The sequence below is a fragment of the Ceratotherium simum genome, chromosome 34, assembly GCF_057802395.1.
Source record: "Ceratotherium simum simum isolate JZ-2026a chromosome 34, ASM5780239v1, whole genome shotgun sequence".
NCBI lineage: Eukaryota > Metazoa > Chordata > Mammalia > Perissodactyla > Rhinocerotidae > Ceratotherium > Ceratotherium simum.
The window spans coordinates 5,207,626-5,349,677 of NC_141933.1; the positions used below are offsets into that span (position 1 = coordinate 5,207,626).

The 142,052-nt window shown below is 47.7% G+C and overlaps 3 protein-coding genes across 4 annotated transcripts; 2 read left to right on the forward strand and 1 right to left on the reverse strand.

The window, feature by feature from the left end:
• Positions 1–2,766: 2,766 nt before the first annotated feature.
• On the forward strand, positions 2,767–64,201 carry CPT1A (carnitine palmitoyltransferase 1A). Its single transcript, XM_087422516.1, has 19 exons — positions 2,767–2,855; positions 18,318–18,471; positions 20,621–20,760; positions 25,359–25,530; positions 27,600–27,701; positions 29,608–29,745; positions 30,709–30,786; positions 32,420–32,527; positions 33,335–33,422; positions 42,230–42,425; positions 44,684–44,872; positions 45,638–45,743; positions 48,586–48,702; positions 50,249–50,413; positions 58,114–58,248; positions 59,621–59,773; positions 60,747–60,860; positions 61,098–61,190; positions 61,935–64,201. The coding sequence occupies exons 2-19, from the start codon at positions 18,331–18,333 to the stop codon at positions 62,028–62,030; spliced, it is 2,331 nt and encodes a 776-aa protein (XP_087278642.1). The 5' UTR covers positions 2,767–2,855; positions 18,318–18,330; the 3' UTR covers positions 62,031–64,201.
• Positions 64,202–67,883: 3,682 nt separating this feature from the next.
• TESMIN (testis expressed metallothionein like protein) lies at positions 67,884–106,777 on the forward strand. 2 transcript variants are annotated; one of them, XM_004441090.3, is made up of 9 exons: positions 67,884–68,419; positions 71,193–71,351; positions 73,474–73,594; positions 75,468–75,544; positions 79,140–79,231; positions 98,563–98,665; positions 101,639–101,776; positions 104,804–104,979; positions 106,585–106,777. In XM_004441090.3, exons 1-9 carry the CDS (start codon positions 67,943–67,945, stop codon positions 106,775–106,777), a joined length of 1,536 nt encoding a protein of 511 aa, XP_004441147.1. In that variant the 5' UTR covers positions 67,884–67,942. The 2 variants fall into 2 exon arrangements, with proteins under 2 accessions (XP_004441147.1, XP_087279340.1); XM_087423214.1 differs by lacking the exons at positions 73,474–73,594; positions 75,468–75,544.
• An 11,739-nt stretch (positions 106,778–118,516) lies between these two features.
• On the reverse strand, positions 118,517–125,625 carry GAL (galanin and GMAP prepropeptide). The gene is made up of 6 exons (XM_004441091.2): positions 125,483–125,625; positions 125,109–125,189; positions 124,212–124,266; positions 120,399–120,485; positions 120,181–120,258; positions 118,517–118,781 (listed from the first exon to the last, which is right to left on the reverse strand). Exons 2-6 carry the CDS (start codon positions 125,187–125,189, stop codon positions 118,711–118,713), a joined length of 372 nt encoding a protein of 123 aa, XP_004441148.1. The 5' UTR covers positions 125,483–125,625; the 3' UTR covers positions 118,517–118,710.
• Positions 125,626–142,052: the final 16,427 nt, after the last annotated feature.

Here is a 142,052-nt window from a genome sequence, read left to right on the forward strand (position 1 = left end):
GCTTTCTTATACTATTCTCATTAATTTTTTTTTTTTTTTAGTGAGGAAGAGTGGCCCTGAACTAAGATCTATGCCCATCTTCCTCTATCATGTATGTGGATCGCAGCCACAGCATGGCTTGACAAGTGGTGTGTATGTCTGTGCCCGGGATCCAAACCTGCGAACCCTGGGCCACTGAAGTGGAGTCCGCAAACTTAACGACTACACCACCCAGGCTGGCCCTCAATAATTTTTTATATGTTTGAATTTTTCCATAAACAGGTATTTTTAGAGTTAAAAAAGGAAATCTCTTAGTGATAATAAAAACATTACATGCGTTTAAGAAAACAAAGGTGTCCTTATAGCCACAATAGGCAGCTGCTACAGTATGTCCGATTCAAACTGGGGAAGAATTTGAAAAACACGGAGCTTGAGAAATATTACTCTAGCTTCGGAAGCAGACTCGGATATTTTTGGCCCCGAGGGAACTCAAGATCACACTGGCCCTGAGCTCCCCAGGGGTCTACTTCCTAGCTCTTTATTAATAGCTGCTGCCTCGCCCCCCGGGGAGCTGCAGTCCCTGGTCTCAGAGCAGGGGAGGGAAATGAGGCCCCCATTGCGGAGCTGGCGTCGGCGGCGGGTGTGGGCTCATTACCACAGCCGGAGAGCTGGGTCATAGGGGCATAGGTGAGCGTGGCGCCCCGCCGCTTCCACAGGACCTCCGCCCTGCCCCTGCCCCGCCCGGCCTGCCGGTGGCACCAAGGAGGGGCACAGGGAGGGGTGCACAGTCAAGGCCAGAGCCCTGAGAACAGACTGGGCACGGGGCCAAGCCCAGCGGGGCACACGACAGACCACCTAGTGAAGGAGAAAGTGACCTTGGGGAGGAGTCCTGCAGATAGCAGGGTTCCAGGGAGGGGAGAGACGGGCATTTGAGGTAAGGGTGACAATCCAGCTTCCGAGGCACAGGCTAGGAAGGCCGACATGCAAAGAGATGCGCGCAGGTGACATCTGAGCGGCCAGGGCGGGTGTGAGGGAGCCTCGTCGGGCAGGTGTGCCCTGGCCCAGCCCACCTGCCTTCTTGGGTTTCAAAATCTTCGCGGGGTCAGGGATCTGGGATCACTCTTGGGCCAGACAGAAGCCAGCAGGAGAATGAAATCTCCTTCTCACCTTAAAGAAATGCAAATTAAAATATGGAGAGATCTCTCCCCACCTTTTAGGACTGGCAAAGATCAAAAGAACCGACGATGACAGCCAGCGCTGGTGCGCTCCTGGAGACAGGGCTGCGCTCCCAGGCGCGAGGGGGTGTGGACATTCGTAAGCTTTTCCAGAGGGCAGCTCCACAAGTGGCACCAAAATGTCAGCAAAGTGTCGCACATGCCTGCCCTTTGACCTGGTTGCTTCTTCACTCCTAGGGATCTGCAGAGAGAAACAGGCGCTCAAAGACGCACATCGATGGCCAATGCAGCTTTATTTGTACCTGCAATGGCCAAAAAGGGGGGCCTAAATGTCCGGGGGCGGGTTAAATACTATGAAAGACGAGATCATCTCTGTGCCTCCACAGGGAACTCTGTCCACGACATACGCCAAGTGACAAGGCACTCTTGTCAGAGATCCTATGACTTCATTTAAAACAGCCTGGAGAGTTTGCACCAACAGTTAACTGTGGCAGCAGAGGCAGTGGTGGGGCGGGAACAAGAGACAGCTTTCATTTTCTCTTCTGAATCCTTCTGCGGCAACGACCAAATAACAGCGACAGAAAGAGGCCAGGAAGGACTTTTCATAGTCGAAAGGAGCGAGTGACCTTTAGAAGAGCCGGGTCTTTGTTTATAAAACTGGTCTATTTACGCAGCACCTGCTGTATGCAGGACCGCCAGCTAGGGCCTGGGGAACATTTCGGTAAAGATAGGGGAGGGGCAGCTCACCGGGCGGGAAGCACGGCGCCCGCGCACCGCCCGCTCGTCCCCGAGCCCCCCGGGCAGCTGCCCCGGCCTAGACCCCCGGGATGGGCCGGTGCGCGGCTTCTACTCCTGATGCCTCTCCAGAGCTCAGTGACCCGCACAAGTGTCTCTCGGTCGCGGTCCCCACCTCCAGCCATTTCTTTCCTGACACCTGCTATGCTTTAGGGGCCTGAATAATTAGTTCATGAAATCTTACCAAAGCCCCGCAAACTAGGCATTTTTATCCCAGTTAGACGAGGAGGCTCAGAAAGGTCCCCAGAATTCCCATTATCGTGTTGGCCCCGCGAGCCACGCTGCCTCCGGATCGCATCAGCTGTCACAGGGGGATGGGGTCCGATTTGGGCGCGGGCTCAGGAGCCCGCCCTGGGCCCAGTGTCGCATCCATCTTCTCAGCTATGTGATCCTGGACAAGTTAGTGATCCTTTGTCCGGCCCGGGCTGGGATCAGCTATTTATAGGGGTGCCGTGAGCATGATAAGGGGCAATGCCTCCAAGGGCGAGCGTGAGCCAGGTAAGCACCGCGCTAAGCGCTTTTACGGGCCTGGCCCTAATGAATTGGCCCATTTTTCAGGTGAGGATCGTGAGGAATCGCACCCTAGGCCCCATCCCGGCAGAGACGGAGGTGGCGTCCACCGAGCGAGCCGATTTCCCCACCTGACACGCTCCCCTGGGGGCCCGCCCCCGACGCCCCGCCCCCGACGCCCCGCCCCGTCAGGTCCCACCCCTGTCCGTCTGCGCGCCCCCAGTCAGCGCCCGCGTCGCAGCCCCGCGCGCCTCAGCCAATCGGCGGCGGCCGGCGCCGGTGCGCTCAGCCTCGCCCGCGGCCCTCCCACCCCGGCGCCCGCTCGCCGCTCCTCACTCCGCCGCCGCCGCCGCCGCCGCCGCCGCCGCCGCCGCCGCGCCTCGGTCCGCCGACTCCGTAAGGCCGGGTCGGGGCCGCGCGCCGCGGGAGGGCGGGGGGCGCCAGGGCGGGGGGCGCCAGGGCGGGGGGCGCGCGGGGACCGCCGGGGCCGAGGCGGGGGCGGGGGACCGCCGGCCGAGCTCGGGTGCCGAGGGGCACCCCTAGCATCCCCCTCGGATGGCGGGGTTGGGAGACAGCCCGAAGCGGGAGGGAGGTGGGGAATCCCCACCCCCGCAGTGGATCGGCTCCGGGGGTCCGCCCGGGGGGCGGTCTGCGCGCGGACGGGTCCCGTGCGGCAGCGGGAGGGATGCTCAACCCTCCGAACTTGGCCGGACGCCCCGGGGCCAGTAAGGCCATCGGCTCCCGTCTCAGCCCCATCTCACCCCCACTTCCCAGGGGTGGATTGGGCCTGGGGGTCCGCCCCAGAGTCAGTCGGCCCGCGAGCAGGTACAGTGCGGGAGCTAGAGGGATGCTTGGCTCTCCGGTCTTGGCAGGACGCATCCGGCCTGGGGCCACTAGGACTGCCGGTTCCTTTTCCTCCTCATCCCACCCTACTCTGCGGAGTGGATTGGGTCTAGAGGTCCGTCCGAGGGTCGGTCAGCCCGCAGGCTGGTCCCCTGCGGGAGCCAGAGGGGCGCTCGGCCGTCGGGACTCGGCTGGGCGCCGCGGACCCCCTCCCCGCGCCCGCCCCCGCAGTGCAGCGGTGGGGACACGCCCTTGGCGTGGAGAGTCCCGGCGCGGTCCGAGCGCCCGCCGTGGACCGGATGGGGGTGCCGGGCCGGGGTCTCCGCTTGCGAGGGCTCCCCATGACCCCGTGCGGTGCTGTCCGGGGCAGGTGGGCGCGGAGAGACTACCCAAGGTCGCACCGAGCTGCCGCGCCAGGGGTGGAGGGGGGTGGCTGGCGTCACGTGACCAGATCGCAGCGAACTTGATCTGACAGCCGAGCGTCCGGGGCTAGGTGCACCGACGCAGGGCAGCCCCTAACCCCTACTCCCTCGTGGAGCCAACAGCCAGTTCTTTCGTTTTGTTCGGCGAGGCCTTGGGTCAGCGTCTTTATAATGTAAATCGATGGTTGGCTTTCTTTAGAGCCGAAGGGAACAAAGATGAGGGCTGATTTCCTTTTCTAACTCCGAGAGTTAAAAATTCCAAATAATTAACCAGGTTGAGTACAGAACAGACTTAATACTCCCAACTCGGGATGGACTTTCATTTCCTCTGAGTTCCATGTTTTATTAAAATATCCAAGGGCAGATTTTAGTAGGAAACTGATAACTTTGTAAGTTATGGAATACAGTGAAAATCAGTTTCACCATTTGAAGCAGGTATTTTGTTACCCCGTTTTCTTGGCACAGGCGTCCGGTTTCTGGTCATTCCAGATATTCAAGTATGTTTATTTCTTTCTGAACCACAAACCAAATGAATATAAAATGGCCGGACTCTGGTCTTGTATTTATGCCAGCAAGCGTCACCCCCCCTTTCCAAAGTATTTAAGGTGACTTGCAGTGAGTGAGGACATTGTGAGTATGAGGACATTACTGTTGCTGATAATGCTTATCGTCGAAGGGAAGGAGTGTCTAACTGTAAGTCATCTGGGACCATCGTGTTTGGGGGAACTGAAGGCAGCATTCAGAGGCAAGGTTTTGGGTGGTTCCACCTGTGTGCGCCCGGGGGCCTTTTTCGCATGTAAATGACCGGTTTCCTTCCAAGGAAATGTTGCTAGACCTGGCCTTGCACAGTGAACTCCTCCTGAACAGCTGATGGAATCAGACAGAAAAAAGGGCCATCTTTAGGAGTGCGCGCATACTTGGTATCGGAGTGGCAGACATTAGTATCATGCAGAGGCCAAAATAACCTTTCGAGTTTGTACTGAAAACAAGCGGAGGTGAAGGGAAGAAGCCTGGCGTCCTTGCCGCCCTTGGCCCCGGCCCCGTGGTCACCGAGCGGTCAAGCCTGAGTCTCTGGGGCGTCCTGGGGCCAGGGCCCGCGCTTAGGCAACCCTGGCCTCGCGCGCTCATTCATAGAAACACCGTTCATGTTTCCCTGGGCTTCGCAGCGAGCCCCTTCCCGACGCGCTCCGGGCTCGCGGGGGCGCAGTGCTGCGTTTCTGGGGTGGGATGTCCTCAGGCGCCCTCAGCTTTTAACTGTCCCCCGGGGTGGCCACGCAGAGCTCGGCCTTCCCACGAAGAGCCGCTGCGTTTTCGCCCGCTGTCGCCGGGGTGGCAGCGCCGGCGACGCGCGCCAGCTCGCTCCGGAAAGTCTCTCCGGGCACGGCGGGTGGAACAGGATCTGAGCGCCCGGGACGCGCCAGGCCGGGGGCGGGCCTCGCCGTAACCTTTCCCCTACTTTTCTCCGCCGTCACGTGACGCCCGCGGGGGGAGGCGCGGGGCGGGGACGGGGCGCGCCGGCCGCAGTGGCTGGCGGTGTCCCAGGGGACGGGACGCGTTCCAAGCGAACAAGTAAAGAGAAGCCCGAAGTTAAAGGCGGCGCGGAGGTGGGAAGGCAGGAACGCGCACCCATTCTGGGGCTGGTTCTGCAGTTTGATCCGGTGCATTTTTTCCTTTGTTGGAAAAAATGTTTAGTCACTCTGCATGGTTATTATTGGCAGGCCAGAGTTGTATTGCTGGTGGAAGCCTGAAATTGAATTCCGGAAGAACTGGTGCTTTTAAGAACAGAATTGTTGTTCCAGCTAGTATGTTTCAAGTGTGTTTGGAGATTCTCTCTCATACTTGAAGGAGGCCTCTACTTTGTTCCAATGCCTTGAGCCAATCTTGAGCATTTTCTGCGAGGACTTTTCTGTTTTAAAAGTAAATAATACAAGCGCAGGCTGCGAAGTGAAAGGGGTGCAGACGGGAGTACAGGGATGCAGAGGTGGCTTCCACCCCGTTTGCCTCTGCAGAGGCCACCACTATTAACATTTTCTTTGATGATTCTAGAAATAGTCTAGGCTGTACAGGGCATTTGTGGGTGTGTGTGTGTGTGTGTGTGTGTGCATTTGAGGAAGATCGGCTCTGAGCTAACATCTGTGGCCAGTCCCTCTTTTTGCTGAGGGAGACTGGCCCTGGGCTAACATCCATGCACATCCTCCTTGACTTTATATGGGACGCCACCACAGCATGGCTTGACAAGCGGTGTGTCCGGTGTGTGCCCAGGATCTGAACCCCAGGCCGCTGAAGTGGAGTGAGCACACTTAACTGCTATGCCACCGGGCAGGCCCCAGGGCATGTTTAAGAAAAAAAAAATCTAAGTAAGGTTTTCTGCTTGTTGATTTCTGATGTTTTGTTGCCTTTTGATGAACTTCACCTTTTACCTCGAGGAAACGTTGGGTTCCCAGCAGGTCCTGGGCTGAAGCCAACTTGACCTTTTTGGGTAAGGTGACTAGGAGCTCAGTTCTGGGGAATGTCCACCTTTACTTTTGCGTGGGTTGTTTTTATGCCCAAGAATGTTCTTGGAAGTTAATAATTGAACGAAGTTGTGCTGCCAAGTGAGCTGTGTCTCCGGAGTGTAGAGTAAGGTAATCGCCGCCGTGGAGGGTTGGGAGATAGCGCAGCTTCTGCCCTACTTCCCAAGAATTATTGGCTAATTGGAGGACTCCATGTTCTTCAGGTAAAAAGGAAAGGAATCTTCCATACTCTCCATGCGGTGGTTCACCCACCCATCCCGAGAACCTGAGGGTCATCCTGGATTCTTCCCAGCTGGCTACTTCTGCTTCCTAAATGGCTCTTAAACTCACCTTCCTCCCCCTTTCCGTGAGCTAGAGCAGGCATTCGGATGTGTGTTGAACGAGCAACAGAAGTTTGAGCAACTTTTCTCTCCTGGACTGCCGCAGCCTCCTGATGTGGTGGGGGGTCCTTTGCGGTATGGGAAGTTCCTGTGAAGGAAGCAAGGAGCAGAGGAAGCTGTTGGGTCCCTCCTCTCCGTGCACCTTGCTTCCCCTTATTACTGTGGTCAAGGGCCTGTGGACTGGAGACCAGTGGGCTCATTCCTTCCCCGCATCAAGGGTCAGCGGCCCCTCCTCCACCAGTCCTGGCCTCCTCTGGAGTCCCATGGCTCTTGATCCCCAGCCCTCGCAAAGCATTCAGCATATTGTGTTATGACCCCTTGGTTGAGGGTAAGCTCTTCCAGGACAGGGTCATTGGGTTTCTGAGGGGTCAAGTTAGAGATTAATTCCCTCTTTTTAGAATTCTGCCCCTCTGTTAAAAAATAATGCATTTGTATTAAAAGCAAACACAGGGGCCAGCCTGGTGGCGCAAGGGGTTAAGTGTGCTCGCTCCACGTGGCAGCCCGGGGTTCACCGGTTCAGATCCTGGGCACGCACCGATGCACTGCTTGGCAAGCCATACTGTGGCGGCGTCCCATATAAAGTGGAGGAAGATGGGCACGGAGGTTAGCCCAGGGCCAGTCTTCCTCAGCAAAAAAAGAGGAGGATTGGTAGATGTTAGCTCAGGGCTGATCTTCCTCACACACACAAAAAAACAAACACAAAATAACCTTGCTTAAGAAATTGTCATAGGCTTTAACTCAGACTTTGCTTTTTATGAAATAATTCCTTTAGAAAACTATGCGTTTATCACTGATTTTCCCATGTCAGTTCCTCTACCGTCCTTAAAAAGATATAACATGCCAAGTTGTGGTTTTTCAAACACACCCTGTGTTTGAAAATAAGGTACAATAAGGCAGGCTCAAAATAAGTCAGCAACACTGCCGAGAGTTAAGTGTCAGAGACGACTGGCCGAGGTGTCAGGTGCTGGCGTGGGGCGGTGGAAAGAGGAAGGACGGAAATCCACGTTCTTGGAGGACGATCTGGCAGCACATGCGTACAGTTGGGAAGGTACAGAGAATGTGTTCCCGTGTTAAATAAAGACCCGGTGTGGTGTTGGGCCTGTCGCTTGCCCTCCTTCAATTGATGTGAGGTGTGGGTATCGTGTGTACCTTATATGCCAGGATACAGATCTTACGAAAGGTGATGACACTTGCTCAGAGGCACACACGCCCCTGAGGAAGTGGCACAGCTGGAATTCGGACGCGGATCTGTGTTCTCCGAAGCTGGGCTCCCTCTCTTTTCTAGGCTGCTTCCCAGACATTGCGCAGGCCAAGGGCCTGGGTGTTGGCATCACCCCCACCCCGGTGCCCGCTGGATGTGACACTGATGGGCTTCCACTTCCTCTTGTAAAGTGTCGCCTCTGACACCTGTCGTCCTGTCTCATAGGCGTTTTATGAGGATCCAGTAAGAGGCCAGATGTGAGGACAGATTTGAGGGTGCGAAACGAATACAGGTTCTGGCGAACAATACCCTGGCTGCAGGCGGGTTTTGTGGATACGAGCGCGTTCAGCAATCACCACATTGGAACGTGTGGTTTCACAAGCTCATTTGCACTTCTGGGTGCATAGGTGAAGATTGTGCATGGGGAATACGGGCCCGCCCGCCACGGTTTTAGGAACCTCTGTGGGAACAGCATCCTGGTACGAGGAGAGGTTAGGCAATCTCTTGGGCGGATGCGTGCGTCTTCCTGCAGCCCTTGCTCATTCCATTGTGCTGATGTTGGCAAGGCTGGAGGCAGGTCCTTCTGGGAGGGCATCCAGGGAAAACACCAGAGTAGGTGGCACAGCTACCTGTCTGGGGCCTGCCCAGACATTCTGTATTTTCTTTACAAAAATCTGATCCTCAATGACCTTTTCCCCAATTCTCTTTCTTGCTAAGGTTGCATTTCTCTGTATTTGTCTGATTAGCCATTACTTGTTGATGTGGCGCAATATAAGGCTTCAATTTGAATTTGCTTTATTTTTACAGTACCTTTGGAGGCAAAAGTTGTGTTGTTTTTTGAGAGCCATATAAAAGAGTATGATGATTCAGAATTCACTCAATAACCTGCCTTGACTCAGCATATTGATCCCGTACACGCAAATGGTTTGTTATGATATACTTCCCTGCAAGAAATTAACTGTGGGCCAGTTTAAATCATGCAAATAGTGAATGTGCAGTCATGAATACAAGATACAGCCTTTGGTAAATGAAAGTTCCTGCCCTTTTCTTGTACATGAAGCCCTCTCAAAAACATAAAGTGAGTTTTGAGTCTCACATTCTCGCTGCTAAGGTGCCTCCATCAGGTTAGGGAAATAATCATTTGCGTTTGTTCGCGTACACGCTTACTGAAAAAAACACGATTGTGCTGAAAAAGAGCACAGTTACAGAGAATCACGTCCGCAAGTGAGTAATGACGTGGCTCGTGGAGCGCAAAGGGGACGAAAGTGGGGGGGAGCCGTTTCTGCTTCCCGTTACTGCTGATTTTTGCCCACACTTAACTTCTCACCCTAATCGTCAGCATGGTCCCAAGAATACTAAATACTAAAGGCCAAGACGGGACCTGAGAAGAGTCAAGAACCTTGCTGTACGTGCAGGTCTCAGGGAGACCCCTGGGCTGGTGATGCCCTTCCGGAACGTTCCTGGTGCTTACCTTGAAGTGCCTGGTATGGCAGTGCTGAGGCCAGCCTGGGTGCCACCTTGATAGTCATGCAGGGCAGGAACGTGGCTTCCCCGAGGTGGAGCCAGCCCTGGAGAGCAGAGCCCGCTTTGTTTAGCCAAGCAGAACCATCCCAGGTGTTGGTCACCAGACCATGGAACAATATGTTATAGATGATTAGATAACTGCTCTGCCCTCCACTGAAAACGATGCTACAGATCCTCTGCCTGCAGAGTCTCGTGTCCAGAGTTTTTCCGGGAGTGGCGCCCCAGTGTCATCCAGACTCGTGATGAGGGATCCAGCCTGTGCTGTTGGAGACCCTGCCTGGTACTCAAGCTGCGCTAAGCTGTCGCTTCCTGTGGGTGACCTTCTCTCAGAGGATTTCCAGCACGGTTGTTTACCCCTAGATGAGATAGGCCTCCGTTGGCTGGATTTGAATAAAAGGCAGGGCCAGCTCCTGTGTGCGCATGAATTGTGCAATTCTAGCGGGAAGACTGGGGCATGCAAATAATTTTAGAGTTGGCACCCGTCGTGTTTGTAGTTACTGTAGTTTTATTGCCAGCTGCAGTCACATCATTTTGGTTACAGCAGAGTGACCTAACTTTATGTCTCTGATGTAACTTTAGCAATCTTAAGTGGGACTTTTTGTGGAGTAACTTACCACTTGACTTGATAAGTAGAAACATGAGTGTTGAGTTGGAGCTGGGTCTGACCCCCAGCTGTGCTGTTTGCTGGCTGTGACCTTGGGAAGTTTCTGGATATCCATGCCTTGGTCTTCTCATCAGTAAATGGAGATAGCAGTAGTACCCATTTCCTAGGGTTCTGGTGGGAATTACGTGGGTTAATGAAGGTAAAATATGGATCACATTGTCCAGCGTATGCCACAGAGTTTGGTAGAAAGAACATTTTATATCTTCATTGTTAACAGCACAAAGATTAATCTGTATGCCTTGTCTATCTACCCCCCCCACCTACCTACATATGCGTCTACCTGCTCACCTGTGTAGCTCTCTACTTACCTGTTGATTTCAGAGCTGTGCTGGGAGACCTCTGATGGCACATAGTTCGTTACATATCTCGGTTGCTATAAAACTCGGTTGCCATAAAGGCCTAAAACACTGTCACATGGCAAGTTTTATTGTTTGTTTTATATTATGGAGGTGATTTCCACACCTCACTTTTCCCTGGGGCCTGTTTTGAAATCGGCACTGCTCTTTGCATCATGATGACCTTTCACCTCCTTTCCTTAGCTGCCACCTGTCACAGAACCTGGGGTGGTGTGGCGGTGGGGGGTAGGGGGGGCATTCCAGGAGGGCAACTCGGCACTGTCTGCGAGAGGACCGGGTCTTGAGGGAAACAGGACCCGTCTTACTGTGTTACGATGTGCAGGTCGCTAACCTCTGAGGAGAGAGGTTTTTGGTTAAAAGGAAGTGATGGTGGAGAGAGAGGACAACGTGAACGCGTTTGAAAAAGTACAGACCAATTGACTGGCCAAGGATTTTGGGGGGAGGCATTGGGCAAAGTTCTTAAAATTCAGGTAATCTTAGGAAAATTGAATGAGATACTGCAACATTTCCCCCCCAAATTGTTCATTTGACATTCGGTGTTGGGGAGCTGTCGTTGGGCCTCGGGATTTGATTCAGAATATTAAACACGGATTTGTGTCCCTGAGACGCTTACAATTTACACTGGGAGATTAAACAAATAACTTACAAGTGAAAGTCCTTTGCCAGCAGGTGCAGGTAAAATTGTAGAATTGCACTTGTGCTTTGGGAATGTGGGTTCAGAGGCGGGCCCCTGGAAGAGGGGAGCTTCAAGCTAGGTGTGAGGCAAGGAGAAGATAGAAATCGAAAAAGACCAGAGGGCATCCCGGCTGTGAGTTGAGTTAGCAGGCAAATGGTCATGGCCGGTGGGCCTGGCTGAGGCCGAGGTGACCTGGGGAGTGAGCTTGGGAAGATGTGGGGAGCAGGCGTGCAGTAGACCAGAGGTGTGAACTTTTACAAATTGTGATAAATAGGCCGTTGTTCTCAGCTGGAGTGTCTTATTCTGGATCTTGGTGTTTTTCTGAGAGCGGATTACCGTAAGATGCTTAAGTGCTCTGGCTCGGATCTTGGAGAAGCTCTCTCCTTTAGTGGCCCTCACGATTTCTAAAGCAGCACCATCACATGGTTTCCACGCTCAGCCTGGGCATTTCCGCATCCCAGGTGTGTTCAGGCTAGGAGGTCTGCGTGAGCTCTCCGTCAGGTGGGGCTCCAGGCGGGCGCTCTCCACCTGACACAGCCAGAGATGATTTCCATACAGCTGGGGGGAATAAATGGGTCCACAGCCCGCAGCATCCCAGACCACTTAGATGGCTTTTGTCTTCAGCATGTTGGATAAATTTCTGGACGTCTCCCCAGCAGCTGGGAGGTTGCTGCCGCAAGTGGCCGCCTCCAGTTTACCCCCGAGCTGTCTGTCCCCAAGGGGCCTTCTCCTGTCACCCAGCCAGCCCTTCTGGGGGAGGAGCAGCCAGCCTGTGTTCCCAGAGGGTGCTTCTGCTGTCGCTGTTTCGTCTAGTTCAGGATTCTCGTCCAGAGTCAGTAGTCACTCGGATGATGGGAGGAAACAGTGAATGACAGAAGAGAGAGTTTAGCTCTCTTCTCACCCGGCTCTGTTTTCTCTTCTCATTTCTTCTTTGCAACCTTTCTCTCCCCTTCTCTGCTTTTCTTGCCGGTAGCAGTGTTCTCTCCTCTAGCCATTCATCCGAGAACTCGGGGCGCAGGTGCACGCTCAGCCGTGCAGGCGGGCCCCGGCGGTCATGCCACGCACATGTAGTCCCCAGGGAAGCCAGCTCTCTCCACCCACGTGGGTAGGTGCCCAGGTGAGGCTGGTACTCGGGGCCAGCGGACCTTTCCAGATCAGCAGGTTCCGGTGCCTGCACCCAGCACAAGGGTGAGGAAGGGGGTGAGGACAGCCCTAGCCCGTTCGTGCCTGGGCGTGGCGGGCAGTGGCAGTGTTAGAGGAAGAAAAATAGTGGAGAGGGTGTGGCAAAGACGGCGAGACTAATTTTCGGTTGGCTCGTCTTGGCATCAGTGGAGACGTGCCTGAAACACGAGGTTGTGTGTGTGCAGGTAGAAGTTGAAGCTCCGGGCAGCCCCTGTGGGTGCAGAGGGGCTGGAAGAGGCACGGTGACCCCCAGCTCAGAAGCCAGAGAGGGGCTAGTGGTGGCGGCTGATACATTGGTAAGACCGTCTACACGGCTGGTGACCTCCAGGAGGAAGAAACTGGAAGTGGGGCGGGCACACCTCGAGTAACGGTTTAGTTGTACACCGTGGGTGGGACATGGCAGAGCTCCCCGCTGGCCCCAGGAAGCCCAGGAGGTGGGGGCGCCTGCTCTTCTGACCCTTGGGGCCTCGCCATGCCCTTTGCTGCCATCCTGGAAGGTGGAAGGGATACAGAGGAGAGGCTGTCCAGTGTCCGTGGCCCAGATCCAGACACAGGCCCGGCCTGCCAGTTGGCCCCAATGCCTTCCTCTCCCAGCGTGTTGGGGTTCCCAGCTGCAGTGACAGAGTGACAGGACCACCGTGCCCAGCCTGGGCAGGCGTGCCCCGGGACTCCGGGCAGGCTACCCTGGGGGGCGGAGAGTTGAGGACAGGGCAGTCAAGTCAATATGGGAAAATATTACTATCTGTTCATTCCAGGCAGGTGCATTGGTGTTATTCTCTGCTCTTCTGTGTTTGCAGTATCTCATGATTTAAAACACTGAAGACAGAAAACAGTATATATAATCGCTGTATATATAATACAGGGCTTTTGTGAGGTCCTCATATTCTTAGTTGTGCCTGAATTTATTAATGGCTGGCATCCTTCCACCTGGAGCAGGTTGCTCCTTCCCCCGCCCCCAGCCCCAGCTACTTCATCTGGCGGTGGTTTGATCACGAGGCAGGTGGATGGGCCCTCGGTGGGAGGGCGCTCCTAGGTGGCCCCAGTCCTGGTCCAGCACCAGGCACTTACGCCAGCTGGGGGCCCGCTGATCTGATGTGCTTGAGCAGGTGTCGCATCCTGAGGGACAAGTTGGCTTTCTGTTGGGAAGATGTGTCAATCAAAGCAGGATATGTTCGGCCCATTCTCACCATGGTGTTCACGCTCTGGTCTGGAAACCCTCCACCCTTTAGGGCTATGAGGAGGAAGAGGGGGGTCAATGGCTTTATCCTCTGATTTTCTATTTGAAGAAAAAGGTACCCAGGTTTAGAGCCATTAGGGACCCTCTGGCCCAGTGACTTCGTTTCCCGGGGCCGTGGTTGGCCTTTGGGAAACAATGGTAGATGTGTCTTCACCAGTTACTCTGGCTGTGTTTCGGGGCGACTAGGAGGTGGGAGAGGCAGGGCAGTGTGGTCAGGCTGCACCCCCACCCGCCTGAGGGTAAGGTAGGAGCTGGGGGGTGAGTGCTTTGAGGCCGGTGCAGAGGTGGCAGTCCCTGCAAGGATGCTGTGGGGCAGAGGGTGCGGTAACCCCACAGGCAGCCTTGCTCTCCCTCTTTTGTTATTGCACCAGGTGTAGCTGGGTGGGTCCAGCAGGTGTTTCCGTGTTGCGGGCCCGCTGGACGAATGCCAGGGCAGGCTTGTGGATGGCAGCAGCCCTGGAAACCTCTGCCCTTCCTGATTTGATCTTGTCTCCACGTGGGTTCCGGGGCCTGGCTGGCTGTCTGCTGACGCTCGATTGCGGATCTGTGTGGCTAACGGGTGAGATACGTGTGGAGCACTTGAAAGGTCTGGGCAGCTTTAAAAGTTGCTCTCCAAGGGTGAGATTTCACACCGACTTCAGCGGACACGTGTTGTATTTCATTAAATGTATTTTAAGAAATTATTAGAGCAGATCACAAACTTACACAGAAGGAGAGAGACTAGTCTAATGGACCCACTGCCCAACTTCCCCAAATCACCGGTTCACACATGGCCAGTCCATGTCCCCCACTGACAATGATTTTGAAACAAAGCCCATAAAAGATAAAATTGCTTTGGTAAATATCTCACTATGTATCACTAAAAGATAGCAGCTCTTTTGAAATACCTTATGACACCTAAAAAATATTTAACAGTGATTCCTTAAAGCCACGAGGTAAGGATTGTTCGCAGGAGTCCTTAGTGTGGATAGAGACTAGGGTGCGCGCATTAGGGAAGAAAGGAGGAGTTTACAATAAATTTTGGAACATTTTCATCACCCCGAACAGAAAGCCTCCTCTCCTTTAGCCATCACCCCCAGCCTTTGGGAGCACTACTCTGCTTTCTGTCTCTGTAGATTTGCCTGTTCTGGGCATTTCAAATAAATGGAAACATACGCTATGTGGCCTTCTGTGTCTGGTTTCTTTCATTTAGCAGAACGTTTTCAAGGTTCACCCACGTCGTAGCCTGTGTCAGGGCTTCCTTCCTTTTTTATTGCTGAATAACATTCTATTTTATGGAGAGACCACATTTTATTGACCCATTTCTCGGTGAAAGGGCGCTTGGGTGGTTTCTACTTTTTTGTTCTTTTGACTGATGCTGCTATGAACATCAGCAAACAAGTTTTAGTGTGGACATATGTTTTCAATTCTTTAGGGCATACTCCTAGGAGTAGAATAGCTGGGTTGTGTGGTAACTCCGTGTGTAACCTTTTGAGTAATTGGCAGACTGTTCTCCGAAGGGGCTGCAACGTTTTATGTCTCCACCTGCAGTGCCTGAGGGTTCCACTTTCTCCACGTTCTTGCCAGCACTTGTGATCAACCATCCCCATGAATGTGAAGTGGTATTTTGCTGCAGTTTTGATTTGCATGTCCCTGATGGCTACAGGAGGCGGTATTACAATTATAAATGTTTTTAAGCGTGAGGCTGTGGATGCCAGGATTGTGGGTGGAATTTTCGCTCATTAGATTTGCACAGGGAGGGGCCGGCCCCGTGGCTTAGCGGTTAAGTGCGTGTGCTCCGCTACTGGCGGCCCGGGTTCGGACCCCGGGCGCGCACCGACGCACCGCTTCTCCGGCCATGCTGAGGCCGCATCCCACATACAGCAACTAGAATGTGCAACTATGACATACAACTATCTACTAGGGCTTTGGGGGAAAAAAAGGAGGAGGATTGGCAATAGATGTTAGCTCAGAGCCGGTCTTCCTCAGCAAAAAGAGGAGGATTAGCATGGATGTTACCTCAGGGCTGATCTTCCTCACAAAAAATAAATAAATAGATTTGCACAGGGAGCTTTTGGAGTCCTTGTCCTGTTCACAAATTCTTGCTTATGGCTCAAAGAGGGAGAGGCTGGCTCAGGGCAGCCATCTTGGCTACTGCAAAACTAAAAAACCAAATTGTCCATTTTGGGGGGCATTTGGGACTCTTAACGTTTGGTTCTTAGTCTGAACCAATCAAAACAAGCAAATCCTTAGTTAAACTCAGAGACTTCTGACAAGGCCATTTACTTTTATGATTCCTAAGCAATCATACCTTTGGATAGATTGGCTACAAATACTATATTTATATTTAATCTATTGCCGTTAATAATCCCTTCATGTTCTGTATAAAGCCCTTGACAGATCTTATAAATCACTGAAAGGGTAGCCAGTCAATTTGCCACGACACGTGCCATGCGGAACTCGGCCTCCTGTTTACTCTGAAGGCTTTGATGGGGAAGGGGTTAAGAGTCAACCTTGAGGCTCCGCGAGGATCTTACAACCTCCAGAAGTGGATTCAGAGCTGTTTCTTTGGGTGCCCTGGTCAACATTCTAAGTAGCAAGCTTAGAGATCTTGCTCCTTTCAAAAATGGGATCTATTTCTTCGAAATTGGCTAGACCACAGCATTTTCCTCCGTGCCTGCTAGATAGTGTGTAACTGTTCTTGAATGCTCTGCAGATTGCACTAAACTAAGTTTATGCCCAGTGGGATACAGTTTTGCTCACTCGCTCTTTTCTTTCAAAATCATCAAAGCAGAACTCGCAGGTTCTGTGTGCTGACAGTTCCCAGGTGTGCCCATCCCATCCTCTCCCTCTGCCCCCAGCATCTCCACCTGCATGCCCCCAGCGACATCCACTGTGGCTGGTCCACGCGTGAATTCTCCACTCCCAGCCCCCAACCTGTCCTCCCCACACTGAGACTCTCCCGGGTCAGGGAACGGCTCTGTTGAGCGCCTGGTTCAAGCCAGAAGCCCCAGAGTGCCTCTGAAACCTGTTCTGGAGTGGGTCACCCTCCCGTCCCCACTGTCACCGCTCTGGGCCAGTATCCTGGAAGACTGCCTCGGTTTCTTAGTGATCTTGCTTCCCTGCCGCTCCCACGCTCCATCCAGCAGTCAGAGGAGTCTTCTTTAAAACAGAAACAGACACCTCCGCCTAAAAGCCCTTAGCATAAAACTCAGTTGCCTCCCATGGCTGCCTCTGGGCCTTCCTTTCCGAAGTTAGCTGTCTGCCCTTGACCCCAGCCACCCTGCCCTTGACCTTAACCATCCTGCCCTTGACCCCAGCCACCCTGCCCTTGACTGCTACCTCCAGTCCTTTCACAGGTCTGCCTTGGGGCCTGAAAGGCTTGCCCTCTGGCTGATCCTTCTCCTGGGCTTCAGTGTCTCTGGGGAGGTCTGTCTGGCTCTCCCTCTTTCTGCCTCCCTGTCTGAGCTGTGGGAGGGCAGGGGGACCTTTCCTGCCAGTGTCGATCCTCCGCACGGCCGCCACGTAAGAGGCAGTAACAGATATTTATTGAATGAACAAATGAATGAGAGTTGGGTGCCTTTCACTGGCCTGCTAATAGAATCGTTTCTCCTGTTGAGCTGAAGACTAAGCGAGTTTGACTTTTGTAACTGGGCGTCTTTGAAACCGCGTTCCCCGTTGATTTTGACAGGGCCTCCATCTGCACTCAGTAGGCTTCAGTAGATAAAAACAAGAAAAATAGCGTGTGATGAGAAAACACACATACATGCAATTTTGGATTTTTATTATGGTTTTTGATAGTTTTTGCCTGCCTCTTTTAGCTTCCATTTTATCCACGTGGGGTTCTGTGGCAGACGGTTTAGGAAGAGATGGTCCATCACCCACCTTCAGAAGGTGGCAGGGGGGCCGGCTCCAGGGGGAGGGAGGCCGAGAGGGAAGAGGTGGCAGCTTCTGGGGGCGGTGTGTCAGGTGCGCCAAGGAAGAAGACAGGAGCAAGAATGAGGGAGACGCAGAATACATTGCAGACTTCCGAAGCAGTTGAAATGAAATGTACTTTCTTTTGCTGGGGCAGAGAGATGGCCTGGGGGAGGCTGTGCTTGGAGGGGGTCAATGCTCTACTCATGTTCAGCCCCTCGGGTGGTTGGTGCCAGTTTGATTTCAGGCCCAGCCTCTGAGGAGGAAGGCCCGAGTCCTTCCTGTAAACGCCCACTCCTGGGATTCTGTGCGTCTGGTTTTCATGGGGTCTTGTGGTGCCTAAGATGGTTTCTCAAGACAGCAACCACCTTCACACCAGAGACCAAGGCATTGGTCCTGTGTTCCCATCTGAAGATGAGGGGTTCAGGGCTCTTGTGGACTTATTTGTGGAGCCTCGGGGCTTCTTCTGTGCCGGCCTCCAGGTGGCTCGTGGGCGAAGTTAGATTTGCCTCTGCATTGCAGGTTGCTAAACAGACACCTGCTTCTCGCGTCAGCTGGGTGTGGCCTGGGCTGCTGGCCTGGAGGGATGGTTCGGTGGGGTGGCCAGGGCCAGGGGCCAAAGGGAAGGATTTCCACTGGCCTGGGGATTGGAGGACAGGGGCCGGGGGTGAGGGGTTCCACTGACCTGGGGCCTGGAGAACAGGGGCCAGAGGTGAGGGGTTCCACTCCTGGACTCAGCTGGTCACCCAGGGCCTCTAAGCAGAGGCAGTGATTGTCTGCATAATGCTGGACAGGCGGGGGAGGGGGTGACGTGTAATCACAGAATGGGATCTATTAATGAAAATATTACATCTGTTAAATGGGGAGGAAAAACTTAAGTTCAGAATGAATTACACCTGTGTACAAGGGTTTCCTGACATCCTGTAAAACACTCCACTGTGTCACGTTGTCCCCCTGTCTTCCCAGGAGATCACTGAAGATGGCAGAAGCTCACCAAGCCGTGGCCTTTCAGTTCACGGTCACTCCAGACGGGATCGACCTACAGCTGAGCCATGAAGCTCTTAAGCAGATCTATCTGTCCGGACTTCATTCCTGGAAGAAGAAGTTCATCAGATTCAAGGTTTTCACATGCTTGTTTAAATCCGTACAGGCTTCTTTTGACCATCTGAGAGCCGTTCTCTAGGTGCTGTTGGAGGACAAGTATTTCCGGGTGTAATTGGCACTTAATTTATGTTTCCGTGGTACTTAAGACTTATGAAACACTCTCACATACACTGGCTCACGGAGTTCTTGAAATTCTGTAAGGCAGGTGGAGCGAGTCGGTACCTGTAGGGCAGGTGAGGAATCGGGGCTCAGAGAGGGTAAGTGACCTGCTCAGAAGAAACAGAGTAAAGACTAGAATCCCTGTCTCCTGCTTGGAGTCCAGAACCCTTTACACCTTTTAGAGAAAGGATTGTTTTCCAGCTGTAGGAAACTGCAGTGAGTTTATTTAACAGATATCTCGCAGGTAAAATAATCAAACACTGAAACATAGGCACGTAAATTCAAATACAGTTAGCTTTGCACGTTCTCAATTCTGTTTACTTGAGAGTGGAAATTTATTCACTGTTGTTAAGCACCTGTCTGGTTTTGACTTTATTTAAAAATCACAGAAGGAATATATAAATGCATGTTTAAAAAAATTCGAACAAGATGCAAGTGCATCAGGCTGAAAGTGCACACGCGTCATTCCCCAGGGGTGACTCGTGCCACTTTGTGTATTTATTTTCCAGTTTTCCTTTTCAGAGGGTAGTGCAGAGGAGGGCTGTTGAGAAAGGCCCAGGAGCTAGAGCAGGTGAGAGCAGGGACAATGGGGAAGGTGGGCGGGCCCCTGGGAGCCGCCCTGCTGGACAGGTTTCCCTGGGCTCAGCCAGTGGGTTCTGGGTCACATCCGGTGTCCCTTGCCTGACACCAGCGGGAGGGATCCACCCGAAGTGGAGGAGGGCGCCACCTACAGGGGTAAGCGAAGTTCACCCACCTGGCCTTGCTGAGAGTTCCTCCTTTTACCTTCAAATCAGGAAAACAGAGGTGCGGCCATTGTTTCCACCCAGTGCAAATGTTGTTCTCTGACTTTAAAGACCTTCTCGTGCAGCCGAGGAGGCAAGACGAATAGACACGAAAATATATAGTGAACGGCGCGCGGCCATGCCCAACCAAATGGTTTCTGAGAGGACCATCTAATGCTGGGAGAAGACGAGGGGTCGGCCGGGCTGTCAGTGCAGCTGCAGGGGGAGGGCGTGGTGAGCGGGGGACATTTCATCTAGAACCTTCCTCCCTCCATTTTAATTTAATTTAACCTATGTATGTATGTATCTGTTTATTTTAAAAGAACATGTTTACTTTAGAAAACACCAGAAGACGCCCCACTTTGTTTAAAATCTCTCTCTTATGCCTCTTGACAGTGGGAAATCCAGTGGGCATAATGAGTAGGGGTGCAATTATCTTCTAGAAGATTCGGATGAAGCTTTGAGGGTTTTTAATGCATTGTCTTGGTCAAATCAATCTCTTATTAAGATGGCTTTAGTTAGAATTTTTAATTAGAATTTTTGAAACATAACACAAAAGTAAAGAGAATCGCGAGCCGCACCGCTCCCCTCCTAGTTTCCACAGCTATCAGTGTTTTGCCAGTTTTAATTCATATCTCCTCCTCCCCCCAGTCCTGCTACTTTTGGGTTTTTTTTAAGGGGGGTGGAGGGGTTTGGCCGAAGTATCTGACAGCAGATTCTCGACGAGGAGTGAGGGCTCCTGTAAATCCTTCGGGGTTAAGTGGCATCATGATTCAGAAGTAGCAGGAAGGGTGATTTTGGGGCTGGGGTCTTGGGGCGTCCTGGGTGTAGCGGGTTGGGGAGAAGACTTCATGATTGGCTCAGTGACGTCCTTAACCTGCAGGGGTGTCCTTAACTCAAGGGTGTCGTGAGTCTGGGTGGGGCTGGGGAATCTGTAAAACTAGTGCCTCAGGTGATTCTAATGTCCTGGGGTCACTCTCGGGGAAGCTGTTTTAGGAGGGTTTGGGCTCAAGTAGAGGAGGGGAAGGAACTGGACACATAAGTTGGAGCAGTTTCGAGATGGAGGCTCTGGGGGAGGTCTCCAATAGTGATAGCAGGGTCTCTCAGCCACCCACGTGCTGCAAACACCTTCCTCCCACTGCCTGACATCTGTCTGGCTCCCATCGCCAGGGGCCGTGGGGTTTCGTGGGAGGGACATTGCTCACGATGTGTGTCTGTTTTTAGAATGGCCTCATCACTGGTGTGTATCCAGCGAGTCCCTCCAGTTGGCTCATCGTAGTGGTGGGTGTGATGTCGACCATGTACGCCAAGATCGACCCCTCCTTGGGAATCATCGCAAAAATCAATCGGACCCTTGACACGACGTAAGTAATCCTTTCACATCTCAAGTTGTCTAGGAAGTTATTGATTTTGTTGTTGTTGTTGCTGATATTTTTATGTCTTTTCCAATATAATGCCTGTTATTGTTCTGGATTCCATTTGAAGCTTTGCTGTTGTTCTCGTGTCATGTCCTGGACTGGTGGTAAGATCTCCCAGGAGAGTTGTGGTCCCTCGTGGCCCTTTCTCTGAAGACCAGGGGTGAGAAGAGTGACCTTGGTCCTGGGGTACCCGCCGGAACGTGGCAGGACCCCAGGCCGTGGCCAGCAGGGGCAGTCCACTTTGCCTGGCCGGTGGGGTCCTCACACGGAATTTCTGCTCCGGGAGCTGGTTCTGGACATGGTTACTTCTTTGTGCTGGAGTCCATCCTGGGATTCTGTGACCCTGAGAACTGACTGCTGTGGGGTGCTCTGGGGAGACCTCAGCCCCTTAGCTCCCTGTCAGAGTGGCTTAGAACCCTGGGGGGAACCCCAATACTCTCTCCTGGGAGTTTTAGATTTTTCTAGGAGATTGGAAGAAGGTTCTCTCCCTGCCATGAGATTTGGCTTGGAGGAGCCTTTGGTTGATAATTTTCTCAAAAGGTATGAGGTGCCTAGGGTCTCATGCCAGAATGTGGGGCATGCCCTAGAGGCTTGGATGGAACCCCTCTATGTCCTTTCTTCCCTCCAGTCCCGGGGCTAGCCCTGAGTCCCATGGAGGGTCGGACCCTGGGCTGCGGTGACCTCTCTCATTGGGGTCTCTATAGTGAAGGGGGAAACGTTCAGAGATGCAGATTCTTGCCCAGAGTCACAGAGAGAGGAAGTTAGGAGGCTGGAATTCAAACCCAGTTCTGCACACCCCTGAGATCCGTGCTTCCTTCAGTGTGCCCTGAGCGCCCCTCAGCGCACCGTCCCACCAGACAAACGAGCATCGCTGCCTTAGCGGCAGACGGCCAGATGGTGGAACACGGGGCCGTCTCTGCTACCCTGTTTGTGACTGTGGCCCCTGCTCTGGAACATACGTTTTTATTTTCTGGTTGGAAGGTACCACAGTTCCTCTGATGCCGCTGTGGCTGCCCCATGCCAGACCTTTGATCCTGTTTCTTTTTTTTTGTGAGGGAGATCAGCCCTGAGCTAACATCCGTGCTAATTCTCCTCTTTTTGCTGAGGAAGACCAGCTCTGAGCTAACATCTATTGCCAATCCTCCTCCTTTTTTTTTTTTCCCCCCCAAAGCCCCAGTGGGTAGTTGTATGTCATAGCTGCACATCCTTCTAGTTGCTGTATGTGGGACGCGGCCTCAGCATGGCCGGAGAAGCGGGGCGTCAGTGCGCGCCCGGGATCCGAACCCGGGCCGCCAGCAGCGGATCGCGCGCACTTAACCGCTAAGCCACGGGGCCGGCCCGTCGATCCTGTTTCTGTGTTGCTTGTTTACATCCATGAACATTTTAGGTCTCTGACTAGAGAAATAATAGTCCCCACGTCCTCGTCCCATCATTGGGCTTTGTTTCTAGGGCCAGGAGTTGCGTGTGGAAGGTGGGGTCCGGTGAGGGACCAGATGGCAGCCCAGGTGTGTCCCCACGTTTCCCCGGCTCTCTCTGCGGTGTTGGGGTCTGGCTTAAGCCAAACCAGTGAAGTTCGGGACCTTGTCATGAGCCAGCAGTTTGCTGGTTGTTGGATTTAAATATCGTTCCTTCAGAAAGGGATAGGAAGATGAACTGGCAGAGTGTGACATAAATGAAAGCTTAGAGCTCATGACTGGACTTGACTCTGATGACTCGAAAGACGTGATTAAGCAGTTTGAACTTAAAGGTATGGATTTTGTTACGTCGCCTCCAGCGGGCGCCCCTTCCCCCTGAACACTGCTCCTTGTTCACGAAGCCCCTGGGCACAGGGGAGTTCTGAGGGTCCAGCCAGGTCACTCACAGCCTCAAGCTGCCCCGGGAAGACTGGCTCATGCCCTTAGGAGCGTCTGCAAGGCCCAGAATAAGAAGGCTCTGTCACGTCAGTGGAAGGCTGCCTGCGCTGGGTGCCTGCCAGGTTCCTTGGTCTGCCTGGAGGCCAGGGCGGGGTCCCCATCACTCTCGTCACTCCAGCCGGAGCCTCTCTCCTCTGGTCCTTTAGTTCCCGGGGTGCCACAGGCCTGCCTCCCTGCAGAGAGCTCACCTCCACACACTGTGTCCTGCTGTTCCTACCTACTTTTCAGACTGTCATGGGTTTAACACAGATTTTTAATTTACTCTCCAGTGTGCACTGCCTCTTAACACTAGGTTATATTTAGAAGTCTATTTAAAGCCCTTTATAATCTGGGTCTTTATAAGATTTGTTTCTTTGTCTCTCTAAACCAATTGTGGTAACTGGGCCATCCCTGGCCCAAATTTAGAAAGAAGGGTTAATGAAGGACCAGCATCTTCCAGGCTCAGGGGCCGGTCCGGAACTGTCTTCCTGGAGAGGATCCCCTTTCACAGGTGCAGGTGTTCTGGGCTGTGTGGGGGGAGCTCTGTCTGTCCGTCCCCAGCAGCCCCGGGAGGAACATGTTCTTGAATAGAAGGCTTTCTGCCGATGCTTGTTATCAAAGTGCCTATGTGTCTGTATAAAAATCCTGAACGGGTCATTTATTTGTTAATGTTAAAATACTCTTTGATTTTTGTGAATCAAGTAAGTGTGTCTTTTCCTTCAGTGAAAGGAAAAGTGCTTAGAAATCAAAATGTAGATTATCTGAGAGATGGGTTGTTATATTCCTAAATCCAAGTTTGCCTGTAGATGAGACTATCAGGAAAGAACATATAGGTTTAAAGTAGAGACTGTAGTTAAACTTGAATGCAAGATTTGACAGGTTATAGAAAGATAGAAGTTTTGAAGCAAAAGTGTTTTGCCTTGAAGATATTTATTTCTCTGTTACTTAAGTTTTATAAGATGCTAAATTTGTTTCCAAATATTGGAGATAACTTTAGGGTTAGGTGTATTGGTTGTTTTAATAATTTGAAGCACAAACACAATTTTTTAAAAATTTTTTTAATGAGATATAATTGACATTTAACATTATATTAGCTTTAGGTGTGCAACATAATGATTTGATACGTGTGTATATTGCAGAATGATAACCACAAGTTTAGTTAACATCCATCTCATCACGTATAGTTACAAACTTTTTTTTCTTGTGATGAGAACTTTTAAGATCTACTCGCTTAGCAACTTTCAAAAATATACAATACAGTATTGTTAAGTATAGTTACCATGCTATACGTTACATTCCCCAGGACTTATTTATCTTATAACTGGAAGTTTGTACCTTTTGATCAATATCACTCATTTTGCCCATCCCCCGCCCATCCACCTCTGGCAACAACCAGTCTGTTCTCTCTATCTATGAATTCGGGGTTTTTTTTGATTCCACATATAAGTGTGATCATGCAGTATTTGTCTTTCTCTGTCTGACTTATTTCACCTGGTATAATGCCCTCAAGGTCCGTCCATGTTTCGCAAATGGCAGGATTTTCTTCTTTTTTATGGCTGAATAATATTCCATTGCGCATACATACCACATCTTCTTTATCCATTCATTTGTCGATGGACACTTAGGTTGTTTCCATATCTTGGCTATTGTGACTAATGCTGCAGTGACCATGGGGATGCGGATATCTTTTTGAGATAGTGATTTCACTTCCTTCAGATAAATACCAGAAGTAGAATTGCTGGATCATATGGTAGTTCTATTTTTAATTTTTTGAGGAACCTCCATACTGTTCTCCAGAGTGGTTACACCAATTTACATTCCCACCAGCAGTGCCCAGGGGTTCCCTTTTCTCCACATCCTCACCAACATTTGTTATTTAAATCATTTCTATTTTTAAATATTTTATGGTTTCCAAGACAACTAAAACTAAAAACAAAACCGCAAAGATGTATGAATAGCTGCATTTCTTCTCATTTTTAAAGTCCTATCTTTACCATAAAATATATCACTTTCCTTAGCAAATGAAAACATCTTCTCTAAGTTTATTACTTAAGTGATCATTTTACACGATCAGTTTCTTCATTTGTTCATGATAAATATTCCCGCCTAGAACAAAAACAAGCTCTTTTGATATCAATAGTTGAGGTAATAGTTTTGCCAAATGATCCGAGTTTCTTATGAGTAATGATGAAATCTGTAGGTGTGTGTGAAAAAAAAGACCTATAAGGATCCGGAAGGGAATAGCACAGACTTGCCGCAAGCACTGAGCCCAGGAGATGCCGGTCAATCTGGGGCGTAGTTGTCCTCAGGGGCAGGGCCACAGCCTCACAGAGTCACCTCTGTCATCGTCCCTAGACCCTGGAGGAACTTACGCATTTTTCCTGATTACATGAATCAGGCTTGCTTTGTTTTGAGGACCACCGAAGCAGACGGGGCTGGTTCTTTTCCAGGCAAGAAGGAAAATGCCCAAGTCTTTTGCGAGTTGGACTACGAATGCCCTCTCTTTGATTAGGCCCGGCTCTGATCGGGGTCTGCCGTCTCATCTGTGTCAACGGAAGGCCTCTGTGGCTTGTAGCTCTCGGCGTCTCCCAGAGCTGTGGCCCACGTCTCTTTTGCATGCTAACGTGTTCAAGTTTTGTCCTGTCTCGGTAGCGGCTACATGTCCAGCCCGACGAAGAACATTGTCAGCGGTATCCTCTTTGGCACGGGCCTCTGGGTGGCCCTCATCGTCACCATGCGGTACTCCCTGAAGATGCTGCTCTCCTACCACGGCTGGATGTTCGCGGAGCACGGCAAGATGAGTCGCGCCACCATGATCTGGATGGTAATTGAGCTCCACTCTCGGTGCAGAACTGGTGTGGATTTTTTTTTTTAACCACTTTGTTGAGGTAGGCTTGACGTACAGAAAGTCGTAGCTATTTTGTGTGTCCACCTGGACGTGTTGGGACATAAGTCTGCACCTGTGAAACCATCATTGCTGTCGCTGCCACCAGTGTGTGCATCGCCTCCAGGAGTCTCCTCATGCCCCACCGTTTTTTTTCCTTTCCTGGCAAGAGCACTTAACATGAGCTCTACTCTCTTAGCAAATTTTTATACGATACGGTATTGTTGGTCACAGGTCCTATCTGGTACAATGGATCCCCAGAACTTACTTATTTCGTATAACTGAAATTTTGTACCTTTTTTTTTTGGTGAGGAAGATTGGCCTTGAGCTAACATCTGTTACCAGTCCTCCCCTTTTTGCTGTGGAAGATTGGTGCTAAGCTAACATCTGTGCCCGTCTTCCTCTATTTTGTATGTGGGACGCCACCACAGCATGGCTTGATGACCGTGTGTAGGTCCGCGCCCGGGATCTGAACCTGTGAATCCCAGGCTGCTGAAGTGGAGCTCGAGAACTTAACCGCTATGCCACCTGGCTGGCCCTTGAAATTTTGTGCCTTTAACCCACACACCTCCGTTTGTTCTGCCCCCTGGCAACCAGCATCCTACTCCCTGCTTCCCTGACTTCCTGACTATATCAGGTTCTGCAGATCAGCACGATCAGGCAGTGTTTGTCCTTCTGGGTCTGGCTCATTTCACTTAGCATAGTGTCTCGCGAGGATGGCTTTTACTTTTGAAGAAAGTGTCCTCACAGGACCTTTCCTTGGGACACTTGATTGGTGACTTGGATGTTGACCTCTAATTGCTGGAGAGGTTTGATTCACCGTGACTTGTAAGTTTAGGTGAAAGAGTATTTTAATGAAGTTAGTGAGTTCTGAACATTTTATACTAACGTCTGCTAGGTTCGTCATCCGGATCATCCATCGAATAAAAATACTGTCCGTCCACCTCTTTATAGCTTTTCTGTCTGGCTCATAGTTAGGTATTAAGTGGTTTCACTAGCTGACCAGTCTGACCGGGACTCCCTGACTTGCCCATAGCTTCTGGTATGTTCCAGCAGCTCGCCCCGGCCGTTAGCCCGAGTGTCACTTATTTACCATGTGCGTGGATGTTTGTCCTGATTTCACCATGAGACAGCTCCGTCTGTGGGCTGGACGCCACCTCCAGAGGCTTGCTCGTGAGAGGAGTCTGGAGCCGCAGTGGTGCCACCCCCATGCCCGTGCCCACTGCGCACGCCTGCATTTCCCTCTTTCCCAAACTGACATTCTGCTGTCACATGGATTAAGTTTTCTGATTTCCAGAGAAGCAGAATTCAACACCCAGAGGAGATCAGAGATGGTCTCCCTCGCTTCACAAAACAGGTGAAGCAACGTTCCCTAGGAGGGCACTCATGGCTGATGTCCGGTTGAGTCCCAGCACCCTTCAGCATCGAGAACCACCTCTCACACACCGTGAGCCCTAGAAATTCCTTTACGGTCTGGTCAGCATGAGATGACCAGTTTCTACACCAGGTTTAGACCATTCCAGCCTAACTCGAGGGCTGATAGCAGGCCAGTGTGTGCTGTCCACGAGGCTTGTCAGTGACCGAAGGGGCCACACTGCTTCCCCTGGGGTTGGCTCGAGCTCCAGGTCCCTCAGCTCAGCCCCTCCTCACCGATGCCAGAGCCTCCAGCCGATCCTGAAACCAAGGGCCTCGCAGAAGGAGGTGGTGAAACATATCCCACGTGCAGAAGTGCAGTCAGACTACAATATCAAGGTGCCCGTGGAGGGCCCTGGACAGGGCGGGACACCTCCAAGCATCTGCCACACCCAGGCTTTCATTCGGCCTGGTTTTTATTGAAGGCTTACCTGTTTATTTGCTAAGGCCTGCCCACGTCCAGGCAGAAAGTGGACTAGAGGAAAAATAAAACAGCACAGAAAATCAGTAAATAGTTGGCAAGTTGTATACGCTTGAGAGACTTTAACATAGTGTCATCTTTTAAAATGTACCTTTTTTTTTTTTTCTTTTTTAAGTGTATGGTCAAGATCTTTTCAGGCCGAAAACCCATGTTGTACAGCTTCCAGACGTCTCTGCCGCGCCTGCCGGTCCCAGCCGTGAAAGACACCGTGAGCAGGGTAGGTGTAGCTTCGAGCTCACTTCACCCCACTGGGCAATCCTGGACATCTTGGGGACTGAGGCTTATGACTTGATAATGATGGTCAGTTAATTTACCGTCATTGCCTGTGTTAGCCCTTAGTGGTGCCCCTTGTGGGCTATCACATGAAATCTTTTTTTTTTTTAATGTATCAGCACATCTTAAGTATTTTTTAAAGAGGTATCATATTTGATAGAGAAACCACTTGGCAGACTTTTTTTAACAGCTTTATTGAGATAATATTCACATACCATACAATTCACTTATTTAAAGTGTCCAATTCAATGGTATTTGGTATATTACATTATTGTTTTAAATTGAACTTACATAACAAAATTAACCATGAATCGAGTTGTTTTAAATTTAGATAACATAAACTTTACCAATTTTAACTATTTTTAAGTGTAAGTGGCATTGATCACATTCACAATGTTGTATAACTGTCTCCACTCTATTTTCAAAACCTTTTCTTTACCCCGAACAGATACTCTGTACCCATTGAGTAACAACAGCTCCCGTTCCTTCTCCCCACTGACAACCTCTATTCTACTTTCTGTCTCTATGAATCTGCCTATTCTAAGGACCTCGTATAAGTGGGATCATACAGGGTTTCACCTTTTGTGTCTGGCTTCTTTCCCTCAGCATAATGTCCTCAGGGTCCATCCATGTTCTAGGATGTGTCAGAAGTTCCTTCCTTGTTAGGGCTGAGTAATATTCCATCGTATGGATAGACCACATTTGCTTATCTGTTCATCTATTCATGGGTGGTGCATGTTTTTGATCTGACTGGTGAGGGTCACTGCACAGCCTTTGAATGTCCCTCAGCTGCTGTCCCTGGGTCCCCGTGAGGCAAGGCGCGGGGCAGAGCGTGGATCGCCTGTAAGACCTGTCGTGACAACAGCCACAGTATCTCATTTAATCCTCAGAACCACTCAGCAAGGGAGGAAGCAGTTCTGTTTCTTTTTCTTTTTGTATTGTGGTAAAATATACATAATGTAAAATTGCTCATTTTCACCATTTTTAGGTATACAGTTCTATGCCATTAAGTGCATTCGCAGTGTTCTGCAACCCCCACAGCTGTGTAGTTCCAGAACTTTTTCATCACTGCCAGGCTGGTTTCCACAGCAGCTGCACCATTTTACACTCCCACCAGCAGTGTATGAGGGCTCTGGTTTCCCCACCTCCCGAGGCCCCATTTTAATTTTTATTTATTTTTATTTATTTATTTTTTCCCCCAAAGCCCCAGTAGATAGTTGTATGTCATAGCTGCACATCCTTCTAGTTGCTGTATGTGGGATGCGGCCTCGGCATGGCCAGAGAAGTGGTGGGTGCATCGGTGCACGCCCGGGATCTGAACCCGGGCCGCCAGCATTGGAGTGCGCGCACTTAACCGCTAAGCCACGGGGCCGGCCCCCAGGGCCCCATTTTAAAAACTGTAAAGTAAGCGGGAGACTTCTTGGCTTTTGAATCCTGGTTTAGTTATTTAGTCTCGGTTGGCTTTTCAAGTTCCTTTGAATCTCCTCCTCTGTGCCCTCAGCTGTGAAACAGGCTGAGCAGAGCCCCCTCCCGCAGGAGGTTCTTCTGCTGAGGTGTCTGGGGCCTGGGTGTCTGCCTGTCCTGTCAGCTCCAGAATTCACTTTGGTCATTTGGTGGTGATGCAGGATCTGGGGATCCTGTATGCCAATACGGGATGAAAAAGTTCACCTGTTTATTTATCATTAACCTAAAACATCATTTAGCGTTGGAGTGAGCTAACTTGCGTGAGGACTAGGGAAACCAGCTTGGGGAAGCTTTTAAAATCTTTTCAGTGTGTTTAAATCTTTTTCTCAGGCCCCGTTGTGGAAACGATGTGCTTTAACCTGGCTTGTGTGTTTTGTTAACCCCAGTATCTGGAATCGGTGAGGCCTCTCATGAAGGAAGAGGAATTCAAGCGGATGACGGCTCTCGCCCAAGATTTTGCTGTCAGTCTTGGACCGAGGTTGCAGTGGTATTTGAAGTTAAAATCCTGGTGGGCTACAAATTATGTAAGTCTATACACACACTGTTTTCCTTGGTGGGGTTTTTTGTGTGAAAATACTAAATCGTTCCACGAACAAGCTGATCTTCCCTCTGCGTGGCGGGCAAGAGGAGACATTTGGCAGATGAAATGATGCGGGGAGCCCAGTTTTTAAGGACTAGCTAACATGGAAAAGCAGGTGTTAAATAGGATCCCGGCAAAGCCAGGGGATGGGGCCAGAAGAGGGTGGGTGGGCAGTGGGTGGGCAGGAGGCAGGGGCTGGGGGCTCCATCTGCTGTTTCTGATCAGGCGATGGTTACGCAGGTGTGTTGAGTTCGTAAACATTTTCACACACACACTTAGAGTCTTACATGGCACCGTGCAGTAGGTATAGGCCCTTCAACACAAAGTAAAAAAAAATAAAGTGGTCCCTCTGTCCAGAAGGTTGTGAATGGTCCAGAAGCTTGTGGGTGTGGTTATGAAGAGATTGCTGGCCGTCTGGGGGATATTGGGGCGTCGAGCTGGGGCGTGAAGACAGCACACATGGACCCCCCCTGTTAGTGCCATGGCTCTGAAAGGGAACCAAACAGGATTGAGACCGTGGCTGCTTCAGGGAGACCCGGGAAGCAGGAAGAAGAGAAACAGTCTGCAGTGCAATTTCAGATGGTGTCAATTATTACAAAATGTTAGCGGTCAAACATTTATCACTTATTTTCCATTTGGTCTTTTTTTTTTTTATTAACCGTGTATCAAATGAAGGTGATCTACCTTCTGGCTATGTCATGACCTAAAACAAAAATAAAAGTCCTTTTCGTTCCTCACTCTTTTGCATTCCACCTAGTTAGGGCTGTGTTTTTGGGAATGGCCCCAGGAGAGAGAAGTGAGGCCAAGCGGGCAGGACAGAAGGCGCGCAGTGCACGCCCCCTGGGGCCCTGGCGGCCTGTGTCACTCCTGAGCTTGTCATTTGGTCTCTCCTGTTTGCGCCCAACAGGTGAGTGACTGGTGGGAAGAATACGTCTACCTCCGAGGACGGGGGCCGCTGATGGTGAACAGCAACTACTACGCCATGGTGAGTCCTCCAGGCCCGCACGTGTCTGATGGAGACTCAGCAGCTGGGGTGGCGTGTTCACAGTGCTGCGAGCTGCCTGGGAAAGCTCGAGGGCTTGACCCCTGCTCCTCCTGGTCCTGTTCCCCTGTCCAAGGCTTCACCCTCCACGGGGGAGTCCGGGATCTGCTTTCCATGCCAGAGAACCGGGTGGACGGCCTTTTGTATTTGCAGAGTAGCTCAAGGGAACTACTCAGAGCTACTGCAGAGAAATTTGGGTGGCAGAAATACTGTCTTGGCCAACAGGAATTCGTCACTGTAGTGTACCTCTCCCTGTTTTCATAACCAAGCACTGCATGAGAGTGCCACAGTGGCCTGAAGGGCTCACATCCCTGCCTGCCCCACAGAGCTTAGCGACAGCGGATCGACCAAGAGTTCGCCCACAGGCTGACACAGAGCTTGGTCCTTCTGCCACCTAAGACACCAGGGGTTTGCTCATCGCATGTCGTTTTCATATCTCTTTGGTCTTCTTGTCTTTCGAGACATTGATGGTCTGGGAGAGTACACACCATTATTTTGTGAGAAGCTCCTCCGTTTGGGTTCTGGAAACTGGCGTTTAGTAACTTCAATAACTGACGAATCTAATCCTTTGTTTCTGTTCTTCATTTCCTTCCATTTTCCCTCTTTTCCTTGTTTTTCTAGTTATTGTTTGCTTTTTCTTTCTGTTTTTCTCCTTTTAACATTTTTCTCTTAACTTTATTTTCCATTGGAAATGATCTCAAACTTAGACAAAAACTGTTGCTGTGGAACGTAGAACTTCTGTTTTGAGAGTAAGCAGTCCACCTGGTGCCCTCTCATTCCTGAAGACTTTGGTGTTTATTTCCTCCAAAGGCACGTGTCCTCATCAGGGGCACGCTACGCACATAGGCTCTCTCAAAATGTAGTTTAGGGGCCCACCTGGTGGTGCAGCGGTTAAGTTTGTGTACTCTGCTTCAGCGGCCCAGGGTCCGCAGGTTCAGATCCTGGGTGCGGACCTATGCACCACTTGTCAAGGCATGCTGTGGTGGCATCCCATATAAAGTAGAGGAAGATGGGCACAGATGTTACCCAGGGCCAATCTTCCTCAGCAAAAAAAAAAAAAAAAAGTAGTTTAGACACGTGTACCTCGGACTTTTCCTCCAGTCATGGAAAAATCTAGGCATTTAGAAATGTGTCTCAAGATTTAGAGAGTTACAAGTGCTAATCTATATAAAAGGTTATTTTAACTTTTGGTTAATTCTCCTTCAGGAAACTTCCTAATTGTCTAATTGCTCTCTTTTTTTTCTGCTTTTCTTTTAATGCATTATATGAGGATATTTGGGGCGAAATACTATCTTTTTTTAAATTTGAATTATATTTATTCAAAAGTTAATTTTAAAATATTCTATTGTCTTGAATAGCCCAAGAATTACTTGGGGGCTTGTGTTCTTATAAGATATGAACAAACAAAACTGACAACATGTAGGAAATGAAATTACCACTTATTTTCTAGCAGAGCAGGTGTAATTTAACACATATGGAAATAGCTCAACGTCGTGGAATGCTCTGCAGTGTATTTAGGTTGGCTTGTCTTCTCCTGTGAATGGTCTCTCTGCTGACACGGGTTTTCGCTTTTCAGGATTTTCTGTACATCACACCAACCCACATCCAGGCAGCGAGAGCGGGCAACGGTATCCACGCCATCCTGCTTTACCGACGCCAGCTGGACCGCGAGGAAATCAAACCAGTATGTAAACAAAGTGCTTTTTCACAAAATTATTTTAAAACAGTTTTATTGAAGTCTAGTTGACATATCACACATGATTGACGCGTACAATCTGATAAGTTCTGACATATTTATATACGTATATATATCTGTGAAACCATCACCACAATCAGCATAATAAACACATCCATCGCCCCCGGAAGTTCCCTTGTGCGCCTCTGTGATCTCTCCGTCCCCCCCTCCATTCCTTGCTGCCCCCCACCATTGCCACCAGGTAACCCCTCACCTGCTTTCTGTCACTCTAGATTCATTTGCATTTTCCAAAGCTTTATGTAAATGGAAGCATACAGTATGCACTTTTTTTTGGTCTAGCTTCTTTCACTCAGCATAATTTTTTTGAGATTTAATTCTCTTTGTTTATCCCAAATGGATATGTCTCACGTACTTTAGTTCTGTAATTTACCCTTCGAAGAAACTCTTGTTTGCTTTTGAAGGAACGTGATATAGCTGGTGAGCTACTCCTGAGAAACAAGACATGTCCTTCTTAAATACTCCTTTGGTTTAAGTGTCAGCTTATAAATGACAACTAGAAAGTGCTATTTAGGAGGTGACGATTTGGGAAGTTGTGCCCTGGCTGGTTCAGCAGGTCCCCAGGGAAGCGTGCATCCCAGGGGACAACTGTCCTCTATGGAGTTTGGAAAAGATTGGGTCCAGCCACCCCATGTGCACAGAAAACAAATCTGGCATTTCAGATGTGCGGTCTTCATTTGCTCCTGTTTTCTTCCCGCTGTGGAATGTTTGTTTGTTTGAAACCTCTTTTTGTTGCAGATTCTTCTTTTGGGATCCACGGTTCCGCTCTGCTCTGCTCAGTGGGAGCGGATGTTTAACACTTCTCGGATCCCAGGGGAGGAGACAGGTGAGTGGAGCTTCCTCCGGGATCAGCACTCTCCATCCCCATGCTCAGCGTCAGGAGATGTCAGAGGAGAGGACACGATTCGGGCTGCCCCCTCCCGAGACTTAGAGAGTTCAGGCTCATGAACGTTCCTCCTGTTAACTTTCCTTGGTCCTTCTCAAGCCTGGACAGCTGACTTATTTTCAGAGTCAGTTTCTCTTCGGTTGAAGGCTGTCTGATAGCGTGTTTTCTCCAGGTCTGGTTAGGAATATTCCTGTTTCTTCATCTGGATCCCCAGGGGCGTTTTGCTCTGGCTCACACGCAGGGTTTAGTGGGAAACGAATGCTGGATTGTGCTCGGGAAACGATTCGTGGTCCAGCAGCTCACTTATAGCAGCCTGACCTGGGACGCTGACCGCCCCCCCCCCCCCCAGAATGCAAGGTGGCCACATAATCTGACCAAGCCAGACACCCTCAAGGATGAAGGGGAGACACAACAGCTTACCCGGGACTGTCCCAGGCCAGCAGGGCTCAGGCTGTGCAGCCCGTGAGCGTCTGGCTGGCCATGGGGGTAGGAACTACCTGCCACTCTCGATTGACAAGCTGGACCCTGTCTGAGACCTCAGCAGGCCTTTATAACGAACCCCACTGCTGCTTTTGAAGCTGATTATACAAAGTCCCGAGCTGATCCAGTTTTTGGGGTGTGTCCTTACAGCCCAGTACTTCCAGACTGTGAGCCTGGGCAGTAACTTGGGCTGTGATGATGGGCAGGGGCCCTTGGACAAAAACGCTGGCCTCTGGGTGGCTTCCTTAAATGGACTCAGCCTTCCTCTGACACGGCATTCAAAGGTTCTCTAAAAATTCACTGCTTTCACAGTGTGGGGTGTTTCTGACTAAAAAGTAAACCTCTTCTCTCTGTTATACGCTGGAGGCCACTGACCTATGGCCAGCCACGTGAGAAATGGATAAGTTGGCAAAAAGCAGTATTGGGACAGTTAGCTATTTGGAAAAAAGTGAAGTTGACTCTCTCCATCCTCTAACAGTGTTTTTGAAAATGATTTTAATAAAATGTTATACTTTTCTCTGTAAGGGTCTTGTGCATCATCTGTTAAGAGTTATTCCTAGGTACCTTATTGTTTTTGTTGTTTTAAATTTATTTTCAAGTTTTTGGTTATTGAGCATGTTAGTTTGATAGGGCCACTGAAACAAAACAGCACAGACTGAATGGCTTAAATCACGGAAATGTATTTTCTCCCAGTCCTGGAGCTGGACGTCCGAGATCCAGGTGTGGGCAGGGCTGGTTCCTCCTGAGGCCTCTCTCCTTGGCGTGTACGCGGCCGTCTTCTCCCTGTGTCCTTGCATGGTCGTCCCTCTGTGTGTGTCTGTGTCCTGATCTCCTCTTCTTATAAGGACCCCAGTCATACGGGATTAGGGCCTACCTTATGACCTAGTTTTCACTTAATTACCTCTTTAAAAGACTGTATCTCCAAATACAGTCACATTCTGAGGTTAGGGCTTCAACATGAATGGGAGGGGCATATTCAGCCTAACACTGGGGCATAGGAATGCAAATGAGTTTTATAAATTGAGTTTATACTCAGCTATATTCTTACTAACTTAAACAGCCTGTCGGGTTAGTTGGAATTTCTATGTGGCTGATCATAGCTGTGAAGGACTACGTTGATAGTTCCCTTCCAGTCCTTTTGTTTAGCTCTTTTTTCTTCTTTTACTGTACTGGCCAGGGTCTCTGGTATAATGTTGACTAGAGGTGGTCATCGGGTGCGTTTTCTTATTTCTGGCTTTAAAGTAAAGGCTTTAAATGCGTGTTTGATGTAGCTTTCTGGTAGAAACCTTCAGCAGGTTTAGGAAGTTCCCTTCCATTCCAGGTTTGCTGAACATCTGAAAAAATTAGATGCAGTGTGGATATTGATGAGTTCTGTGTCTTATCTGGCCAGTCCCTTCCTAAGTGGCATGTCCTCAGTGGGTGGGGCAGGGCTTTCTCAGCATCTCAGGCTGCAGTGGGGCTGTTGTCTTATGATTTCTTAGATTTCTATGATTTCCTCTTGTTCTTTGTAATCGTTGTCATATTATTAATTATGTCTGTAGCACATCTTCACCACCAGCCTGTATCTGCCTCATCCAGCAATTACTGTATGCCCCACCCCGAACGGTACTTAGGAGGACTTGATAAATATTCATTAAATGAATTTACTTAATCATATTCCTCTGATGTTTAAGCTTTTTAAAAAAATTTATTTTATTTTATTTTTTGGTGAGGAAGATCAGCCCTGAGCTAACATCTCTTGCCAATCCTCTTTTTTGCAGAGAAGAGTGGCCCTGGGCTAACATCCCTGCCCCTCTTCCTCTACTTTATATGTGGGACGCCTGCCACAGCATGGCTTGATAAGCAGTGCGTAGATCCATGCCTGGGATCTGAACCAGCAAACCCTGGGCCGCCAAAGCGGAGCACATGAACTTAACCACTACACCACTGGGCCGGCCCAGATGTTTAAGCTTTTTAAAGTTTCTCTCTAGGGTGCATTTTTCCCCCCATTTTTTTTTATTGTGGCAAAATACACATAACATAAAATTTACCATGTTGACCATTTTTAAGTGTATAGTCCAGTGTACTAAATAGATTCATAATGTTGTACAACCATCACCACCATCCACCTCCAAAATTCTTGTCACCTTGTAACACTGAAATTCCGTCCCCATTAAACACTAACTCCTCGGGCCTGGCCCCGTGGCATAGCAGTTAAGTGCGAGCGCTCCGCTGCTGGCAGCCCAGGTTCGGATCCCGGGCGCGCACCCATGCACCACTTGTCAGGCCATGCTGTGGCAGCATTCCATATAAAGTGGCGGAAGATGGGCACAGATGTTAGCCCAGGGCCAGTCTTCCTCAGCAAAAAGAGGGGGATTGGCATGGATGTTAGCTCAAGGCTGATCTTCCTCACCAAAAAAGAAAAAAAAAAACACGTAATTCCTCATTCCCCACTGCCCCCAGCCCATGGCAACAACCGTTCTGTGTTCTGTCTCTATGAATTTGACTAAGTACCTCATATAAGTGGAATCATACAATATTTGTCCTTTTGTGTCTGGCTTATTTCTCTTAGCGTTATGTCCTCAAGGTTCATCCATGTTGTAGCATGTGTCAGAATTTCCTTCCTTTTTAAGGCTGAATAATATTGTATTGTCTGGATAGACCACGTTTGGCTTATCCCTTCATCCATCGAAGGACACCTGGGTTGCTTCCACGTTTTAGCTATAGTGAATAATGCTGCTTGTGAACATAGGTGTGCAAATATCTCATTGAGACCCTGCTTTCAATTCTTTTGGGGGATATACCCAGAGGTGGAATTGCTGGATCATATGGTAATTCTATTTTTAATTTTTTGAGGATCCACCATACTTTTTTCCACAGTGACTGCACCATTTTACATTCCCACCAACAGCATGAGTGTTCCAATTTCTCCACATCCTCACCAACACTTGTTATTTTCAGGTTTTTGATAGTAGCCATCCTAATGGGTGTGAGGTGGTATCTCATTGTAGTTTTGATTTTCATTTTCCCTAATGTTAGTGATGTTGAGCATCTTTTTATATGCTTATTGGCCATTTGTATGTCTTCTTTGGAGAAATGTGTATCTCCAAAGAAGCAAAGAAAAGTTCTTTGCCCATTTTTGAATCAGGTTGTTTGTTTTTTTGTTGTTGAGTTTTAGAAGAGTTCTCTGTATATTCTGGATATTAATCCCTTATCCGATACGTGATCTGCAGATATTTTCTCCCATTCTGTGGGTTGCCTTTTCACTCTGTGGGTAGTGTCTTTTGATGCACAAATATTTTTAATTTTCATAAAGTCAATTTTGTCTGTTTTTTCTTTTTGTTGCCCATACCTTTGGCGTCATATCTAAGAAATCATTGCCAAATCCAATTTCATGAAGCTTTTGTCCTGTGTTTTCTTCTAAGTTTTATAGTTCTAGGTCTTAACGTTTAAGTCTTTGATCCACTGTGAGTTAATTTTCATATATGGTGTTAGGTAAAGGTCCAACTTCATTCTTTTACATGTGGATATCAGATTTTCTCAGCACCATTTGTTTAAGACTGTCCTTTCCCTATTGAATGATCTTGGCATTCTTGTCAAAAATCATTTGACAGGATATGTGAGAGTTTATTTCTGGGCTGTCTATTCTATTCCATTGGTCGATATGTCTGTCTTTATGTACCACACTCTTTTGATTACTGTAACTTTGGAGTAAGTTTTGAAATTAGAAAGTGTGAGTCCGCCATCTTTGTTCTTTTTCAAGATTGTTCTGGGCATTTGGGGTCCCTTGACATTCCTCTTGAAATTTAGGATGGGTTTTCCTATATTTGCAAAAAAACACCATTAGGATTTTGATATGGATTGTACTGAATCTGTAAATTGCTTTTGGTAGCACTGACATTTTAACAACATTGTCTTCCAATCCATGAACATGGGCTGTGTTTCCATTTACGTCGTCTTTAATTTCTTTCCCCAGTGTTTTGTAGTTTTCATTGTACAAGTCTTTCACCTCCTTGTTTAAGTTAATTCCTAAGTATTTTGTTCTTTTCGATGCTATTATAAATGAAATTATTTTTGTAATTTCCTTTTCAGAATATTAATTGTTACTATATGAAAATGCAACTGATTTTTGTGTGTTGATTTTGTATCCTGCCACTTTGCTGAATTCATTTATTAGTTCTAACAGTTTTTTTGTGTAATCCTTAGGGTCTTCTACATATAAGATCATATCGTCTACGAACAGAGATAATTTTACTTCTTCCTTTCCAATTTGGATGCCTTTTATTTCTTTTTCTTGCCTAATCCCTCTAGCCGGAACTTCCAGTACTATGTTGAATAGAAGTGGTGAAAGTGGGCATCCTTGTCTCCTTCCTGATCTTAGAGAAAAAGCTTTCAGTCTTTGACCATTGAGTATGATGTTTGCTGTTGATTTTCATAAATAGCTTTTATTGTGTGGAGGAAGTTTCCTTCTATTCCTAGTTTGTTAAGTGTTTATTTCCTGAAAAGTGTCTTAAATTTTGTCAAATGCTTTTTCTGCATCAATAGAGATGATTGTGTTTTTTTCCTTTGTTTTGTTGATGTGGCATATCGTTGATTGATTTTTTACTCCTTGCATTCCAGGAGTAAATCCCTCTTGGTGATGGTGTATATACTTTTAATATGCTGCTGAATTCTGTTTGCTAGTATTTTTGCATCAATGTTCATAAGGGATATTCGTTTGTAGTGTTCTTGTGATGTCTTTTTCTAGCTTTGGTATCAGGTTCTGCTGGCCTCATAGAATGAATTAGGAAGTAGTTCCTCCTCTTCATTTTTTGGGAAAAGTTTGAGAAAATTGGTATTAGTTCTTTAAATGTTTGATAGAATTCACCAGTGAATCTATTGGGTTTAGGGCTTTTCTTTGTTGGGAGATTTTTGATTACTGATTACATCTTTACTAGTTCTAGGTCTATTCAGATTTTCTGTTTCATGGTTTAATCTTGGTAGGTTTTGAGTTTCTAGGAATTTATCCATTTCATCTAGGTTATCCAATGTGTTGGTGTACAGTTGTTCGTAGTTATCTCTTACAATCCTTTTTATTTCTGTAGAATCAGCAGTAATGTCCCTACTTTCATTTCTGATTTTAGTAATTTGAGTCTTCTCTCTTTTTCTCTTAGTCCGTCTAGCTAAAGGTTTGTCAATTTTGTTGATCTTTTCAAAAAAGACTTTGGATTTTATTGATTTTTCTCTCCTGTTTTTCCATTCTCTATTTCATTGATCTCTGCTCTTAATCTTTATTATTTCTTTCCTTCTGCTAGCTTTGGACTTAGTTTGTTCTTCTTATTCTAGTTCCTTAAGTTGTAAAGTTAGGTTGTTGATTTGAGATCTTTCTTGTTTTTTAATGTAAGTGTTTATAGCTATAAATTTCCCCCTTAGCACTGCTTTCACTGAGTCCCATAAGTTTTGGTATGTTGTGTTTTTGTTTTCATTTGTCTCTAAGTATTTTCTTATTTCCCTTGTGATTTCTTCTTTGATCCATTGGTTAGGAGTGTGTTGTTTAACTTCTACAAATTAGTGAATTTTCTAGTTTTCTTTTTGTTATTGATTTCTAACTTCATCCCGTTGTGATCAGAGAAGATACTTTGTATGATATCTATCTTTTTAAATCTGTTGACACTTAATTTGTGGCCTAACATGTGGTCTATCCTGGAAAATGTCCCAAGTGCACTTGAGAAGAGTATGTTCTGTTGTTGTTGGGTAGAGTGTTCTGTATATGTCTGTTAGATCTAGTTGGTTTATTGTGTTGTGTAAGTCCTCTCTTTCCTTACGTATCTTCTGTCTGGTTGTTCTATCCATTATTGTGAATGGGGTATTGAAGTCTCCAATTATTATTGTAGAACTGTCTGTTTCTCCCTTTAAGTTTATCAGTTTTTGCTTCATATATTTTGATGGTCTGTCATTGGGTATATAAACGTTTATAGTTGTTATTTTCTTGCTATATTGAACTTTTAATTAACATGTAATGTCCTGGGCCAGCCTCGTGGCGTAGCAGTTAAGTGCACTCACTCCGCTGCTGGCAGCCTGGGTTTGGATCCCGGGCGCGCACCAATGCATCGCTTGTCAGGCCACGCTGTGGTGGCGTTCCATATAAAGTACAGGAAGATGGGCACGGATGTTAGCCCAGGGCCAGTCTTCCTCAGCCAAAAGAGGAGGATTGGCGTGGATGTTAGCTCAGGGCTGATCTTCCTCACACACACACACACAAAAATGTAATGTCCTTCTTTGTCTCTTGTAACCTTTTTTGATTTAAAATTTCTTTTCTTTGATATTGGTATAGCCTCTTCTGCTCTCTTTTGGTTACTATTTGCATGGAATATCTTTTTCCATCTTGTCACTTTCAATCTGTTTGTGTCTTTGGATCTCAAGTGAGTGTCTTGTAGACAGCATATAGTTTGATCATGTGTTTTTATCCATTCTGCCAATCTCTGTCTTTTGATTGGAGAGTTTAATCCATTTACATTTAAAGAAATTACTGATAAGGAGAGACTTAATTCTGTCCTTGTGCTATTTGTCTTCTACATGCCTTGTAGCTTTTTTGCCCTTCATTTCCTGCATTGTTGTCTTTCTTCTTTTATGTTTAGTTGATTTTTTGTAGTGAAATATTTAAATTCCTTTCTCATTTCCTTTTGTGTGTATTCTGTGGCTATTCTCTTCATGGTTACTATCGAGATGACATTTAACATCCTAAAATTATAACACTAATCTGAATTTATACCAACTTTATACCTAACTTCAATAACCTACATAAACTGCTTGTTTACAGCTCTATCCCCACCATTCAGTTGTTAATGTCACAAAATTACATCTTTAGAATTGTGTTCCCTAAATCACAAACTAATAATTCTTTTAAATGCATTAGTCTCCTAAATTATGTAGAAAAAAATGTAGAATTACAAACCAAAGTTACAATAATGCTGGCTTTTAATAATTTTATTTATTTATTTTTTTCCCCAAAGCCCCAGTAGATAGTTGTATGTCATAGCTGCACATCCTTCTAGTTGCTGTATGTGGGACAAGGCCTCAGCATGACAGGAGAAGCGGTGCGTCAGTGCGCGCCCGGGATCCGAACCCGGGCCGCCAGCAGCGGAGCGTGTGCACTTAACCGCTAAGCCACGGGGCCGGCCCAATGCTGGCTTTTAGACTAATGATTGTTTTTTAAAAAAATGTATCAGTCTCTTAAATTATGTAGAAAACAAGAAATGGAGTTACAAACCATTGTTGCCCATGTATTTACCTTTATTGAGATCTTCATTTCTCCATCTGGCTTCGAGTTACTATCGAGTGTCCTTTCATTTCGCTTTGTAGGACTCCCTTGAGCACTGCTTATAAGGCAGGTCTAGTGGTAATGAACTCCTGCAGCTCTTGTTTATTTGGGAAACTCTTAATTTCTCTCACACTTTTTTTTTTTTTTTTTTTAAAGATTTTTATTTATTCATGTTTTTCCCCCCAAAGCCCCAGTAGATAGTTGTATGTCGTAGGTTCACATCCTTCTAGTTGCTGTACGTGGGACTCGGCCTCGCGTTGGACGGAGAAGTGGTGCCTTGGGGCGCGCCCGGGATCCGAACCCGGGCCGCCAGCATCAGAGCGCACGCACTTAACCGCTAAGCCACGGAGCCGGCCCTCTCCCACACTTTTGAAGGACAGTTTTGCCAGATCTAGGATTCTTGGTTGACGGTTTTTGTCTTTTAACACTTTGAATGTATCAGCCTGCTGTCTCCTGGTCTCTAAAGTTTCTGATGAGAACTGCTGATCGCCTTATTGAGGATTCTGGGGTGCATTCTTATGAGCTATCTTTCTTTAATTTTCCACTACTCTCTAAGAACATTTTCTAAGTCACCTACTGTAATTAATTAATGAAAAGTATCTGTGCTGTCTGAATGCTTGCTCTATATGAGTGGACGATTTATGATTATTGTCTTTTTAATTCTTGCACATCCGTACGAGGGACACGAGTTGTGTTTCCATTTTACAGATGAGAAAATGGAGGCTTGGACAGGGTTAAGTCGTTGGCCCGGGATGAAATGTCCAGTGAGTGACCAAGGGAAGTTTAGGAGTCAGGCCTGTCTGATTCCAAAACTCCCAATTCTGATGCTGTACCTAATCTCTACAAATGCTTGAGAAATGGACATGTGAGCCGAGTGGAGTGATGTGGGGTGAAGCATTGGTCCCACCAAGAAGTCGGGGGTGCCTTTCTTACCTTCATCTAACCTTGAGCCTCTGGATTTTGTGTCTCGCCCCGCACCCCTCCTCAGACACCATCCAGCACTTAAGGGACAGCAAGCACATCGTCGTGTTCCACAAAGGGCGCTACTTCAAGGTCTGGCTGTACCACGACGGCAGGCTGTTGAAGCCCCGAGAAATCGAGCAGCAGATGCAGAGGATTTTGGATGACCCCTCGGAGCCTCAGGCTGGGGAGGCGAAGCTGGCGGCGCTCACTGCCGGAGAAAGGTGTGCGGCTCCTCTGTGACGCCGGTCCTGTCTGGAGGCTGCGGGGGCGCCTACGGTTCTCTTCTTTACCCAGGGGCCCGGCTGGAGGGGAGGCCTGTGTCCTCGACCTGCAGTGGCACTGGGCAGGGCTAGAGTCTTGTTGGCTCGGCTTTGTTCCAAGGGAGCAGTTTCCTCCCTGTCCCGTGGGTCACCCTGACCATCTCTGTGTGTGACAGGCAGGCGTGCCTGTGGACGGATACCAGGGCACTTCACAGAGAGAAGGAGTTAGGCTTTTTCATGGGGCTGTGGGCATATTTAATTTAGGAAACAGAACAAGTGTAAACCAAGGCCTCTGTGTCAGGGATAAATTTCCTGCCTCATCTAAAGACCACTCAGAGGATCATTTTGTTATTCCAGGAATTAGCTTGTACAAATAGAACAGAGTTTCTCAGCCTTGGCTCTGTACACATTGGGGCTGGATAATTCTTTGTTCCAGTGGAGGACACTGTCCTGTGCTTTGTAGGATGTTGAGCAGCATCCCTGGGCTCTATCCACTGGCTGCCAGTAGCAACCACCCCGTTGTGACAAGCAAAACTGTCTTCAGATTTTGCCCCGTGTTACTGGGGGGCAGTATCATCCCCAGTTGACAACCACCGAGTTACAGCTGTTAGGGCAGCGTGGGGAGCAAGGTGGTGAGTGACCCCCCTAGAGAAGAGGAGAATGCGCTGGGCGAGGGCACGCAGAGGGTGGCAGTGAGCCGGGAGGGCCAACAGGCGGCAGAGGTCTGCTCCCTGGACAGCACAGCATGCTGGGACCTGCGGAGTGGGTCAGGGATGCTGGAACGCAAGGCAAGGAGGGTCCGTGTGCCCGAATACATTTGGGCTTGGTTCTGCGACCGGGTGCCGTTAAGGGACCACTTTAGGCTGGGGCGATCCGAGCAGATTTATGAGATTGTTCTGGTCCAGAGGATCCTCAAGCACTGAGCACCAAAAACAGGCAGTGTGTGCGGGAGGAGAAGCTCGGTCTGAGAAGCCCAGGAGTATTCGCCATCACTGGGGCGTTGACTCAGCTGGAAGGAGCAGTGCTGGGGAGTGTCCTGGGGAATGAGCTCCCTTCCCGAGAGCTGCTAGAGCATCAGCGGGGCTGCCAATTTGGTGGAGGCTGGGTGGGCACAGGTGCCGCTGAGGGACCCACTCACCCCAGGGGCTCAGTGAACCCCCAGCCCTGATGCAAGCCCCCATGGGGCATTGCCCCATCTCACCCACGTGAGTCCTTCACACAGAGCGCCAAGTGTATGTCCCATCACATCACCTTCCTGAGCCTTCACACAGAGCACTGAGTACGTAGCAGCCATCCTTGTTGTCACCATTGTCCCCTGGCACCAAGGAGAGCAGTTGGGGCTGCACGTGTGTTGGGACCCGTTGTGTTTATGGGCTTGTTGGCACCACGGGCTGCCTCGGCCGAGCACTTGGGGAGAGAAGGGGGAGACAGAGGCCAGATGGCCCTGATCTGGAAGGGTAGGTAGGGGCAAAGGACCTGGGGAGGGCCCGAGTGAGGGGGGCCCAGGAGTGATTGGCTGGGGTGACTCTCAAGAAGTGGGCATCGCGTTAGCTCCTCACATGCCACTTAAGGTGGGGTGAAGAGAATCCTTTGAATTCGGCTCCAAGGGGCATCCATTATCATGGGGATATTCTGTGGTCATTAGTAGCGTGGACTCGGGGCAGGCTGGCCTGGGTTTAATTCCTCCCTGCCACAAAATAGCTGTGACCTCATCTCTGTGCCTCAGTTTCCACATCTGAAAGATGGGAATGGTGGTGTTGAGCAGTGAGCTAGTCCATGAAAAGGCTTGGAGCAAAGCCTGGCAGGAGGGAAGGACTTACACACACTTGCTGTGACTTCTGCTGCCAGAACTCACTTAGGATGGGTCCCCTGGAGGGGGTGCGACGGGAGTGGGGCTAGATGAGTGTGTAGGGGAGCTCTTTCTCTGGGTCTGCTGCCCCCAGGCAGCTGAGCTCACAGCGCCAGTCTGCATTCTCGTCGTTCATTCAGCTTTTATTGCAGAAGGTTATGTGCCAGGCCTTGTGCTCTGCACAAGATGCAGGGAGATGAGGCCCCTGCCCACAAACAGTGCGGTCCAGCTGCAGGCAGTCGGATAACGGCAGATAGAGAACATCATAAATGTGTAATTTCCTTACATGCCTAAAAAACTGTGAAAAACGTTGTCCTTTCAAACACATGTGCACGGAGATGTCACGAATTGTTTTTAATCCTTCCGTCAGAGTCCCCTGGGCCAAGTGTCGCCAAGCCTATTTTGGGCGTGGGAAAAATAAGCAGTCTCTTGATGCCGTGGAGAAAGCAGCATTCTTCGTGACGCTGGACGAAACGGAACAAGGATACAGAAGGGAGGACCCAGACACGTCACTGGACAGCTACGCCAAGTCCCTCCTCCACGGCGGGTGCACTGACAGGTACCGCACTCGCCGTCTGAAAGACGGTCGTTTGCCTGTGAACTTGGAGCAAGTGTTACACGTGGCTGACACACAGCCTCAGCTGTCTCTACTCTTAAGGAATAAGGCGAGCATAAAAATATAACTTTCAGTTTTCTTCTTCCTCACCAAACCTTGCACGCACGCACACACACAGACCATAAGCAGCAAAGTTGGGATTCTTTCCCTCCCTGTGCATGTCCACCTCCCTTTGGAGATGCTGGTCTGAGGAGTGGCTGCTGGGTACCCGGACCCAGGCGAGAGAAAGTGGTGGGTGGGGCCTGACCAGGATGTCAGCTCTGGCCCTGCCCGCTGGTCACGTGACTGTTATGAGGTTGTTCCACTTTCTGGAGGCTCCTTTTCCTTATCTGTAAAGTGAGGTCCTGCCTCCCCGTCAGGTTGGGGGCGAGGATCGCTGAGATGGGGGCTGTGCTCGGGCACATATAGCCTCCCGTCTCTCCTTGGTTGCCGTATGCATCCTTTTATTCTATAATAGTGTGTCCTGTTCTCCTTCTAGTCTCTGGTATAAAAGTGCTTCTCTTTGTCTGGAACAAGGAAGAAATGAATGACTTAGAGATCTGTATGTGCCTTTATCCTCACTCTACAGAGATTTATTAACAGCTGCTAGCTGTTTGCGGGGTGGGTGCCAAGTCAAGGAGCCCATCCAGAATAAAACAAATACATAGCTTTTATTTATTTGCCTCTTTTTAAACATTTAAATTCCATAAACATTTTTGTTTCACGTAGGTGGTTTGACAAGTCATTCACATTTATTGTTTTCAAAAACGGCAAGATGGGCATGAACGCAGAACACTCCTGGGCTGACGCACCGATTGTCGGCCACCTTTGGGAGGTGAGTTTTTGCAGCTTTAACTTGAATGTGGAAATTGCTGTTGCAAATCCAAACCCCAGACCAAATTTAATTTTTTAGTACAGTCAAGCGCCGCGTAATGACATTCTGGTCACTGATGGACCGTGTATGTGACAGGGGTCTAGTAAGATTAGTACCACGTAGCCTAGGTGCGTGGTGGGCTCTACCATCTAGGTGTGTGTAAGTACACTCTAGGATGTTCGCTCAATGACGAAATCGCCTAATGACGCATGTCTCAGAACATATCCCCATCATCAAGCAACGCGTGATTGTGTTTGTCTGATTGTGTAATAAGAATTTTTACACATGTTGGTACTGCATATAAAGTTAAATGACCAAATGAAAGACATTCTTGTCTTCATTTCCTACAACTTAGGTTTCTTAAATAGAAACGCATTTAATGCCATCTTCCGATGGAACTGAAGTAACAAAATAGCACGGGCTGGCCTGCTGGTAGTGGTTAAGTGCTCGCACTCCGCTGCGGCAGGCCAAGGCTTCGCAGGTTCTGATCCCAGGGATGTACCGACGCACCGCTTGTCAAGCCATGCTGTGGCGGCGTCCCGTGTAAAGTAGAGGAAGATGGGCACGGGTGTTAGCCCAGGGCCAGTCTTCTTCAGCAAAGAGAGGAGGATCTTGGCAAAACCTAACCTGCTGTTCCTTTGGCCAGCAGAGGTTTTCTATGTGGGAAAAAGGATAAAAAGGGACATACAAAGTACTCCAGTCTTCAAGACAGCAGTGTGGTCCTCAGACATTAGTATACAATAAGAGCAGCCAGTAGCTAAAGGCTCTTCACCGTCCTTAAGTCTCTGCTGATGCCAACAAAGGCTTAGAGATCCTTTCAGCTGAAAAGCCAGCAGAGATCAAACCACCTTCGGCACCTCTGGACACAGCAGCAAGACACACTTAGATCTTTTTGCAGAGCATAATCATCCAGGCCTGTTACACCCTATCCCAAGGGCTTTCTGAGTGATAGAGCTGTTCTTTGCTAAAGGAGAAAGAATCTGAGCCACGGGCAGTCTAGACTACACAGGGTGAATTGACCAAGTAGAGAAATCTATTGGATATTGACAAGGTCAGGCTTATATTTTTAAGTATCTGGATAAGGTCAGGATAAAGGGATTTAGCCTTAGCCTAGGGTGACCAGCTAGAAGTGGTAATGTTTGTTACTGCCCAGCTGACAGAATGGCCTGTGACTCGAGGGACCGGATGGGAGCCCAGATGCTCCCCATCTGGACGGGAGCTGACCCACTCTCTAGTCGTGGAGGCCCAGGCCAAATGAAAACAGGCTAGTGCAGTGATACCGTCATACCAGTTAAAAAGAAATCTGAATTTGAATCCGAGTCAAAGTTGAATCCTGTTTGTTCTCGATGTATTTCTGATATTTAAATGTGTTGGGTTCTTGGAGGCTCTGACGCAGAGCAGCTCAGACACAAATAGGCCGACTCCTTCACTCGCTCAGATCAGCACAGACGCCGAGCACACATGTATGCGGCCCCCTCCACGCTCCCCACCCTGGAGCCCCCATCCTCCTTGGCATCTGACAGTGTCGCCATCTGACTTGGAGTTGTTTCTGCCTCTCCCACTGGAATGCGAGCACCCTGAGCACAAGGATTTGTTTTTCAAAAAATGTTTTCAGTATTGAGATATAATTCACATACCATAAAATTTACCTTCTTAAAGTATACAATTCAATGGGTTTTGTATATTCACAAGGTGGTTGTGCGACCATCAGCACTATCAAATTCCAGGACATTGTCATCACCCCTAAAAGAAACTCCCCACTTCTCCTTTCCCCTCTTGCCCCAGCCCCTGACAGCCATTAATCTACTTCCTGTCTCTATTGATTTGCCTACTCTGGCCATTTCATAGAAGTGGAATCATACAATATTTGGTCTTTTGTGTCTGGCTTCTTTCATGTAGCATAATGTTTTCAAGGTCCAGCCATGTTGTAGCATTATCGATGCTTCATTCCTTTTTTTGGCTGACTAATATTCCTTGTATGATTATACTGCATTTTGTTTATCTCTTCATCACTTGATGGACATTTGGGCTGTTTCCACTTTTTGACGACTATAAATAATACTTCTGTGGACATGTGTGTACAAGTTTTACGTGAACATGTATTTTCATTTCTCTTGAGTATATACTCAGGAGTGGAATTGCTAGGTCATATGGCCATCTTCAACTTTTAGAGGAAAAGCAGAAATTCTTGTCTGTTTTGTTCACCATTCTCACCCTGGTGCTCAGAAGATCTGCTGGACCCACAGTCAGTGCTCAGTCAATACTGGTGAATAAGTTGGCTTAGGTTTCCCACCAGTGAAAAGAGCATCCACACCTGCGCTCGGGTCCCAGCTCACCGAGGAGTGGAGCTTGGACAGCCTGCCTCACCTCTCTGAGGCGCAGTTTTCTCGTTTATACACATGGGAATGGTAGTTATCATCTTACAGGCTAGATGTAAATATTCAACCGGATAGCAGCCAGAGAGCACTAGCACGCAGCTGGGACCTGGAAGTAGGCTCCAAGCAGCTTCTTGGCGTCAGAGTCCTGGCTTTGCTCCTTGCCAGTCTGCGAGCTGTTGAACCTCTCCAGGTCCATTTTTCTCACCTCTAAAATGGAGATGAGAACTGTCTCATTAGGTGGCTGTGCAGAGGATGTGCATACGGTAAGCACATACCGTAGTGAGTAGCTATTGTTAGGTCTTGATGGTGTCTCTATAAAGAATATAAGGATCTGTCTACTTTTGGAGGTCAAATATGTTTCATGTAACACTATTACTATAATAATCTTCTCTGACTTTACACACGTATCTTTTTATTTTCGACAGTATGTCATGTCCACTGACTGCTTTCAACTGGGTTATGCGGAGGATGGACACTGTAAAGGCGACACCAACCCGAACATTCCGTACCCCACCAGGCTACAGTGGGACATCCCGGAGGAAGTAAGTGCGAATTATCAGACAATGGGTAATGACCTTGGGTGGGAAACGAATTCCGGCTGTACTTCCTGAGCGTTCGTGAGCTCTGTTGAAGACCACGGAGACCGAAATTTGTCCACGTCGGGAATTTTCGCTGGGGCCGTGGAGGTGCTGCAGCTCCTGTTCCCTTGGAAGCCGCGGTAAATGTTTCTTCTTCCATTTAAAGCTCTTGGCTGAGATTGTCAGTGAGACCGGCAGCTGAAATTAGCTGGACATCACAATGTAAAAGTAAAAAACAAAATCACTTTGTTTAGAGTTGAAATAGTCTCCATCACTCATTTATAATTCTTAAACGTAAAATAATTTTTGTTCCTTTTAAAGATTCTCAGATGCAGTCTCCACTCAGTAGAAGCCCTTTGGGGAAGGAATTTGAGGATTGGAAATACCAAATCCGAGCTCATCTAATCCAAGCAGGAATATTCCTGGGGCCCAAGAACTGATTTTCAATGTAGAAGATCCTGTATCTCGTGCTGCAGTCTTATGCAGTTGCTTATGTAGCGTGTGGGGCTGGTGTGTTGTTCCTCAGAGAGATGTACCCTCTGCCAGAGTGCGTGGGCTTGGGGTCCTCTGGCTAACCAAGTCACTCACCATTTATTTTAAAAAATTTTTAATAAGATTTAATTTTTTTAGAGCAGTTTTAGTTTCACAGCAAAATTGAGCAGAAGGTTCAGCGATTTCCCATATTCCCCTTGCCGCCATAGATGCACAGCCTCTCTCACTGTCAACATCCCCCAGCAGAGGGGTACATTTGTTATAATCCATGAACCCACTGTTGACACGTCATCATCACCAAAGTCCGCAGTTCACATTAGGGTTCACTCTTTGTGTTGTACATTTTGTGGGTTTGGACAGATGTATAATGTCATGTACCCATCATTATGGTATCATACAGAGTAGTTTCGCTGCCCTAAAAATCTTCTGTGCTCTGCCTGTTCATCCCTCCCCACCCCCCAACCCCTGGCAACTTCTGATGTTTTTACTGTCTCCATAGTTTTGCCTTTTCCAGATTGTCATACACTTGGAATCAGACAGTACGTGGCCTTTTCAGGTTGGCTTCTTTCACTGAGTAACATGCATTTAAGCTTCCTCTGTGTCTTTTCATGGCTTGAGAGCTCATTTCCATTGGATGGTTGTACTACAGTCCATTTATTTTTTAAGATTTGTTCCTCGATCACCACCACATAACAACGGTGGATTTCACAAAACAAAACCCATGACTGTTCGGCATGCCCTTCGGGGTCCCAGTGGGAAGCAGGAAGCCCCAGTCTCCTTCCTGTATTCTTCCTGCTCGGGCCACCCCACCACCCTTCGAGGAAGCGGGGAGTGCCACATTGCTAACACGCCGTGCCTCCTGGATAACCTTTCTGGAAAAAAACAAGAGGAAAACATGATACGTGTATTTCCCAGCAACGATTCTGTTAGCTGCACTGCAGACTAGCTCGCGGTTTTCTTCAGGGTACGTGTCAGTACCTCCCCCAATAAGTAAAACCTGGTTCTCCTTTTTCTCAAGTGTCAGGAGGTGATAGAGACGTCCCTGAACACCGCGAACATTCTGGCCAGTGATGTGGATTTCCATTCTTTCCCATTCCACACTTTTGGGAAAGGACTGATCAAGAAATGCAGAACGAGTCCGGACGCCTTTGTGCAGCTCGCCCTGCAGCTGGCTCATTACAAGGTAAGAGCCACGAGCCGGGGCTGTCATCCTGAGTGCTTTTGGGGTTCCTCAACACAGGCCCAAGGCCTTTGCCCAGTGGGTAGGGAAGGCTGGAGACCTGTCATGGAGAGGGCGGCCGCTGGTGCGGAAGTACAGCCATGCTGGGTCTTGTGTGTCACAGTGTGGAGTGCTTCTGCCACATACAGGACAGGACACGTGTTTAGCAGAACCACTCTTGGGTAGCAGTAGTTTCCTGTATTACCCAGGAGACGGAGGATCTGGGGGATGGAAGCGAAGTGGGATCTCATTGCTCTACAACGAGGAGAATTAGACTTTAAAATAAGCCACAAATCCTAGAGTTTGGTAAAGTAGAAATACTTAGGGCAAATGACTTGTGGTCTCTGAACTTTGACATCCTCTTCCAGAAATGGGGACACGACCAGCCCCTGGGGGTCTCTGGGATGGAGGGGTCCCTGTGTACACAGAAGCACGCAGTGTTTCCATCCCCTTTCTCTGGGCACCTGGTCACATTTCGGCTTGCATGTGGTGGCCCCATCGGAGGAAGCAGCGCAGGCCCCTAGGAGGACCTAAGTGGGACTTCGTGCCTCTTTGAGGGAGCATTCCACCCCAGGGAGGGCACCCTCGCTTTCCTGGGGCAGCGGAAGTCGTTGTGGCATTGGCTCAAGATATGCCCTGTCTTTAATTGAAAACTCCTGTTTTATTTATCTTTTTTTTTTTTTTGTGAGGCCCATCAGCCCTGAGCTAACATCCGTGCCAATCCTCCTCTTTTTGCTGAGGAAGACCGGCCCTGGGCTAACATCCGTGCCCATCTTCCTCCACTTTATGTGGGATGCCACCACAGCATGGCCTGACAAGCCATGCGTCGGTGCGCACCAGGGATCTGAACCCAGGCCGCCAGCAGCGGAGCACGAGTACTTTACTGCTATGCCACGGGGCCGGCCCCAAAACTCCTGTTTTAAAACTTGAGTGTGGCACATATGTGACGAGTATAGTGTCCTTGAGAGAACAGCTGCTACCATTTTTGGGTTTTGCTTGGTACCAGGCACTGGCCCAAGAGCTTTACGCATGTCACTCTCACAGTCCCCTCACCAGGGAGGGGTACTGTTAGCCCATTTTACAGCGAGGAAACAGGTACAGAGAGGTGAGGAGACCTGCCGAGGTGACACTGGAGTATGTGGCAGGGAGGGATCCACGTGGCGGCTTGAGTCCACGCCTGTAGGTTGGACTGCTCTGTCACTCAAGAAACAGACGCAGAACAGCGCAAGAGGCAACGTGGAGACCCGATAAACTAGAACTGATGGGCCAAAATTGTAACTAAAATTGACGCCAATACAGTTCTTAGCAAAGATGATCGCAACGTGAAGCTTTCTTTTCCTAAAGAACGTACCCACTGAAGTGTAAGGACCAAAAGCCACTGGGGAGAGCACAGTCCTTGTAGGAGATTTTAACTCAGCCCTTTGTCTGACGGATCCAGTGACTAAAAGATACGACGGGATTGAGGAGTTGGATCTTAGACTTAATAAGCTTGATTTTTAAAGTTGATAAGCAGACTTTGCACCTAAACATGCAGTTTGGGACTATAAAAGGAGCTGACACCTCTGATACAGGGAAGATTTTGTCTCTACCGAGACAAGGTAGAAAGCCTGAGAAGGTCCGTCCCCACAGATGAAAGAGAGGCTGTCGGAGAACCACTCGTAAGGTGAACCTGCTCGAGGCAGCTTCCTCCGTGGCTTTGAAGAGCGTACGGCTCCAGAGCCTTCGGACAGGCAGGAAGCTGGCCGATGGATTCCCGGAATTAGCCTCCCTCTGATCAGGATAATGAGCTGCATGGAGCCGGCCCCGGGTACCATGCTGAGTGCTTTGCAGGAGCCGAGTAACCCTCACGGCAACCCAAGGAGAGTAGATTCATCTCCGCTTCACACAAGAGGAGGTGAGGTGTCCCGCCTGGATCTACAGCTTGTCATGGCAAGGCGAGGCTTGGGTCCAGGCGGGCTATCAGGCGGGCTAGTTCTAGAACTCATGTCTTCAACCGCTATGATACAGCTTAATTTGATGGATACACAAAAAAAGAAAGCCTGTTTTGCTTGTGAATATAAATGCAAAGAATCTAAATAAAATATTAGCAAATAGAATCTGCAAGTATAGGAAAAGTATAGTCACCAGCAACAGCTTATACCAGCGGCCAGAAGATGGTTTCGTATTAGTAAAAGCAATAATAGATTAAATCATATTACTATATCAGAGAACAAACCAGGCAGTCACTTTGACAGATACTAAAAAGGCATTCAAAATTTAACATCCATTCCCGATAACAGCTCTTGGTAATAGGGGCTGTTTCCTTAACGTGATAAATACCATCGTGTATCAGTAGCCAGCGTATGGCTTTAAAGGTGAAAATGTGGAGGCAGCCCCATTAAAATAAGAAGGATGAGGCTGTCTCCAGCAGCTCCACTGTGCTCGAATGTCTTTCCGTAAGTGCTGAGAGCAGCTGACAAGATAATCGGGCAGGGGGAGCATCTGTCTGTCTACTTGGAAGATGGAGCAGGTGGAAAGCTGTTACAGTGAGGAAGTGTGCTCAGTAAGGGGGCCTGGTGCAGAACTATACACATACCAGTATCTTCCTCACGTAGCAGTGATAGTCAAGTAGAAAATATAATGGAAACGAAACACAAAAATCTAGGACCCCCAGGCGTCGTTTGTAAAGCAGACGGGACCTTTGGGAAGAAAGGCCAGATCCACGGAGAAGGGATGGACACTCTCAGAAAGGGAGGAAAGTCCATGATTTTGGATAGAAGACTTGACACCACAGAGATAACTGTTGTCAGGTCACACTGAACAGAGAGATCTGAAGATGATTTTAGGAAAGAGGCTTGACCGACTGATGCTCAGGTTCACCTGGAAGAGCTGACATTTGCGAATAACCAGTAACGTTCTGAAAAAGAAAGTCACAAGGTGGAGACACGGCCGGGTGAGGTGGAGACTTGCTCTTTCAAAGCCTAAAATAAAGATGTCAGAAGATTATAGTAATTAACATGGTGTAGTCCTGGTGCAAAAATACTTCCATGGAAAAGTCTTTGTTAAAGGATAGGAGACCTTTAACATCAAGGGAAAGGGATGAATCGATTAGTAAATGGAGTTGGCAAAATTGGCTAGGGGTTCCATTTGGAAAAAAAATAAAACAGTCCAGTAGAAAAATGGAGTTAGGGCAGAAATTGGTGGTTCACAGGAGAAGAAAAATACAAATGGTCAGTGGGTGTGCACAGAAAGTTGAATCTTACAGGAATCCTGTAAGTGCAGCTTAAATAAGACTGTTTTTGCCCCTGCAGTTGGCAAAGGTCTTTTTCCAATTCCGCGTTTGTAAGGGGGGGACTGAGAAAGGGACGTGCGTACGCAGCAGTGGGAACAGTAATCTGTGACACTCACACAGCCAGGAAGGTGTATCGGGAAAGCATAACCATTTACCCGGAAAATTCTCCTTTGAGAATTGTATCCTAACTTTAAGGACAGGTTCACAAAGATGTGTTTCAGCATGCCCATCTCTAAAAATTTGAAGCAATCGGAAAGGTTACCAATGTGAAACTTGTTAAATTATGGTATTTTTGTACAATGGAATATTACACAACTATTAAATGATGTCTGTGGCATATTCTGTGAAAAACTTAGTCATCAAACGGTACGTCATTATTTATTAGAATGATCTGCAAACTCTGGCCCATAGGCCACTTCCAGCCCTTCTCCAGTTTTTGCACGGCCCTCGAGCTAAGAATGGTTTTACATTTTTAATAGTTGAAAAAAGTCGAAAGAAGACTAGTATTTCATGATACGTGAAAAACAAATGAAATTCCAGTGTTCATAGAAAAGGGTTTTATTGGCACACAGCCACCCCCACTTTTTGACATATCCATTGCTGTTTCTGAGCTACGGTGGCACAGCTGAATAGCAGCGACAGAGACCATCTGGCCCACAAAGACTGTATTTACTACCTGCCTTTTACAGAAAATGATTCCCGACTCTTGCTTTATTATTATGCGCAAAGTCTAGAAAAGATAGATGGAAAATGTTAGCAGGTGGTGCTGTGAAGGTTGATCTTTATTGTCTTCAACTTTTCAATGTTTTAATTTTCTGCACAAGCATGTATTGCTCAAAGAAATCAAGCTACTTTTCTAAAGTTAAGGATTATTTGTTTTAATAACCCAAGCACTTATATCTCTTCTTCGCCCTCTGGCTAGAAACCATCAGGATTTCATTTTTCCCTCCCCATGTCAATTCTTCACATAGCACTCAATCTATTAAAAATGACCAATCTGTTGCAGTCATCTATTAGAAATTTAAGTCAGATCCATCCAGGCGGAGTTCTTTAATGCCTGCTATGTTAGGAATGGGACTCTTTGCAGAGCCAATATTCAGACCCCGCTCTGCGCACCTCGGAGCTGCAGGGCCTCCCTGAGGCTCTGCACAGATCCACGTGTCCCGCGTGGTCCTGGGGGTCTGCTCCAGGCTTCCGAACCTTCTTTGTGCCCTGGACCCCTTGGGCAGTTTGGGAAAGCTCTGGGGACCCCTTCTCAGAATAATATTTATAAAGCATAAAATGGAATACACAGGGTTACAAAGGTAGCCAGCTAATTAAAATGCAGGTGTCAAAATATTGAGCATAAATTTATGATACAGCAGATAATTTTTTATGCACTAAATTTTGAGTTGCAGGTCTAATTACTGCTGTAATTCTGAAATAGTGATAAGCGTAGATGATATTTTGGAATATCTGTAACAACCGTAATTTGATGTAAAAATAGCTATGATTTTTCTATTCATCATCACAGGCACTGCGTATAAATTACTGTGGTTTGTTGCCTGTGCTTCTAAACGCTGTATTTCAGTTTGCAGTTAGTGGAAATTGAAAAAAATATATTTCCCATCCAAGTTTACACATCCACAGGGTTAGTAACCATTTATCTGGTCCCTGTCTATCCTTCCAACCTTCTCAAATACCACTTTGGGCCTCATTTGCTCCATTTTCACCACACTGGCCTTTTCGTTGCTCCTGACTATGCCAGGCCCATTCCTACCTCAGGCCCTTTGCACTTGCTCTCCGCTCATAGTTGCTGTCTCCCAGATTGAGGTGTAGGTGCTTAGGTAGGTGGCTTAGGTGCCACCATCTCCTATTTAAAATAGCCCCACGCCATCGCTCTCTTCCCACACCCTGAGTTCTTTCTATTCAGCGCACACATATTTGTTCGTCCCCCGTCTCTCCCGCTAGAATGTTTGCTCCTTGAGGGGAAGGACGTGATCTGTCTTGTTTGTCACTGTATCCCCAGTGCCAGGAACGTGCCAGCCACAGAGGAAGAGGTGTCAGTAAATACAGACTGAATGATTTGATGAAGACACTGGGCAGTGGCCATAATTCTAGCCTATAGCTATCTGCTTCCTGGTTTGGGGCCAGATTTATTTTTCATTTGGAAATTAGAGGTGAACAGTCCACCGAGTGCCATCGACCCGAGCAGTTAGCCACAGGGCAGCAGTCCCTGTGTAAGGGGTCCGTGTTCTCACGCCTTGTGTGTTCATGTCTTTATAGACTTTGTCTTTTGATCCTGCTCCTTAGAAACTGGCGATGTTTTGGCAGAGGTGAGCGGCCGCTCTGGTCGTGGCAGGTTAAGTGGGGCTGCGGGTGTAACCCAGCTTGGCTCTCTGAGGGGTCTGAGCACACTAATACTCAGTGCATTTGCCAAGAGGTTTTTTTAGATGGTTATTTTAAAAATTGGGGTATAATGCATGGTTGTGCTGACTGCTCCTACAATTAAAGTGTGACGTTGGAAAGTTGACTTCAGACAAATCATGGCATCATATAGCCCAAGTTAACTTTTGTGAAATGACTAAAATGCCAAATTGATCCTTGTTCCTTGTCTCCTCCTTCCCTCGCCCTCCCCACTGCTTCATAATGAGCCCCTTTGAAACATCTGTCCTCCGGGAGCCTGTAGGGAGTTCTCTGAGAGGCACGTTTGGTAAATACCCTGGGCCCCCTGCTCTCCATGCAATCGAATGAGGAGGGAGAGCCCTCCTGGGCCCCATCCAAGGAAATGTAATGACTCACGTATCAAAGGACCAGTGTTGTGAGTTGTGGTTCTTTGTGTTGGGTGTTGGGGGCACTGTGGAAGCCTTCAGCGTGGAACAGCAGAGGCGGGGTGGCCGACATCGCGGTGTGCTCCCCTAGACCTCTGGGCCTGGCCCCCTCACCCCTGCCTGCTTGCTTCATCGCTGTACCTGCAGGACACGTGGGGATGGCGAATGTGACATCAGCCCCAGCCCGTGGGGAGGGAAAGAGCCCCTCGAGGCCATTCACAGGCCTGGACTGCACCCCAGGAAATTCAGCCTTGCTGTTGGTGCCCCCTCCTGGGTTTACTTAACAGTATCGGCCTGTTGCAGAGTGTCCTCTCTCAACCTGGGGTCACCAGGACCCTGATGACCAGTGGGATGTTGTCTGGTCAGGAGTAATTTGGGTCCGCAAACTGCCGCTTATCACTTTCCTGTCCATACTGGGAACCTGGTCGTCTCGGAGCTGGCCGGGTGGTCGTGGGCACCCGGTAGTTAGCAGATGAGTGCCCCCAACACACCCCCTCAGACGCTGTCTCTGTCCTGCGCCACCTGCAGCCTCCACCTGGAGCCCTTGCTGTGCTGTCACCACATCACCATGCTCCGGGGTCTCAGCTCTCCTGTCATTCCAGACCCCTTCTGGTCCCCGACGCCTGTGTCCCTGGGCCCGTTCAGAACCTCCCCCATTCTTTGCCCTCTGCCCATCTTGCCTCCCATTTCTCCTTCCTGGGCGTGGATTCCACGGCCTGTGGCCATCACCCCTGACGTGGGCCCCGTGGCCCCAGACGCAGCAGAACCACCCCCGGTTCAGTGCAGCTCTCCGCCTGCTTCGATCCTGTACCCGAGAGGTGGGCACGGCTGGAGAAAATCCCCAGACTGCTGGCTCGTCTCACTTCATTAACGAGCGCTGACTCCGGTGGGCCCCTAACTGCCCATTTCACACCCCCTGTCTCCCACGTCCAGCGCCTTCCGCCATCCTTACTCTCACAGGCCGCCTTTCTTCTGGTTTCACTGAGAAAATGAGAATCTTGTGAAGACACCTCCCGTCTGCTCCCCCGCAGCCTCCACCAGCCCCACAGCTGTTCCCTCCTGCTTTATCTTCCCTCCGTCCAGTGGGGGCTGTCTGTGCTTCATGCTTTGGCCACCCGCCCGGTGAAGGCCATGCCTCCTGACCCGTCCCCTCTCTTGAAGCACCAGTCTCGGTACTGGATCATTCCCATCATCATCCACATGTGACGGAGTATCTCCCGTTAACACCTTACGTCTTTGAATAATTTCAGGCTCTTGCATGCAGATCTCCTTGTCATGTACCATATTCCTTCCATAACCATGTTCGCGCTCGGGTAGGTGTGTGAAACTCAGGAAACTGTCATGGCATCAGTAGCATCTGAAAACAGAAACCTGGGTTACCCAGAAACTGACCCCCCAGCCCTTTCCAAAGCTAATGACGTCTCCATCTGCCTGCTGCATAACCCCGTGTAAAAACTGACGATGACTAAAAACTAAAGCTGACGATGAAGTCTGCTTTTCCTTGCTGACCTTTACTGATCCCTTCTTAGGCTTTAGAGGTCCTCCCCGTGCCCTGCTTTGTATTAATACTTTCCCTTTCCCAGGACATGGGCAAATTTTGCCTCACCTACGAGGCCTCCATGACCCGGCTCTTCCGAGAGGGGAGGACAGAGACGGTGCGTTCCTGTTCCATTGAGTCGTGCAACTTTGTGCTCGCCATGGTGGACCCCACGCAAACGGTAATGTGCCGCCAGGCTGGGAAAACAGTGCTTTACCTAAAACGGCTCTTGAGCTTGTGTGCAAGCTTCTCTGATTAAACCTTGGGCGTCCCCTCTTCTCCAGGGACTCCAGCTCCAGCTCCTCCTCTCCTCCACCCCTTTCGAGGGAATAGAACGTAGTGGAAGGTAACAGTTGGGACGTACACAAAGAGGTTCATGTTAGTGTCCATTCTGCATTATTCTGTAATGTCTACAAATCAGATTATACTTCCTAAGAGTCTTTAAAGTAGAATAGTACAGGACACAACCAGTGAAGAGAGGCCTTGGAGGTAGGTGCTGCAGAACAGTACAGGTAGTTGGTGGCTAGGTGACACACCGGTGACCATCACACAGGAGCCTTCTGCTTGGGTTACTGAAGCCCGCCGCCTGCACTGAAGGCCCCCCAGCAGACTCGGGGCTCCCGGTGTTCCATACGCTACCTTTGAAAATCCCAGCGGGAGCCCGTGAAGTATTATCAATTCGTTTTCGGAGGTAAAGAGACAGAGACTGAGATGGATTCAGCAAACTGCTGGGCTACACAGCTGGTGAGTGGCTGGGGCCAGACTGTGCCCAGGTCTGCCTGACCCAGAATGCAGATGCTCACTGCTGATGACCGAGGAGACACGGACCAGGACTCTCTGCTCTGCTCCGGGGAAAACTTTGTTCTGGAAGGGCTTTCAATTCTCTAGGAAGAAATCAGGAGGTATCATGACAGATTGCTCTGATTTATCATTAGCTGCCTTCAAAAACAGCCTTAAAGACCAGGTCTTGAATGGGGGTGTCAAAGCCTGGACGGGCCTCCATTTAAAGGGTGCTGTGCTGCCCTCATTCTGTGATGGACTCCACAGAGCCCAGGAGAACCTGAAGCAGCCTTTTCAGGTCAGGTTGAAAGGCCCAGAAGCGCTGTTTTAGTGGAGTTGCTGTTGCTAGCCAGACCACTTGAGAGGATTATTTACGATCCGCAGTAACAATGAGAGGGAGAGAACTTCATTTCCAGACTATGAGAATCAGAGGTTTGGGCTTCATTACCCGCTGAGTGATCTCATTTGTGTAAAAGGTGAGATGACACCAGCTGGGCTGCACACAGGACCCCAAAATTGCTTCTCCAACAACCAGTCCCCCCGCAGCTTCCAAGGAACCCCATTCGAAGCATGAATCTGGGGAAGGGGCAGTTGGTTCATGGGGCTTCTTGTCAGGTCACCTTGGCAACTGCCCAGCGCATCTCTCCCGGACGCCCCCAGTTCCCTGCTTTTTTAGTGCCCTGTGGGACCACTGGAGAGAAGGGCCCGTTACCCTCATCTTGGAGCTGAGATCCATACTACACAACTTGAAACTTCCATCCTTTGTTACTCAGGTTAAACAGAAGCTCAGATTATTCAAGCTCGCATCCGAGAAGCATCAGCATCTGTACCGCCTCGCGATGACCGGCTCTGGGATAGACCGCCATCTCTTCTGCCTTTATGTGGTATCCAAGTATCTCGCTGTCGACTCCCCTTTCCTTAAGGAAGTAAGTCCCGTCCTCCTATGGCAGCTCACCCAGTTTATTAGCTAAACCAAAACTTAATAAATCAGTACAGCCTTGCTGTACTGGTGTAACTGGTGTAACCAGTGGGTCTTTGGGCTCAGCTGTCATCACGATGGAAAATTTGAGCTGTGGTTCTTTATCCCCCTGGAATGCTTTGCTTCCAATTTACCCTCTTGACTTACTAGACGTAAATAACCTCCAGACCATAGATGATAGTAAAATGTACTAAGATAATTGGGAAGTGATGAGCTCTGAGTATTTATCACCTTCAATTTTAATTTTTTGTGTGTGTGTGTGAGGAAGATCATCCCTGAGCTAACATCCATGCCAATCCTCCTCTTGTTTTGCTGAGGAAGCCCGGCCCTGGGCTAACATCTATGCCCGTCTTCCTCCACTTTATATGGGACGCCACCACAGCATGGCTTGACAAGCGGTGCATCAGTGTGCGCCTGGGATCCGAACCCGGGCCGCCAGCAGCGGAGTACGTGCACTGAACCGCTACGCCAGGGGGCCGGGTCCTATCACCTTCATTTTTAATAGAGTTTGTTTAATTTTAATTTTATTGAAATTTAATTTTTAGTAACGGCTGTATTTAACAAGCAGCTTGAAAAACTCCCAAAAATTAGCAGTCGGTTCCCGGGAGCTGGCACCAGCCTGCTCCGGCACACCACGGCCCCCAGTCCGAATCTTACTTAATGTATCTGCCACCTGTTCTCCGGAGAAGCCGTCAGCTGGTGCTGGCCCCTCCAGTCCAGGCGCCCCCACCTGCTCCACCCCTCTCTGCAGACGTACTGCCCCGAGCCAGCGAGAGCTTGGGGGACACAGACCACTGGTGTCTGAAACAGTCCGAATTCCGAACAAGCCTTTTCTTGTCTCCCACCGGGGCTCCTCAGGGACAGAAGAGGGTGGGATTGGGAGAAGTGTCATTGGAACGTTTCCTTGTTTTACTCATCAGGTCTTATCTGAGCCTTGGAGATTGTCAACCAGCCAGACCCCTCAGCAGCAGGCAGAGCTGTTCGATTTGGAGAAGTATCCGGAGTGCGTGTCCAGCGGAGGGGGCTTTGGACCGGTAAGTGCCCGAGCGTCGGTGTGCACAGAGTTACAAGTCCTAGGGACAGGACTTGTCCATTCCCCTCCGCTTCAGGCCTGCCCCCATTCTGAGCGCCCCTCACTGCCATGGCGGCACGCCACTGTGAAGGAATTCCTACAGACGTGAAGGGCAGTCTTGTATTTAAAATGTTAGAAGGCCCCCTTTTCACATCACCTCGTTCCCCAAGCTTAAATTTAAACCTGCTTTGCTCTGTAGGTTGCCGACGATGGTTACGGTGTGTCGTACATTCTCGTGGGCGAGAACCTCATCAATTTCCACATATCTTCCAAGTTCTCCAGCCCTGAGACAGTAAGTACCAAACAAAGTTCCTGTTTCTAAAGATGGAGTGTTTTTACTGTTTTCTTCTTAAGGGGAACACATCCTCAATCTGACAGAATATTTCCAAGCAATAATTTGCAGCAAGTACTTTTCCTTGGTTTCGACATTTTCAAATCAATGAGTTTTAACATTCTCTTAACCTAGTTTGAAAGAGATTATCTTACTTGGTTGAAAACGTTTATCTTTGCTCATAGCAGTGCTTTTAAAACAGTGTTGGAGTGCTTGTGTGATTTGCAGACTTTATAACGTTGGAGGGTGGACTAAGGTTGGTGTGCCCACACTAAGAAATACGCATACGTGACGCAGCAAGGGGACTGCAGTGTTCTCTGTGAATGGAACACCACGCGACATCCGTCCTAGCATGGCACACTTAATCCTTGTTTATATTCTCTCCTTTTCCCATTGTACATCGCCTGACAAGCAATACCAAGTTCACCATTAACAGAGAAGCTTGGAATTCATTTACTTATTGTGTTTCATGGAATGCATTGACACAGGGGAAGCCTTAGATCAAAAACACATACACTGTTATCTCTGTTAACTTTCAGCATTTCTCCAGAATGTCTAACTTAATGATCAGCCCATTAAGTCAAAGCTTAGAGAATTGGTAAAAAGGAATGTTAGTTCTTTGAGTGAGATTATAGGTGAAAACGCTTGAAATGTGGGAATTTCCATGTTGTGATGTGTTTTTTGTTCTTTTTTTTTTAATGGAAGGATTCTCATCGCTTCGGGAAGCACCTGAAACAAGCAATGAGTGACATCATGGCCCTGTTCGGGTTCAGCTCCAATTCCAGAAAGGAATTCCATTAGGGCTGCCGTGAAGGAAAATGAGCTCTTCTGATAAAAACCAAATGAAAAATAGCTCTTAATCCTGATTGTAGGTCAGGTTGAAAAATTGCTGTACAAAACTCGAAAGTTGTCCTTCCATCAAGGATTTGGTGTTTTTGTTTTTCTAGAATAGCTGGCTCCACCACGTGAAGTATAACCCTACTATTTCCAGGCAGGTCCTGACTCTGGGAACATGTGCTCAAGTCCCCAGAAAGTCTTTGCATCAACTTGTGTTTATAAAGGGATTAAAATATGGTTGAGCTAATTAAGGAATTAGTGGGGTTGTGACTTCACACACATTGGAGATGGAAATGGCGTGCCTCCTCGGTGGCCACCAAATAGCTGGTACTTATGGGCATTTAATTTAACCAGAGCAGCATAAACATTTGTTCAGAGAGAAGAGTGGTGTTCAAGTGGGAGATGTTAACAGTTATAGTGGATGCTCATGTAACGTACTCACGAAAACGCTGTGCTTTTGGAAACATTTTCGTCTCTGTGGGTAACTCTCTCATTGTGTAGTTTGCTAGTCTGTGTCTGTCTGTCCATGTTTAAAGCAAGTAGTGTGTCACGTCTTTAGTTTCACTGACTTTACAAGTCTTCAAAACCCAGTGCCTTAAAAACAGAAGGCCCTAAATGTAAGGGAGACCATATGAAAGATTTATTTTGTAAAGTCTTTAGGTGGAATTGTGGGTGTCTTACTCCCTTGTCATTGTACTGAGTGAATCATCCTAAAAAAGCATTTTCCTGTGGTTTCCCTACCCCTAGAAAGACCAGCTTCCTTAGAAAGGCAGCTATGCTGGATTCCGCCATCAGACTGCCTTCCTTTCTTTATTAAGCTACAAAGGAGAGAATGGGCATGTGTCAGAAATGGAGAACAAGGGATATGATGGTCAGATATTATGTGTCTGGAGCATTCACTGAAGAGTAAAATATAACGTGTGCCTCAGGATTACCGTTTACCCAAACTGACGGCCAAGAGAGCAGGATGTTGGCCACTGAGAGAGGAATAAAACTTGAGAGAAGAGTGACCTCAAAATGGTCAGGAGAGTGCAGCTCCAATACGCCAGTAGGAATGCTTTCTCATCCCACCCAGTGAGAGAGAAGACCCACTCTTGTTTCCAAAGGAGCTGGAGGTAGATGGAAACGATATGCTGGGCCGTCTCAGTGACTGACTGTGTCACAAACAATGGGTGCTAGGTTTCACACAGCCTACCCTTTAGATGGGAGTGCCTTTATGGAAAGAGTGTGGTTGACCAAAATGCAATTATGCACTGAATCATCTTCAGTATTTAATGTACAAATAAAGGATCATGGAATGAAATACCCATCGCCTCGGGGCTGTAATGACAAGCTTAGCTGTCTCCTTTTAAAAATTGTGTATTTATTTTTCTGACCACTTTGTTGGGCTTGCCTCTATAAGAGTTCTGCACTCCAATGATATTACAATGATGAGGCTGAATTATTGGAGCAGAAGACAGGTGTTTGCTGCAGAGCACATGCATATTTTATTTTTGTATATGTTGTAATGTAAAAATCCCACCTCAATGGGCCAAAGATTTTTTTTTCCTCTTAAAGCAAGAAGAAATGAAAACAGACAAAAAAGCAAAGAGGAAAACCAACAACCATGGTAACAAAACCCCCTGTTCATCTGTAGTAATATAGTCAAGGAGGTGTGGGAGGAATAGCCCGCTCTGCCTTGGCCAGGCGTTGCTTCCCTATCAACGCCAGCATCAATTACTGTCAGAGCCACCTAAATCATGCACTGTGGACTACTGACCAGTCTGTATTACCTAGCGTTCACATGTGAATTCGAGTGTAGACGTGTTGGCACTCAAACATATTTGGGCTTGTCTCTCAGGTTTTCAATGTTTTCAAATGTAATTGTTGCAAATCAGTGCAGTTGTCAATGCAATTTTATACTCCTTAAAAGAAGGAAGAGTGGGTTTTTATTGTACATGTCAAAAGGAGGAGGTAAGAGTATTATGTATTTAATTTAATTTGGAACAAGCCATAGTCTTAACGGAGCTGTGGTTTGAATTTGTTAGCTTGGACTGTCCATTGCATGTAAATACAATATGCTCTTTTTGATGTAAATCGTAGAAATGCAGTATGAATGTTATTATTAATAAAAACATTAATCCCTGTCTACCACAGTATTTGCTTCTGTCTCTTTTGTTATACTAATAAGGAGGTTATAAGTCAGGCTCAGGCACGTGAAGGGTGAGAACTTAAAAATAAATTTGCCTGTCATTTTATCTCAAAATGAGTTTATTTGGGAATAGCCAAAACAATTGCAATTCGGGACGTGCATGCTAAGGCAAACCATAGGCAAATCCAGCAAACAAAGGAGGGGAGCTGTTTTTACAGAGAAAGAGGGGAATAAGCAAGTTGTTGTTCTAAAGGCAAGTCCACTGGGGGAAAGTAACAGTCCAGGGCAGCAACAGCTTCTCACTGGCTGAGCTGCGGTGTTTCTCATTGGCTGAGCTGCGGCTTTCTCATTGGCTGGGCTGTTGCTGGGTGGGGAGAAATCTTCAGTAGTAAAGTAGTTTTATTTCCTGTCCATCTTTTCCTGGTTGGTGTAATTGACAATGTGCCATAGGGCATGAGAGCTCCTCCTACAGGCCTTCCTGACTCCAATTTAGTTAGGGTTTCTTCTATTAATTCCCACAGGACAGAGGTGAGACCAAGATGTGCAGAAATGGCCTGGGGTTGGGCAGAGTGGACATCACTAGATTCATTGACCTGACAGAGGGGAGGCTGCTAAGTAGGGCTGCAGATTTTCACACTACATTCATTTATTCATCCTCTCCCTTGTCCTGGTGCCCTAGAACAGAACATATTAGGTGCTCAAATATCTGTTAAATGAATGCATGAAGTCAGTTTTCTCAACAATTCTTAGTGCCTACTGTGCACCAAGCTGTCTAGGCACTGGGAATACAGCAGGGACTCCACCAGGTCCTGGCTATCATGGAGATCAGATTCCAGGGGAGGAGGTAGAGAACCAGTCGAAGGATCTTAAGTGTTCCAAGGTGGATAAGAAGATCATGCGTGCGTGTGTGTGGGTGTGTGTGTGTGGGTGTGTGTGTTGGGGGTGGTGGAGCAGGGGGAAGAGTAGTTGGCACAGGAAGAAGGCTGATTTAGAGACAGGTTTGAGGGTTTCAGCTGAGATCTGAATGACAAGACAGCCGGCTCTGGCTGATCGGGCAGGGTTGGAAGAGCGTTCAGGAGTAGCAAGTATTACAGAGGTTCCAGGCCTTTGATTCTGACCAGCTTGGTGACTCACACGGTGGCCAGGCAGGCCAGACACGATGGCTGACGCATGGGAGCTGCCTGGGAAAAATGTCTGATGTGAGAACAAGCGAGTCGTATGGCCTCGTGGGATAGGTGCTTGCTCAGGCTTTATTCAAGCTATTGACTATTTTTTTCTTGGGCTCTCTAATTTATATTAGCTGCCTTCTAGATCCCACAGTCTGGGGAGTCCAAGTTGCACTCTTATTCCTGCTCCTGAACTCAACTGAGTTTAACACGATGTGACTATTCCAGCCATAAAATTAGAGTAAAGCCATCTATACACACACACACACACACACACACACGCAGATCCCCTGGACTGGACAGTGCTCCCCTCTGATAGTGCTCCCTTCTGAAAGGCAGCGTGATTGGGGATGGCACAGTGCTAAAGTGTAGGAGGGTTTATGTATTACATAATTAAAGAAAAAAGCTATCCTAATTTTCATGTGAAGAAGACGCCAGAGCCTTCTATGGAGTCCTGCCCTATGGAGTCCTTCTATGGAGTCACAGGCCCACGGGAAGTGAATTCTCTAAGTGGACTTCATTTCCAGCATGTTTGTAATGAAGTGGTTGCTGGGATTATATTTTAAGTTGTTCGCATGGCAGGAAAATCCCAACAGTGAGAACATGGTTACATTTTGTTCTTTTAAGGTCAACTTTTTAATGTCCCAGAATAAGTTTTTAGATAAGAAAGTCCTAGTACACTTAAGGCTGTGCCTTAAATTTAGGAATTCTCAACCGTGCACAATTTTCTTGGGATTTCTTGAATGCTCAAGTGTACAGCTAAATAGTAGTAGCACATAAGTGATGCTGTGTCTTGGTTACTACTGTTTGTTAGAAAAGTATTTAATTTTTAAAAAATGAGATGAGAAAGCTGATGTTTTACATTTTTATTTTATCAAAATAATACTTGCACATGGAAATCGTACCTGTGAGTCTGGGTACCCCAGAACCCCACCCCCATCCCCAGAATACCTTTCAGCTCTGCCTGGTTGGACTTGCGGGTCACAGCCATACGCTAAAGAAACTTTCACCTCTTTTCTTGATGAAGCAGGGTTGACTTCTGCTTCTATGAAAGGCGGATTTAGCTCACTCCCCACCAAAGTTTGTGTTACATTTGTGTTAGTTGTATCTGTTACTTCCAGGTCTTGACCAACTCCCCACCCCCAGACGTCAGTCGTCAGTGTTGGGTTGTTTATATTCGACTGAGGACGCCCCATTTTCGGTTAAGCATCCCCAGCTCCAGCACCAAGGATCTGAAGTGCATGCTAGGTTGGGAATTTGCATGCGCAAGCCCCTGACCCTCCAGCGGTGCTCCCTGGCCGGGCCCTCTCCCGAGGAGCTCGAGAGCAGAAAAAATGTAGTTTAAAGACTGAGGTCAGAAGTCAAGCTAGGGAATCCCACCTAGCGCGGCCTCAGACTAGCCTGGGGGCGTCAGTTTCCCAACTTGAGCCTGGAGCTGCTGATCCCAGGAGTGTCCTCCCCTGGCCGCCTCCCCGCAATGGCCGTCCCCTGGCCCCCGCCCCGACCCCTCCTGCTCCCTGAGCTCCCCCCGTCACCGGCACGGCCTCCTCTCAAACTTGCTCACCCCACTCCCTCGCCCCCGACCCATCCCACGTCCCGGCCCCGCCCCGCCCAGGCCCCGCCCCGCCCAGGCCCCGCCCCTCCGCGCGCTCCGCCTCCACCGCGCCCCAGTCCCCGCCCACCACCCAGCGCCCCGCCTCACTTGGTGGCCCCGCCCACCCGTCCTGACTCCGCCCCCACGCCCCGGCCCCGCCCCTTCCCCAACCGCCGACGGCCGGCGGCGCTAGAGGGGCCGCCCCGCCCCGCATCCTCGGCACTCGGGCAGCGGCCCCAGGTGCGTCTCTGAGGAGGCCCGGCGGGCGCTCCTCCGGCGCCTGCGAGCCCGGCCGTCGTCGGGGGTCCCAGCGGCCCGGGGCCTGGCCTCGGGTCTGCCGGCGGGGGGTGGGAGAGGGGACGGTGGGTCCCCTGGTCAGCCCTCCGGGGTCAGCGGGACCCCGGTCGGCGTGTCGGGGCGGCGGGACCCCCTGGTCGGCCCTCCGGGGTCGGCCGGCGGGACGGCCCGGTCGGCGGTCGGGGCGGCGGGACTCTGGTCGGCCCTCCGGGTCAGCGGGGCCCCGGTCGGCGGGTCGGGCGGCGGGACCCCCTGGTCGGCCCTCCGGGGTCAGCGGGACCCCGGTCGGCGTGTCGGGGCGGCGGGACCCCCTGGTCGGCCCTCCGGGGTCAGCGGGTCCCCCGTCGGCGTGTCGGGGCGGCGGGACCCCCTGGTCGGCCCTCCGGGGTCAGCGGGACCCCGGTCGGCGTGTCGGGGCGGCGGGACCCCCTGGTCGGCCCTCCGGGGTCAGCGGGACCCCGGTCGGCGGGTCGGGGCGGCGGGACCCCCTGGTCGGCCCTCCGGGGTCAGCGGGACCCCGGTCGGCGGGTCGGGGCGGCGGGACCCCCTGGTCGGCCCTCCGGGGTCAGCGGGGCCCGGGTCGGCCGGTGGCCGGGGCGGGGGCCGCGCCGCCTCACCTGGCCGCGTCGTTGCAGGTGCGCGGCTCTCCGGGTCCCGGCGATGCGCGGCCCGAGGTCCCGCGGCGGACATGGACGAGGCCCCGCTGCTGGGCGGAATGCCCAGTCCCGCGGATGAGATGGTGACCGACCTTTTCAGCGCCGAGAGCCCGTTCGTTTCGGAAACCCTGGCCCTGAAGGGCCCGGAGGTGGCGAAGCGCGAGGAAGACGAGCTCCGCATCTTCCAAGACGCGTACCTGGGCTCCGCCGAGCCCAAGGAGCCGCTCCTGCACGCCTTCAGCCCCGCGCTGGGCGCCGACTGCGAGGGCAAGGGCAGGGCGGAGCTCCTGGCGGGTGCAAAGGAAGACGAGCAAGTCCTGGGGGAGTACCCGGGCCTCCCCGAGCTCAGCCCCCTGGAAGACGCCGCCCTCCCCGCCGCCCCGCCGCCGCACGCCTACAGCGTCCACTTCGTGTCCTCGCTGCTGGCCCCGCACCGGAGCCCCGCCGTCCTGCCCCTGGGCGCCTGGGCCCGGGAGGGGGCCGCCCACCCCGGGGTCCGCGTGATTCCAGTAAGATCCAGCTGGGAAGTGGGCACAGAACCCCCTCCCCCCTTCCTAGCAGAGATGTGAGGCTGCCGGCTGGTACCTAGATTTCCCTCCCCGGGCGTGTGTCCTGGGTCAGTAGCATCCCGGGTCGGTGTCACTCATTCCGAGCAGGGCGCCTCCCTCTGTAACCCGAGATGCGTCCATCGCCCAGCCGAGCCGTTCCGTCTGAAGGTGCATTATGTCCTCGGTCCCTGGGTCAAACCTGGCCTGACCCTGCGGACGGCCAAAGATGGAAACTCGAAAGTGGGTTAACCCAGGCCCTATCGCTGTCACAGGCTTTAGGAAGGAAGCCCTATTTACCTTAGAGGAACTAGTGTCTGTGAAAACGAATGCAATGTGGTGGTTTCCATGTGCTTGCAGTTTACTTTTTTCCCCTTTAGATTTATAAGGCTTGTAATTTGCAGCAAGGACACACAGCTAATCCTTGTATTTGGTGAGCCTTGAAATCAAGATGTTAGAGCTTCCCTCTGCTAATAAATGGTTGTTCTTCAAGCATGTCTACTATAAATCACAGTAAATTCCTGCTAGTTCTCAGCTAACTACCCTCCTTTGCTTGGATAACCACTGGTCATTTTCTGCTTTGTTCTGGCTGAAAACTAAACAAATCAGTTTTTAAAGGAAACAAAGGATCTTAAGGAAATGTGTGCTGGCCCCTCAAAAGGGTCTAGTTTGGAAAACTAGATTACTCAGCTATTAAATCATTTTAGTAAGTTATAAATTAAGCCTTTGTGAAACCTTTTGAGTTCGCATTGAGATGGCCAGAGCCTGACTTTGTATATCACAAGCCGTAAGCAGCAGGAGTTTGGATTTCTGGTTTTCTTTTAGTGTAATGACTGCTCCTTAGTGTAAAGGCAAGGGTGGAGGAGAGGCGGGGGCCTCTGCCATCCTCTCAGATTGACTGAGAGGAACCGTAGAGCGCCTCTAGTTCCACCAGCCTTCACCCAGTGCAGAGGTCTTCCTCAGAACCTTCTCCATTTTGCCACGAGGCCCAACCTGTGTCCCGGCACCTTCTGCCTGTTGGTCCTAGCACGGCTCCCTTCCTGCCCAAAGTGGACTCAGCGTTCACCAGAACAGAAAGGGAACCAGATCGTGTTAAAGTGGTAAAATTCTCTTAGTGTAATCCAATTTAACAGAATGCTGGTTTGATGAAATAAAGGAGAGACTATTTGGATGATACTTTGTTTTTTTGAATTTCTGTTGACTATTTCCTAATTCATTAATAAAATGAAAAAGATACAGCATGGACATATTTATCATTTAAACAGAATGGAATTATGTTTCAGTAAATATTCAAGGTGAATTGCTAATTTCCTTCTTTTAGAAATTCATTTCCCCATATTGACCTTTTTTATATCCATTCTGTAAAAATGGGATTTTACTGTAGTATAAGTAGTTTGGAGATTAGTTGCATGGGGCTGAGGAAATGGTGTATTTACTGTGTAAACATTTATTAATTACAGGGAGATAAGTCTAATATAAACTTTGATGACATGTGCATGGCAAGTTCCCCAAGCAGAAAGCAGAAGAAAATTTAAAACTTTTTATATTTCTATAAAATTTGAAATATCTAAATAGAGCTATAATTTGAAATATAGCTGAACTTTCCTCTGTCTCTTTAAAGATTTATACCTAGATGCTAGTCTGCCGAGCTAAGTAATCTACCAGTACGTGATAATTATTATTTGTTTGGGTTCCAGATTTTATTAAGTTAGACGATTTCCAAATTTGAGTCAACACCCACACTTTGAAAGATAATTATCTGTGCTGTTCTTATATGAGGTCTTTAGGATGTCGTCTTAGAATCCTTGTCAAGGACTTGATGGCCTGCCTCCTGTCCTTCCCAGAGACGCACCTGTACACTCTAATAGGCAGCTGCACAGGCAGAGGTTAAGGAGGGGGAGGGACGATGCACAGTGTGGGTTGACTGCTGTTTCCCAATCCTCCTTAGATTCTTATCAAATTTTAAAAAGAAGCATTCCAATTTTAAAACTCTCAATTTTGATGGTAATTTTTTTTAACCATTGAGACTTTTTATTTTTCTTCTTTACTTCCATTGATTTCAGTAATATCATTGGTATTTCTCCCTATTTTTGGTAATTTTGCTGGTGTGTCACTGAATTGACAGGTGTTGCAGAGGATAGCTTAAAAACAAAGTTGGCAGTTAGTCCCTACCCTCACTATTAATTATTGTCCTATTCAGTCAGGAAAGCTCTACTATTATAAATATTACTATAAATACGGTGCAAGTTACATTATAAATATTACTAAAACATCAAGGATTTCAGGCTTCTTGAGGGAAAAGCAAAACAATGGACTAGAACATTTCATACAACCTGATGAGCATGCTCTAAGAATGGTGCTGAAGAGTCAGCGTCTGAGGTGGTTTTAAGGAAGGTCCCACTAGGCTGCAGGCTCCAGCAGTTCAAGGGGCACCTGACCCACCCCGGAATCTTCTCAGTTACTTATACTGTTGTTGAAACAGCGTGAGCGCCACGTCAAAATCACGTCTCCACTCCTTGTGGGCAGGTGCTTTTGGTCCTCAGGGCCTCCGTTCCCAGTGAGGCTGGTCAGACGCCTTGTTGCTCTGTAGGGACAATAATAGTGAGGAGGAGAGGCACTAAGGGTAAGGGTTCTCTTTACTTTAAAAATGTGACTTCTGCAGAGAATTTTCTATGTTATGCAACTGCAAAACCCAATGTCCGTGGTGGGATTTCTAAAATAACAATTGCTTTTTCAGGTTGAAATAAAGGAAGCAGGCAGTACTATTACAAGTAACAATCCGGAGGAAGCAACTTTTCAGAACCCTCTTGCCCAGGAATCCTGTTGCAAGTTCCCATCATCACAAGAAGCAGAGGATGCCTCTGGCTGCTCTCAAAAGAGGGACTCTAACCCAATGGTAATCATGCCAAAGGAAATGTGTCTCACTAACATGATAGTAAATGTCTGGCCCTTATCATTACTAAGTCAACAGTGTTAGTGATTTCAGGCATTGTTTTTTCATTCTGTTTACTTGCTGAATCAACATTTTTGGTTGTCTCATCTATCAAAAGAGGGACATAATTAGAGCCTTTCTAAAGTTCCTTTCACCTCTAAGACTCTCCTTTCTACTTAATCTTGGCAAATCCAACAAAGATTAGGACATTGCTGTATCCTTTCAGGAGAGTAACCACAAGTCACATCAGTCACCGCAGACTCAGGTCAGCCCAGAGATGGGGCAGCCGCTGAACTGTGTGGTTGGCATGTGGAGGGTGGAGTGCGGTTCTGTGGCTGCATGGCAGAGGCTGCTTCCATTCCTTCCTGCCTCCAAATTCCTAATCATACCAGCTAACACTCGATAGGATAGGTAATCAGTAACATCTGTGGTCTATGCGATATTTTTGCAAGTTTGTAATTTCATTTAATCCTCCCATCAGCTCTGTAGGGTAGGCATTATTTTTATTTCCACTGTATGGATAAGAAAACAGAGATGTTAGGTAGTGTGCTTATAAGTGGGACATCTAAGACTCCAGGTCTCAGTGGTGTGGACTGGGAAGCAAGGGAGCCAGGGAATCTGGCCCCGAGCATTCCCTTAGCAAGGAGTCCAAAGATCCCGTGATTGCCCTTCCCACAGCAGCTGTTGGCTCTGAGAAAGGAGGCCTTAGCTCTGAGGCCTACACTTTCCCTAGGAAATGCTTGAGCATGAGCTCCTCACGAACTCTGGCTCAGCTATGGCATACAACAGTCCCAGCCTCTCTGTCTGCGGTTCTACTCAGGCCCACGGGGTCTGAAAGCAGAGCTTTTCCAGGACACCCGGACCGGTGAGTAGGGTGAGATCTCTTCCAATTATACCCGACTACTGAGTAATGTTAGCACATTTCCAGGAGGGGCAGGGCAGAGTCCAGGATTGTTCAATAGACAGAGGCCTGGAGAGTCCTCTCTGAGCCTTTCTCTCAATTTTGTGCATGTGTGTATGTGTATATAACTTTATCCTCCAAATACAAATAAAATACCAACCAAACGTGGATGCTGGCCCCTTATCCGGTGTCAGGATGATCTGAAGCTTTGAGCTAGTGATCAGCACCTTATTAACATAGGCTCTATGTCTGTTATTTTGGTAACATTGATCCTTTATGCTTATTTGGATTTTCATGTCTAGGAAACCCAAAGGCAACCTAAAGGCAGAAACCACAGCTTCTCCGGGTACCTGTGGTTTTACAATCGGAATTAGAAGCTGTGTGCGGGCAGAAACCACTGCTTCTCTTGCCTTTCTGTTCAGGCCTTGGACGGGGCTGCACACAGTGAGGGTTCCATGTCTGCTTTGCTTGACCGAATGATTGACTGACGGACTCACCTGGCTCACTGAGGACTGATTTCTGCTCGGAATCCAACTAGATGATCTGCGAGTGCTAGTCAGGCCCAGGAAGATTGACATGGCTTCTTAGAATTTTCCAGTTCTTGAATTAACCTTTCTAAGCTGTACTTGTGGAAAATAAAATTAATGAACATAAAAAAAATCCCACGTGTTAAATAATAACGTGTGCATGGCAGGAAAGAACAACTGTCATAAAATTAAAGATTATTCTAAGTATGTGACCTGCTACAGAGATGGAGTTGGGAGATGAAGTCTTTCTTGGAGTTAACCAGGTCTGAACTAGGCTGGGGTTGGGTAGATCAGCATACTCTCGACATTCATGTAGATGGTGGAGTATGAGGACGAGTGAGAAAGCTCTGGTGCAGAGTCACCTGATCGTTACCCTGAACCTCCATGGCCAGACACCTGTAGAGAAAGGCATGAGCAGGAACTTCTACTAGTGCACTGAACACAGCTCCCAAACAGTTACCAGGGGATTTTTGCCCCGTGGTACCTCCAGAGAGCATATTATTCTAGAGTAAGAAGTCGAGAATAGATCTATAGTTCACCATTTCTCATTAAGACTTAAATTCTGGATTAAAGCTATTTTATCAGATTTAAGTTTATTTAGGTTCATATTACTGGATATCTTTTAAAAATGAAACCTGATCATTATTTTTCATTTTAGGTGCTATGTCAGTTGAAAGGGGGTACACAAATGCTGTGTATAGACAATTCTGGCACGAGAGAACTAAAAACACTTCATTTGGTTCCTCAGTATCAAGACCAAAATAATTGTCTACAGTCAGGTACAAAGTAAATTAATAAAAAAAATTATGTCATATATCATATGTAAGTTGATAAGCAAATATGTTTGGCTTTGTGTATAGAGTAAAAGTGAAATAAGCATTTAGGGTATGAAATAGGCAATTTGGCAAACTTTATAGCCCATGTTAGTGAGCTAAGAATAGAAAAAAATGTATCTTTATAGACTAATTCATGTACATTGTATTGACTATCTCAAATTCTTGGATAGCTGTCCTCTACTTCCGCCAGCTGCAGAGAGCATGTGATCCTAACAGGTGACAATTCATACCACAAGTGGGTGTGCCCAGGGGTGCCTGAGTTGAAACATCAGCCTTTCCCAGATTGGGTGGAGGGTGGGCTATTCAGGTGTGGTATAAACTATATACATTTTAATGTAAACATTTTCATGTAGTCAATGAAAACTATCACTCTGCTTTAATCACCATGAGTTCTGAAATAACTTGATCAAATGCTGATTTATCTGACATTCATTTACTCAGAAACTTCTTTAAACTGGCACAATAATAATAAATGACCTACAAGTACTTGCTTATCCTGAAATGCCTTGTGAATAGTTAAAGAAAAATTAAATGACATAGTTTTAGGGTTGTGTTTACAAAAGTTAGACACTTATTCTTGAAAACTGGACATCTTTATGTGAACTATATACATAATCGCGTTACTTTAAATCTTAAGTTAATCAGAATATTTCATTATCAGACGACTCACTGACCTTGCCAATAATTTAAATCAATGTTAAATCCAGATGTCATTTCAGTGGACCTTTGGAGTCCAGGGCAAAAACAAAGAGTGTGACTCTGTTCCATCCTGATAGTCTCTTTAACCAGGGACAGATTAAATGCCTTCAAGACATTTACTTTTCTATGATGCAGAAGCAGGGTTGGGGTTTTGACCTCCAGAGCCCTTTGCTACATATGAGCTGCTGATTTTCTGGCTCCATTCCCTGTAGGACAGAGCTGTGTCTGATCCTCTACCCAGGCGGGGAGGGGTTCTTTCCTATTTCCCTTCCCTCTGGCACGTGACAAATCCTAATGCCTTTAGATCCACAGAAGGAGAGGGTTAATATAATGTATTCCAAATCTATTTCCTTGTCATATAATCATAACCCTCCCCCACAGTCTCTTTTGTTACACCATGTACATATTAAATATCACTGTAAAATAAACGTATTCTGTCACCTAAGTCTCAAGGTAACATCACTCAAAGGATGCATAAGCCTGGAGCAGGAAATGTGTTCAGCTGGTGGGTGATTCAGGAGACAAAGACACGTTTCTCCTTGCATTTGGACTCACGAACATGGAAGTTCACAGGGCCCTTAGTGTCCCAGGAGTGTTTTTCTCTGCATCCTTAGGCCAAAGAATCCTTATCAGTGCCGGTGGTTAAGAAGTTTGGTCAAAATAGCCTAATAAGTATTTACATCCTAACAACTTAGTAACCATTTGAAAAAAGAATACACATACATAGAAAGTAGTTTACGTGGTGTCCAACAGATGTCGCTGTGCTGTTTTGAAAATGTAAAATATCCAATGGCTCCCTGGTGAGTCTGCTGTGGCACTCCAGGGCACCGTGGCACAGTTTGGGCACTAGTAACATTTTAGCATAGTAGACTATCCCTGGAAGCTCAAGTTAAGTAGCTTTATGACAAAGAAAAAGGGTGTAATAAGTAAAAAAAAATAAATAAACTGACCTGAAAGGTTTTATAGAACAAAAAACATAAATAGGATCCAGATAAGTTTAAATGACTTTGCACATGATAAATCCATGATACGTTATCATTTTTGTACTTTCTTCCATGTGCAAATGGAAGAGGAATTACTATATGCTATCAATTAATTTTAATTGTCTTCCTTACAGATGTCCCTAAACCAATGACTACTTTAGTAGGAAGATTTTTGCCAGTACCAGCAAAATTAAATCTCATTACACAACAAGTGAGTCATTGTTTTAATAAAAAAAGATACAATTGTGCATTATTGTTTCTTGAAATTTAGATTGTCAAAGTTGGAATTATTCAGGAAATATAATTTATCCTCCATTTTAAAATCAACAGTGAAACATTTGCCAAGTATTCAACACTTTCACCACTGTGTCAGACACCATGGGAGGAGTGGAGTAAGCCTACAGCACAGTTCCTTGCCAACTCTGTGAAACTTGCCCTTTCCTACAGCCTCCAGACCATCGTTCTGCCCCATTTGCTGAACTTGTCCTTTGTGGGCCTACCATCAGCACATACCACCCACGTGGTCTAGAACATCCCTCATCTTCCTTGATGTTACGGAAATGCTTTTTAAAAGTTGAAAATTCTTTTATGATTATACCATAATATGCATATATTAAATGTAATTATGAGACAAATATCCTCTTTTCACTAAGTCTTGACCTAAAATGTCACCTCCACAGAGAGCCTTTCCTGATTCCCCAGTGTAGACAGCCGGTCACTGTCACAGCACCTGTTTCATTCTCTACATGGTACTTTCACTGTCTTATGTTTTTGGGGTTGGTTTGTCTGCATCCACCCACAGGAGTGCCAGATCCATAGGAGCAGAGATATTGTGAGTCTCGTTTGTCTCTGTGAACTGAGATCTGGGGACAAAGCCTGGCACGTATAGGGCATTCACTCCCCGTTCAATGGGGTGGGTGCTGGTCTGAGCATGTGGGTTACATCAGTGAGCTAACGTTGAGTGAACCCCCAAAACAAAACACACACCTCTGCCCTCCTGCAGCTTACATTTTAGTGTGGGAGACAGACAATAAGCAAAGCGAATAAATAAGTAAATTAGAATGTATGCTAGGAGAGCAGAGGATGGGCACTGGGAGATGGGGGTTCTGTGGGGAGGAAGGCAGATTGCAAGTTTAAACAGCGTGGTCATGGTTGGCTCCATTGAGAAGGTGACACTTGAGCAAAGTCTCAGAAGAGGGAGTGAGCCATGTGAATATCACATGGAAGAACATTCCAGGCAGGGGGAACAGCACAGCACACGGTCACTCCTGCTGTGGAGACAGCGAGGAGGCCAGTGGGGCTAGGGTGGAGTGAGCAAGAGGAAGGTGGCAGGGAGGAAGTCAAAAGCGATGGAAGGACCGTGGTTTTCACTCTGCTTGAAAGGGGGTTGGCGCGGAGGAGGGGGCAAGGTGACAGCAGTTAAGCCTGGTATTGTAATGATCTCCGTGAGAGATGATGGGGGCTCAGACCACATGGTGGAGGCGAGAAATAGCTTGTCAGGATACTTGGAAGGTTGAGCCAACAGGGCGTGCTGATGGGCTGAATGTGAGAGAAAGAGAGGAGTCGAGGATGCCCCTGAGACTGTCAGCCTGAACAAATGGAAAGATGGAGTGTCCATCAAGAGGAAGGAGATAGTGCAAGTTTTGTGAGGGAGACTAGGAGTTCCATGAGGAATATTAAATCTGAGATGTCTCTTAGCTATCTAAGTGATGATGTCGTGTAGGAGTCAGGGACACAAGTCTGGAGTTCCGAGTGAGGAAGGTCTGGACTGGAGGGCTGGAGTCACCGGCGTATTAAGCCGTGAGACTAGAGGCCATCTCTGAGGCAGTGGGTGTAAATAAATATCTGTTGAGGGAGTAAATAAATGTTTCTCAAATGATACATTAGCCAGGAGGGGAGAGAGCATTAATCAGTGCAGAAGATAAACAAGTCCCAGCAGTGGTCCTAGGAGCGCCTGATGTGGAGTCTCTGTTGATACTGCGTATGAGCCTCCTACCTCCAGGCCTCCTCCACGCCACTGGCTTTCCTTTCTTCACTGTTTCAGCCCCACTCAGACAGGCACACCCTGGACTTGCTCCCCACCTCTAAGATCATGTGCTGGAAATGCCCCTTTGGACCACACCCCCATTCTTTCCACCTCCTCCCCTTCCTTCCTTGGCTGTGTTTATTCTTGTCCCGGTTTTGGCTCCCCCTGACTTCTTATCCAGTGGGACCTTGGGGCAATTGTTTTCGTAATGTATTTGCTGCATCTGTAGAAGCCCCTGCTTCCTTGCCAACTCCCAATTCTGTATATTCTTTAGAGCCTCGCTACTCAAAGTGTGGTGTGTGGACCAGGAGCACAGGCATCACCTGGGAGCTTGTTAGAAATGCAGGATCTCAGGCCCCACCCCAGACTCACTGAGGCGGAATCTGCATTTTAGCAAGATCCCCAGGTGATTGAGAAGCACCACCTTAGAGTTCACTTTCTTCACTCCTAGGTGGCCAAACTTGCTGAAGAAAGTCATGGATTCCAGCATCAAGTTGCCCTAGATTTGCTACCTACGTAGTACTTAAGAGACATCATTTTCTCTGCTTTACTTTGGGGCTAGATAAGCAAAGGGGAAGAAAAGAAATTGTACCTGGTTTATGCAAAGAAGTGCCTCAACTCTGAGAACTGCGAAGCCCTTTCTCCAAAAGAATGCAGAACTCTGTAGGTGTCTGCTGTAAAGGAAGCATGGTTGCAGGAACTCGTGACCGCTTCCCTCCCATAAACTGGGTGAGAGGGAAGCAAGCCCCCAGCTCTCGGTCAGACCCGAGAGAGGGATCCTGGGGCTGACACTCCCTCATGGGACACCGGGGGGTTTGTAGTGAAGGAGTTGGACCCAGGGTGGTTCTCAGTGTCTTCAGGCCCCAACAGGCAGTGATTACAGAGAATTTAACAAGAGGCAGAAGAGAGAAAATGAGGAGGATGAATAAAATGATGTTTTTCCAAGACTATATCTCTTAAACAAAGCTTATTTTTAAATTTCAAGTTTTCAGGGGAGGAAGGGGCAAGGATAGGATGTTTGTGATATATACAAATAATCTCAAAACCAAAGTTAATCCAGTACTTTTAATTTCTTCCAGTTTCTGATAAGAGGAAAATTAGATCTGTGGTGATTTTGCTGCCCTTTCCTTTCCCTGTGAATGTCCTCTGTGAGCCCTGCTAATGAGCAATATAAAGGAAAATAAATGAGAAAGCAGAGGACATGGATAATGTGGAGATTATGACATTGCTTCTGAGTTTGTTAAAACTGACTACAAAATATTTTTGTGAATAGATGAAAAAGTAATGGTTGCCAATGAGGCTTCAGATGTCAAGATGTCTTATAAGATGTCTTATATAATAATTATTAAAGAACATTTTTAGTTTACAGAAATTTGTAATTGAATTTATTTCACAACTTATAGTTCATAAAAATGACAAAGATGTCCATTACAACATCCCTGGCCAGACACCTGACAGCTGTGTGTATTGCTGGCCAATGTGTTGATGGCCTGGCCTTGCATCCATCACCAGTTTCCCTCTTTGTCTACACAGTCAGGCCTTTCTCAGCCCAGGGCATCCTGTGGCCAGGCTCCTCCAACTCCTGCTGAAAAGCCTCGCCTAGACCCTGCTCAGGTGTTAGTGGAATCATCTGGTAGTAAGGCCCAGACATTGTTGTAAAGGGATTGTGACATAAACCTCTAGAAGAAATAGAATCATTTTTATCTGTACCTAAGGGCTGACTGGACGGAAATTTTAAAACATACTAATTCAGAATATGCTTGCCTTTGACTTTATACAGCTTGATAACGGAGCCTTACCATCTGTAGTCAACGGGTCTACTTTGCCCCCCGGATCAACTCTTCCAGGACCACCCAAAATAACTTTGGCTGGGTAAGGATTAAAAGCAATTAATTGTCGCTTACTTTAAGAGTTTAAAAGGCTCTTGGGTCCATTTGTATTTTTCTTCTAAGTTATAAAATTAGCTTGACCTGCAACCTTCATGACTTCTAAAAAATTATATTTTACGTTAACCAGCGACACAATGTTGATGTGCATGTCTGGTTTGTTGTTCCTTAAAGGCTGATCTGTAACCTCCATTTGCTTCTGTTCTGTCTGCTGTGCTGTGTCAGTGTTTCAGAGGCTCGAGCCATTCATAGCTCTGTCTTGGTTTCACAGTGGTTTAAACTGAGCTGTTCTATTTCTTTTTTGCTGTCACCAATGTAAGTAATGACATGGCAGTCACTTAACATCGGTGTTGGTGTTAGTGTGCCTTAACAGGCTGCCTCTGCCTGCTGCCTTCCCTGCTGAGTCTGCTCACGCTCTATGGCAGGTGCCAAGGCACACCCCTCCAGGTGGACCGGGACCTGGTCTTGCCATTTTAAAGTCATGTGTATAATTGTAACTAATTAAACTAACAAAGCTGGTTGAAACTCTTTGTGGAGTTAACATTCACGTGTTAACAGTGGACTGGCGGCCCTTTCCGTTTGTTGAGCCCTTTGGTTGGTTATGGAGATGAATCTATTCCTGCCTCCGAGAGTTTTGGGCACACAACCTAATGCAGTCATTCATGGGTCCTGGAAGAAATCCGCTCAAGCAATTTACAAAATGTAGACTGTGGCCTTAGTGCTTTCTAGGCTCTTGCAGTGTTCTGCCGTCCAGCACATCTTCACTGTGGCTTTGCTAAGTGTGAGCAGAGTTGTTTGGGGGCAGTGTGAAAGGCTAAGTGAGCCACTTGGTAGAGTTCTGGAGGCATACTGGGATTCAATCAACGCTTTCCCCTCTGCATGGTCACTGAGGGGTGTTGGTTGCTCACATGAGTCACTGCTTCAGTTTTAGCAGCTGGTCTTCTGGCTGGTTGTAATACTGTGCCACGTCACTTGATGACTTTCAGTTGATTTAACAGAGTAAGGTGGTACAGAGCCATTCTCCTTGCTTCCCTCTCTTGGTGTGATGGATTGGTGAGGATGCAGTTGCTATTATTGTAAGTGATCTTATCATCATGGCCCTTAACATGTCTGGACAAAACACAAACGACGTAAGCCACTTCTAGATTCTGCTGGTAGCATTACATCTTGGTTACACAGCATGACCTGAGATGGTGCGATCCTGAAGATATTCACTTTATCTCTCTTGTGATCTGGGGGCATCTGGCCAACAGTGTTGCATCACTGTGTGCTTTAGCGTGTCTAGAACATTCAAGGGAAGGAACTTGGTGCTTCTACTACTTTATTTAAAGGGTTGGGTCTCACAGTTATGGTGCCATTTGAGGTTTCTCTGTGGTGCAGCTGATGTACGTTTTCACAGAGGAGCCTTAATGATGGAGTTTCACTGAGGTCTGTTTCTTCTTTTTCCCCTCCTCCTCCTCCTCCTTCTCCTCCTCCTCCTCCTCCTCCTCCTCTCCAGTCTCTACTACGTTTTCTCAATCAGTCACACATTTTTCTTTATTTTGAAGTAATTATGTGGGTTATAAAATGTTTTTCTATTGTAAATGATGTGCCAGGAACAATATGTGCTTTGTGTTTGTATTTTTTTGCTGCAAATAATTACTTGATTTGCTGTTGCTCCCTTGAGTCAGCCCTGATGATTGTTATGTCAACATCCACAGTACTGCTGGTATACTGGAATCTCTCCCAATTTATTATTGTGGTAAGGGAGCTGTCAGAAATCTGTTAGCTGGTTGTTTCATTCTGTATGAGTTCCCAACCATGACTAATTTGCTATATCTTTTCACCTCTTAGATACTTCATAGCCTCTTTTTGACTTCCGCAAGTTAACAAGGTCAAACTAGGTCTGAAGACATCAGAAAGGAAACTCTGTCAGCACAATATGGTTCACACGTTTCTAACCTAACTAGTGGAGGACATAGAGGCAGGTCAGCTTGGGCCTTACAGCCAACAGTCATCATTCTCTAGAGTCAAATGGGGAACTGGCTAACTTATTAACTAGCTTATCATATTAATAAACATCCTTTTAATAAAAATTCATGTCCTGTGACTCTGGATAGCTTTAGTAATCTGATTACCCATCAGGTATTAATGTGAATTCTGATACATCATTGGTGCTATTATTTTTGGTAACATAATGAACATTATAAGAAAGAATATTCAAGAGTCTGCTTCTCTGGAAATTTTTTTCTTAAAGGTGAGGTCATATCTCATTGTGGAACAGTTTATTTACAGTGCTTTTCTGAGGCAGAGTTGTCCAGATCTCTTCTAACTCTTTAATTTTCAGATTGGCATAGAGGGTAGTTAAATATTATTAGAGTCATGGAAGTTTTTTCCCAGTTTAGTTTCCATTACAATCAACTTCTCCCCTACTGTCCCCTCATGCACTCTGTGCTCATTCCTAATGTGGTATCTTTGCTCATGCTGTTATTTCAACTGAAACATCCTTTCGACCAATGATGATAAAATCTCACAACCTTAAAAGTTGAAGTCAAGTTCTACTTCCTTCAAAAGTATTTTGTTTTGTTTTAACTTCTCCCATCTATATTAAACTATTCTGTCTCTGAATTTTATACATTTACAATCAGTATCAAACAACTTGACAGTTGATTATATAATATCATTTGTACTCTAATTTTCAATTGTATGTGTTGCATGTCCCAAATTATTTGGTGGATTCCTTCAGCACAGGCACTGTAAATTTAAAAGGTGTTTTTTTGGTGTCTGCTGAAGCACTTATCACAGACCTGGCCGCATGATGATCCCTTAGTAAATGCCTGTTGGCATCTTCCTGACACTGTGGATACTCGTTGAACTGCACTCCTTCCTTCCACAATTATGGCAGGTCACCACTGGAATGTCCCCATATGTACCCACCCCATTTTTGAAGGAAAGAGTTTTGGTTCCTCTGGACAGGCAGTGCCAGGCAACCCTGTGCCCCATTTCAGGAGCAGGGCTGAGCGGGCTGAGGGAAGAGCAGTGCAGTAGGTGTCCACACCCCCCCTCTGAACAGCCTGTGTCTGATCCAAGATGGATGGGCCAGGGCTGGGTTAGGCAGACCCTCCACCTCTGGGCACCCACGAGGGTGGAAAGCTGCAACTCCCCTATCTATAAAGGGAAAAAGTAAACTCGATGAATAATAAATTAATATAGCATTCAGTAGCATAGTGTGAGGACATTATCTTAAAAATGGGAGGCTTGTCCAGAAGAAGTAACAATGAGCAGCTCATCTGTCAGTCAGGTACTATTAGCTGTTTCAAAGAGAGGAGAGGATTGTCACTAAACAGAAGCACAGACGGTGAGAATAGTGGTGGAGGACCGATAGGTCAAGCATGTCAGAGCAGGGGGAGTCCATGCCGGAGCAGAGGGAAGGACGGGCTGAGCTAAGGTTTAGGACTGCCCCCAATCCTGACTCAAGACAGTGGAGTGTGCAGGGACACAGAGTCCAGGGCAAAGAGCTCACCCAGCACTCTCTTCAGCGCATTTGTATTAGTTAGGACCATAGAGCAAATGGTACAGAGTAGTTCCTGTGCTCTGTGTGGCGACAGGAGCTGTCAGAAGCATTAACTGTGCGCCCAGTACTGTTGTAGTTCCTGTAGGGACCCAAGACCAGGTGTGTCCCTGCCCGGGAGCAGCCGGGGTTGCAGACAGGAAGTCTGCGCACCATCTCGAGGAGCACGCTGCCAAATGAGATGGCCACACACGCCCCAGGCAGGCAGCTGGTGCTTTTACAAGTGCCCTCCTTTTCACCCAAATCTATTAAACTTCTTACATTGCTAATATTCTGAGTTCTCTCAGTGAGCAGTATTCCTAAGCAACGCTTGGGAACTTTTCCTGATTTTTTAACCCACAGCTGCCTCTCATGTTTAGCAGCATCCAGGACATGTTTGTCTCTCCTCCGCTGATGCCCCTGAAGATGGCTTCTGGGCGAATCCTCAAACAGTTAGGCGGGAAGTCCCCAGTGACCCCATGATACACTTGAATGTGCTGTGGCATTGTTGGTAGTACTTACAGTGCGGACAGCTCTAACAGTGCTGTAACAATACGAACGATGGTTTATCTATTGTTCTGTAATTCATACTTTCCAATAGTGATCAGATTTTAGAAAATACGAAAAATAAGTATAAAAAGGGCGACTTGGCATGGGGGGCCACAGACAATTAGGGTTTAAACAGATCAAGGGAAGAAACTCCTAGAAGGCTTCCTGGGGAGGGGACAGCAATAGGATCCTGCTCTGCACCCCCAGCTGGAACTCTGGGCACACAGGCTGGTTCTATCATGTCATGAATATGCCTGCTACTCCCGTTTCATGATCAGGCCCCTATAAATAATACCTATAACTATCTGGTGTTGATATTTTCAATATTTGTTCAAAAACACCAGATGCTTAGCTAATTCCCTTTTTAAAGAGTAACAATCTGAATACATTTTCTTTTTTAATCTTTGTAGAGTAACTCTTAGTTCATGGGACACAAAGTCTAAAAAGCCATGTAACTGTACCAAATCCCAGTGTCTGAAATTGTAAGTAATCACAATCCTTCGTTATTAAATAGAAATAAGGTTGTTTAGAAGTCCATAAGTGGAGCAGACTCCAGACCATCCTAGATGGCTAGCAGTGTACATGCTACAGTTAAGACTCGACAGCCGTCCTGAGGCTCGTCGTGAGCCAGAGCGACGAGAAGCCGCACTCTCTGCATAAACCTGGTTCAGATCTTTTGGTGTTATCTTGACCAATTCCCTTAGTAAAGGACACCGCCTGTACCTCAAGTGGTGTAATTTTCTTGGGTTTTGGTTTACATTCTCTAGCCCCTCAGACAAGTGCTAAACACAGCATCCTTGTTGAGCGTTAACTGTAACATTTCCACATCCTAATTTTTAAAAGTTTGATGAATTGGTTTATTCTATATTGAATTTTCTCAGACAAATTCTCCCCTGGGAGGCTCGGTCGGGAGGGTGGTAGGGCAGATTGTGAAGCAGAATGGCGGGCCAGGGTAGACAGTACGGCTGGGATAGAAGGTGGATCTGATGGCCATGACTGACAGCACTGTGAACTTGAGCTTCCTTTCCCACCCCACCAAGCGTAGACTCAGTTATTCGTGTTGTCTGCCCTGCTCTCAGCTTAGCTATACGCTGCTCATTTTCTGCCCTGAATGCCTGCCCAGCTCTAAGCTACATGTCGGAAGGGGAGAATGCATCCTGGTGGCAATGTCTAACAACCCTAACCACAATCTCCACGTGATTTTTCCATTGCAGAGCTCCTGCTGAAGTCACTGAGAGCTCCATTGATGGGACAGTGATGTGGGGGTGCACAAGTGGGTAAAAATCCAGAAGTCCGTGAAACTTGATTCACAAAACAAAACTGAAAAAACAAATTGATTTTTTTAAAGTTAAAGCTGAAATCTAGGGTTGACTGTATGTAAATATTTGAGCTGTCATTGGTTTAGCCTGTGAACACGAGTCGTATACCTCTATGAACAGTGGAAACGCCATGAGACAACTGATCAGAAACTCTAAAAACACAGCTCTGGGTAGGAGGAAGGAGAACAGAGGGAAAAGCCTGGACCATGAGACACTGTCAAGCCAGAGTGGCCTGCCCAGATGGAAACTTCTGATGTGGTGGAGGAGGAGGTGGTAGTGTCTAGAGTGGACAGAGCCAGGAGGGGAGTGGGCTCCTGTGGACAGGGACTCCTTACTGTAGTCTGGGTTTGAGGCCTGGGGAGGCCCACTAACCCATGAAGCCTAGAGCCAGGTGTAGACAATAACTGGGGACAAAGTGAAGTAACCCCTAAGGCCTTGGAAATAAGATGAGTCTCCAAGAAGTGTTTAACTTACTGATTACCTCACAATGGAAGGCCACAGAAATAGCTTCATGCCTAGAAGCAGCTTTCCAGATTAATCGGTGACTGACACACTAAAGAAAGAATTTACCATCACAAGGGCCCTTGGTCAGCATTGGAACAAAGGGAAGGGAGGTTCAGAGTGTGTCTGGTGCTGTCCAGAGAAAGGAGGTGCTGTCTCTGGGGGACATGGGCACCGCCTGCTCCAGAGAAGTGCTGTGTGCTGTACAGGAGACTCCGGCCCTCACGTGACTGCACCTCTAATTCCTGTTCAACATGCAGCCATTGACCGGTGGTGCAGCTTCCTCGGTAGCTCTATCCTGAGAAGCGAGGGGCCTTGATTAGAGGATGTGAACATTATGGGCACTGCAGGGGATGTTGTTTCCACCATAAATTAACACGTGGTATTCTGATGCGTGAACTTATGCTGGTGGCAACACCACTCTGTCTCTCCAAGTGTGCCACAGGTACTCGTGTTGGAAAACTTGGGCACGGGAGCAAACGTAAGGAGCAGATTCACCATTGCTTGCTTCACTAGCGAGTATGGCATAATCACCATTAATAACTTTTAGTTTTTTTTACCTTTTTACTCCCTGAAACTAAGTCGTGTTCCCAAGGCAATGGAATATAATTTTTTTAGGGTGCATTTGTCCTACTTTGTTGGGAGTTGCTACTGGAAAAAGGTCAAGAGGGATCACTACTAATTGGCCATTAATAAAGAGAAAAACACATTATTGTTTTTTTTTTAAATCAAAGTGATACATACGCCTGAATAAAAATTGGCGCCTACAGCCAGATTGTGATGGAAAGTAATAGTACCCTGCCCCACTTCTCCCGTTCTCTGGACTCCTCCCTAGATGCTACTGTTTTACTGGCTGCTGTTTTCAGGCTCTCTGGGGATGGCCTCCACGTCTGTGAAGATTATGTGTTGCCTTCTTGCTGTGGTAGACAAGGGTTCCAGTCTTTGTGCTCATCCCCCTTCACCTTCCTCCTCCAAATAGAGCCAGAGACACCCTTTTTAGCTCCTCTCCTGGTTACCCTTGAAACTTTAAATAATATACTTCAACCTTTTGTTGTTATTCCATTAGCCATAAAAAGTTAGGAATTATTTTTAAATGATATTTTAAATGATATTTTTAAATGATAAAATTAATCTGTATAATTAAAATGGTGTTGATGTAAATGTAATAAAAAGGTAGATGGTTTGTAATTTTTTATTGAAAATTTAATGATTATTGAAAAATGATTGTAAGATTTTTAAAGTAGGTCACTTCTACCTTTCCATCACTGTTGCATATGCCTTTCTTAATAATTTTTATATATTTTTAAACATGGATTTTCTTCATAGTTCGTTTATTAAAGCATTGATTCTGAAACCCACTTTTATAACAGGACTTTTCGATCTAGGCAGCAACATAAGCGTTCAATTCTGGACCTTTGGACGGTAATCTCACAGAGTGAGAAGGAAGGAGCCCTCTTCAGCGGAATGGACAGAGGTCTCTTCCTTGCTCATGAGCACTCTGAAAGGAGGAATTGGTTTTATATTATGAGTATAGATCTTTTTCCGGACAGTTTTAATTATCCCTTCCAAATATTGCCTTTAAACGAATTCAAACTTAGTTTTTAAAGTATCATCCATTCCAGTTCAATTTATACTGAGATATTGGGTGGGATTTCTTGGGAGCAGTTATATCATCTACCTTTTTTGTTACCCTAATCAAATCTAAATCAAGATTTTAATCATAGATTGGGCAGTCTGGTTTTTCAAGTGGCCTTTTGTCTCTGATTAACCATATTGATTAATTATTTAATTAATTATAATTAATTAACCAGAATTCTGTGAAATAGAAGGTCAAATATAGATGGTCTTTTTGTGTGTGTGTGAGGTGGACCAGCCCTGAGCTAACATCTGCCAATCCTCCTCTTTTTTGCTGAGGAAGACTGGCCCTGGGCTAACATCCGTGCCCATCTTCCTCTACTTCATACGGGATGCCACCACAGCACGGCTTCACAAGCGGTGCGTCGGTTCGCACCCAGGATCCGAACCAGCGAACCCCGGGCCGCCGCAGCGGAGCGCGCGCACTGCACCGCTTGCGCCACCGGGCGGCCCCTAGATGGTCATTTTTATAGTCTCTTGTTCCTTACTCACGCTTTTGATTCCTTCTTTTGTATTTTAAAACATTACGTACGTAATTTATATTCTACAGCTTATAATTGTAATATTTAAAGTCTTTGCTTGTCTGATTCTGGTGTTTGCTTCTTCTCTTGATTTTTCACTAATTTTGGCTTGTTACCTCATATATTTTGTGTGGTATTTTTTTATTGTGAATTATAATCATTGAAACTGTATATGTAGGAATTCTTGAGGTTGGCTTGAAGGTACATTCCTTCAGAGAAAGTTTGTATTTGCTTCTACTTGGGGCTTGGTGGCACTTCCAATTCGGACAACTTAAAATTTTTGGCTAAGAGTTTTTTTAGGCCACACAATTAGTATGAATTCAGGTCTCAAACCCAAGTGAGCCCCTCCTCCCAAGCCAATGCCCAGATGGACGCATGTTCTAGCCCTTTCTTTTGCAGGGCATTTTGTCCTAGTGCACTCTTTGAGTGGGTATTGACCCTCCACTGTTCCGGCTCTGTGTATAGACCTTGGAGCTGATGCCCTGTCTTGAGCATGCCCTAGGCTTTGGGTTAATTTATAGAAAGCACTTAGAGCAATGGTGGGCATATTGTAAATGTTCTTATAAGTGTTTGCCAATACTATTATAATTGTCATCCCCCCTTCTTCCTCCGTGTGACAGTTCAAACCAAAGCCTTTGGTTGTTGGGATCATCAGAGGCCCTAGGACAGCTGCAGGCTTCAGCTTTCACTTGCCCCTCTGAATTTTTGTTTCTCTTTTATTTTTTGGCCTCTGAGGGGTTTCCTTAATTTTTTACCAGCTCGAATTTACATCTAAAAAGGTTTTAAATATTTAATCCAATGTTTTAAAGTGTTTTATAGCAAGGGATTTGTCAGGATGGCCAATGAATTAAGAATGAATTTAGAATAGATGTCATCTTAGGTCTTTTCAAACACTAAGACTCTCAAGTTCTAGGATACAGTGTGCCTGTGGGAAGTGAACATACCATAGGGCATCACAGGTATTTTCTTGAACAGTATTCCCACCTTCTCATTAAGTGACAGAGTAGGATTACCCAAAAAGTGTTGGAATGTTGCCAGCCTGCCACCACTGAAACAATCTTTGCCTCGCGGACAGCATCTTTAACAGAGTGATGCTCATTCAGTGTTTCACAGACAATAGGGGCTGCCAAACCTCAAGTGATGCCTGTGGATGTGGTTTCCTGGGCAACAGTGAGAGTAGCCTGAAGAAGGAGGACAATGCAAATACCTAGTACGAGAATGCATAGACTGTGTGTGACGGTGATAACAAAGCATGAACTCACAGGAATAAGGCGTACTCTGAAAGACCACCATCCACATTTGTTCATCAACCTGCAGACAGTTTGATTTTCTGCCATTGAAGACGTGGGACCTTTAAGTCTGTCTTGACCGACCCTCCAAGTTGGGGAGCCTGAGGCCAGAGGACTGTGCTCTTCTAGCGCTCTTCTTGCTGCTGCCTCTAATGCTGTGACCAACGTGGGCAGACCAGTCTGGGCCTTAGGAGAGGAAAGCAATTTTGCATAGAAGGGAAAGTTCTTGTAAGTGGTAAGAAGGGAGTGGGAGTTTTCTCAGGGGCCAAGGTGTGTATCCTGACCCAAGACATGGGTTTTCAACCCAGTCCACACTCAACCCTGAGAAAAGGGCACATATGCACGACTGTTAAGTCTCATGAAGATGAGGACTTCGCTTTATTTACCACTGTATGTCTAGTGTCTAGTATGAGGTCTGATGTCTACTGGGCACTCGACACATGGCTTAAAGTGAGCGGTGACTCTTGACCAGAAGTTTTTAATTTAATGCAAAATTATCACTTGTCTTTATTATTAGTGCCTTTTGTTCTATCCATATCCCAAGGTTGAATAATTGTGCTGTTAGAATTCTTCTAAAAGTTTTAAAGGTTTGCTTCTCACCATTGAGGGCTTAATGCACCTGGAATTGATTTTGGTGAATAGCATTAGGTAGGGATCTCATTTCATTTTTTTCCATAATTACAATTAATTGTACAGCACCATTTATTGCAATGCATTTACTGTGATGCATTCCCTGTCAGCTGTCAGGGTTTGATGTACATTTGTGGGTCTAGTTCTGGGTTCTCAATCCTGTTCCATGCATAGATCCCACTTCTTAGTTGCAATGATTTGTCTGTGAATTTCCTTCGCGTTTGTATTTAAATAATCATCTTATCTGCAAATAAGAACCAAGATATCTTTTCCATATTTATAGTCTTTTCCTTTTCCTTGCCTTATCATCTTAGCTAGGACCTCTACTGCAGAGTGAGTGGAAGTGCTAGTATTGGGCATTGTTGGCTTGCTCCTGATTTTAATAGAAATACGTCTAAAATTCCCTTGCCCTGCCCTAAATAACGTATTTGCTGTAGGTTTTTGATAGATACTCTGTACTAGGTAGAATATATGTTCACATGCTATAACAAAGACTCTAAACTACAGCCATTTCAGGGCTCGTGTGGCAGCTCATCAGAATTAGTGTCTCAGCCTCCTTTATCAGTTACTCTGCCATCCTCAGTGGAGTGCTTCCATTCTGTGGGCTAAGAAGACTGCCCCAGCTCCCACCATCACATCCATTCCAGCCGCTGGGGAGGAGAAAAGAGCAGGGTGAAGACACACTCCTCACCTTTCAAGTCATAACCGGCAATTGCCATAATCACTTTGATTCATGCTTCATTGGCCAGACTTAGTCAAGTGGTCAGACCGAGCTATGTAGAAAGCTGGGAAATGTGACTGTCTTGAGTGGAGTTAACCACGTGCTCAACTAAAATTGGTGTCACTGTAGAGTAAAGGGAGAGTGGATGCTGCAGACAACCTGCTTCTCTTTCACATGCCCGTTTCAAGTTAAGGAAGTTTCCTTCTTTTCCTCCTTTTATTTTTTCATTCTTATTATAAATGAGTGGGGAATTTTAGCAAAGGCTTTTTTCTGCATTTATTGAAATGATCAGATTGCTTTCCTCTTTTAATCTTATTGTATAATCCATTACAGTAAATTTTCTGATGTTAATCCACCCTTGTACGCCAGAAATTGAACCCAATTTGATCATGATGCACTGACTTTGTCTTCTGTATGCACTGCAAGATTTAATTTTCTAATATTTTGCTTCGGATTTTTGCATCTTTTTCATGAGTGAGATAGACCTATAATTTTCTTTTCTCATATTTTCTTTATTTGGTTTTGAAAAACCAGTGTTTTGTATTGCCCAGTAAATGCATTATCAGGCTTTCCCATCCCTACCCCACCCTCTTCTCTTTTTATCTAGCCTCTGAAAAGTCTAGGTAAGGCAAGGTTTATTTGTTCTTTGAAGTTTGATTAAACTTTGCCTGTGAAACTGTCTGGGCCTAATGTCTTTGGGGGATTGGAATGGGGGAAGGGGATGGATTACTCTTTCACTTTCTCTAGTAGTTATTGCTTTCTCTGTTTATATTTCTTCTTGAGTCCATTTTGATATTTTATAATTTTCTTGAAAGTTATTGATTTCTCTAAATTTTCAAATCTATTCATATATTCCTGTTTATATATTCTTATATTATTAAAAAAATCTCTGTATCTGTAGTTATATCCTTTTAAATTTTCTAATTTTTATTTCTACTATTGTTTGTTTGTACCTTTTCTCTTTCTTGATCAGTCTCATGAGAGGTTTGTCTATTTTGTCCGTCTTTTCAGGGCACCAGCTTTTGGTTGTATTGATTTTCTTGCTGGTATTTCTATTTCCTATTTCAGAACTACATTAATTTTTACTCTTTACTCTTTTCTCCTTCATACCTTTATTATTTTACTCTCTTGTCTTGCAACTTTTTGTGTTAAATGCTTATTTATTTTCAATTTTTTTATTTTTTAGGAAATGCACTTAAAGCTATAAATTACCCCATGTACTGCTTTACTGCATCCTCCAGGAGTCGATATGAGGTTCCTGCATTGTCACTCACTCGAAATATTTTGTAATTTTCATTGTAATGTTCTCTCCCCACCTCATGAGTTATTTAGGCATACACTTCAAAGTGTCCAGATATGTATGTATGTGTGCATGTATGTGTATGTATGTATATGTATATTTTTTAAACTACATTTTTATTGTTAATTTTTAAGTTTAATTACTCTTGGTCAGATAATGTGGTCTATATGATATTAATGCTTTGAAATTAATGAAGACTTCCTTTGACTTAATGTTTGATCAATTTAAAAAATATTCTATATTGACTTAAAAAGGTATATTCTCTATTTGTTGGATGCATTTACTTTGCATTAGCTCGTTTGTTAATTTTGTTGTTTAAATCTGCTAAATGCTTATTAAATTTTGTGTGGTTTGTCTGTTTTTGATAAAAGTATATTAAGACCTCTCACTATGATGTGAATTTGTCTATTTTTTCCTTATACTTCCATTTTGGTTTATATATTGTGAGTCTATAGTGAAGGGCATACAAATTTGTGATTGTTATATCTTTTTGGTGAATTCGTCCATCAACTGTTAAATACACCTCTGTATCCTGTTGCTTTTTTCCTTAAATTCTTTTTTTGTCTAATATTAATGTTGCTATACCATGTTTTCTTTGGTTAGTATTAGCAAGTTGTGCTTCATAACATCCCTTTATTTTCACACTTTCTGTGTGGTAATTTTGTTTTATGTCTCCTGTAATCTAAATAGAGCTGGATTTTAGAAAAACAAATTTAATAATCTATGTCTTTTAATAGGCTTCTTTAATCCATTTGCATTCTTTATCTCATTTTTGATACATGTGGACTTATTTGTACTACCTTATTTTTTTTGTTTTAAAATTTAAGTTCTTTTTTTTTTTTTCAGTCAAATGGCAGCATTCCGTACATGCTGCTCCGCATCTTGCTTTTTTTATTGTGGTAAAATATGCATAACATAAAATTTACCATTTTAACCATTTTTAAGTGTACAGTTCAGTGGCATTAATTGCATTCACAAGATTGTACAACAATCACCATTATTCATTTCCAGAACTTTTTCATCATCCCAAATAGATACTCTGTCCTCCTAAATAAACTCCTCATTACTCCCTGTCCCCAACCCCTGGTAGCCTCTGTTCTACTTTCTGTCTCTGAATTTGCCTATTCTAGGCACCTCATATAAGCGTAATCATACAATATTTGTCCTTTTGTATCTGGCGTCTTTCGCTGAGCTTGTCTTCAAGGTTCATCCATGTCATAGTGTATGTCAGTGCTGCATTCACTTTTCAGGCTGAATAATATTCCATTGTAGGTGTATATCCACTCATGTGGTGATAGACACTTGGGTTGTGTCCACCTTTTGGCTATTGTGAATAACGCTGCTGTGAACATGGGTGTAAAAGCATCTGTTTGAGTCCCTGCTTTCAGTTTTCTTGGGTATATACCTAGAAGTGGAATTGCTGGATTATATGGTAATTCTATGTTCAACTTTTTTAGGAGATGCCATACTGTTTTCCGTAGTGGCTGCACCATTTTACATTCCCACCAGGAGTGCAAATACCACTTTATTTTGTGTTTTATAATTACTGCTTTTTCTTTGCTTCTTTTTGCCTGATGTATGTTTTAGGAAATTAGCACTAATGGCAAAGTGGAGGAAGTTGAAAGCAAGATAGGTTAGGAGGCTATCACAGCAGTATAGACAAGAGATGATGAAAACCTGAACTAAGGCAGGATGGTAACAATAAAGAAAAAAACACACACTTAAGAGACATTTCAAACACTTGCATTGTAACATTTTTTCACTTAATTTATTCATTCATTCCACAACTATTTTTGAATGCCTGTGATTTAGGATTTTGTTCAGAGATGAACAAGATAGTTATGGTCCCTGCCCTCTCGATACTCACAGTCTAATAGGGGAGGCAGACATGAATAAAAGAATCATATACATAAAGGTCAGAGTGGAAATGTGGAAAGTGTGGCAAAGGAGCAGTAATGGGCGGAGAGAGGAGTTGGCCAAGTGTGACAGCCAGGGAAGGCTGCCCTGAGGACGGTGTCTGGATGAGGAGGAGTTAATCAGGTGGAGGTGGCTTGAAAGTGGGTGGCTGAGAGTGTTCTCGGCAGAGGAAACAGCAAGTGCAAAGGCCCTGTGGCAAGAGGGAGAGGATATAGGGTTCTAGGAACAGAAGGGAGGTCAGTGCCACTGGTGTAGTATTGTTTATAATTCCAAAACATATAAAGCAACCCAAATGTTCAGTATAGGAGGAATTATTAAATAAATTATGATGCCACTATAGAATAGGATGCTATGCAGTCATTAAAATGGTGTGTAAATCTATTTATATGGGAAACACTCATGATATTATATTGATAAGTAATAAAAGTAAGTTATATTAGTTACTGATATTGATAAGTAATAAAAGTACACTGAAACAGTGTGTAGATTATGATCTTTTTTTTGTATGATATGTAGTCAAACAACATATATTTATTTCAGTATGTATCGTTTTACAGAAAAAGTCTGAAATATATTGACAAAATGGTCATCTCTAGGGAGTGGAATTCTGGGGGATTGTAATTTTTTTCTTTTTGCTTATTTATATCTAAAAAAAATTCTACAACAAATGTGATTTACTTGTGTAAAAAATAAAATTAAAAGACATTTCTGTGCCAGAATCAGTAGACCTGGTAACCCTTTGGATGTGGGGAAGGAGAGAAGGTAACTGTCAGCAATGACTCAGGGGTTGTGTTATGGGTGGGTGATGCCTCCACGAATGCAGAGAGGGAACACAGCTTGGGCAGGGTAAGGGATGAAGGAGAAGATCACCAGTTAAGGTTTGGATATGTTGGGTTGGAGGTAGAAATGTCTGATAGGAAGTTGGGAATAAGAATTTTGGGATAGGAGACAGAGCAGGTTTGGTGATATAGATTTAAAAATATTCAACATAAAGTTTTAAAAAGCATAGGGGCAAGAGTTAGTAAATGAAATCACCCAGCAAAGTGTGTAGGGCAAGAAAAGAAACGTGCCTAGCCTGGACCTTGGTGAGTAAACATAGTCAGACTAGGTGTAAAATTCTAGATTGTCAGTGTTTCCTCTCAGTGCTTTGAAGATGTTATTCTACTGTTTTCCATTATTTCCAACCAGGTGTCCGCTGTCAGTCTAGATAATCTGTCTTTTCTCTCTGGTGCTTTTAAGATTTTCTTTTTGTCTTTTTTTTTTTTTTAATTTATCTTTCCTGCGGTTCATTAGATTTCTGAAATCAGAGGATCCATGACCTTCAACAGTTCTGGAACACTCACAGACAGCCTTCCTCCGAGCATCTTTCCCCCCTTTTCTCTTTCTGTCCTGCTGTGACACTAATCAGAGATGTGTGAGCCCCTCCGACTAGCCACCGTTTCTCTTAACCTCTCTTCTCTATTTTTAACCTGTCTCTTTATGCTGCACCTGGATCTAATTTCTTTATCTTTCAGTTTATCCTTTCTCACTTTCAATTTGGTTATTATTTTTATCCAGGCTACACACAAATATAGTGTAAAGAGCCAAATAATTATACAAGGCTTGTAACAAAAAACAGTAGTTCCCTGATAATTTCTTCCTTATTTTCTGATCTCTGGGAACTGTCAATTCTTTTGATTGAATCTTTTAATATTTGCCTCCATAAATCTACATAACACTCCAGTATTGCTACTTCTTGGCTTTTCGGTTTGAGCACAATCTCTTGTTTTTGTAGCATGGAAGATGTGGGTTTGCCTCTGGTTCCGCTCACACAGAAGCCCCTCCCAGCACATGCGTTTCCCATCCCCAGACATCAGATATACTAGGTATTATTTGTATCTTATGACTCTGAAAACACTACTCACTGCTGAGCCTTGATTCATTTTCCTTTCCTGCAGTTCTTTACTTTTTCCCTTGAGTTAATACTTAGTACTTAGTTTTCTATGTACATACACTAATTTAAGCCTAAACTCTCCTCTGGTTGTGTAACTGTCTTTTCAACATGCTCAAACATGTAGGCATTCAGTCCGTGTTGTCTTGAGAGCCGTCCACCTGTCGCATTCTGGAGCACTGGGTTTCCAGGCCCACTGCACAGCTCTTATCCTGGACTCTCCGTCTACCGTCAGGCCAGGGTCCTGACGTCCTTTGCTTCTTTCTTAGGTCTAGTTCCCTGGTTTCTGGATCCCATTATCTTCCTCGTTTGATTCACTGCATTATTTTGGTGCAGCACATCCTCCAGTGGCTTCCTGAGAAAGGGTGCTTGGGAGATCATTTTTTCATAACTTACATGTCTAAAAATGTCTTAGTCCATCCTCACCCTTAGGTGATCTTTGTGGATTGCACAGTTGAATTTCCCAATTCAAGTTCAAATAGTTGAATTTTCCTTCAGAATTTTGAAGGCTTTGCTGCATTTTCTTCTGGTTTCTGACATCACTATTGAAATTTTGGCACTATTCTTTTCCTCAGTCCTTTGTCTGAAACCTGTTATTCTTTCTGGAATGTTATAGGTTCTTCTCTTTGTCCCCAGTGCTCTGAAATTTGATAATGAGATGTCTTGGTTTGGGTCTCTTTCATCTATCGTGCTGGGCACTGGGCAGGCCTTTTTACTTTGGAAACACACACCCTTTAGTTCTGGGGAATGTTATTGAATTGTTTTCTCTCCTTCGTTGTTAAAATGCTATCCTTCTGGAACACGTATTACGTAAGTGTTGGAGCTTCCGGTGTGGTCCTCTAGGTTTTTCTTTCTCCTCTTGTTTTCACTTCTTTTTCTTTTTGTTCTAGTTTTCATACCTTCTGTTAAGTCTTTCATCTCTGTGATTACTTTATTTTCCAGAACATCTTTTTTATACTCTGGGTGTTTTTTTAAACATCATTTTCTTGTTTCATGGATGCAATAACTTTTCTTAACCTGTCCAAGGCTGTTGATGCCCCTCTACCCACCCAATTTTCTTTTCTCTTCGTAGGCTGTTTCTTTAGGCTTCTGTCTTTCCTATTGGAAGATTTCCTAAAATGTCTGCTGGTCTTTGGCTGTCACTCTGCTCACATTTAAGAATGAGGCATGAGCTGACTGGGGACTCTCGGTGCAGCAGTGTGGGCTTGCTCCCTGTGGCTTCATTGCAGAGTGATATGACCAAGCCATTTATTGGGAAACCTCAATGTCAGACTCTCTATTTTCTCTTGGGCTGGTCAGAGTCCTCAGAGAAGGCTTTTCCAATCTCCTGCTAGAATTTCTAGGAGCTGAGTAGAAGAAGCTTGGGGGTCTCGACATTCACCTTTCCTCCTTTGTTCATCGTAATACCCCAGCCCTCAACTGTTTTACCCCCCAGAGTAACTTCAGTCTCTTGCCACGGTGGTGGAGAGGCAGTCAGCAGCTGCTGGAAGGGGGAAGGAGCCTGGGGGTCCTACACTAAATAGAATTTCAGCCAATTCTTTTCTTATCTCATCTACCTCCTCCACTTCAGAGCAGCCTGGTACCACTCATTCCTGAGTCTTCAGAGCTGCTTCTCTGCCCTCTCCTGCTGACTCGGGGTTCAGTGTTCTTGAGTCTGCTGCCAGTTAACTCTCTCCCCTCTGCTTGCCAGCCTCCAAACCTTCTGTCATTGCCTCCTTTCCCTTCTCTCCATCCTAGTGGTTAGGAAAGCTTAGGAGAAATTCTCATATTTTCCCCTTGTACTTCAGACTGTGGCCCAGAGAGGGATGTATCTCTACTCTCTCCTTCTGTGGACTAGATTTGTGGGGAGGTTGCCTTTCAAGGATCCTGCTTTATATGGGGGCGGGGGGGTGGTCTCTGATGCAATTCCCACCTTTTGTAGCCCAGACTTTGTCTTCTGTCTCCTGCATGAGCAGCCCATTTGAACCCAAGCTCTAGGTCACTAGGGACCAGCAGATGCCCCAGGACAACCCTGGGCAGCTACAGAACTCACCCCTCTGGGTTCACAATTTCTTGTGTTTTTAATCCTCTGAAAATCTCCTTTATTCTCCTCTTGGCTTGACATGCCCTTAAAAATATTATTTTAAAAAATTAAAATAATACATAGTAAAATAATCGTGTTTAGGAGTTCTACAACAAGAAGGTTTCTACAGGCATCTAGTCTATCAGATTGCCAGACACAGAGGCCCTCCCTGCACTGACACAGCTCTGTGGGAAGCACACCCACATGATCTTCAGGGCTTCCCCGGGCAACCCTTTGAGACTGGTAGGTTAGGTGCCATGACTTCCATTTTAAAGCTCGCGACACTGGATGATAAATAACCTGCATCAATTATTTATCAGGAGATACTGTGGGGAGCTGGTGGCAGAGCTGATATTAAAAACCTGGGTGTGAAGCTCTTTTCAATGAATCTTGTTCTTGGAAGAGAACAAGGTGGATCTTCTCTAGTCACAAATAGAAGTGGTAGAGTGGCTGGTGAGCTTCCCAGAGACTCTCTGGGTGCAGGTTACAGGTAGGATATTAGGAGTCCTTGCCTTGACGCTGAATTTTTACGTAAGTTGAGGAAAATGTCTTATCTCTGCCCATACTGAAAAAATGTAAGCCATAGGCCTATAGATGCCTCTGTTGTACAGCATAAGAGCAGCATCTTACAAGAGCGTGTGAAACAGTTAATAGCCATAAACACTGATGGTTCTTCAAGGAAAACCCATCAGAGAAAGTCCTCAGTACTGCTGTCCTGCCGTGGTTAATGCCTTTATGACTTCCAGAATCCCAGGGCACAGTGGACACATTCTCAAAGGAGTTCTCCTAACAAAACTGTTCTGTAGAATCCAGATTCATGAACAACCCTTGCATTATGACAGGGTGTGATGGCAGTCATTTCATGTATGTGTTTCTGCCACCGTTCATTTCTCTGTCCTCCACACAGTGACATGGAATGACAGTAAGATAAGGCCTTGGCCAGGCTCGACCTCCCCGTCCCGCGAGTTTTCACTCACCCTCCAGGTCTGGCCAAGGAGTGAACTCGCCTTTGTCGTGTGGACGGATTGGGGTAGCTGGTAGTTGGTAGCTGGAAAATGCCTCTTTATAATTTGTTGTTTCCACCCCCAACTCGCAGTGCTCCTGGGAGGAAGGCAGTGGGCATCTAGGGCTGGGGTGATTGACATCAGTGGACGTTTTCCAGGAGATTGTTTTACTTTGCAAACTCCTATATTATGAAACCAATGGTTTTAACTAGTTTCTCTTTCTTCTGTGTCAGTCACTGGAGAACATCATCCCAGTTGATCTGGTTTTCACAAAAAAGGAATCAGAATCATCTACATAAAAGTTGTACTGACCACAGCGTGCGGCCAGCTCTTTTCCCATCACGCGTGCCCTTGTTTTTGTTTACGCACTCTGTGTCTGTGCCTCTGACGCCCTGTCATTGTCTTCACAGGTACTGTGACTGCTTTGCCAGCGGGGACTTTTGCAACAACTGCAATTGTAATAATTGTTGCAACAATTTACGTCATGAAATCGAACGGTTTAAGGCCATTAAGGTAACAAATTTCCATTAAATACATGCATTTTAAAAGTGTTTAAAGGTGCTTACAATGTGCATGAAACTATCTTCAGAGATTGCTAATTTCAATATTGAGAAAACCCAGAGTGTTGAAGATCGATTGAATATGACTCTATTCCTGGAGGTGGGGTATTGGCCCATGACAGGGGCTATTATGAGAGGGTAGCCAGAGAAATATCTTTATTCTCCACCAGTGTGGGATGGCGTCAGAGGGGCAGCAGAGTCTCAGAAGGTTGTGATTTAAGAACATGCAAATGTCCACTTTGTCTTGATTTCGGGTTTAGAAATTTGGGTCATATTATGTAGCAGATACGCCCAAGTTCGAAGAGTGTAGTCTGAACGGTGTGGATGGTCCACTGTACAAAGAGAACTGAGTGGGAAGGCTCTCCGCCATTGCAGTGTCTAAGTTTTTCTCCCTTTGGCTTCCCAGTGAAGAGGAGCATCTAGGCTTTCCTCAGGGGCAAACAGCACCTTAGATAGCCCACAGGCTAAATGCAGGAGCCTGCCGTTTCCGTCCCTGTCTGTAAGCACAGAGATAATCAGAGAGGGCAGGACAGCCAGGCCTGGGGCCATCAGCCTGCTCCAGGCCAGCTTGGGGCCTCTAGTTTACAAAGGGAAATTGAAGGCCATCCCCTGTAGACTTGAGACTGTCATACTGTGCCATGGTTGATCTGGGTTTTTTCCTAAAATAATTTAATTCCCCTCTTGAATTATAGATAAATCAGTTGAAAATATCTTATCAATTTTGATACAGCCAGATCCACAGGACTGAAGAAAATTATGATGCACCTAAGCTTCAGTAGTATAGCAGCACTTTCTTTAGGGGTAAAGGGTACTGTCTGCAGTTAAAAGCGTAAAAAGCTTTATTTAAAAAGTGTTGGTTGAAAACACCAATTTGCAAAGGTACATGCACCCCTGTGTTCATTGCAGCCTTATTCACGATAGCCAAGACTTGGAAGCAACCTAAGTGCCCATCAAGGGACGAATGGATAAAAAAGCTGTGGTATATATACACAATGGAATACTACTCAGCCATAAGAAACGATGAAATCCAGCCATTTGTGACAACATGGATGGACATTGAGGGCATGATGCAAAGTGAAATAAGTCAGAGGGAGAAGGTCAAATACCGTATGATTTCCTTCATTAAGTAGTAGATAATAACAACAATAAACAAACACATAGGGACAGAGATTGGATTGGTGGTTACCAGAGGGGAAGGGGGGAGGGAGGAGGGTGAAAGGGATAATTGGGTACATGTGTGTGGTTATGGGTTGTAATTAGTATTTTGGTGGTGAACATGATGTAATCTATGCAGAAATAGAAGTACAATGATGTACACCTGAAATTTTTACAATGTTATAAACCAATGTTACTGCAATAAACAAAAAAAAATTTGAAAAAAAAAAAAGTGTTGGAATTCTCATGCAGTGCTGGTAGGAATAGAAATTGGCACAACCACTCTGGGAAATTGTTTGGCAATAGTTACTAGAGCTAATCCTTTGTATGTGCTGTGACCCAGCTGTTTCATCCCATTCAGTGTAGCCGGTAGAAATGAGTGTACATGTCCACCAGAGACTTGTACAAGAATGTTCCCAGCGGCTTTATTCACAATAGCCCCAAACTGGAAACAACCCAATGGTAGAAGGGATGAATCTGTTGAGGTGTATCATATCATGGAATACTACATACCAATGAAAAAGAAAGCACTACAGCTCTGTGCAGCAGCATGGATGAATCTCACAGACACTGTGCTAATGAAAGAAGCCAGACATAAAAGAGTACACGTGGTGTGGTTCCACTTTTATGAAGTTCCAGAACAGGCAAAACTAAAGCAATTGAAGTCAGAAGGGTGCTTCTCACTGGGATGTGTCGAGGGGGAAGAGCCATGAGGGAGCCTCTGGGGGCTGGATGTCCTCTAACTCAACCTGGGTAGGGGTGACACAGGGGCACACACAGGCTCAAATTCATCACGCTCCACCCGCCAGACGGGTGCATTCACTGTCCCTCATACTTCAGCAAAAAGCAAAAGTACACAAACAGGGCAGCCCACCCCAGGCCCTGCTGTCCAAAGGACCTTCTGCAATGATGGGGATTTCTAGTGGCCCTGGAGTTGGATGGCACAGGTCCCAGCTGTTAACCTGTGGAGGGGGCAGGGAGGGACAAGGATGTCACTGGGACTTCTGAGCTGCTCAAAAGTTAATAAAGAGCATTGCATTACTTTGTTATTAAAAACATGTGCACGTTTGTATGTCTCGATAGATAGTAGACAGATAGGTAAAAAAGTTAAACATACAAAGCAGGATAAAAAGCCATGCGTGTTGTATGAGAAAGGGGTGGCCTGGTGGTTGTGACTCTGGGCCCGACGTGAGCCCGGGGACTTGGTTAGAGTCATCGCTCGCCATCTGTCACTTCACCTCTCGGTGCCTCAGTTTCTTCATCTGTAAGACAGAAACGACAGGAGTATGCACTTCACAAGGTTGCTGTGAGAGGAAATGAGAGAGCACATGTAAATCCCATAGAAAGATGCCTGGGACACAGGAAATGTTTGATAAATGTGAGCTGTTAGCAGAGTACCATGATCCCAACCATCTTAGGAAAATGTGTATAAGAAATACTGCAAGGAAATATGTCCACATGGACACAGTGATTTTCTTTGCGTCTTTACCGTCCATTAATTTTACAATAAATATATATGACTTTGAAACTCAGAAAAAAAGCAAAGCCTGGAGAAGCTGTGGCTGCAGTATACCTGTAAGTGTGTAAATAAGCTAAAATGAAACAAGAAGGGGATGCACTTTCTTAATTATGTAAGGAGACACATTTGCTTATTGTGGCTCCTTCTAAAGGAACAACTAGATTAAAAGGACAGGCAAACGAGATGTCTTCCACCGAACATAACTTTTAAATAATAAAATGTATCTTGATGGATTTTTATATTTTCTCTTAGGCATGTCTTGATAGAAATCCAGAAGCTTTCCAACCAAAAATAGGGAAAGGAAAATTGGGAGATGTTAAGCCTCGACACAACAAAGGATGTAATTGCAAGAGGTCAGGCTGCCTTAAGAACTACTGTGAATGCTATGAGGTTAGTGATCAATTTCCTGGTATTATTTAAAAAAGACAGGTAAATATTTTGTTCTAAGTAACTTCTGTGGTTAAAAAAAAAAAAAACAACTTGGGGCCGGCCCGGTGGCGCAAGCAGTTAAGTGTGCGTGCTCCGCTGCGGCGGCCCGGGGTTCGCTGGTTCGGATCCTGGGCGCATACTGACACACCACTTGGCAAGCCATGCTGTGGCAGCGTCCCATATAAAGTGGAGGAAGATGGGCACGGATGTTAGCCCAGGGCCAGTCTTCCTCAGCAAAAAGAAGAGGAGGATTGGCAGATGTTAGCACAGGGCTGATTTCCTCACAAAAAAAAAAAAAAAAAACGACTTTATTATATAGCCAAGACATGGAAACAACCTAAGTGCCCATCAACAGATGAATGGATAAAGAAGACGTGGTGTATATACAATGGAATATTACTCAGCCATAGAAAAGAAGGAAATCCAGCCATTTGTGACAACATGGGTGGACCTTGAGGGTATTATGCTAAGCAAAATAAGTCAGATGGAGAAAGACAAATACCATATGATTTCACTCATATGTGGAATCTAAAACAAAACAAATGAACAGACAAAATAAAATAAAAACAAACTCATAGATACAGACGACAGATTGGTGGTTAACAGATGGAAAGGGGGTGGGGGGAGGGTGACATAGGTAAAGGGGGTCAACTGTGAGATGGATGGAAACTAGACTTTGAGTGGTGAGCATGTTGTGAATACAGAGGTCGAATTGTAATGTTGTACACCTGAAACTTATATAATGTTGTAAACCAATGTTACCTCAAAAAAAAACACTTCACTGTAATTTAAAAAGAGAAATATAATTTAGTTTTCTTCCTTCTAGGGTTTCTAGAAAGGCATTCATATCAGTCTGTGTTAATTTCTCAAATATCGGTTACGCTTTATGAATCAAGTAAATCAACCCAGGGCTCCTGTGGGAGCATGTTGCGTTCCTTGAGCCCACCCCTGAGTGTCCAGTGGAGGTGCCCACTGCCGTGGCTTTGCCCACTCTGCAGCTGCTGATCTGACACTGTGAGCCACACTCAGTGGCCAGCAGTTTGGGTGCTCCTGGAGGTGGGCCATGCCTCTTCTTCCCTGAGCAGAGTAAAGATGCTCTCGGTGGACAGTGGGGGACAGTAGGTCCCCGGGGAGCCTTGTCCCCAGATGAACATTTTCCTGGGTGCTTGGAATGGGGCAGCTCCTCCGGGGCCCTACTGGGAGGGCCAGTCAGCCCTCAGAACAGACAGTCAGACTTTGCCACTAGGGAAATGACCACTGTGGAGAAAAGCTTTTTTCTTTTTCTCAAAGATATAATGGCAGTAGAGGGACTTGCTTTCTCCTTTAGTTTTTCATCCCTCTCTCCTCTCCCTTTTCTGTCTCTCTTTTTTTGTGTGCTGAAAGAAAGGAAGAAAGAGAAGGGAGGGAACCCTCAGGTCCTATCAGTGAAGCAGCCAAGAAACTCTTCCTTAAAAGGTTCTCCTTTGGTTGGCTTGAGGTCGGGGGCGGGGGGTACCTGTGAATTTTATTTTTAAAAGGTTGTCATAGAAGGTCAGGCTTTTTTTTTTTTTGTGAGGAAGATCAGCCCTGAGCTAATATCCATGCTAATCCTCCTCTTTTTGCTGAGGAAGACTGGCTCTGAGCTAACATCTATTGCCAATCCTCCTCCTTTTGTTCTCCCAAAGTCCCAGTAGATAGTTGTATGTCATAGTTGCACATCCTAGTTGCTGTATGTGGGACGCGGCCTCAGCATGGCTGGAGAAGTGGTGCGTCGGTGCCCGCCGGGGATCCGAACCCGGGCCGCCAGTAGCGGAGCGTGCGCACTTAACCACTAAGCCACGGGGCTGGCCCTGAAGGTCAGGCTTAAGAAAAGTCATCTTGGTTCTGGAGACGCATCTTGAAAGATCTGATTAAGCAAAGCCAGCAATCCCCCAGCTAGGATTTTGAAAATACAGTCAAAAATATTGCAAGAGATATAGAATTCACACAGTGAGTGGCATCACTCCGGTGGAACCATTTTCCAGTGTACTCACGCGTCTCTATCTGCCCTGCGCAGTGCTCTCCCTGGCTGCCATGAGACAGTGAGTCAGCCCACTCTCCAGAGGCCCAGCCTCTGCCGGACAACGGCCCACATGACCTGCAGATGTTCTGTAGTCTCTGGCATTGGAGTTGACTAGAAATCCTGAAAAACCTCCTGCTCAAAGCACCCAGAGGTGCAGAATAAAACAATAGATCCCCTTTGAGATGCATCTCTGAGCTGAAGAGAACAGAGAGAAATCCCCAGGGGCTGAAAGTAAGAGGAAGCTGAAAACCCTGGTGTTTGGCAGGGCCAACTTTCAGACTGACCCCAGGGTCAGCATGAGCAAAGGGTTGGACCCAGGCTTTCCAGGCACAGCTGGCACCCCCACTCCCCGATCCCCTGAGTGTCACACTGCCATGTGACAAGAAACAAAGTCCACCCACAAGGAAGCAGGAAAGCCCTCCCCTAGGATGCCCAGCACAGGCCTGCCCTTGGGTGGGTTTCAGATGCCACCCACCTGCACATTGTTTGCAACAGCAGAGCCAGCATACTGCCCCCCACCGCTGAAAGAGAGGAACTGTCGAGCTGGAATTTTATGACCAGCTAAAGCAGGCTTTATTCAAGACAAGAGTCGAGTGAAGCACTTTGCTGGCGATCCCAGTGGAGAAGGGACAGTAGTCCCTCTCTGCTTGGGACTCCCACCTGCACTCGCCCACGGCCTTCTGGAGCCAACTCCCCGTGTTCCCCGTCAGCAGCACCACTGGGTCCCCCCAGCAGTGACGCATATGGAAATGCACCTCGCTCTCTTCACATCACACTCATTCACTCCTCTGCGCTTCTGCCTTTTTTTGGGAGTACGAAAATCACAGATTACACACACTCAAACACACAAATGTAAACAAAGAATTATTTAAGGCCCAAATAGAATTTGTTGTTTTTGGATGAAGTGTAGGACAACCTAATTTTATTGAAGCATTTTATGTTACCAGGCCAAAATTATGTGTTCTTCTATTTGCAAATGCATTGGTTGCAAAAATTACGAAGAAAGCCCAGAACGAAAAACACTAATGAACATGCCAAGCTACACGGAAATTGGAGGTTTTGAAGGCAGCCATCATTTGTCACCAACTAAATTTTCAGGACTACAAAAATTCAGAAAAGATGGGTAGGTACTCTGAACTAACCCTCCTAAGAGGGGAAATTGAGGTTCATTTGAGAGGAGAGTTAAAATGCTTTATACACTGGAAAGAAAGCACGTGTGTCTGCAGGGGCGGGCACAGGGGATGGGGAAGGATGGCTCTGGTCTCCCCTTCTCGACCAGCCCCTACATCACACCCTGTTTCCTCAGAGCCCCACTGCCAGAAACGCTTTGTCCTCTTTGTCCTCTTAGCTCAGCCCCTCGTGCGCACTGTCTGAGTCACCCCTGTTTTGTACAAGAGCAGAAGGCCCCGCGGGGATTGCCAACAGGCCACAGGCCTGAGGCAGCATGGTCTCCAGACAGCTAACGCCTGAACCACTCTTTACCATGTGGAGCGACAGCAAGGCAGTGGTTTCAGTACACACCGTATTCCTTACAAAAGTGATAATGGCTTCCACGTTAGTTGGATATTTTCCCATTTCATTATTTTGAAGCCGTATTATAATCCTAGTAGGTCTCAAAAGTTGAGTAATAATTTTACTATTATTGGACTAAATTCATCCATATTTAAAAATGTCTTTGAGTTCATCGTGATGGGTCATGTCATGATAAAGTACCAGATGTCATTAATTAACTGATATCATTTTGAAAAGCCAAGTTCATGCTTGTTTGGTTAGAAAGACTCCTTGTGACCTACAGAAGTCTTTATCAGTAAAAATTTACCAAAACATGGCTGCATCTTCTGTGAAATTACAAGTGAAAATGTTCTCTCTCCTGACGTCAGGGTGTCATGTGTCTGATGGAAGGGGATGGAGGCTCCATATGCTGGAGTCTGGTCTCAGAATGTTCTTGACCTGAGGGCAGCTAAAGTCATTGCATATTATCCTTATAGAGAGATTTTAGCCAATTCCAACATCTATCTCTATTTTCATAATCGAACACTTTTTAATACTTTATACAGTTTTCCTAAAATTTTTCAGTTTGAGCACTACTTGGGCAACTGTCTAGCGAAGTCCCAGTTGCCCCTTGGGCTCAGTGGGGAATATGGCTGGTCCTGTGTGATATAGTACTACTGTCTTTTAGGACCTTGCTCAGGGCTCCAAGGGGCATTTGGGGGCGAGGCCATGCTGACAGTGCACCCCCAAGGACAGCTGAGGCGAGTCCTCAGAGCCTTTCAGCATTCTGTAGCTCCAGTGTCCCTGGGGGAGGAGGGGCCGACAGACCCCTAGCATGGCTGTTCGGCTGCCGGCTTCCCTTAGTGTAGACGTTGTGCACAGAACCCAGTCTGAGGCTGCACCGCTGGTCAGCAGGGACTTGTCTTATCTAAGGTTCCTGCTTCCTCTACCCCTGCCTGGCCCACGAGGTCCTCTGGGTTGGTTAGTGGATCTAATTTTGAGGAAATTTAGAATCTGCCATGAGAGGGATGTCAAGAAGCTGACAGATTTACCTGTCCTCTGTATTATGCTTCTAAAAGCAATCCTTGGTATTGTCGCAGTTAATCATTTCCCATATTAGGAAGACAACGTTAGACTTTACCCAGTGACATCTTCAAAATACCATGACAGCATGTCCCTTGGAGATAAAAACAGTGGAGCTATGGACCGCGGCCTTTAACTGGTCTGTTTCTGACAGGCGGTCTCCCTCGTGCATCTCCTGGGAGGTGGTGGAAGCCACGTGTGCCTGCCTGCTGGCCCAAGGGGAGGAGGCCGAGAAGGAGCACTGCTCGGAGTACCTGGCGGAGCAGATGATCTTAGAGGAATTCGGGAGATGCTTGTCACAGATCCTGCACATTGAGTTTAAATCCAAAGGGTTGAAAATTGAGTAGAGTACAAGGTAGTAAAACACGAATGCATGTAGATTTTGTCTCAGTATTCAGAAGGAAAACTATGGTTTAGAAAGGTTGTTTTAAGGAACACGAGGCGGGGTCTGCCTCAACAGCTACAACATTAAGAGCGAGCTTTCCCTGTACATTAGGGGAGCGAGGGGATTTACTCAGAGTCTCTGAGGGATTGGCGATCAAAACCCCCCTGTCTGAGGAAGTGCATGACATAACCGTGTTGTCTGGACCAGAGCAGAGTATGGGTTCCTGCGATCCCAGGAGAATTGTCTGCACTAACGCTGAGTACTGGAGGGTGAGACAGGCCCTGGAGAGAAACAAAAGTCCAGTCCTATTGACTTCATCCTCTCTCAGGAATATTCCTCTCTGCATATTCTTTTATGCAGGCTTCTCTGCATAAAAAACCATAATGATTTTCCCCTAAGTTATTTAGAAATAAATTCTCCAGATGGGCTGCTCTGATACAGCTTAAAATCTCTAGAGAACTACCGAACACTCCGAAGAATTTCTGAGTATAGTCATTTCCCCAGAGTCACACAAATTATCAGTCTCTTCTAAGGCCACAGTGAAGCGACAGCGAGGTCACACAGGCCATTCTTTCATCAGGAGCGTCTTGAGTTGTAGGACTGAAAATTATCTAGTTTCTTATGTGTTTCTATTTGAATTGTGGAAAAGCTCTATTATCCAATTAATTTCTCCATAATTATTGTTATAATATTATTGTTGTTTGTAAAATATGGTTAAAATAACTAGTTTGCAAAAACCAGCAGGTAAGATTAGTTATTAAGTTGACTCTCTTTTGGTTCTGTTGTAAAAGCAAGGAGGAATAAAAATTTCAAATGTCTTCCATTGTTGTAAGGAACTTAGTAACTGTAATTAACTTATTCATGTTTCTGTGTTGGTTAATAACATTGGCCCCTTGGAGAATGCTGAGAAAGCTCATTTCCCAACACTGCAGTGAAGGAAGTGTGGCTGTGGGGCCTGGCCCCAGCACGTCAGAAAGCAAGGAGCCGAGGAGAAAGCTGGCGTTTTGTGGAGCTGCATTTGGAGCAGCTAATTCTGGTGGAGACCAACAAGGGGCAAGGAAATGCTTAATTCTTCTCCATTACATGCCCTTGTGACCCCTTGGGATCCAGGTTCCAGGGTGGAGGGCCAGAGGTGGACACAGCGTTGTAGACGGCAGAGTTGTCCACCAGCTGTGCCACCCGCTGCCCTCATGCTTTCAGTCCCGTCAACATCCAGGACAGAGCAGGGAGGGGACGCTGCTGGAGGAGCCCACTTCATCCCTGGGGCTGGAAGGGGACCAGGAGATGGGGACCTTTGGGACTCCCTCCTGGAGCTGCCTTCCTTCTCTCTTCCTCTCAGCGGCGCTGCCAATAGCAGTATCCGCCGGCCATGTAGGCAACTTAAAACTTGCTAGTAGCCACATTTACAAAAGTGAAAAGGAACAGGTGAAATTCGTTTTAATAATCTTTTATTTAACCCGGTATATCCAAAACACGATCATTTCAACATGTGATAAAAGTAAAAATGATTGAGATATTTCACATTCTTTGTATGTACCAAATCTTTGACATCCAGTGTGTATTTTGCCCTCACAGCACATCTCAGTTTGCACGTGGTGCATTCTAAGTGCCCAGGAGCCACACAACAGGTGTGGAGGGAGGGAAAGGGAACAATGTCCTCCAGCACTATTCTGAGGCAGAGAGCTGCCTGGGAAGGCCCTGCAGCCAGGTGGAGCCCACCTGCAGAGCCCGGAGGCAGCTGGCCAGGAGGAAGCGAGGAGGCATGAGCAGGCGCCTCAGCATGGCCCCAGCAGTGTGCCTCCTGTGGGGGAGGGGCCTTTGGTGCTGCTGCCGGCTAGACGGAGCTAAAGCCTGAAGTCAGGGCGTCTGGGAGGCACGAGCCCTCAGGGATCCTCACCTGGCAAGTTGAGTAAGTCAGCACAGCTTGTAGAAAACTCACTGTGGGAAGGAAAAGCACAAGGACCGTTGTGCATAAAGCCACTGTAGTGCCCAGAGGTAGCAGCTACACAGGATGACTAAGGAGAGAGAAAACCACAGCTTTTTGTTCCTGGGAGAGAGCCAATGGTTTATTGTAAAACCATGTAAAGATAGAAATAGAAATAGTATGTCCTCATCTGGGTGTGGCTGTGCAACTTGAACCACCTCCTGCCCTTCTACCCTGTATCTCCTTGGGCCACCTTTGTGATTAAGGTTAGATTAACTGTTGAGGTTTCTTGTTTGTTTTTCCAGAATTGCAGCTTAGCTAAACCTTATCTTTTCAAGAATCTGAGAAAAAAGTCATTAAAAAAATGACACATGCTAAAAGAAAACTGTTTCTCTTCTCACAACACTTCTGACACCAAATGTGTGGCATCTTTTCCCTACACCAACCAATTCTCCAACTCTCTGGACACCAACTGGGTGTCCTGTAATTTAATTCAATTTGGACACTACCCAGAGTTAGTGTCAGATTACATGGGTTTAAGGCCTCAGTCCCACAAGACTGCCCCCCAACTTCAGACACCAATTGCAAGTAGTGGGTCCCAGGTCACCCACACTTCTGTCTGACTTGGCTACAAATTGGAAGTTCCCATGACCCCCTCCTCAGGTTAGATAATTTGCTATAACAACTCGCAGAACTCAGGGAGGTATTTTACTTACTATGACTGGTTTATTATCAAGGATATCATAAAGGATACAAGTGAAGAGCCAGATGCAGAGGTACATAGGGCAAGGTCCAGAAGGGTCCTGAGTGCAGGAGTTTCTGTCCCCATGGAGTTGGGGTGCACCATCTTCCTGGCATGCAGATGTGTTCACCAATCCAGAAGCTCTCCAAACCCCATAGTTTAGGAATTTTTATGCAGGCTTCATCATGTAGACATGATCAATTATTAACTCAGTTTCCAGCCCCTCCCCTCCCTGGAGGATGGGGGGTGGGGTTGAAAGTTCCAAGCTTCTGATCATGGTTTGGTCTTTCTGGGGACCAGCTTCCATTCTGAACTATCCAGGAGCCCACCCAGAGTCACCTCGTTAGAATAAAGGACACTCCTATCACCCAGGAAATTCCAAGGGATTTAGGTGCTCAGTGTAAGATGCTCTGATCACCCCCATCACTCAGGAAATTACCAGGATTTTAAGAGCTTGGTGTCAGGAACCAAGGGCAGAGACCAAGTGTATATTTCTTATGTCACATATGCTGAAAATTTTCTTTCCTGTGAGTTAACCACAAGCTTGTACACAATACAGAAAACATGGGAGCAAATGAACCATCCTTAAGCGAGAACCTTCTATTGACTGCAAAATATCAGCAGAAACCTACTTGTAATCCTCATCTTGGCTCTGAGGCTCTTTATCCCTTTACAAAGCCCTGCACCAGTACCTGAAATTCTGCCAGCATTGGTCTAATTTCAGTGCGGGTACAGCTTAAAACCACAACAGACAAATTACTGTATGATGTAAGTTAAAATACCGGTTTAGGGAATTGAAGATGGAAGTTTCATCCAAGATAAAAATGATGGGAGGGCCGGCCCTGTGGCTTGGTGGTTAAGTGCGTGCGCTGCGATGCTGGTGGCCCGGGTTCGGAACCCCGGGTGCGCATCGAGGCACCACTTCTCCGTTCATCCTGAGGCCGAGTCCCACATACAGCAACTAGAAGGATGCTACGACCCACAACTATCCACTGGGGCTTTGGGGGGAAAAAATAAAATAAATAAAATCTTAAAAAAAAAAAAAATGATGGGAGAAGTTAGAGAATCTAAGAGAACCACAGTTTGGAGAAAAGATAAGGACAACTGGAGGGGAAGGTGCAGCCCATTCTCCAGGTGGAGCTCCTTACAAAGACCGCTGGGCGCAGGGGGGCAGAAGTGAGCACTGGGTCGTGTCAGTGTTCCGGATTGTGGCCACTCTGATGGGTGTGTAGCGGTATCTCGTTGTTTTAATTTGCTGTTCCCTAATGACATATGATGGGGAGCATCTTTTCATGTGCTTACTTGGCATCTGTGTGTTTTCTTTAGTGAGGTATCCGTCCAGGTCTTTTGCCCATTTTTTAATTGGGTTGTTCATTTTCTTATTGTCGAGTTTTAAGAAATCTTTGTATATTTTGGATAACAGTCCTTTATCAGATGTGTCTTTTGCAAATGTTTTCTCCCAGTCTGTGGCTTGCCTTCTCATTCTCTCGATAGTGGCTTTTGCAGAGCAGAAGTTTTTAATTTTAATGACGTCTAGATCACCAATTATTTGTTTTATGGATCATGACTTTGGTGTTGTATCTAAAAAGTCATCACCATACCCAAGGTCATTTATATCTTCTCCTATGTTGTCTTCACGGAGTTTTATAGTTTTGCATTTTACATTTATGTCTGTGATCCACTTGGAGTTAGTTTTTGTGAAGGGTGTTAGGTCTGTATATAGAGTCATTTTTTTGCATGTGGATGTCCAGTTGTTCCAGCACTATTTGTTGAAAAGACTATCTTTTCTCCATTGTATTGCCTTTGCTCCTTTGTCAAAGATCAGTTGACTATATTTATGGGGGTCTGTTTCTGGGCTCTGCATTCTGTTTCATTGATCTACTTGTCTATTCTTTTGCTAATACCACACTGCCTTGATTACTGTAGCTTTATAGTAAGTCTTGAAGTCAGGTGGCGTCAATCCTTCAACTTTGTTCTTCTCCTTCACCATTGTGTTGGCTGTTCTGGGTCTTTTGCGTCTCCATATAAACTTTAGAATCAGTTTGCCGACATTGACAAAATAACTTGCTGAGATTTTGATTGGGTTTGCATTGATTCTATCGATGAAGTTGGGAAAAACTGACATCTTGAAAATATTGAGTCTTCCTATCCATGAACGTGGAATATCTCTCCAATTATTTAGTTCTTTTTTGATTTCTTTGATTCCATCAGAGTTTGTAATTTTCCTCATATTTAGATCTTGTACGTATTTTGTTACATTTATACCTAAGTATTTCATTTTGGGGATTGCTAACATAAATGGTATTGTGTTTGTAATTTCAAATCCCACTTGTTCATGGCTAGTATATAGGAAAATGACTGACTTTTGTATATTACTCTTGTATCCTGCAACCTTGCTATAATCGCTTTTTAGTTCCAGCAGTTTTTTTTTGGTTGATTTTCAAATTTTTTACATAGATGATCATGTCATCTGTGAACAAAGAAAGTTTTATTTCTTCCTTCCCAATCTGTATTTTTTGTGTGTGTGAGGACTAGCCCTGAGCTAACATCCGATGCCAATGCTCCCCTTTTTTCCTTGAGGAAGATTGGCCCTGGGCTGACATCCGTGCCCATCTTCCTCTACTTTATATGGGACGCCGCCACAGCATAGTTTAACAAGCAGTGCGTCGGTGCGCACCCGGCATCCGAACCTGCGAACCCTGGGCCGTCAAAGCGGAGCACGCACACTTAACCGCTGCGCCACCGGACCGACCCCTGTATTCCTTTTATTTCCTTGTCTTCTTGCATTAGTTAGAACTTCCAGTACCATGTTGTAAGGAGCCTTGAGAGGGGGCATCTTTGCTTTGTTCCTGATCTTAGCAGGAAAGTTTCTAGTTTCTCACCGTTAAGTATGATGTTAGCTGTACGGGTTTTGGTAGATGTTCTTTATCAAGTTGAGGAAGCTCCCCTCTATTTATAGTTTTATCATGTATGGGTGTTGGATTTTGTCGCATACTTTTTCTGCATTTACTGTTACGATCATGTGACTTTTCTTCTTTAGCCTATCGATGTGATGGATTATTTTATTTGATTTTTGAATGTTGAACCAGATTTGCATACCTGGGATAAATCCTACTTAATTGTGGCATATAATTCTTTTTATACACTGTTGGATTCGATTTGCTAATATTTTATTGTGGGTTTTTGCATCTATGTTCGTGAGAGATATTGGTCTGTGGTTTTTATGTAATGTCTTTGTCTGGTTTTGGTCTTAGGGTAATGCTGGCCTCATAGAATGAGTTAGGAAGTATTCCCTCTGCTTCTACCTTCTGGAAGAGATTGTAGAGAATTGGAATAAATTTTTTCTTAAATATTTGGTAGAATTCACCAATGAACATATCAGAGCCCTAAAAAATATTTTTAATAGCTTTTTAAAAAATTAAACTTTTCATTTTGAGATAATTGTAGATTCACATGCAGTTGTAAGAAATAATACAGAGAGATGCTGTGTACCCTTTTACCCAGTTTCCCCTAATGGCAACATCTTGCAAAACTTTAGTACAATATCACAGCCAGGATATTAACATTGACACAATCGAGATTTCTGTCACCTCAAGGATACCTCAAGTCATTTTTTTTTTGTAAGGAAGATTAGCCCTGAGCTAACATCTGTTGCCAATCTTCCTCTTTTTGCTGAGGAAGACTGGCCCTGGGCTAACATCCGTGCCCATCTTCCTCTACTTTATATGTGGGATGCCTGCCACAGCATGGCTTGATAAGCGGCGTGTAGGTCCGTGCCTGGGATCTGAACCTGTGAACCCCGGGCCGCTGAAGCAGAGCACGTGAACTTAACCACTACACCACCAGGCCAGCCCCTCAAGTCATCTTTTTATAGTCACACCCATTTCCCCCCTTTTACCACCCGCTCCCTGACCCTTGGCAGCCACTAATCTGTTCTCCCTTTCTATACTTTTGTCATTTCAAGAATGCTATATAAATGGAGTCATGCAGTTTGTAAAATTTTAGGATTTTTTTCACTCAGAAGAATTCTCTGGAGATTCATCCAGATTGTTGTGTGTCTCAATAGCCTGTTAGTCTTTATTGCTGAGTAGTAGGTACATGGTATGGATGGACCAGTTTAACCATTCACCCATTGAAGGATGTCTGGACCATTTCCTGTTTTTGTCTATTATGAATAAGGCTACTCTGAACATTTGTCTGCAGATTCTTGGGTAAAGGTAAGTTTTCATTTGCCTGGGATAAATGCCCAGGACTGCAATTGCTGAGTTGTATGGTAGTTACATGTTTAATTTTTTTTGGTGAGGAAGATCGGCCCTGAGCTAACGTCCATTGCCGATCTTCCTCTTTTTGCTTGAGGAAGATTGGCCCTGAGCTCACGTATGTGCCCATCCTCCTCTATTTTGTATGTGGGACGCCACCACAGCATGGCTTAAGGAGCTGTGGGTGGGTCCATCCCCAGGATTGGAACCTGCGAAGCCCGGGCCGCTGAAGTGGAGCACGCAAACTTAACCACTATGCCACTGGGCCGGCCCTCCGTGTTTAATTTTTAAGGAAATTGCCAAGTTGTTTTCCAGAGTAGCTTTCCCATTTTACATTCTCACCAGCAAGGTATGAGTGATCTTCTTTCTCTGCAACCTTGCCAGCATTTGGTGTTGTCACTATTTTTTGTTTTAGCCATTCTGATAGGTGTTCAGTGATACCTCATTGTGGTTTCAATTTGCATTTCCCTAGTGACTAATGATGGTGAACCTCTTTTCATGTGCTTATTTTCCATCTCTGTATCCTCTTCAGTGAAATGTCTGTTCATGTATTTTGCCCATTTCTATTTATTTATTTATTTATTTATTTATTTAATTTGCTGAGGAAGATTCGCCCTGAGCTAACATCTGTGCCAGCCTTCCTCTTTTTGTATGTGAGCCACTGCCACAGCATGGCCACTGACAGATGAGTATTGTAGGTCCACACCTGGGAACTGCACCCAAGACGCTGAAGTGGTGCACACCAAACTTAACCACTAGGCCACTGGGACTGGCCCAATTCTGCCCATTTTTAATTGGAGTTTTTTTTTATTATTGTAGAATTTGGGGAGGTCTTTATATGTTTTAGATAACACTCCTCTACAGCACGTGTAGTTTGCAAATATTTTTCTCCCGGTCCTTAGCTTGCCTTTTGATCCTCTTCCTTGATAGGAATTGTGTTAAGCCTGTATATCAGTTTGAAGGGACTCGACTTCTTTGTTGAGAAGACAAAAAGAAAAAAAAACAGGAACTCACCACTGTGTCATTCCTTGGGTCCTGAGGTCCCTAGCCGGTGGGCCTTCTTCTCGACCTTTCAGAATCTCCTTATGTTTGTTTGATATGGAATGTCCAGGGCTTTTCATTGTATTTAGCAAGAGGATGAGAGAAAAGTACGTCTACTCCATCTTCCTGAAAGTGGAAGTCAGCATTCTTTTTTTTTTAATTTTTAAATTTTTTATTTTTGCAGGGAAAGATTCACCCTGAGCTAGCATCTGTTGCCAATCTCCCTCTTTTTTTTTTTTCCTCCCCAAAGCCCCAGTGCATGGTTGTATATCCTAGTCGTAAGTCCTTCTAGTTCTTCTATGTGAGCCGCCACCACAGCCTGGCCACTGACGGATGGTGTGGTTCCGCGACCAGGAAATGAACCTGGGTTGCCAAGGAGGTAAGAGCGCTGAACTTTAACCACTAGGCCATCAGGGCTGGCTCCAAACATTCTTTTTTTAAGTTGGATCAGAGGTTGTCAAGTTTTCTGCTTTCTGGGGCCCACTTAGTTTTCATCATGGATAAAATAGGGTAAACCCCCACATTAAAATGGACCACTAGAATCTGTTTTTTTTGCAGTGTATTGAAAACAGAAGTTGATGGGCTGCATGTTAGAAAGTCATCAGCTATGATCTCTTACGTCTTTCTAAGACCACCACTCCTGCACTAGGACCTTCCGTCGCTTCCCAATACCTCTCTTCCTAAACATCAGTTTCTCCTCCTTCCTCGAGGGGCCACCTGAGAGCAGGCTCTCTCTTCCTCAGACTGGTCCGCCCACTCACATGCCTCAAAGGCGCCAAGTGTGATGACGCGGCGTCCTCTGGGCAGACAAGGGGACGGGGGCTCTCCCCTGTCCTTGGTCCTAGATTTTAGAAGTAGAGGAATTTTGACATTGATCAGCTTTTATGACTGCTCATTGATGGAATGGAGACAGCCATCCCCTCCAAGGTGAATTCTCCAAAAACATTCTCCTTTCTCCACCTCTCCACTAGCCACCTGGATGGTTCTCAGAACTGTCTGAAATTCTTCGCTTTCTCCAGTGGCTGGTGAACTCTTTTCCTTGAAAATACTGCCATTGTTGGCAACTGATTTATCTGGTATGGCTGTAGCCAGCTCCACCCATGTTCTGTATGGGAAGTAAAGAAGGATCTTCTGTAGAATGCCTCTGAGAATTGTCACCTTGTGGGCCATCACTTTCTGGGCCAGCAAATGGCACCACAACTGCTCCCTGTCCCTCATTTCTCTTCCCTCACCTTCCAGCGGCCACCACCTCCCCGACTCCATGTATTCCTAAAAGGAAGGAAAGGTTTGGTGAATGACTGTGTGGGTAAGACACTGTGCCGTTCTGGGGCCTGCACATCTGCACAGAGGCTGGGCTGCCCTGGCAGTTTGCACTGCTACTCCTGAAACGCATGTCATAAGGTTCTACTGCGTGCCCGGTGCCGTGCTAGGAACCCAGAGGTTGGCACAATCTTTTCTCTGTTCCTTCAAACACAGTTTGTTTCTTCAGGGAGTTACAGAGTCCTGAGGAGGGACAAATCAGCAAACAGAATTCGAGTGACAAGCATTCTGATTGGGGGAGCACGGCACACACTGGGCGTGCACACAGCCCCAGCAGGAAGGGGTCCTTGAGAAGGAGACACCAGAGCAGGATCCTGTGGGATCTGTAGGAGTTGACCAAGCATTGGAAGGGACGTGTGCAAAGGCCTAGAGTGAGTGAGGCTGGGCCAGGAGCTGCAGTTGGTGGTGGTCTGGAGCTCAGAGCGTGAGGAGGCTAGCAGGGCAGGCTGGGGTGGGGACAGCAGTGTCCACGGATGGAAGCGGGCAAGGCGAGAGGGAGACACGGCAGGAAGGCTGCAGGCTGTGGGGCTGGAGCGAGGAGGTGAGGCGTGGTCTCTGACCAGCAGCAGCAGCAGCAGAAGCAGCAGTAGCATCCCAGGGTGCTTGCTAGGAGTGTGGATTCTGGCCCCTACCCTCCTGAATCAGACACTCTGGGGAGGGGCCTGGGGACCCGTGTCTGACAAGGCCTCCAGGGTTCCTGGTGCCCGCCCAAGTCTGAGAGAATTAAAGAGATGTGACAGAGGAGAAATGAGGATGGCGAGGGACAGGGAGGGAGGATGGGCCGGTGTCTAGAGGACGGGCGGATGGTGTTACTGCGCCGAGCTGGGAATGCGCATCCTGGGTCTGAGCGTGGCGCGTGCAGAGGAGGGAAGAGCCAGATGGAGTCCTGGAACCACACGAAAGCGGCAGGACCCTCAGGGCCCAGCGCCGAGTCTGGGGAGCGGCCGTGAAGGAGGGAAAGCTTCAGGAGTGTCACGGAGGGAGCGGGCAGAGGGACAAGGGCTCGGGTCCCTACCAGAGTCCGCTCCTTCCTGGAAGCAGGTGTGTAGGCAGCGGTTCTCACACTTGGCGCATACTGCAATCACCTGGGGGAGCATTAAAAACACGGTGCCCCCCGACTCTGACTGCAGTGGTCTGTGGGCCACCTGGGCCCCCAGATGATGCTAATGTGCTGCCAGAGGTGAGAGCCGCTGCTGGGGGCAGAAATCCTGGAAGGATGTGTCCCGCTTCCACCTCAGATCTGCTCTGCTAGATACTAAAAAGCCTCGTGTCATCATGTAACTTGACTGAGAGGCTTTTCATCCTCACCTGTTTTCTTTGTGGGTCTTCTGGTATCTTTTAATTTCTGCTCGAAGACCCAGCCATCTCGGCCCTTTAGCAGTGCTGTTCCCACACGCTGCCTTTCATGCAGCATTAATGCAGCACTCACCTCTTGATTATCAAGTAGTTGAGAGTTTTATGACACTGGCCTCTCTACCCCGGCCACACAACTCTTAGTGCTACACCTGTCACTCCCCCCACTCCTGGCCCCCACCTGCTGGCGACTTCTTTTCTCCTTAGCATTGGTCACCTTCACAGGCACCAAACGGTTCCCTCATCTATTATGTTCAGGGTTGCTGTAGACTTTTTGTTCCCATCTCCCTAAGAATCGGCTCCCTGGGGCAGGGGCTGTGTTTCTGTTTGTCTCCATAACAGACTTACCTTCCTACAGTCAGCGCCACCTAACGACAGGGATGCGTTCTGAGACATGCGTTGTTAGGCGATTTTGTCATTGTGTGAACTTACACACACCTAGATGGTAGAGCCTACTACACACCTAGGCTACCTGGTGCTAATCTTACAGGACCACTGTTGTATATGAGGTCTGTTGTTGACCAAAACATTGTTATGTGGTGCACGACTGTAATTATGTTTGACTCAGCTTAATATCAAGATCACTTATGTCGGGCCAGCCCGGTGGCTTAGCGGTTAAGTGCGCGCGCTCCACTACTGGCGGCCCGGGTTCGGGTCCCGGGCGCGCAGCGACGCACCGCTTCTCCGGCCACGCTGAGGCCGCATCCCACATACAGCGACTAGAAGGATGTGCAACTATGACATACAACTATCTACTGGGGCTTTGGGGAAAAAAAAGGAGGAGGCCTGGCAATAGATGTTAGCTCAGAGCCAGTCTTCCTCAGCAAAAAGAGGAGGGTTAGCATGGATGTTAGCTCAGGGCTGATCTTCCTCAGAAAAAAAAAAAGATAACTTATGTCCCCTGCCATGCAATGACAAGAGAAGGTGTCTTGGAGACGCTCGTGATGGTAGAATTTTGGTTTAAAACTTTTATCTAATACACACGATTATAATCAAGCTTTATCTTGTAAAACACATGGTGGCAGTGGTGACAAGACAGCAAGGAAGAAAATGACAATCAAAAGCAGTTGCTATTTTTTATTTTGCCACTCAAAATCAAATAATGACCAAAGGAAAAACATCTTACATGATAACAACACAACATGCGAGCAGAGAGGATAGGAATGGTTTCCCTGTGTCAGATGGCACAGATTAGCCATCATCTTCAAGTTTGACTTTAAATGACAACATGCAGACTCTCATGCCCGCCAGCTTCCTCAGGACTGCTCCGTGTCTTCTGAGGAAATGGCCGGTGGGAGAGCGGGCAGGCGCTGCAGGGCCCCGGCCTCTGCAAAGAGAAGAACCACGTTTAGGCAGTAAGCCCCAAAGGTCTGCACGAGGGAGCATCACAGCTCGCGACACACAGCACAGAGTGACTATGGTCATTCTCTGTCGAGAGTCTCAGATCAAATCTAAAATCAGGCACAGTTCATATTTCTCCCCTTTTAATGCTTTAACTCATACTTAGTTGCAATTGAAACTGTCAGACTTTTAAATTCATGCTTTAAAGAGGTGTAATTCCTGTTTAATAAAAATTATCTCCTAATGAAACAAGTTCCATGTTACAAAATTCAAAACATAACGAAACAAACTAAAACACAAAGAGACCCTGAGAGAGTCAGTCTGCCCCTTGCTGGAAAAGTCACCAGCAGACTGTGGCAGAGATTTCCCCAAAGCCTCCATGGGGCTCAAATAGAGGAACTTGGTTACTTGGTTTTGAGATTTCTAACGAACACAATCGTTTCCAAGTCGTCCTCCCACCATCTCCCTGCCCGTGGATGGTTCTGAGGAATAAGCAATAGGCCTTAAGTCTCCTCCCTCTGCTTCTATCCCCCTCCCCACGCCCACCCGAAGTCCTTCAACCAAGGGAGTGGGGCCAGAGAGCAAACAGGGCAAAACAGAGCCAAAGAATTAGCCTCTTCCAAACTCCCAACAAAGTTGTGAAGTGCAAAGCCTGAGAGCATCAAAGCAGCCATCTCCCCTGTGTCCCCAGCCTACCCCCTGTGGCTGACTTGCAGAGCACCTTCGACAGGAGCAGTTTCAACCTGTGTGATTATCTGATTAAGGCCAGACTCCACTGTTGAATGAATGACAAGCATATGCAGGATGGAAATGCCAGGGTTAATGAGGGATGGAAGTTCTAGGGCTGAAATGGGTCCACCGGGAGGGCCTCGTCAGCTATAGTATCCTCGGAAGTTACTAGACACCAGGATGGAGAACCATTTGATTTAAATGCAGCCTGCCCTGCAGGAAGGCTGCCATAAAGAAAAATCACAATCTGAAACACGGGCTCCTATTAATTTACCATGCTTACCAGATATGCCTATAAGATGCCTATAAAGAGCCTGGCTTGTACTATCCTGTAGCCATAAAAGGTACAGCAGTTGTTACCATGCCATGAACGTGGGTCCAGCAGAGGGAACTGAACCGAGGCCCTCCCTCTCCCTGGTAACAGTGTTGGTCTGATGACCCTTTCCAGGACAGTGTCGGGACAGCAGCAATCCCGGCCCCTCTGTAACCAGTTGTAGTCCCTGTGCCTTGTAATCCCAACCAGCTGCCATGCCGGGAGGCGCATAGGTGGATGACAGTTACTTCCCAGTAGAAGTCTATGCAACCCTTTCTTGACCGGCTTTTCATGTGCCCAGGGCTCTAAGAGTGGAAATTTAAACCAGTAATATTTCACATACCTTTGAGATGCAAGAAAGTCAGAAAGTCGATTATCGTGCGCACAACATCGTTCTCAGGCAGTGGCCTGTCATGGCTTCCTAGAAACCAGAAAGGATCGGTGCTTACAACCTACCCCAACGAGCCTGTGTCTTACATCACCGTTTACGGAGACCTGGGCACCACCCTGGGAGGTAACGAGAGTGAAGGACTCGGAGCCCTGGGATTAAAGCCCCCTCACCTGGCCTCGAGTCGTCTTCAGGCTGGAGTTCCCGCTTGCCAGCGAGGCCATGCTTGTCATGAAATGACCTGTGGTTGTCGATGGCATCTGTTTGCAAATCACAGAGGACAGCAGTGAACGTGTTACTATAATCATACCCTCCTCTCTCCCACAGAAGGGCACACGGCTGCTTCTAACCCAAACGCACACACACCGGACTGTAAAAACACAGCCACACTGTAGAACCATGGAGTTCGTTCTCCGTGGAACCTGCGGTAAGGACCTCTACCAGGCTCCAGGCTCAGTTCTCACACCAATGCTGGGGCTCTAGGAGCAGGAGGGAGCCGGCCCGTCAACGGGGATAGAAGGGAAAGCATATGGCTCCAGCAGGGCCGGACAGGCCCCGGGGAGCGCAGGCCTGGTGCAGCAGGTGGGGGTGGGAGCGCCAAGGAGGGTCCCAGAGGTGCTGGCGACCGAGCTGGGTGCCCCCCAGGCCAACAACAGGGGCTGGGGTCCTAGGTCCTTGAAAACAAGGGGGGCACCGAAGAATGTTAAGTTCTGATGTGATCATATTTTTAGTTTTCAAAGATCACTCTGGCAGCTGTGTGGGAGATGGGAGAGACAGAGACAGAGACAGACAGACAGACAGAGAGGAGAAGGAGGAGAAGAGGGAAGGAGGGTAGGAGGGAGCTTGAGTGACTCTGAGCGTGTTGTGTGTGTGTGCGTGCATGTTGTGTGGTGTGAATCGTGACTGCAAGCAGAGAGATCCCTTAAGAAACTACTGGAAAGAAAGAATGAGGGCTCTGAACCAAGTGGCCTGGAATGAAGAGAGAGGTTAGATTTGGAGGCCGTTTAGGAGAAGGAGACAAGGAGGGTGAGGATGCTCAGGGTTTCTGGCTACTTAGCCTGGTGGGTTGTGTCATCTGCAAGGAGAGACAAAAGAAAATTAATTCCTTTTTCCAGAGACAGAATTCTTAGCACTAAATTTAGAGGGATGATAAGTAACCTGACCCGTGTGATGCGCCCTTGAGTGTCGTGAGACTCAGACTGTCTTCAGCAGCAGCTGCTGCAGCATGATCTTTATGCTGCCATTGTCTACGCTGACAACAGATGTCACGGGCGTCCTGTTAAGCTGTAAAGTACGTGGGCAAACAGCTAGTCTAGATGGACAGCTCCTGGTGAGCCAGCTTGAGAGAGAGAGAAACTTGATAGTGAAAAAGAGTTTGTTTCCTACCTCAGGCTTCAAAATCTTCTTGATAAGTATATTTTCAATATTCCAAAGTCACACAGATAAATGTTTTTGTGGAAGAGTCCCTCCTTTCTTTTGTGCCAGAAGCACGCAGAGACAAGACGCTTTCTGAGCGACAGAACTCAGGGTTGCCGAGAGTTCAGGAAAACGTGCCCCTTTGAGCCAGTCCATCCCTCCTGCAGGCAAGGCCACTCCACTTTCAGTGAAAAGACCACTCGGGGACCTGCCATTGCTTTTGACCTGAGAGCAAAGGCCTGCCTGTAGATCCTGCCTGTGGCCTCGCCCAGTTTTTATCATATCTCTGCCTGTGTTTCTCAAAGCCCGGCTCTGGACGACCCTCCAGGTGATTGGATCAACAACTGTCTGCAGTAGGAGAAAGTCTGTATTTAAACTTTGGGATTAAGAGCTAAGATAGCTCCCCACAGTAGTTTAAATGGGCACCATTCCTCCCAGTTACTCTGGTGGGATGGGGATATGAGCTGTATGTTGTCGGCCTCCTTTCCTGGTGGCAGAAGGCAGTAAATAAATAGGGGAGATGCTTTTTAAGGTTGATGGCTGTCCCGAAGCCAACCATGCCTACAAACTGGAAAGCCACAGGTAGGTAAGAGATTGGAGGGGGAAGTGAACAGTCTCCCGCCGGCCCCTCCTTTGGGATCATGAAGATCTGGAGGTGCCACTGCAGACAGAGGGCATGCAGAAAGCAGGGGCGGGGGCAGGGAGGGCGGCAAGGGGAGGCATCAACACGTGCAGCCTGCAGGGTCCCAGAGCTGTCCCCTTCGGGGCTTGGTCACCTAGAGGCACGGCCTGTCTGTGCACACTGTTGCCTCCTGCTCCTGCTTAGGAATTCCACAGCAGTGAGCAAATCACTGTGCTCTGGACTTGGTGTGCTTGTGTGCCAAGGCAGCCATCAAACTAGGGGGTGTCTGAAATTCCCAACTCTTGAGTCATTGGATTCTCTGCGTGATGAGTGTAATAAAACTACTCATACTGTGTCCAGACAATGTCAAATTAAAGACAAGACACCAAGTATTAGTCCACCTACAGGATGGCAAAATCTGGGTATAGATGGCTGCAGGCCAAACCCCACACACTTGCGTTATATGCACACACAAGCACACACACACACCACCACCCACTGTCTACAGGTTTTATCTGGTAGATACATTGAGCAGAGCCAAAGCACAGCACGGCCTGAAACCCTGACCGACTACTGCACATTGCCAAGTGTCCTCCCATCCCACATCTTGCCCAGACTTGAGCTTTCAGCGCAGAGAAAGTGCTAATGAGGCAGACTGCGGTGGAGCCTGTGGCCCCTGGCCCCTTCTGGAAACATTAGGACTCAGATCAGCTGATCCATTTCCACACAGCGCCCAAGGCAAGGGGCGTGGGCACCTCCCGCCTCTCCTGTGGGGTCAGGTGGAAGCCCCTGCCCACCAGCCCTGCACGAGGCTCAGTCACACCCAGTGAGACCTTCACCTGCTTAAGTCACCTGACCCCACGAACCATGTCCTCAGGTTGACTAGTTAATTTGCCCGGCTTCCTTCTCTCCACTCCTCTCCTCCCAGAGGCATCTTAATCATTCAGTAATATTCAAAGTCCTGCTCTGTCCCTGCTAAAGCCACAGGGATGCCTGACATTCTCTGTCCTCAGAGAGCAGCACTGAGAGGGATCCCAGTGATGACTGTGGGCTGGGGAGGGAACAGGTTTGGAGCAGGAAGAGAATGGTCTACATTTAGTTTGGGGTGAGCTCGTTTTGGCTATCCTCAGGTCATTTTGCAGTTCCCATCCAGGGCTCGGAGAAACCAGAGACGGGGATGGGGCTTGGGTGCAGTGGACTTCCGGTGCTTTGTGGAGCTCAGGAGTAGATGGGAGTTTGGGGAGGCACAGAGGGACCTGGGAGAGGGAGAGCCCAGAACAGAGCCCCGAGGAATGTCTGCCTTCAAGGACTATAACCCGGGGAAGCCTGAGCACAGCTGGGGCTGGGAATCCCACGGAGGTGCAGGGCAGGAGAGCCAGAGGAAGGAGAGGCTTCTGGGAAGGAATAGTGCCCGGGTCAAACGTGCAGAGGAGTCGAGCCTGGCGAGACTGCAGCCGACCCCAGGAGAGCTTTCTGGGGGGCGGGGGGTGCAGCCCTGAGGAATGGAGGCAAAAAGGGGAAGCCTGGTGGGGAGGCAGGAGAGGGTGTCGAGGGTCTGCCAGCCGCAGGCCGGGTCGGGGTTCAAGACAGAGCCAGGTGCCTCAAGGCTGGCGGGGATAGGATTTAGCCCATCTGCGAGTGAGGGGAGCAGAGTAAAGGTGGAGGAGGAGGATGCTACAGGTCTGGGCTGCCTCTCAGGGAATGGGAAGAGGTGCCACCCAGGGACATGGCAAATGTTTTCATCAACTGATGGTTAACCTGCCTGGAAACCCATCCTGCCTCTAACGGCCCCCGTTTCCTGTTATCTGACTAAACCTGGAGTATCAATGTACCAGAATGATGGCTGGCTACACGTATTACAGAAAGAGCAGGATTAACACAAACGGCTGCAGTCAGCATGAGAAGAGCAGGTTCCCTGTGGAGAGGCCATGCATGCTGCGTCACTTACGTGGACCAAGAAGGTAGCCAGCGCTGTTCAGGGTCCAGCCTCTCTTTTCCTTCACCTTAAATGGGAGAAAAGGGGGTCACATGGCCAAGATCCGTCCTGGAACAGGCTGCGTTGGCTCAAAGGAGCCCCAAAGGCAGTCTCTCTTTGCAGAACCCACCATGGTACCCTGTGAAGTTACTGATACTTCAAATAATCACAGAATTTAAATTCCAAATACACTTTATTACGTGTTCCCATAATCAGCCAAGTGTGCACACTGTTAAAGCAAGAGCGAGCATTTGGTGAAACTCACCAGGCTTTCCAGGCAGAATGTAGAATTGGAATAATGCATGTACTTTTGGAAGCTGCAAGAAATTTCAGATTTGCCCCCAAATAAGCTATATTTGACATGAAAATAGGCCTACTTGCTTCACCAAATAATTCGCTTTAGAGCCATAAGCCACAGACTCACTGTGCACCCACCTGCTTTTAAGTGATGCTGGGGAGTGTGTTGATAACACTGGCTCCCACACGCTGTAACTGATCCTCTGCTGAACGAATGAAACAGGATTGGCTTCGAACTCGTCTAAGGCGCTAACCTACAGTACTGCAGTGTCCAGACTACCGGTTTATACCCGGGGGCTGTTTATGTAGCGGGAGAGGCGCCATGCCAGGAGAGTCGGGGAGCATCTCGGCAGAAACCCCGCCCTCAGCCCTGCCTTTTGGAGCCCGGCTGGCCGGACCCCCTTCCCTGGCCAGAGCCTTCCCAGGCCCCCACCCTCGGCGCGGGCAGAGCTGTTGTTTGTTTCTGCTCCTGGCACAAGGCGCCCACCCTCCTGAGTATGGTTCTGATGCAGATGACCCCCTTCGCGGAGAGGGGACACGGCTTGGGGACGTTTGTCCCCGCGCTGCACTTACCGGTGACCCGAGCCCCAGGGTGGCTGAAAGGGTCGCGGCGAGGAGCAGGGAGGCGAGCAGGAAGGCGCAGCCTCTGGGCATCTGCAAGGGAGGGCGTCGGGGGGCGGCCTCAGTCCCGGGAGTGGGGGGTGCCCGCGCACGTGGGGCGGAGGCTCGGACCCGCGGGGCGGGAGGGCGGCCAGGAGCGGGGTGACCAGGACTGAGCGGTTTGCGAGGCCCCCGGCGGCTGGTGCCCTGGCAAGGGGACAAGGGGACAGAGGCGGCACGCCGCCCCGGGATCGTCCACCCGCAGGCGGGTGCTCTGGAGGGGGGAACGCGGAGAAACGGGGCCGCCTCCAGCTGCCCCCGCCCCCAGTCCCGAGGGCGCGCGGTACCTTGAGCGGCAGCGCGTCCGGGGTGTCGGCGAGTCTCGGGGTGTCGGCGGGTCCCGGAGGTGTCGGCAGGTCCGGGCGTCGGTAGGGTGGGGTCTGGCCGGCCGGGGGCGCTCACCGCATGGCGTGGCCTCGGGGACGGGGGGCGGGAAGCGGGCGGCCGGGCTCCCTCGACGTGTCCGCGCCCTGAGCCGCCGCCGCCGCTCTTATGCGGCCGCGTCACGCGCTCAGTTCCCGCCCCCCGCGCGCTCGTGGGGCCCGAGGGGAGGAGTGACCTAACCCGGTTCCCTAGGGGCTCCGAGCGCCGGCGGGAGGGAGGGCCGCCATGTGGTCGTGTATTACGGGTGGGGGCGGCGGGGACGGCGGAGAGACTCCCTAACCCTGCGGGAGAGCCCCCATCACCCTGAATGGAGACACCCCAAACCCTGCGGGAGAGCCCCCATCACCCTGAATGGAGACACCCCAAACCCTGCGGGAGAGCCCCCATCACCCTGAATGGAGACACCCCAAACCCTGCGGGAGAGCCCCCATCACCCTGAATGGAGACACCCCAAACCCTGCGGGAGAGCCCCCATCACCCTGAATGGAGACACCCCAAACCCTGCGGGAGAGCCCCCATCACCCTGAATGGAGACACCCCAAACCCTGCGGGAGAGCCCCCATCACTCTGAATGGAGCGACCCCAAACCTTGCAGGAGAGCCCGCATCACCCTGAATGGAGACACCCCAAACCCTGCGGGAGAGCCCCCATCACCCTGAATGGAGACACCCCAAACCCTGCGGGAGAGCCCCCATCACTCTGAATGGAGCGACCCCAAACCTTGCAGGAGAGCCCGCATCACCCTGAATGGAGACACCCCAAACCCTGCGGGAGAGCCCCCATCACTCTGAATGGAGAGACGCCAAACCCTGCGGGAGAGCCCCCGTCAGCCCACGCAGAGAGCTCCTCAACCCGCGGTAGAGAGCCCTCCGCACCCTGCGGCCCAGGTCATTGCTGCGGCAGAGAGTCGGCCCTGGGTCCAGGGGCCTAGTGAGGCCCCCACCCCAACACAGCCTTCCCCTGCCGCGAAGGCAGAGACCTGGGAAGGCGGTGTGGGGCCGACCCCTCAGTCCAAGCGAGGCCCCTCTGGCTGGGCCTGGGGCACCAGGGGGCGGTGGGCGCTGCGAGTCCTGCTCTCCTGCACACTTGTGCTTGTGCCAAGGCTGGAGTGCGGGTTCAGCCTGGCGCCATCAGTGTGGGGAGGGCAGGAGGCCAAAGCCTGTGTTGCTGCCCAGCTTCCTGGCCTCCCGGTGCCCAGTGGCCCCGGGTGCCCAGACCCCTGTCCTGTTTTGCTAAAAGAGAGGGGTAAAGGGCAGTTGGGCTGTCAGGCTGTGGGGCTGATTGACTACCCTGCCTGGGAGCTGTGGGCCCTCCCTACATCCCTGGGCTCCACTGGCTGGGAAGGGGTCCCTGCTGATGGTCTCCTCTGGCTCCGGCCCCAGGACACAGAGCTGTTGAGCAGAGTCAGGTAGTGGTTGAGCCCTTGGGGACTTGGGGGGCCCAGAGCAGAGACCAGCCCAGGCTCCCAGGGGCCCAAGGGGTGCGTGGGTGGGCAGAGAAGCAGGAAGAGCCTGCCCTGTGGCAGGTGGCCTCAGTGGCCTGCTCTGGGAATACTGCCTGAGCTTGAGTCAGGCGCAAGGGTAGCACAGTGAGGGACCCGGCCCAGTCTCTTCCTGCTTTGGCCCGCAGGTGGTAGGAGACAGCCCGGCACCTCCAGGCTTCTAAAGAGGGATGAGGCCAGCTGGCGAAAATTTGCCTGAGCCCCTCCTCCCGCCTGGTGGGAGAGCTCTGGCCACTGAAGTCCTCAGCAGTGGCGGTGGAGGCAGCCCTGCCTGCAGGTGCCAGCCAGCCCCGAGCTACTTACCGGGAGGCTGCAGCCCTCTCTGCACCCACCAGGCTGAATATTAGGTTGGTTGACATCACCAGGGACCCTGCAGTGAACAGGATACAGGACAAATGATAATGATGCTGCTGCCACCCTACATGTGTCCCACATTTTAGTCTCATAAACCTTTGAACAGACAGCTCAGGCCACCCCCAGGGAGAGCCATTTGCCTCTGCATGGATGAGGAAGGAGACGGGGGCGCTTGAGGACTCAGCTCAAGGCCCGCTGGCTGGTTAGGAGGCGCAGGCCCTAACCTGGGGTGCTGAGTGCCCGCCATGGTTGACTGGAGGCGAGGAGAGGTGCTGGCGGGAGGCCTGGCTTGGTGAGAGGGCTCAGGGACAGACTCCTGGCCGTGATGGGGTGGCGGGGGGCTGTTCTCAAGGGCACAGTTTGACACCAGTCACCCCTTTTCCGGCAGCAGGGCTGGGAGGAGAGTAAGGGGCTGGGGCCTGACCAGGACTCACAGACTGATTTCCGAAGCCCACAGGAAACGCCAGAGCGAGTTCCTGCCAGGGAGGGGGGGCAGAGGGAGATGGGGGGTTGCCACCTTGGCAGCCTTGCTCAGTGGGGCCAAGGGACAGCTGAGAGGCACAAGAGCAGGCGGTAGCTTTCTGTGACTCACCGGAGAAGGGGTGGTGACGTTCTCTTGTGCCCTATGTCCTTGGATGTAGGTGGCCTTGGGGAGCAGGCAGGGGCCGGGCCACGTGTGCCCCTGGCTACCTGAGAAATGCCACTACCTCTTCACAACCGCTAGTTTAACGGGAGAGTCGTGCGGTCACTCCAGAACACTCGCTTTTCTTCTGAGAAGGAATGCAGGCCGGCGCACAGGGCATCCTGGCCAATTTCAGCCTTCTCCTGTCTTCCGTGGGAGGTGCCTCTTGCCATAGACGAGAGCTCGAGTACCCTTCTGCTCTCAGCGGACTTTGTCAAGGAGCCTCTTGGTCTGTCTGAAGAAGGAGAACTTCTAAACTGAGGTCTTTGGGACGAATGAAAACTAGACTCCACGGCCGTCCGTCAGACGGGCTGGAAATGGAGGCCTGTTTGGCTCAGCTTCCCACCACATTCATTTGGGCTGATGAACTCTTTTTGTTTCATTTTTTGTTTTAGAAGAAACTTTAAGGTGTTCTATCAGGTAAGAGCCTCTTGACTAAAAGGACGTCTTGCCTTTAAGTCACCCTCATTCTCGCAAACGTGTAAAGCCAGCAGGTATAGAGACGCCTCGATGCAGCTTGCGAGTCGCTCACACGTCCACCCAGATCCTAGAGAAAATGCGGCCACGGGCTGGCAGGGTCCAGATGTCCTGGCCCTGGAGCCAGCACTCAGGTCTCAAAGTGGGGGAGAAGGGAGCCCCCGCAGACGAACAGCATGCACGTCCCACCCTCGTCAAGGGCTGCACTGAGGCGGGGCCGTCAAATTGTTTATCCTAAGAGCCCCCAAACCTGCCTGGCAGCAGAAGCCTAGCGCGTGCAGGGGCCCAGGTGCAGCCAGGTAGACGGCGAGGGTGCTGGGCACCGACCTGAGGGGCATCGGCGCCGCAGCTGTTGGAGAACAGGAACATTCAAAGCCCAAAGCCAAAAACCTGCCCTTGGCCACTTGTTCTACGTGTCTCATGGGAAGACTGTACGCGATCTTCACGTGTCTTATGAGTCCGTTTAACAAAGCAGCGTTGAATAATTAAACACGTGGTCAAAACAAGGCTGCTCCCTCTAAGTTCCTAAAGCCCTTCACCATGACACCACCTCGGGGGACACCCACCGTCGCTGCTTCTCCTAAGTCTGGGTGAGGGGATTCTGTCCCGATGCTAGACTGCGGTGGTGACCGTGGCACACGCAGGCTGCAGACGGAGCGAGGCAGCGGAGGCACGCTGTGGCCTCCCGAGTCGGCAGACGCGTGAGACGAAGCAGGGCAGACAGCACACCCAGATGACAGGTGCAGGCCTCCGGCACAGGCTGTGCTGGAACCCACAGCCACGTTGTAATGGGCTCTGTGTGCCAGCGATGACCCGATGGGAGTCATTGTCAACCTGTCATCTTGAAGACGGCCCAGTGTGGGGCAGACAAAATGGGTCACCATTAGAGTAATGGAAATCAAGCAGAAAGTGTAATTTTCTCCCGCCTCGTGAGCTGGCCCAGCTTCCCTCAGAAGCCCTGTTCACCACCACCAAGAAGAGCCAAGCTGAGTCTGCCCAGCAGAAAGAGAAAGGTCCAGAGAAAAGCTCGGCGGAGGCTGCCCTGGACCCCATCTGTGCAGGCCCAGGGAGAGATGCCGCTTCCCCTGGCACCTGCCCTCGTGGGGATTACAGTCCAGCGGAGACCCAAACACACAAAAACAACTATACAAATAACCACTGCATTATGATGAGAAAGAGATACAGGATTCAGGGCTTCCGACCTGACAGGGGAGCAGGATGGCCAGCTAGGGCCCAGCACGTTCCAGGTGGAGTGGGTCCCCTGGGCAGGCCCCCATTTTGGTCCTTTTCCCTTCCTCGTTCCCGCTGCCTGGAATGTGGATGTGAGGGCTCGAGCAGCCATTTTGGACCACAAAGCAATGACTTTGGATGACAGCAAGACCTGGGAGCTGGGTCTCTGGGCTGCCGACCTCCAGGCTTGTCTCATGGCAGAGAGAAATCAACTTCTCGCTTATTCAAGCCAATGTCACTTGGGAGTTTTCTATTCTATGTAGTTAGAAGAACTAACATAGTGTTTCACACGAAATAGTCAACAGATGTTTGATGAATGGATTAATGATTACAAATGGATGCTGGATACCCCACTGCAATGCCGGTAAGGAGCTGCTATTGGTGACGTGGGCTCATAGAAAGGAGAGGCTGGGAAGAGAACATGACAAATGGACAGTGCCTACCGATCCCACAACGATCTCATTACTACTGAAAAAATGGGGACATGGCTTGATGATCTAAAATTGGCTCTTATTTGACCCTGCAAATGTCTCTGTCCTTGATCCTCCCCTTCCATGGTCTCTAGCTGCTAACCCCTCCCGCCCAACAGCACTCTGGTAACACAGTCATCACAAGAAAATCCCAGATTGTTCCCTAAAAATAGTAGCTTGATAAGGAAGGATCTGGCTAAAGTGGAAGTTGATACAATTCTGTGAATGGGGTTTTGCGTGTATCTAATCAGTTCTTCAATATGACTTTGTTAAAGGACTCAGGATACGTGGGAAGATTTGCTCACTGTGTCCATAGAAACAATCGGTGTTTTTCCTAAGGGTGCAGGCCGAGGAGAAGGGGGATTTGAGGTTTGGGGACATTTGGTGAGAGGATTCCCTCCCCACTTTAGGCAGCCTTTGGGGAGACCCTTCCTCTCACTTCTTTGAACATCTTGGCCAGAGGCTGCAAAATGGGGTCCTTGGTTATGAATGGTGCTGGCGCCCCGTTGAAGTCAGGGTCCTGGGGCAAGAGGAGGGAAGACCGGATGCTGGTCTAGGCAGTTAGCAGCCTCGGCCTCAGGCAGGGCCCCAAGGCAATTGTTTTCATGGTTGCACATTTTGGTAACACTTGAAGTAAGGTATAAGCACGATCATTCCAGAATGTTCCACATCACTTCCCCGGTGCCTGGGTACCCTCACACGAAGTGGTGTTGGGAGGCTGCAGGCGTTTCTAGGCTCTCTCGGGGGACGCTGGATTGGGGATGAGTTTAGTTTGGGTTTGATGGGGGGCTGTCTCTGGTTCATGGTGGGCGTATTGACTGATCTTACATGCGTGTACGGTGGAGCTGGCCCTCGCAGTGTGGGAATGGTTCCAGGAATACGACCCTGCCCACAGTGCCCACCCCCTGCCATCGAGACAGGAGACTGAATGAGCCCCTCAGGTTGCCGGAACAGCTCTGAAGCTGTCGTCTCCCCAGGGAGATGGGGTTGACACAGGCCTGGGGTCGCTGGAAGAATGCAGAGACTGCAGCTTTTAAAGGTGCTTTTGATCGGCTGACACCCTCCACCAGGGTCTTGGGGCTGTCAGGCCCTTGCATTAAGCCACACCCCATCCATCCCGGACGCAGCTCCTGGGCAAGTTCAACTCTCAGTGATATTCTAGGGTGGGTGGGGTGGGGGCATTGTTCTGGATGGTCCTGCTTTGCTTGTCGTACAAGCCCTGGGCTCTTTGGCTTGAGCCATCCTTGCCTCACTGCTGTGTGGAGCCTTCCTCTTCCCTAAACCCACCACCAGCATCTTTTCTCCCCCAACTCCCCGCCCGCAGCCCACTCCTGCCCTGGGATCTGTGCCAGAGAAGTCTTCCCACCCCTGCCCTTCCCCCTGCCCCCTCCTCCGCCCCTCCCCTCCCGCCTCCTCACCCTCCCCCCTCCGCCCCTCCCTCCCGCCTCCTCACCCTCCCCCTCCGCCCCTCCCCTCCCGCCTCCTCACCCTCCCCCCTCCGCCCCTCCCCTCCCGCCTCCTCACCCTCCCCCCTCCGCCCCATCCTGAGGAGCTTCCCCGGGAAATGTCGCTGCTGGTCAGAGGCTCGGCTCCCCACTGGGAGCCTGGGAAGCCACCTGTGCCCTGGGGTGACTTGTGCAGCTGGGTGGGTGTTTTCCGGGTGGCTCAGCCTGGACGAGGGGGAGAGCTGATTCCCTGTGGTTGTGGGGCTGGAAGCTGGTGGCTCAGCTGCAGGCCTGGGCAGCCCCACCTGCTTCCCGGCGCTGAGTCCAGCCCCCGGGCAGCACCTCCAGGGCCCCGTGGAGCCCATCTGGCTAGTGGGATGTGAGTGGCAGAAGCAGGGGACAGGCGGCCCCCTTTGTGGGGGGCAAAGGGAGGGACAGAGTCAGCAGAGAGGGGGCATTTCCACCTGGGGCCTGAGCTATGCAGAAAAGCAGCCTCCCTGTGTTGCCACCTGCTTCTCAGGGATCCGGAAGCCTTTAAGGGACTTCAAGAACATGAGCATTTAAAAAACCTTTAGTTGAAGAAGAATCCACATACAAAAAGGGGCACAGATGGGTGTTGAACTGGCTGAATGTGACCAGCCCCCAGTCAAGGCGGGACACGCTCGGTTCCCCTGGCCCCATGCCCCTTCCGGTCACTGCCTGCCACCCCCCTACCCCCACCCCCTGGGGAACCTTGGCCGGATTTCTAGCAGCGATGACTCGCTTCTCCTGCTTTTAAACTCTGTGGAAATGGCATCCTGCGAGTTTCTCTTCAGTGTCTGCGTCCTTCTCTCCCCATTTTGTCTGCTCTTTCCCCACATTGCTTCGTGTCTCTGTAAACCTGGAACCAGGCGCTTTGCTGACCGTGGGGGCACCCGCCTGAGCCAGCGGCCGCCCTGAGCCTGTCAGAGGGTGACAGTGTCTGCCCGGCTTGTGGCCAGCTCATGGGTGGACAGGAGTTGAATCAGTCCCTTAGAAGGTGCCGGGCGCTGTGAATGGCTGTTGATGTGCATCACTGGGCAAACAGGGCTGGCAAAGAGCTCACCCCGTACCAGCTTCATCCACCATTCTGGTCTTGACGACCGCATCCCTGCAGGAACTGTCCCTGCTGGGGGGTCTCCTCGGGCAGGTCACTGCCGCCGGGGTTTGGGGGGGGGGGCTGGAGACACTCCCATCACTCATCATCCCAGAGCCCAGTTGAGTCTGGACAGGACTGTGGCTGTCAGTCTTTACTCCATGTTTAGAGCGAACCAAGGAAACCGACACAGGGGCCGGACAGGAGGCAGGGGTGGCGGGGTTCAAATCCCACCTCTGCCTCCACGAGCTGTGTGGCTTTGAGTCTGTCACCAACCCTCCCCGTGCCTCCGTTCTCTCATCTGTAAACTCCCAACTCACAGGGTTGCTGCAAAAATTGTATAAGGGGGGAGGGGAAACAGGTCAGCTGGCACAGGACTCTGAGTGGTACTGACCGATTAGCTAGAACCATCTGGATTCAAGGCCAGGCAATTCTGCACCCTCCGGGGGATGCTGGAAGGACAAGCCCTTGCCGACCCCGCACTTTGAACGCTGGCTGTGCCTTCCACTGTAGTCTCGGTATTGAGTCACTTTACTTTAAACGCTTATCGTCAAAGATGGTATATTTGCAAAAGACAGAAAAGTGTAAAATCACCCATAATCATATCACTTTTTTAAAGAGTTTTTAAAACAAGAAACACAAGGTCTGCCACCCACCCTTCTAGAAGGAACATCTGCAAATAGACATGTGTGTTCTTCCAGGTGGTTCTGTGTTTTCACTGTGGTGATACCTGCAATTAACAAAAAAGCAGAATGGACTTTCGCTATGTTTATTTTTCTGCAACTTCCTGCTTTCGTTTTACGCATCTCAGATGTCTTTGCAGTTGAAGACTGCTGCGTTCCTTCTACGGCCGGGCACTACCCCGCTGCGTGGGTGCACGTAACCCCGCTGACCTTCCCGGGTCGTGGACACTGACCCGGTTCCCAGTGTCCAAGATGTAAGGAACCCCCCTCAGGCAGACATCTTCCAGAATCAGGAGATGGAGTCGTAGCCGTGGGGGCAGGGGACACAGGGCGTGCGCGTTTCAGCTCTTGTTAGAAACACCAAATTACCTTCCAGAAAGGTTGGGCTCATTACAGCCCCCTTACAGAGTCGAAGGGCCCTTTGCTCCAAACCCTGGCTGGGTGCTATCAAACTTAAAATTTTTGCCAATCTGAGGAAAGGGACTGTGTTAGTTTGCTGGGGCTGCCGTAACGAAGCACCACAAACTAGGCAGCTTCAACAACAGAAATCTGTCATCTCATAGTCCTAAAGGCTGGAAGACTGAGGTCAAGGTGCCGGCAGGGTCAGTTCCTTGTGAAGGCTGTGAGGGAGAATCGCTTCCATTCGCCTGTTCTGGACATTTCGTATAAATGAAATCACATGATGTGTGGCCTTCTGTACTCTTCTTTCACTGAGCATAATGTTTTCAAGGGTCATCCTTGAAATGTACCAGGGTAGCCTGTGTCAGTGCTTCGTTCCTTTTTATGGCTGAATAATATTCCATTGTATGGATGGACCACATTTTTATCTGTTCATCAATTGATGGACGCTGGGGTTGTTCCCACCTTTTGGCTGTTGTGAACACTGCTGCCGTGACATTTGTGTATCAGTTTTTGTTTAAATACCTGTTTTCAGTTCTTTTGGGCGTATACTTAGGAGTTGAGTTGCTGGGTCCTACAGTAATTCTATATTGAACTTTTTGAGGAACTTTATTTACATTTTTGATATTTTGTTCATCATGGATATTTATATTTATGTTGATTTTTAAGTAATGCATTATCTGGTTGGCTGAGTTCGGGGTGCCCCTTACGTCTTGCCCCCGAGGCGAGTGCCTCCCCCGCCTCCCCCAGTCCTGGCCCTGTAGGGTGGGGGCAGACGGGGTGGGAAGAGTGGACGGATTCAAGCTCCCTCTGGGAGGCAAACCCACCTCCGTAATTTTGTACTTGCTGTTTCCTTGGTCTAGAACGTCCTTCCTGCTTAGGGTAACCAACCACCCCAGTTTGCCTGGGACTTTGGGGTTTCTGGGATGTCCCGGGCAAACTGGGAAAGCTGGGCACCCGATTCCCACCTTTCTTTGCTAGTGCTTCCTCTCCTTCTTTGACAGTCTGGTGCAGCTGGCCACGTTCGTGCTCCCTGTAGGGTCCTGCTTGCGTCTTCCATGATGCCTCCTCCTGGGGGTCATTCATGCCCACCAAGCCCACTTTCTCTGGGTCCCTCCTGCTTTTGTAGCAGGCTCCGTTTCACCCCACAGGCCCCCCTAGCTGACTCAGGTGCTGTTAGGAAATAAAAATACAGGACACACAGTTAAATTTGAGTTTCAGATGAACAACAAATAAATTTTTAATGGAATTATTTCCCATGCAATATTTGGGACAAATACTAACAAGTTATTTGCTGTTCACTGAAATTCCAATGTAACTGATGACATCCTGTAGTATTGGGCAACCCTCGTGGTTGAGGTTAGGTGGGGCGTGCGGGAGCCCCGTCCTCCAGAATTGAGACTCCGGGTCACAGAGATGAGCTGTTCAAGAGTGACATTTCCCTTGATTCCACAGAGAGAGATTTGGGGTCAATCTCTGCTCTGAGGACAAATGAAGAGGCCTGTGTGGGCTCCATATTTTTTTAAAAGAAGACATAGATCTGGTTGGAAAGTGGACATGAACACTAATTAAGAGAAAATCAGGTTGACAGATCCTTCGTGGGAAGAGCTTTCTTCCCCCGTAATGCACTGACAACAGAACAAATCGTGACCCTGGGAAAAAAAATTAAATTCTCAAACCCTGTTATTATATTTGAAAAGTCAGGCTGACTTCCCAAGAGAAGGACATTGCCAATTACCATCACCAGGGCCATCCTTTTCCGGGGAGCACAGCTGTCCTCCAAGCTGTCCAGACAGCAGCCCCCTGCCCGGCAGTGGCCCCCCAGGCCGGCCGCGTCCCCAGGGAAACTGCAGATTATTTGCTGTGGGGTGAGTGTGGGGAGGGGGTGATTTTAGCAGGAAACGAGACAGGGGAACAGCTGTCGAACCTGCCCCAGGCTCTCCTGGCCGCTGCGCTGGCCCCAGCTCAAGTCCCACCAAGTGCTTGTCTGTGGAGTCCAGCCAAACCCTCCATCCCAGCCTCCTCATGTCCAGTGTTTCAGGTATTTATTGCCATGTAACAGATTGCCCCAAAACTTAGTAATTTAAAACAACAACATGCATTTGCTCCCAGTTTTGCTCTATGGGCAGGATTTGGCAGCTCATTTCTGCTGCATACAGCATCCCCTGGGTGGCTCAGCAGGGCTGGTGGGTCTATTTTCTAGAACATTGCCTTATATGGCTGGTGGGTCCATGCTGGTGGGTGGCTTGGAGCTCAGCTGGAGATGGTGGCCAGGGCCCTTCCTTCTCCTACATGTGGCTACTTGGGCTTCCTCACGGTATGGCGGCTGAGTTCCAAGAGGGAGGAGAGGCCTGGACCTGGCTCAGTGGCACGTCTGCCATGTTCTATTGGTCAGAGCAGTCACAGGTTCAGTCCAGAGGCAAGGGAGTGGAGAGACAGACCCCGCGTCTCAGTGGGCAACGTGTCCAAGGATTTGGGGTTATTGTTAATGCACCGCATCCAGTCTTGCCTGCCCCTCCTTGTCCAGGCCCCACTCTGTGGCAGCCATTCTGAGCTTCCCAAGACATGGATCTGACCATAACTCTTGCTTGCCAGGAAGCCCTGTAGCTCCATCATTGTCTAAGCAATCACATTCGCGTTTTATCATGGCGTTCCAGGCTCTCCACTATCTGTCTGTCACCCATTGTTCCATCCTGCCAGCTACCCCAGCTCTTTCACTCTCCAAACATTTGGTCCACACACCAGAGCCAATGTTTCTGGGGATACGTTTTCCTTTTTATATTTTATACACACTGCGCACTTTCTTGCTGGGCTCAGTTCATACAATAGCAGTGCTGGCTCGTAAGAACCAACAGTGTATTTTCAGGTTGATTAAAAATATCTTCCTGCCCTCTCCCTCCAGCCACTTATTATTCTATGTACATTTAGAAAACAAAATTATTTTTGGTCTTTGAAGGGTTTTTTCCTCTAGATTTTTTTTTTTTTTTAATTCTCAGTAATGAAAACAGAAACAAAATTGGAACTTTTCAGATATTAATGGGCCAAACCTTTTTCTCTTTTATTTAAAAAAAAACACAACTTGGGGCTGGCCCAGTGGCATGGTGGTGAAGTTAGCATGCTCCGTTTCAGCGGCCCAGGGTTTGCGGGTTTGTATCCTGGGTGCAGACCTACACACTGCTCATCAAGCCATGCTGTGGCAGTGTCCCACATACGAAATAGAGGAAGATTGGCACAGATGTTAGCTCAGGCCCAGTCTTCCTCACCAAAAAAAAAAAAAAGCCCACAACTTTTTGGATGGATAATACATTCGAAAATCAAAATTGATATAAAAGGTACCTGCTGAGAAGTCTCCCTCCCATCCCCACCCATCAACGCTATTTCTGCGCACACCTCATGGGTACCACTTATTAGGAACCAGTGTGGCCTTCTGTGTTTTTTTAGTGCACTTACAAAGAAAGGGGAGCATGAGTGCTCCTTTTTCTTAAACTAAAGGAAACGCTGTCTGCCCCGCTCTGTGCTTGGCTGTTTTTCACCCAGAGCACCCAGAGAATTTCCCGCGTCAGAGCGGGACGAGCCGCTCATCCGTCTTCCAGCTGCGAAGTACCTCATTCTGCGCTGGGCCGTGGTTAATTCGACCTGTCCCCTCCTGAGGGCACTTATCTCGTTTCCATTCTTTTCCTACGATGAGCAATGCTGCCTGAACACGCTGGTCCGTGGTCACCACGCACTCATGCAGCGTTTGTAGGACGAGCCTCGGAAGTGGAGTGGCAGGGTCAAAGGGTGAATGCACTTGGCATTTTGATAGATTTTGCCAAACTATCCCCCCCGGGGTTGGACCCTTTGGCTTGCTCTTCAGTCCCGTGTGGGGACACCCGTCTTCCTGCAGTGGACTGTGGTCAAACCAGTGGATTTTGGCCAATGTGACAGCTGAGAAATGGCAACTGAGGATAGTTTGGATGTGTGTTTCCTTATGTTATTAGGGAGATAAGCCTTTGGCCTGTATTATGAGTGGCAAATATTTTTCCATGTAGCATTTGTCTTTTGACTTTACTGATGGAGGTTGGTTGGTTTGTTTTGCTGTGCAGATAGTTGGTGTTTGAGGGGTTTTTTCCCTCTAGTTTTTTTTTAATTCTCAGTAATGAGATGCAGTAGAATTGATCAGTCTTGAGTTTTGTGGCTTCTGGATTTTGAATCCATTAGAAAGGCCTTTCCCACTCCACAGCTGTAGAGGAATCCATCCATGTTTTCTTCTAAAAACATCTTGTGATTTCACTTTTTACGGTTTAACCTGTTGTAAGGAAGGGTTGCCTCAGCGTTTCCTTTTTTTTTTTTTTTTTTGCTGAGGTCGATTCGCCCTGAGCTAACATCTGTGCCAGTCTTCCTCTATTTTGTATGTGGGTTGCTGCCACAGCGTGGCTGACGAGTGGTGTAGGTCTGCGTCTGGGAACCAAACCCGGGCCGCTGAAGCAGAGCACACCAAACTTAACCTCTAGGCCACGGGGCCAGCCCCCTACCTCGGCATTTCTTTTTTTTTTTAACTTTTTCCTGTCAGGTTTTTTTTTTTTTTTTTTTTAAAGGACAGGCCTTCATTGCATTTTTTTTTGAAGACGAAGAATAAGATTGGCCCTGAGCCAAGCTGTTGCCAATCTTCCTCTTTTATTCTGTTCTGTCCCCAAAGCCCCCAGTACATAGTTGTATATCCTAGTTGTGGGTCCTTCTAGTTCTTCTATGTGGGACGCCACCTCAGCATGGCTTGTTGACCAGTGAGTAGGTCCACCCCCAGGATCTGAACCCATGGACCCCGGGCCATGGAAGCAGAGCACGTGAACTTAACCTCTGTGCCACCAGGCCGGCCCCTTGGCATTTCTTAAAAGTCAGATTAGCCACTGATTTGGGCTGCCACCTGCCTCACGTACTAACTTGCTGTGTGTGTTTGGGCTTATTTCTGGACTTCCAATTCTGTGCCATTGGGCTGGCTGACTATTCACGTACCAGTAACCACATTTTAAATATTGAGGCTTCGTAATATGTTTTTAAAACTTTTTTATTATGGACAGTTTTTATTTATTTATTTTTGCAAGGAAGATCAGCCCTGAGCTAACATCCATGCTAATCCTCCTCTTTTTGCTGAGGAAGACCGGCTCTGAGCTAACATCTATTGCCAATCCTCCTCTTTTTTCTTTTTTTTCTCCAAAGCCCCAGTAGATAGTTGTATGTCATAGTTGCACATCCTTCTAGTTGCTGTATGTGGGACTCGGCCTCAGCATGGCCAGAGAAGCGGTGCGTCGGTGCACCGCCAGTAGCGGAGTGCGTGCACTTAACCGCTAAGCCACGGGGCCGGCCCTATGGACAGTTTTTGAACATTGCAAAAAGTAGTGTTTGAGTTTCCTATTGCAGCTGTGACAAATTCCCACAAACTTGGTCACTTAACTCAGATTTATCCTCTTAGGGTTCTGGAGGTCAGAAGTCCTAAAATCAAGGTGTCGGTAGGTCTGGTTCCTTCTGGAGGCTCTAGGGGAGAATCTGTTTCTGCCTTTTCCAGTGTTGGGGAAGGGAAAATTTCCCCCTACCCCTCTTAGTTCTTTTGGCTGGTCTAATAATTAAATTGGCACGAGACAGATTAACAGGAGAAAAAAAAATTAATTTCATACGTACGGAGGTCTCATAGATACGGGACCCAAGAAGTGACCAAAGCAGGCTGTTTATATACCTTTTAGACAAAGAAACAATACATTTGTGAAGAACTGATAAGACAAAGAAACAGACTTGGGTACCAATTAGTGAAGACACTAAGTAAAGTTTGTTTATACAATCTTCTTGGCGCTGAATTCCCTCTCTGGCAATAAGGATGTCTATCTCCTGGGGCAGGGAGGGCACCTTTCACATGGGAGATTTATTTCCTGCTTTCAGGGGCACAGAGAGGAGAGTCAGAGTGTCCTTCTTGGAACGACTGTTTCTTAAGTAACTTTAATTCAAAATAATCAATATGCCACTTTCGCATATTTTGGGGTGGCCTGCCCTGAGCCCCATCTCCAGCTTCTAGAGGCCACCTGCATTCCTTGGCTCCTGGCCCCTTCCTAGCTCCTCTCGGGCCTCTGCTTCCGTTGTCACACCTCCGACTACTCACTCTGACCTTCCTGCTGCCCTCTTACAAAGACACTTGCGATAACATCAGGCCTACTTAGGCAATCCAGGATCATCTCCCATCTCAAGACGCTTAACCTCATCACATCTACAGTCCCTTTGGCCACGTGAGATGGCATATTCATAGGTTTGGGGATTAAGACGTGGGCATCTTTGGGGGGCCACTATTCACCCAGCTACAAGCAGACAACACTGTTTAATGAGCCCCTGTATCCTCATCACCTGCTTTCTATAATTATCTACTCCTGGCCAGTCTTGTTTCATTAATACACCCCTGCTCCTCCCTCCCCTTCCACCCACACTAGATTATTCTGAAGAAAATTCCAGACATCATGTCACTTTATCCATAAAGACTGCACAATATATTCTACAAGGCAAGGACTCTTTTTTTTCTTAAACATAGCCACAACACCATTAGACACCATTCACAGTTATCTACGTTGCTCAAATATCTGAAAGGCCTAATCTCTCCTCATTCTTCTTCTCTTTTTAGAGTTTTCACAACTATTCTTTTTTTTTTAATTGATGTTTTAATAGTTTATAACATTGTGAAATTTTGGGTTGTACATTTTTGTTTGTCCATCACCATATGTATGACTCCCTTCACCCCTTGTGCTCACCTCCTACCCCCACTGCCCCTAGTAACCACAATACAGTTTTCTCTGTCCATGTGTTGGTTTATATTCCACACATGAGTGAGATCATACAGTGTTTGTCTTTCTCTTTCTGGCTTACTTCACTTAACATAATACCCTCCAGGCCCATCCATGTTGTTGCAAATGGGACGATTTTGTCTTTTTTTATGGCTGAGTAGTATTCCATTGTATATATATACCACATCTTCTTTATCCGATCGTCAGTTGAGGGACACTTAGGTTGCTTCCACTTCTTGGCTATGGTGAATAATGCTGCAGTGAACATAGGGGTGCATAAGCCTCTTTGGATTGTTGATTTCAGGTTCATTTGATAGATTCCCAGTAGTGGGATGGCTGGGTCATAGGGCATCTCTATTTTTAATTCTTTGAGGAATCTCCATACCGTTTTCCATAGAGGCTGCACCAGTTTGCATTCCCACCAGCTGTATATGAGGGTTCATGTTTCTCCACATCCTCTCCAACATTTCTTGTTTTTTGTCTTGGTGATTGTAGCCATTCTAACGGGCGTGAGGTGGTATCTTAGTGTTGTTTTGATTTGCATTTCCCTGATGATTAGTGATGTTGAGCATCTTTTCATGTGCCTATTGGCCATCTGTATATCTTCCTTGGAGAAGTGTCTGTTCATTTCCTCTGCCCATTTTTTCATCGGGTTGTTTGTTTTTTTGTTGTTCAGTTTCACAACTATTCTTAATGGTTTCTTTTTTCAAATAAACTTTCAACTTAGCTTGTCTGGTTCTAGGAAAAATCTGTTTTACTGAGATTGTGTCACATGCATAAGTTAGCTTGGGGACAAGTGACATCTTTGTGACACTGGCTCCTCCTACCCCAGGTCATGGCGTGACTTTCCATGCAGGTACTCCAGGGGAGGTTCAAATTCTCCTCACACGGTTTTTACACGTTTCTTGCAGTATTTGTTCCTAATTATTTTACCTGTTTTCTTGTCATTATTAATGGGGTCTTTTCCCATTAACTTTTCTACCTGGTTGTTGTTTAAAAGTGTGAAGGTTTATGATCTTACGTATTAACAGATAGCCCAAACAACAATACGTTAAAAAGATTGTACACCATGATCAAGTGGGATTGATTCCAGGGATGCAGGGATGGTTCAACGTTCGCAAATCAATCAACGTGATACACCACATTAATAAAATGAAGAATAAAAATCACATGATCATCTCAATAGATGCTGAGAAAGCATTTGACAAGATACAGCATCCATTTATGCTAAAAACTCTGAATAAAATGGGGATAGAAGGAAAGTACCTCAACATAATAAAGGCCATATATGACAAACCCACAGCTAATATCATCCTCAATG

What these genes read in the sequence shown, in the direction of transcription:
- CPT1A (XM_087422516.1), top strand. Translation starts at nt 18,331, where the DNA reads ATGGCAGAAGCTCACCAAGCCGTGGCCTTTCAGTTCACGGTCACTCCA. An exon ending in AGTGGGACATCCCGGAGGAA is followed by an intron (nt 48,703 to 50,248) that starts GTAAGTGCGAAT and finishes CTTTTTCTCAAG; the next exon opens with TGTCAGGAGGTGATAGAGAC. An exon ending in TGGTGGACCCCACGCAAACG is followed by an intron (nt 58,249 to 59,620) that starts GTAATGTGCCGC and finishes TTTGTTACTCAG; the next exon opens with GTTAAACAGAAGCTCAGATT.
- GAL (XM_004441091.2), bottom strand. Translation starts at nt 125,189, where the DNA reads ATGCCCAGAGGCTGCGCCTTCCTGCTCGCCTCCCTGCTCCTCGCCGCG. An exon ending in TGGCTACCTTCTTGGTCCAC is followed by an intron (nt 120,486 to 124,211) that starts GTAAGTGACGCA and finishes ATTTGCAAACAG; the next exon opens with ATGCCATCGACAACCACAGG. An exon ending in TGAAGACGACTCGAGGCCAG is followed by an intron (nt 120,259 to 120,398) that starts GTGAGGGGGCTT and finishes TCTGGTTTCTAG; the next exon opens with GAAGCCATGACAGGCCACTG.
- TESMIN (XM_004441090.3), top strand. Translation starts at nt 67,943, where the DNA reads ATGGACGAGGCCCCGCTGCTGGGCGGAATGCCCAGTCCCGCGGATGAG. An exon ending in CCCAAAATAACTTTGGCTGG is followed by an intron (nt 79,232 to 98,562) that starts GTAAGGATTAAA and finishes TTGTCTTCACAG; the next exon opens with GTACTGTGACTGCTTTGCCA. An exon ending in ACTACTGTGAATGCTATGAG is followed by an intron (nt 101,777 to 104,803) that starts GTTAGTGATCAA and finishes TTATGTTACCAG; the next exon opens with GCCAAAATTATGTGTTCTTC.